We start from the raw sequence: 121896 nt of genomic DNA, 5'->3' as shown, positions 1-121896 counted from the left end.
ATCAGAGCTACAAATTAAAAAAAAAAGTCTTGCTTATTTTAACAAACTCTTCCTGTGTATCTTGATGAATTGAATTAATGCTTCTTTCATAACATTCCTTCAATGTCATTAAAAGCCTGAGTTATTGTCAACAGGGTTTACTGTTGTTGCTTTAAGTTTTGGGGGAGGGAAGGCAGGCTTGTGCCGCCCCTCCTGGCATACCGCCCTGCGTGGTGAGCCATTTCAAAAACTGACATTTCAGGAATAAATCTTTCATTTATTCTTTCTCTTTATATAATTATGGCACTTTTGGAGCTCCATAAAAGTACCTTCTTTTCATTGCTTCCTTTTTTTCGCGCTGAGAGACCGCCCATATGTGCGTTTAATCCATATTTGCAAGCAACTCCTATATCCTCCTGCTATTTTACCATCGCTGTCCTACTCCCAAACTGGCATTTTCACTCCTCACATGCTTTTTCGCTGCAGCCGGCTTCCTCCAACCAGCACTCCCTCTACTCTCCCTCACTCTCTCTCTCTCTCTTTTTTTTTTCCTCCTATTTATGAAAACGTCACTTCAAGTCCCTCCCTGTTTGAATCTCATTAGTTTCTTGTGTGTTTCTCCCTGTCAATAATCCCGAATCCAGACTCTCTCTATTTCCATCCCTCTCTATCTGTCAATCAGCGCCGCCTTTGAACTGAAAACCACTCCGACCAACTTCAACTCACTCAATCCGAGCGGCTCGGCTCCTTCTCCGGCTTCCCCATTTTTCTGCCAACATTTTTCCCCCTTCTTTTTCCCCCCTTGTGTTTTTGAGTTTTATATACCAGAGCTTTTGGAAAACGCCAATACGAAGACCATCTCTTTTAAAAAGAAAACCCCCCCCGAAAACTTAAAACTCGCGGACTTTCGAGCTCGCAGAGATCAAGGGTTTGAAACTTTTTGGTGGTTTTTTTTTCGACCCGAGAACGATTCTTCTGCTCGGGGGAAAAATGCCGCAGCTCAACGGCGGTGGAGGGGACGATCTGGGCGCAAACGATGAGATGATTTCGTTCAAAGACGAAGGGGAGCAGGAGGAGAAAATCTCGGAGAATTCCTCGGCAGAAAGGGATTTAGCAGACGTCAAATCTTCGCTCGTAAACGAGTCGGAAACGAATCAGAACAGCTCTTCGGACTCGGAGGTAAGTTCGGATCGATCGGCTCCGCTAAGTTCGCATTACATGTTTCAGGGGGTGGCCTACATTTCTTAGCACACTTTGATAGAGTTCACCATGAAAGCCCCCTATAACTTTAACGCAATCCTTGTGTTTCGTTGCATTTCAAGGCGGAAAGACGGCCTCCGCCTAGATCTGAAACTTTCAGAGACAAAACAAGGGAAAGTTTAGAAGAGGGTGAGTTTCTTGCTTTAATATCCTATCTTTGTTTTTTTTTCTCAACCATGACATTATGTGATTTTAACAGAGGAAGGAGTCTGCTGCAGCCTTCTTCCTCAAATACAATTTCCAACGATTAAAAAAAAACACATTCCAAGGCCAGTTTATTAAAAGTTTTCCTCTTCTCCCCCCACCCCCCGCCATGTTAGCTGCGAAAAGGCAAGATGGAGGGCTGTTCAAGAGCCCACCGTACCCGGGCTATCCGTTTATAATGATCCCCGATCTCACCAGCCCCTACCTCCCCAACGGATCACTTTCTCCAACAGCACGCACAGTAAGTTCACTTATTTTACCAGCTGGATATCTGTACACACACTCCTCACACACTCTTCCTCTCACTCTCTCTCTCTCTCTCTCTCACACACACACACACACACACACACACACACACACCGAGGCTCCAAAACAGCGTTGTCACCCAAATAAAGCTGAAAAAAATTGGGGGGGATAAATTGTGGAAGCCAAGTTTTCCAACTCCTCCTGAAGTGTACAGCACCGCGCTCCTGAACATGGATGCTAACATGCTAACTGTGCTAAAGAATTAAAGAAATAAATTGAAATCATAAATGTTAGGGGAAATTGAGTGAAATTTTTTGTTCAATTAAATGTATTGTATTTTTCTATTTATTTTTAATAACAATATTTGGCCGTGTTGTATTAAAATTAGGTTAAAAGTGCGTGATCCCCCTCACCCCCTTCCTCCTAAATAATGCAACTGATTTGTGTTTGCATGGCCTCATCAAAAATGCCCTTTTTTTTATTTCCCCACTAACACTACAGGGAGCTGCACTTTTACACAGGCTCTCTAACACACGGAACAGTGTTTTTAAAAAGCAACAAATATGCAAATAAGCCTTTGAGAGGGATTTGCATGGATAATTTTTTTAAGTTGCATGCTGACTTTTTGCAAAAAAACCCCAAAAAAATCAATGTGTAAGGTATTGGTATTAAATGCAAGCTTGCTGTTTAGGTTGTGATTTATTTAACACTAGTGATTGCTTCATTTTGCATGCTACGGCTTTTGTTTACCGAAAGGAATCTGCTGCCTTTTTTCTTTTCCTTTTTTTTTTTTAAAACCCAAAATCATTTAAAGCTCTGTTACCAAACAAATTCATGTTATTTATTTTGACACAATCAGTCCTGTTGTAATTATGCACCCTCACTCATTTAGCTCAGCTGGTCCCATGGGGCCAAAGACAAACCATGAGCAGCATAATTTCTTTTTTTTTTTTTTTTTTTGAATCGTTGCTGTGCTTTAGGAACCTGTCATCTTTTTAAGGCAAAGACCAGGCTCTAGGAAATTACTCAACTACTCAACTGATATTCATTACCTGGTTTTGGTTTTTGTTGTGCACGCCTTGAAAAATGAACTCGCACCTTGGCACATAATGCTTTCTTTTGTGCTTGACACAATTTCTGCCCGTGGTCTCACGTGAGGCTGCCCACCATGTCTTCATATCTCTTTATGTGATGGTGTGTGCATGTGTGTGTGTGTGTGTGTGTGTGTGAGGGTGTGTGTGTGAGTGTCTTCCGCACAGGAGAGCACATTTTGTCAGCCTCGATAATGCTGCCGGCTGGTATGTGGAATTAGTCACTCGTTACTCTCATCATCAGGCTCTGACACAAACTCGCATTCACAGCGTCGAGGCTGATTTTGAAGTGAAGGACTTCCTTGTTTCAATAGAGCAGCTTTTTTATTCTTTATGAATATTACAGCACTGTGTCCTGCAGCTTGGCGAGTGCAACAGTTAGATAACACAGCACATTTTGCAATGCATCTAAAGAGATGCTCCTTTGAGACGCGATCCACCTTTGCTCTGCTCATCCTGTCCATGAATCTCCCATTTTCACACAGAACTGACAAAAGGAAGGGTGTGTTTGTTTTTGTTTTTGTTTTAAATTGTGCGCTGTGATTTATTACCTATGTCATCATAGCAAAACTAAGACGAGGTGCTTATTTGCACGCAGCGACACGACATTAAAACCGATAATCACAACGAACGCACCTGAATAGTTTTTTTTTTTTCTTTTTTTCGGGCTCTTACTGTACCTCCTCGCCTCGGCTCCCCCTCCAACTGCGGCGCCCTGTGTGTCCGAGCTGCTGGAGCTTTTGAAGTCGGCGGTGGCTGTAATATAAATCTATTAAATTTAAAGCCGGGATAAATAATTCACCTGAACATTGATTAGCTGTCTTCCTCCCTAACATGTCACGTTAGGCTCCGAATATGACTGCTGCCGGTGTTATTAGAATGAGACTGTCTTGTCATAAGAAGCCTTTGATTCTCTGATTTTTCCTCCATATCTGTTCCCTTTCGCTTTCCTCGGCGATGTGTGTTTGCTGAATATAATTGAAATGATTTAAACAGATGTTTAAATTGGAAATTGAAAATATTTTCTCCTCCACTTCCACCAGACTGCATTTCACCTAATCTGTTCGGACATCTTAAATTGTTTGTGTTATTTCTGTGTTTGCGTGACCCAAGAGGCGGGAAAAAAGAATTCCTGCATGAGGCCGCCTGACCTCTGGGAGCCATAACCGGCGAGAATTTGTTTTTCCTACCACCTAAATCCGAGGAGGCTCACAATTTAGGATCATTTAAGCAATTTGACATGAAGCTGTGCCCGGGCTTTAAAAGCTCTCCTCCTCTCGTCTCCTCCTCCCAGCGGTCTGCCCCCTCCTCCCTAAAACCCCCCACACAAAGGCCTGCTGAATCACTGGGTGCAGGTTGAATTGGGGAAGTGGCCTGCCAAGTTCAACCCCCGGTTTTCCATCTCCTTTCGAGTTCACCTTTTGTTTCCTGCCGTTGCTAACGCAGGGGCTTCTAGGGGAGAACATAAAAAAAAAAAAACGAAAGAAGAAGAAGAAGCAGCTGGCGGGTTAACTCCGGTGATGTGGGCTAACATCACACCTCAACAGGTCTGGAGACGCTGAGGCCGAGGGAGGGAAGAATTGGGGGGGATCTGGGCGGCCAGCTCTCCTGCTTCGAGCCGTAAATCCGCCCTGCTTTCTTTTCTTTTTTTTTTTTTAAGTGCCTCTTGGACTTATGAATGTTAAGATATTTAACGCCACTCCTGGCCCTCCGTATTTCTCCGTGCCCGCTGAGACATTTGGCGGGGGTTTTGAGTTTCGACATGTAATTACGATTAGTTTATAAAAGAACGAGTAGAGGTTGGGCAGACTTGTGGAAGTGGGGGGGGATGAAAACGCTACCTGAAATGAAAAAATAAAGACTCTTGCTGAAAGTGGTAAAAAGGCTTCCTTTGCTTTGTTTTTTTTTCCTTTTTTTTTTTTTTTACTAAATCCACTCCAACTCACCCTCACTAATTTTCATCCAATAGGAAATAACATAATTCTAAGTGAATGTAACACCTCCTTTTGTGCCGTACCGTATTGGTGTGGCCTTATCTGTAATAAAGTGACAGCAGACCGTATCTTTCCAACAACACGTGAGCAACATAAGCATAACAATGGCATATCATATGGATTATGTGTGTTTGGCTGGTATGAATGGAATTTTTGGCTGCAACGAGGAGGAAAAGATGGGTTTTAATGCGGATTTGAGAAGATAGGGCCCACACCTTATCAAATTGGCTTTACATGTTAATCGGGCCTAATTGGTGTCCGCGGGGCTTTTTTTTTTTATGGCACAACGTTGCTGCTGGGTTTTTTTTTTCCCTCCCCTCCGAGCTGCAGAATTTACTCGGAAGGTTGCGCTCCTTTTGTCTTGCAAATCACTTTTGTTTACAAAGTATGGCGGAAGCGGCTCCCGCTCTCCGATCCACCCCCACCTCCTCTCCCTCTCTCCTCCTGTCTCTGTCTCTTTCTCTCTTCATTCTGTGCGGGCATAAGAGGGGAAGAAAAAAAGGGTCCTTATTTTTTATTTATTTTCTTCGACTTAATAAACACCCATAAAAAAGTACAATCTGCTTTGGATTTAAGGAGTTAAGTTGGAGAGCTGGAAGTGGGAGGGAGCTGGGAAGCAAAGTTTGGCACCATTAAATTGAAATTGGGGTCTGCTTGACATTAGCGGTGCGCAGCAACATTCTCGGAGCTTAATTAGTCCAAACTGTAATTGTTCATGGTCTGCCAATAGGAGTAAGGCTCTGGAATAATAAAAAAAAGAAGTGGTGTTGCTCTAAATCGGCCAGGGTTTTTATTTTATTTTTTTATTTTTTTGAAAAACAATAAATCATTCGCATATTTGCGCCGTGATTCAGTTCGAGGCTCGACCTCTCCCATCTCGACATGTGGTAAATTGTAAAGTCAATGAATCGCAGATGTAGGGACGGCGAGGAGGGGTGGAGCGGGGTGGGAGGGGGGTCAGTACAGTGAGGTTTTGTTAGCGAATGAATGGGAATAAAAATATTTATGCTGTAAATATTTACAGAGGACGTGTGTGTGCATGTGTGTGTGGAAAATATAAAATATAAGTGGGGCTTTAATTGTCTAATGCCGATGATGTCAGCACATCGTTGATCTGTCTGGCTGCTCAAAACAACACGGAGGCAGGAAAAAAAAAAACCTAGCGGGGTGTGTTTCTCATCAGATTTTAAACTAGTGCGAAGGGAGCAGTGGCTCCCTGGTGGCACTGCGAGCCGCGTTTGGGTGTAGCAGCTGCACTCAAGTCTGGTTTGGACCTCCTGGTTTTTTGTTGTTGTTTTGTTTCGTTTTCTTTCTTTTAAATTAAATCACTGACTTCAGGGTTTTTAATGCAATAGCTGCTAATCTGAGGCCTAATTTTGACTGCGGTGTGACAGATTACGCCTGTTACTCATTAACACAGAGCGCAGGCCGGTCAAACGAATTATTCTTTAAATGAACAAATCCATTTTCACCTTTTTGTATCTCTCCTTGTTTCTGTCAGTGAGCCTGCTCTGCTTTTCTGTATCTGAGTGAGGGAGAAAGGAGGGGGGGAGGAGGGTGGAAAGCATTAGTTAGTTAAGCAGCTGTGCATTGGGGTCTCTTTCCCTTTCTCCCCCCCGTTAAGAGTGAGCGTAACCCTCTTCCTCTTCTGCTTTCTCCTTTGCCTCTTTCTATAGAGCGAAACACAAAGATAGCACTGTACATCTGGAATGCAACTTGTGTCATCTGTTAAATATAGGGTAGCATTGCCGTGGCCCTCGGGGCTCGGGGTGGGGGTCGAGTGGGGGGGTGGGTGCTCCATCGAACATGGAAATAAAACGATTCTGTGTGCACACGTGAGCATGTAGCGACCAGCTAGATCTGTGTACAGGTGTTGTGTTTATTTACCGCTTCTCATTAGTCACTCACTTTATTTGTGTTACACCAAATTACAACAGATGTTGAATCAAATTATTTCACATCATGTCCAATTTATATCCAGCTGTATAGGGTCTAAAACAATCCCAACACGTTTACATCCAAGAGCAGAAGCTTTGACAGCACATCTATCTTTAATTACATTTTTTGCCTCAAGAAAATGTGTGTTTTGAATAAATGGTGAACGTGCTAAAAATCGTACATACTTGGAGGACTGTGGATTGTTATTAGGAGGCCCTGATACCTGTGCAGGTGTTGCCAGTCCTTTCAAACCATCTTCTTAAGCAATGCCTTAAAAAAACACATCAAACATGTTCTCTTTGCCTCATTCAGAGTAGGTCATTTTATGTCTTTTTATAGATTATCACTAAATAAAAAATAACCAGAAACTGGTGCTATATAGGAATAAATAGAGTGAAGAGAATATAGAAATGTTTAGGATCAAAGAGCAGAGAGAAGGAGGAAGTTCAAACGGGCAAGCGTCATATCCCCTACTCCAAGATCTCACTGATCGGCTTTCTAACCAAACGGCCAGACAGAGATTGAAAGAGGAGTGGCTAAAGCAGATGAGGTGGACTAGCAGAGCTAGCCAACAGCTGATGGTTTCATCCAGGACATGTTACTGTGGAATATGAACTGTGCTGCCCAGATATTGAGCTGTTAGCATGTCAGGACAGTCATGGGACTGTCATATAGCAGCTGTCTTCAATCAGAAGCCTATTTAAGTTTGTTGTAAGACTGACTGCTACATTTTATAAGGCATTACTGAACTGAACTGAATCCAAAGTAAGTTTTCACTGGAACAAGATTGTTCTCTAATGGTCACCTGTGTCATTTATGTTGAAAGGTGAATTAAGTTGTTTAAAAACCTGTTTTTACTAGAATAACATGTAAAAAACTACCAATATTCTTCAAATGTTGTGTTAGCTACATTTTTTAAAAGATTTTTTAAGAAATTAAGCTAAAAGCAATAATGCCAATGCCGCTGTTGGTCACAGTGGTTTTGAGACTTTTCACATTAAGCTCACGTCACTTCAGAAAAAAAATTTCCAGCGGCTCATCCCACCTCAAGATTCAGAAAAACTGTAGGTCATTTTGAATTTTAGTTACGAATCTCCAATATTTTAGAAAAAAGTTTTGTACCAAAACTATCACCTCTATATCCTTCCAATTTTATTTTTCACCATAAAAAAACGTTTAGTCGGAACTGCACTTTGCTAAAACGTAAAAAATGAAATAGACTGATCCATCAGTGTTTGCTTTTTCCCCAAAAGAAAACTCCAAAACAAATTGTGTTGCAAGTTTTACTGGTGCAAGACATTTAAATTGATTATGTTTTTCAGCTTAATCTGGTTTGTTTTTATTACTTCCTGAGCGCTGTAGCACCTGCAACCAGGTATCCACCCACATGTCTCTGCTTATCTTTTCATGTCTCCCTCTCCTCATCAAACATAGCGTTACATGGAGTCGTTCATACACCTTTATTACTCAGACAAGTCCTGCTCCTCCTCCTGTCAGAAACAACAGTTTTTAAACACCAATATTTAATTCCATAGCACTTCTATGTAATTTAAAAAAAAAAACTCTGGCATCTGTGTAACGAGAGTTTTCGCTGACTTATAAGAATAATTGTCGATGGCTGATATAACATTTTAAACATATTTGGCTTTATTAGGCACCAATCAGCCTAACCTTTTGCAAACTTGCAGAAAACAGCGATAAGATGAACTGAAGTGATTGTTGAAGATTTTCTATTTTTTATTGGCACTGCAGCAGCACTACATCTACAGAAAAGATAAAGATAATGACTATTGATTTACTTCTTTTAGATGGAAAGGTTATGGGTGGGGTTTTGGTTAGACCTGGTTTTGGGAGATTATCACCCTGACTTTTCTCTGTTTTTTTCTTTCTTTTTCTTTTTTTTCCCCATAGAAAAGAAAAATGTTGTTTTTCAGAAAGTGTGCATCTGACTTTGTGTTTACAGCTTTCAAATGAAGCATTCTTTCAGCTCAGACACGAGTCCAGAAATACTTTCTCAATGTGCGTTCTTTTGCCTGCCTGAATAGTTCTGTAAGTTCATTCATGATGGGTCCAGTAGCCAAATGAGTTCACCAGCAGAGGAGTGGGAGGGAGCGGAGAAAAGCGGGAAATGTGTGTTAGGCCTCTGCGTGTGTGAGTGAAGGGCCCACGGTTGGGTATGGGGGGGGGGTCGGGTTCGGGGGTCGGACGCACAAAAGCCGCCTGAATAGACCGCATAATTGCTGTTAATGCCAGGGCAATGAGAGCAGCGACAGTTCCTGGTTAGATGTCCAAACAATAGTGCCCCTGGGCTTCACATTTATCTTCCTGTGTGCGAAGGAGAAGAAAACGGGAAAGAGGAGGGATTGGAACAGGAGAGTTCAGTTTTCAATCATCGCTTGACGACCGAGCATGTGTTCATGTGTGTGGCTTCTGCCTTTGAATGCGCCCCCCCACCCCTCCTCCTTACCGACCCTCCTTCACTTCCCGCTTTGCTTCCACGTTTCTCTTTCCCACCGCCGTCATCGTCAGAATGAACGCTACCCTAAAAGCTCCGGGTGCGGGGGGCCGCCGTGATGCTGGAGGAATTCCGGTAGCGTAGGCCTTCTGTTTGGACTGCAGAGTGTGTTTGGAAGGGGTCAAAGAGCACCAGCACTGACATGAATTTCACTGAAAAAGGAAGCCCCCCACCTTCTCCCTTCCTCCTCCTCGTAACTATTTTTATTACAACAACTGATAAAGAATCCTCGAGTCTCCTTTGGAGATTTTTTTTTTCCCCCCCAGATTATGCATGTGTCTGCACACACGGGGAGGAGGTGCCACGCTGCCATCTCAGCTCTTAATGATCACATTGGGCCAGATAATGACTAGCTGTGCCAGTGTGCAGGGAACACCTGTGGTACACCAGCCTGTTACAGTTGCGGTAAAAATGCCCTGGAACATAATATCGAGGAGGAAGAATCTCATTCATGCTTATTTCATCTTTTAATACCCTTTTCACTTGTTTTTATCTGCCGTTTTTTTTTTTTTTTTGGCTCTGTGAAGCATAATTACCCTCTTACCTTACAAACTAATTAGAATTTGTACATAAAATTGGAAGCATTTTTAACTCATAACTTTGGAATTGTTTGTTGCAAACAAAATCTTACATTAATTGTATGTGGTGGACCAACACAAAGCAGTAAATCAAGCAGATAGAAAATTGTTCAAAATCTGGAAAGTGTGGCATGTATTTATATTCATTCTCCCTTCATCCTGCTACCGATAAAGGTGCAACACCTTTTCTTCAGATGTTACCTTGCAGTTTGCCAAAAGCCATGTCGAGGACATTGAGAAATAGTGATCAAGTCAAATTGGACAAAATATATATATTTTTTGTCATTTAGTGAAAGATGGTTGTGGAAGCATCATTCTGTGGGGGGAATAGGAAAACTGACCTGTGGCCTAAGGTTGTAGTTGATGATGGTTGTAGTTTAATAATAGGCAATACTGGAAGACAACTCGTTAGGCAACAAAATATTGAAGACAACTATTATACAATTATAATGTTATGGTTTTAAAGCGTTAGCGTCAAAATGTGAGATCCTACTAAGTAGTCGGACTGCACAGCACTTTTCTACAGTGACTGAATGCAAATCATGCCACACTTTTCAGATTTGTATGGTAAAAACGTGAAAGCCATGCTTTCTTTTTTTTCCTTTTTTTCACAATTGTGCACCACATTGTTCTGATCTATCACATAAAGTCTAGTAAAATGCCTGGAGGTTTGTGGTTGTAACATGACAAATGTGAAAAAAATTCAAGGGTTGTGAATAGTTTAGCAAGCCATTGTGTTTATTCACCGTCTCTTCGGTCGCACAGGGTCTGCAACATATTATGAAAACTGTTTTCTTTTGTATCCAGTTTATATCTCCGCTCTTAAAGCAGCCAGGGGATTTTCAGCATGCAGATAATCTGCTCACAAATGGCTCAGATGGGGAAAGAGGCAAAAGCGTGAGCTAAACACATAATGGCCAGAGTTTAAGGTGATAAAATTCCAGTCGATGTATTTTTAATCTCACTAATTAAACTTTTAATTGTGGCCAGATAAGCTCCGAGGAGCGAGAGCGCGGTTGCATATGTGGGGTTTTTGGAAGGAAAAGGGGAGTCCGCTAATGAGATGAACGTCCGCTTGTTTAGCTGTGGCATTATTTTTATTTAAAAAAAAAGAATTGTGGATCTGGTGCTGGCTGCAAAAGGTGAGGGTAAAGCTCTAAGGGTGCAAGCAGAAATAATTTCATCTACTAATCTGAGGATTATGTCAGGATTTGGAACAGAAAAAATGTTGGCAAGATTACTTGAAAATGCACAAGGCTAATAAAATGAACCCCCTTTACCCTTGCAATGTGGAACTGTGCTGGATATTTCTTCTCACCCCCCCTCTGGTTGATGAACCAATTCCAATGGAAAACAGATTAAGAGTAAATTCCCATGTGAGCTCTTTAACCAGCTGTTAGAAACCTATTTACACACAATAATAAAGCGCCTCTTATAAAAAGACAGCTGTCAACTTGTGTACAGCACTAAATAACATGTCATGTGAAGAGGCTGTCATGTCCGCACATGCTGAGTTTGGTTTGTTGTGTTTTAGAACCCAGCATTGAGCAAAACGACTGCTAATAAAAATTTTAAACCATTTCATTCAATTTATTTCCTCTCCTTTCATTCCACTTTTGAAGTCTTACTTTGGAATATAATTATATAATTTAGATTTTACCCTGGCTTTTGTCACCCGCACCCACTCATTGTGTATTCAGTCCTCCGCGGTTAGAGGCCAGCGTGACAGCAGCGCTCAGGGTCAACTCTGAAAGTGAACAAATTGACTCATGGAAGTGAATTGTCAATTGTCATTCTCCCCCGAGGGGTCAGGAGTGAAAGGAGCATCTTGTTTGGACAACTGTCCCGAGGTGAGATGAGTGGCCCTTGCTGTCCGGCCTGAAGGGATGCACAGAGATGGACTTGCAGGTGGAAAACCAACCAAGTGGAGTGGGAGACAAACACATAGACAACAGGAAATGTGGCATTGCTGAGGCGGAAAACAATGGAATCTGGCTACCCTGAAATTGCTGTTTGATTGGAATAATGACCCGCAGTTGGCAGCTGAGACTGTGTCCAGAATGAGGAAAACTGTGATTGGAGCCATCGCGTAATAAAAACCAAGCCTGAATGAATGACAGCTGATTCACTAGACCTCTGTGTTAAACATTAAACACAGATTGGTGCAGCACATGTTTCCAGAACTTAAATTTACATGCTTTGGCTCAGGCGAACATCAGAGTGAATATTTTACATTCTGGTTTCTGAAAGATGAGTCCTGAGCCTGAGTGGAATAAAAGTCTTATTCCAGCAGGTTCCCCACTAACTGTCCCTTTATTAAGACCTCAGATTTGACATGAAAACCACCAAAGTAACTAATGGGGATCTCTGAATATTGGGATCTACAAGAAATCTGACACCCTCCAGATTTATTAGAGTCCCTGACAATAATGTTTATAAAAATTTTAAAATACATTTTAACAGTGGTGGTAGGCACACTAACGCTAATAGTGGAGCTAATTTTTTGTTCAGCTCTTTACCATTTTTGCTAACTTTGAAAACTGAGTTTTGGTGTAATGCTTTAGCATTACCGGAACTGATAGTTGTGCTTAGTGTTTTGGGCAACACGCTTTTCATATTTTATTTATTTATTTATTTATTTATTATCAAGTTGTCCGGCCTTGTTTATCACAGTTCTGGTTATTATAAGCTTTTGCTGTAGATATAGCCACATCTAAGATCAGCACCTTCCTGATTTACGTGAATGACACGTTCTGTCATCTTTCACATTTCGAAGAATAGCTAAGCAAAACTTGCCTCTGGCTTCAAATATACACACGAGTGACACTGAGATCCATACATCACTTATTAAAGTAAAGACTTTATTATAAATTACAAAGCCATATTTATTTAATTGGAAATGGTATGGGTGCAAATAATTGTGGAGCCTTTGATTTACTGAAAAAATAATATCCTTAGTTCAGGTGAAATTTTCAGTGAAACTATCCTGATGCAGTTTTTACACATTTTTGCTTGGGCTGCCAAGAAGTGTGCAGGTGGTATAAATGAGAAACAAAAATAAAACATATTGATTGTTTGATCAGTTAAGGTTTTTAGATTTTAGGGTTTTTTTAAGATTGTTTTTCAGTTTGGTTAAAAATACTAAAGTAGTCCGTTGTATTGTTTTTGTTTTAGACCCTTTTTGAATCCGCTTTCTCACATAAAGGTGTTTACTGTCCCTTGGTAAGTAAGCCAAAGGTCAAATTCCGTGGAGCAGTTATAATGAAAGTTAAGGGTGGAGACGAGCATCGCTAAACAGACATGGCCTTTGTGTCATGTGATGCACGTCACCATGCACTTTAGAACCAGGAGGCTTTTTTATCTCCTCTTTACTGCTTCCTCTATCTTTATTGTCTGCCTTGCTTTGCATATTTCAAATAATAAAGCTAAATTTCCAGCTTTGTCATTATACATGGAATCAAGCAGTTTCAGGAAGGATCCTTCAGGGTTGGGATGATTTTCACTAATCTCTCTTCCTTGGGAGGTCCACCGGACCGTATCGGTCAGCAATTACCAGCAGTTAGCATCCCAGGCCCTCGGGAGCGTTTTCCAGGAGATGAATCTAGGCTTGGATGTGTATAAAAGGTCTTTGTTTGTTGTGGATGACCCTTGCCGGTGTAAGGCCTGTGTCTGTCTCTGCTCAGGCGGGCAGGCCAGCCTGCAGTTAGGATGCAGCAGCTGGCCGGGGCCCAGGCACAGGAATGCTGTGTGTGCTATTTGAACAGTGACTTGTCTCAGTGCAAGGCCTCAAGGACTGGAGGGAAGGAAGTTGCTGCATGTTTACATAGCTGAATTGTCCATTGCCCCCTTACTCCCTCCTCCAGTGTCTAATGCACTTCTGTTCAAACACTCACAAGTGTGGAGATGACCCCCACTGATGCTCATAGCTCTGCTTCTTTTGGTCTGAATCAGTCTGTGAATAACTGGACCTTGTAGCTGCTACTTTCTTCCCCGCTGTGGGTGTTTGCTGTTTTAACCTGGAGGCTTGAATTGTAGATAAAAGAAGTATTACAGGGCTCTGTTCGTCACTCCGAGACAGATGAGGAGGGTAACACATAGACAGATGAAGAGGTGGAAAGCATCTTATTGCTCTTAGCGAGGGCCTGTCCAGCAAGGGTCCAGACATTGACGTACGATGGCGGTGTCAGGCTAATTGTTGTTTGAATTACCTGTTATGATCCAATGACAAATCTCTCACACTCTTGCCACCAGAGCGGAAAATGTATCCGGGGGATTGGCATGATCTTTGTGCGGGTGTGTAAACCTGGCTTCAACAAGATGGATAAATGCAATTATTGGACAGACCTGGAAAGGAGAAAATCAATTTAAAGCCCGTAAAGCTAAGCAGGGGCCGTGGTTAATTCATTTGGCCAATTTACGGGTGATGTACGAGTGTCAGGGCACATTAGTCAGGCAGGGGAATGGATGAGTGTGTGTTGGACCAGTAAGATAGAGGGGAGGAGGGGGCTTCAAGTGAAGATGCTCTCAGGATGCAGAGCAGTCTCCTTGAGACCCGGTTGCACTCTCTTCCCAACTCCATGATGCTTGGCATCTCAGTGGACAAGGCCAATGGAGCCTGCTTGTAGAAATGACAAAAAGATTCACTGAGCGCACCGAGTGGGAGGGAAACGGAATTGCTTTGCAAATGAGGTGCGGAAACGTGGCTGTGGTCTGCTGGGCAGCAGAGTGAGTGCCAGAGTGTTTTGCCATACCAAGAGCTCAATCAGGTCCTGTCAGCAACCTCCCAGCTCACCACCATCACACCCACCCCAAGTTAAATGACTGCTTTTTTCTATGCAGCAGGTGTACCCATGCTAGACCCAAGCAATTTCAGCTTCCAGCTTTGATTCACTAAGTAGTAAATAACACTGACATTGAATGCCCTAAATTTTATTCTTAATGCTTTGAGTGGTTTTTACTAGGGTTCCTTGTATCTGTTAAAGATCACGGCACACTGACATTAGATCACTTTAGCCTGCCTGGTCTGTTAAACAGCCATTGTTTTGGTGGTTCAAAACCCACTGAATGGTTACACAAGCTGAGTGGTATGCAAAAACAGTGGTTAGAGTGTAGCCGGGCGGGTGCGAGGCGTTGAGGGAAGCTTTGGTTTACAGCTTCAAGCCACAGCCTGAATCATGGGCAGGGTTTCTCTATCAGACAGAAAGTGGGAGAGAGAGAGAGAAGTGAGAGAATATGACCTCCCTCGCTGCAAAGCCAAAGCTGTTTAAGTGGCTGCCATCGTGCTCGAGTGCCTCTCTGTTTAGTTGGTCGGATTGTGATCCGTGTCAGGGAAAGTGCACGTTAGCATGTGTCACCTGACTACGAGGCAGTCGTCCTCAAGAAACCGGAGTCGGAGTGAATGCCAAGGCTTTTTAAAGACAGGTGCCACCCATGCCTGCCGCACAGCAGCTGGGGGAGAAGACTGCACGGTCCACGGTTATGTGTGGGCCACTGGCAGACGGCATCAACAAGAATCCTTGGACAGAAGGAATTCAATAAAACACATTCATTCATCTGTCTCTGCAATGACAAACTGCAGTAGATGACCCTACTTTTTGTCATTGCAATAATATAAATCTCTCAGTATTTATGTGTAAACATCTAAAATCTGTGTTTCGTTGCATTAGATTGTTTTTTCCATACTGATCAAAAGCACAACTGATCAATGAAGCAGGAAACCAGTGTCCTTCTCTCTGTTTAAAGGTTATATAGTTTGGAAGTTCTTCTCAGACAAGATTCACAACTTTTCCCCCCACTGTTTGAGATAAACATGAATTCTTCAATATCCAAGATCTTGAGCTGCAAATTTGCAGATCTTGGCATCGCATTCTCCAGATTTGCCTAGGAGTTTCTTCCCAAGTGCTTACTGCCGCCCCTCTCCCACCCCATGGGAGAACAACTGCTGTCTACCATCTATTAGCCAGTGGAATTCCTCACCCTGACTCAGACAGGGGGAAAAAATCTTGGAAGTGCTCTCAGTGATCCTGGATATCATTTTACAATTGGGAAAACGGGCCTCTAAACTGTTCCCAGTCAGAAGAGGACTTTCAGATTTGTTATAATCAGTAGTTGTACAAGATAAACGCAACAGGTTTTTACACTTTTGCTTCAGTGAGCTTTGAAAAATTTCCCACCTGTATCTAAGTAGCAGAGATATTGTGATGCAATTTCAGGTATTGAGTAGGGACTTTCCGACTGGGATCAAGGCATATACATGATCTGCATCTGTGTTCCTGATAGGAATGAACTCCCAACCCTTTCTCCCATGCAGTTTTTCAAAGCTAATTTTAAGCAACCATGGACTATTTTTATATGCACGTCTTTGAAAACTGTGTTTTGGAACATTCATTTGTTGAGCTAGTATTTCTCTGACAATTGACGATTGGCAGAGAAATACTAGCTAGTCCTCCCCCATTCAGAGATCTTTCACGTTTGACATTTACGAGTCGAGTCAGCACACTCATTTTGCCATCATTTAGGTCTGTGGCTGTGGTAAATCATAAACAGGCCGGCAGACGCCCCGCTGAACGTCAGACCTGAACTTGAGGGGGGAATCTTGTCTCTCGCTGTGAGCCAGCTGAGCTTCCTGGCCAGAGATAGCGATGCTGCGGTCATAAACGCTGGGAAACTCAACCAATAATTGTTCACAGAAGCCGTTGGCAGGATGAGCGAAGAAACGATGAGCGAAGAGGAAGGCATCTACAGGGAACTGGGGTGAATGTAGAGATGAGACTGCTCGCACTTGCCGTTCATGGCTTTTCAGGAAAAGAGGCAAGCCTGCAGGGTTTCTTTCCCAATGTTGAACCAGTCGCCCTTAAGAGGAAAAGAAAACTCTGGAAAACCAGAGCCCTGCCTTTTTGTCTTTTTCTCTCCCTCTCTTCTTTTCCTGACCCTCTTTTAAGAAACAGACACTTTCCTAACATTTTAAATTGCCCTTGTCATGCGGTTTCCTCAGCGGAGCTGCCGGGAGCCGTCTGTTTCCACATGGGCCGATGTTCTGTACCAGTTCTGGTTTTCAGAAAAGAAAAGATCTGTTTTTTCTGGCACTCAGCACCGCTGCATTAAACTTCCAATTTTTCCCAAAAGCTAACAGAGTCATGCTTGTAGTCTTCACGCTTTTTGATCCGAGTCACAGTTGCTTGGGAAGTACATCTGCCTCTCTGTCCCAACCCTCCCACCTCCTGCCTGACGCATCTCAAATCCTGTTTTTGCGGTGTTTTTCACTGTGCCGCATTTTGGTAAATAACATAAGTAATGATTCAATTGGGCATAAAGTAATTGAGCTCCGGCCTGCTTGCCATCTGTCTGGTGAGATTACCACTTTCTGTGTAATTAATCGTGTGACCTTGTGGCCAGTGGGCAGCCGCTGCCAAAGAGCCAGGCTGTCTTGCTTGAAGTGAGGGGAACTCTGGCTCGGTAGGAGGTGGGGTGAGAGTTGTTGTGCCGTTTTAAAAGTTTAACCCAGCTGCTAAAGATAGCACAGGCTGATGTGAGCTGAGCTTAAGTGGCAGCATGGTTGTCTCCTGCATGCATACACACACCAACGAGCCCACGTCAAAGCCCAAGTCGCCAAGCCTCGCTCAATTTGGTAACTCCAGAGTCTCCCCGCTTAGGTCGGCATGATCCCTGTGTGCAGGCACTGTAACCGGGAGAGTATAGACTTGGGTCAAAGAGTGTGTGTTTGTATGTTTTTGTGTGTGCTGCTGGGGTCATGGTAGGCTGGATAGAGACTGCTGATTTTATGTGTGGTTTGCTGAGCTCCTGAGGTTTGGTTTCCCTTGGACAGAGTCCAGAGACTCCAGGGCCTGTTTCTCCTCAGCTCTCACGTGAGCCTGACATGATTGGATTTCGGTCCCGATCTGGTTGTTTTGCGCTGTGCACAGGACATTAAAGACAAGGGGAAGATAGAGAAGCTAATGAGTCTTTGAGTAAGCGTGTGTTGAACTTGTTGGATGTTGATGTGCGGTTTTTGTGCTTTATCCTCTATGCAACCTAATGCGGTTTCACACACACCATGCTGAGAAGAGGAAGTAAAACCTCTGTAGTACCGCGATGACACACACACGCACGCACACACCCACACACACACACCAACACACACCCCGACTATGCAACTGAACTGCAGTGATTCTTGCATGAATGGCACTCTCAGTGAGCCCTTTAAATGCACCACATCTTTTCCTAACGTAAGTCTGTTAATGATCCAGTGGAGTTGTGGTTGTTTTTTCTCCTGCAGAACATAAACCATTTCAACACTTGAAATATTACTTCAATTGATGGATTTACTCCCTCTTTTCAGACATCAGTGATTTATTCTCTATTACAGCTAAAAGTAACAGAAAAATTTAACCAGTTCACATTATTTAACACTTTCCTTTCATGCAACTTCATTCAAAAGTTCCTGATACGTGCTGCCTTCGTTACATGGTATTTACTGGAGGATACAGATTTAGCTTGGCAATTTATTTTCATTCCTGTAAATGCAGTAGAAATAAGTAAGAGCTCCAGAAGACTGCCCAGGTTCCTGGAAATGTTTCTTGTTGCTCAAACACACATAGAGTCTGTAATCAATAATTTGGCTCAGGTTTGACCACTCTATATAGTGCAGTTACCACAAGCTACGTCTAATTCAAAGTGCCCCCCCCCCTTTTTTTTTGTTGTTGATATTTTATCAAATAAAAACAGTTTTAAGCAATCTCTGTTCTTTGTATTTTAGAGTTTTGCTAGAGATTAAATGTTGTCCAAATTTCTTAAAGAAATTTAAATAGTGGCTTAATTCAGAGATGACTTTAAAGTTGTGAATTAGATACCACCATACTGTCATTGGCCACCAAAAGTGTTCAGCTACTGACACTCGTTCTTCCCTTTTGTGCATAGCTAAACATGTGAAAAGCAATAGAAATTTTGTTTGATGGCAGTTGACAGACATATGTTTTTTTATTTTGCTTTCTTTGGGTCAACTGCCCCTAAGCTGTGCTGCTCTGGGCAATGAACCATATCGACCATACAAAAAAATCCCAATGCACCTGAAAGAGAGACATCAACATGATTTACTCTGTGAAGCCTGGATGGTTTTTTGCAATACTCTCTAGCTTACAGCTCAGAAGGGGGAAAAAAAATCCTCCTTTTTTTTCTTTCCCCACCAGACAAAAATAAGCAATTTAATTACTATGGTTTATATTGGTGCCGCCACAGTACGACTGGTAGGACCCAGCTAGGGTGGCACTGGCCACTGGGGATGGGGACAAGGTCTGGGCTGGCCTCCAGGGAAATTATAGGGTGATGTTGAGGGCGGGATGGGGGACTGAATCCGTCTTCCACTCCCAGCTAGGAAAGCTTCTGTTTGCAAGTTTCTGTTTCACTTTCAAACCAGGTCGATGAACTGAGTTCAACTGGGTAAACACTTTGTTTGCAGTTATTTAAAAGCTCTGCTTATCTGCTCAGTATCCAGAAAAATAGATCATTTTCTGCCATATATCAATGCTCATCTGTTTTTTGAGCCTCTTCAGCCAGCTCTTGTCTTCCTTTCTTTTTCCACTTCCCTCTGGCCAGCCATCCCTCCCCTTTCCCTTTTTCTCCCGCTCAGTATGTGCTCTGATTACCTCTCCAAACTGGCAATAAGTTGATTGCTTTACAGAGATGATGTAAGCCTCTGCCCTAGGGTACATCAGGTTGGATTTCTCTCGCTTTATCTTGTAAAGCCTAAATTAACAGCTGGTTTGGTTGGAGTTCTCCTGGATCTGACTAAAGGATTAGGCTTGGTTCTCATGCGAGTCAATCTGGTTTGATTTATTGCGGGTCTATCAAAAAAGATCAATGGGAGTCCTTTTGAAAGTAAATCCTTAATCGCTCTTTGCACTTACGTGTCATCATTGTGAATTTTCTTCCCCCCGTCTTCTGTCTCTTGCGCTCCGCTTTCTACATTTCTCACTCCCTAATTCTTATTCTGTCCTTATGCTGCTGCCCTGTCTGTTTTTATTTCTTTTTCTTACCTGCTATACCATTCTTAACCCTATCTGTGGTAGCAATACGCCCTTGTCAGTGGTATTTCTTGCGTTTTTCTATACTTACTAGCCAAATATCCAATTTCTGGATCTTCTGGGTGTAATCAGTCTAAGTAAAATCCTGCTGGTTCCCAACTTACCTTTTATTTTCAACGAATAAAGCCTGCCGTTTACTCTGGCTCTTAAAGTGTTATGGAAGGTGAGGAGTTTTTCATTTGTAAATCTATTAATCTTGGATTTCCCTGTCAGTATAAGTGGACACAACCGTTGGGGCTGAGATGCCTCGACTGGTGAGAGTGAATATGAGATGTTCTGATATTTTTAGTTTGGAAATTCTATACACTAAATACGAGGGTCCCTGCGAGTCACTAAATCAACTGAGCAGCTTTGGCTTTCACCTGCCAGCAGCATTTGGTGTTTCAGATTTTCAGTCTCCCACCTCCCGCTGCAAACGTTGGCTTATAAAGCGAGTTTATGGAAATAAGTCACTCATGTAGTAAAGTTGTTTGGTGTTCGCTTCCCTATTGGTCTTCTGTTTGCGCCCTGTGTTAACTGATGCAAACACTGGTTTTGTCTTGCAAAAGTATACATATGCCTCGAGCTTTTATGCTATAACCTCAAACTTGAATGTTTTTTATTATAGTTATATGGATTGGTTTAAGATGATGCAGGACGTGATTGGAAAGTGGCAGTAAAATAATGTACAGTGAATCTCTGCCTATTATTGGTTCAGCATTTGCAATTTTTTCTGTGAGACCTTACTCCAGATATTTCACAGATTTTGTAGAGGATATCTAAGATATTTGACAGAAAATGCAACTTGCAAGTAACTTGCATACTTGATACAATCTTTGTGTATCAGGTAGCCATTCAATTTCCTTGGTGATTGGCTGTCCCCCCAAGAGCAGAAATAAGGAAGACTGTGGATGTTAGTCTGTGTGATAGTGTAAAGATGGCTCTCACTGTGCGTAATAATGCATAATAAGGCATATTTGCTGTTTAAACTATTAAAATAAGCAGTTATAAATGCTTCTAAATGGAGTCAAGTATTTGCGGATTTAGCTATTTGCGGCAGCTGTGGTTCCAAACCCCTGCAAATTCTGGATGTCCTTCATATTGCTTTTAATGATTCTCTTCTATGTAAACATCTGAAGCGCAGATGTATCCAGCCCCCTTTACTGTGATATCCTTTATTGAATTTTAGTGCAACCAATAGCTTTTAGTAAATCCTTAGTATTCTGTATAAGATAAGCTCAGTGCAAGTGTGTGAAGAGCTCAGGGATTCATTAGAGAATCATGAAGACAAAGGGTTATAGGTTGAAGCAGAGTTACCAAAGAGTTGGAGCAAAAAATTGTTTACTAGCTGGATGTCAGCACTTTCTATATGGTAAAGGTTACAGTAGAATGTGTTGATCTTGGCATTTTCATTTGTTAGAAGTAAGGGTGCACCGATAAATTGACCCCATTTCTTTAATTTTGTGAGATCAGTAATCACTTGATACTTATATGTGAAGCCAGTCTTGTCCACCGATCTTTTCTATCTTTGCAAGAGTCAAAAAATTTGCAACTGTCTCCCTTTGCTTTGCCATGAGAGAGGGCTGACTGACAGACCGACTATCGCGTCACGTCTATACATGTGTGGCTAACAATAGTTACTCCACTGTTGCCAACTCAGTGACTTTGTCACTATATTTAGCTACTTTTCAGAAAAAAAAGGTATTTGCCAAAATCAGAATTGGCAGGTCAGGGTTTTAAAAAGATTAGTGGGGGACCAGAAACCTTTACCTCTAGTTAGAAGGGCCTAATCAAGGTCTAGAGCTAAGTCCAATTGAGAAATAGTTGTTAGAAATTAAAACAATGCTTTTCATTCAATTTGTTTGCACTGTAGGTCTTTGATTACAATGGTTGAACATGTACTGAAACACCAACTAATAGACATTTTCACCTATGTGCTCGAGGAAAACTTCGGTTAAAAAGTGGCATGTTCTGGTGTGTCCTGCTGCCATGTTGTTAGGTGTGCAGGTTGACCGGGGTTACGGGGTATGGGAGGGAGGCAAAGGGTGTGTGTGTAAGAGAGAGAGAGGAGGGGTAGCGAGATCGACGTGATACGTGGGAAGGAAGGGCTTGCTGTCAGCCAGCTGGACCTCTTAATCCCACAGCCTTGGGGAAAGGGTGTGTTTGCGTGTGTGTGTGTTTGTCTCGTGGAGGTTTGTCAGTTTCAGCACACCTCTGCTCTGCTCTTTGGCCCAGCTGAGCCCACAGTGTGTGTCTCCGCTCCAGTGAGACACAACGGGGTTTCATGTGCTCTCTGTCTTTACTGTAGTCGTCGCTTTAACGGCGCACCTTACAGTACATTCATGTCAAGACGACATAGTCTCTCAACCTCTTGATGTTGGAGAGTAGCCGGGGGTTTGGTGAAAAGTGGAACATTGGGGTGGTGGAGGGATGTGGGGGCATTTGTGTGTGTTGTAAGGTGCAACAAACACTCTCGACACCCACTGCTCCACCCAGTTTCTCTAAAACGTGTGTGTGTGCACTTTATTCCTGTCTACGTCATGACTGTAACGAGCTGCCGGATTGCGTCACCGTCATGTCATTCATTAGACACAAAACGCAGCATTAGCCACATTCCATGCAAGCTTCCTGCACCTCGTGTTCTCCGTCTCTTCCTCTTTGCCAGACTCCCTCTCTTTTGGCGTAGACTTTTGCATATATAACAGGCTGGCAGGCTAAGAGCTTGGGACTTCCCCACGCCACACTCCAAGCCTTTGATCCTTTGCTTTGGAGGTAACATCAAAAGGAGAGGCATAGAAAGGCAGCTACTACTGTGAAGTTCAATGTTCAACTTGATGGCTTGGCTGAGGGCTTTTTTTTTTCCTCCTCTCTTCTCCTCCCCCCATACCTCACCTCCCTCCTCCCGTTGCTCCCTCGATCCCTTCGCTGCATCCCTCAGCTGACAAAAACACACAGTTTGTAGCCGAGGGTTGTTTTTTTTTGTTCCTCTGACCTCGCTTCCATAGCTGTCCGACATAAAACAAGATCCCAACCCCATAAAAATTCAGGTGGACCAATGGTTTACACAAAATACTCAGATGTGTCTTCTTTTAGGGAAAATGCTCTCCTTCTGTGTGGCTATCATACAGTATTAGCAGCTTGTTGCATTCATGCAAAGCCAGTTATCTTGCTGGAGCAAAGGTGTAAAGGTCAGCAAAGGGTAAGGGCTTTAGGGCACAGATTTCTATTTGGCTTCGTTGTTGGATGTTGTTTTTACCCTGGATTTTTGGGCTGTTTGATTTTCATATCTGACAGTTGGATATCTTAGAAAATCCCTAACCTTTATTCTGTTGGAAGTCTATTAGCATCCTGTAACTTATGTCCACTCCGTATTAAACAAAGACACGACTCAGAAAGCAAACCTGCTTCACAAGGTAGTTTAGAGTATGAGAGGTCTTAAGAGACCTGCACAACGTCACACATTAGGAGTCAATCCTCGGACAAATCGCTGTCAAATGTGGACTTGTCCAGAGCCCAGTTATCCTGAGAATAATGAGAGTCAGTCGTTCTTTTTCAGCTTTTCTCTCAGGTTAATTCGGTTGAATAAAGGGTCCTATTCAGCTATTCTTACTCAAGATTTCCATAAACGGTGAGCTTAGGCTTTTTAGAGAGGCCAGTATGTGTGTGTACGTCTATCACACGTACTGGCATCCCGATAAAGGTGCATACATTTTAGAAATGCACCGAGCAAAGATTTATGGTCGACCTCTGACCTTCCGATACTGAATTTTGCAGATTCCAACATTTCCTTAAGAACAATTATTAAAATTGGTCATTATTTGTTTGTTTTAGGAGCAGAGGGAACATCATGCATCGCCATAAAACAGGGTTTTACTAATTATTCACTGAGTCTCGGTGTGTGTTGTCGCTGTCAGCATGTCTCTCCAGAAAAAAATACCATGTGTACCTTGTGTACACTTTGTGAACACAAGTTGTACCTCAAAGAATGGTGTTGTTAGCGCAACCTGTTAGTACTTAAGCCTGTTGCTTTTTGTGAGTTTCTGAGCTTCTGATCAACGAAACTGGGCCATTCAAGCTGGAAATCATCTGATTTTGATTGTGTGCAAAAGCCCTAAAATATTTTGTCCTAATGGAGATTTGCTGACCCCAAAATGCTGCCCTTTGCTGCAGTTCACACACGCATCCCTTACCGTCCTCCTTACTCAGCGCTGTGACAGGAAAGGCTTCTGGTTCGGCCTACTGTGGTTAAATGTGAGAGAGTTTAGGGAAACAGCCCTTTTTTCTGCAGCCATATCCTGACTTATAAAGGTCAACATACCTTGAACTGTCCTGAATGGCATGTTCTCTTGTGTTCTCCATTTTGAAAAGTGACAAATAGAAATTGAACTACGTGTTTCCGTATTGATTCTCCCAGGAACAACAAGAAATGGATTGCTAATAGAAAGTTTCTAGTTTTTGATCATCCTAAAACAGGAGAGTATAAAAAAAATAGTTGTGCTACATTTGTCATAAGAATTGTTAAAAGGAGCAAAAATGGTTGCATCTTGAATTTATTTATTTTTTTGACAGTTATGTGTTAATGTGGGTCTTTTTCCTGCTGCTAAATGAATGTACTTAAATTAAAGGTGGCATTTTTTAGATATCAATGTTGTGTAGCTGGAATAAATAATATGTGCTAAAAGTACATGCACTAAACAGAAACTGACATTTGAAAGTGAATATCCCTTGTCAAAAATCAATGGATTTTTGACAAGGGATTTTTGACAATCCATTGAAATTGTCAAAAATCTCAATGGATTTTTGACAAAGAGCATAGATAATTGGATCTTTAAACTCTGTTTTATATATAAATCTTCCAAGGTGGAACATTCGTAGAAGAGCTGGGGTTAGTTCTGTGGCTTTTTCCAGCTGCTGTGATGCTGTTTTGACATATAACGCTTGCAATGAGGAAAAACAAACGATTTTCATAATGAACAACTCAGCCGAGTTCCTCTTAGCGACTCTCTAAATGAAGAAAGTGAGACGAAGCTGAGGAATTCAGGTCAAAGCCATGTTTTTCTGAGAATGTTATCAACTGTATTTAAATGACACTGACTTGATGAGGTGATCTAGAAAGCCGAGGTACGCCTCTAAATGCTTTTTTTTTCTTGTATCCTTCATGATCGTCGCCGTCTGACTGTGCCAATTAGCAAAGGCGTGTGGCCTGTCTTTCTTCTCGTCTTTTCTCCTCTTTCCCCCCCCCCCTTCTCTCTCTCTCTCTAGATAGGCAGACACCGCTGCACGCACCCCGAGCACACATTCGGCGTATCATTAGCTTAGTGTGTGGGGAGGCGTGCGAGCCCAGGCTCTCTCCTGCCTTATCTCCATGTCAATCACAGCGTGTGTGTGAACATCAGTTGTAATGATCTCCATCCAGCCTGTCGGTGCGTGTTAGCGCCCGGCTTCCCTCGCCCCCGGAGCAAGCCGTTCCCCAGCTAATAGATGCAAAATTAAGCTGATCAATAGATGGCCTCGGCTCATTATTGACACGTTATCGCGGCGTGGGATTTTTGTCTGGGGTTTTTTTTTTTTTTTATATAGACCTAGCCGGGCGATGCAAGAGAGCAAGGAGCGCTTTTTTGAAATAAAAAAAAGGGGGGGAAATGAAGTTATCTGTCTTCTACAAATGATGCAGGCCACTTTATTCCAGACTCGCAATGATGCTGTGGATAATCTGTTCTCACTCAATATTTTTAGCGTAATGTGCGAGACGCCAAAGCCTCTCCTCGATGTGTAATCGTCTGCTTAGTGGAAGGAAATGAGATGTAGACTTTGCAAAACGGCATATTAAAGATTCATCAATAATTGGCATGTGTGCTGCTGTTTGTGTTGAGGCAGGAGGGAGGAGGGGGGCTCTTATGGCCGGATCACCACGTGATTGAGCTAAGTGGTAATTAGCTATGAGAGGTGCGCGTGTGTTTCTGAGCCTGTGGTTGCAGCTGTGTGTGTGCAGATTCATGAAGATGTGCAAAACAGCCACTGAGTTGATTTGGAGGTGAGAGCGGGGAGCTTCGTGGTCAGGTCATCTATGGGTTGGGTGGGTTTTGGTGGTGGCGGGGGTGACCTAGCCGTAGTTGCACCACCACCCTCACCTGACCCTCTTCAGGTCTTTTTTTCGTCTTGGAAGCATCAGCCATTTTAATGAGCTCCAATAACCAAGTCCTTATTACTTATTTATTCATTAAGCTGCCGTGGCAAAGCAGCGCTACCCCACTGTGTGAGTGAGCATGTAATTGCTTCTGTGGGACCTTTTTGCAGCATCACTGTAAATACCCTAACAAGCTAATCCAACAGAAAACAGATAGCTTGAAGACAAATTAACCCAGTTGTTTGGTTTAGGTTGGTTTTGTAGGGTTGAAACCATTAAAATCTTGGGTTGTACGTATGCTGAGGGAGTGGGCCTCATGAATATGGAGGCTGAACTGCTTCAAGGCGTACATGCACACATGAACGAGGCTAAAAAAAACCCAGCTGTTTCATATGATTCTCCTCTTGATATTAATTGTCTGCTGGTATATGCGTGTGATTTCTTCGACGTGCTGCTTTCTGATTGATGAATTCGCGTAGGTGGAATTGTGTGATAGAGCGCAGTGCTCTCAGAATATCGGAAGTCTTTGTTAAGCCTACCACTGTGTGTGTACACATTCTCTCCCTCTGAGGCATGTTTCGTAGCTTCCTTATATCCAGTCTGCCGTTTAACTAATTCATTGTGAACTCTCACGGAACAAAACCAGACACCCAACATCAAGGGCAGCGTTCAGCTCTCCTCTAGCACAATAGCAAACGCAGCGCTCTCCAGCAGAATGTGGGCGCTGCAGTCGGCTTTACTCCTTCTCCTTCAGCACAGCTCAGCTGCTGTTCACAATTTTTTAGTTCTCCTCTGTACACCCCTGAGCCTTTTTCTTGCAAACAAAGGTAAGTGTGTAGTAAGTGTATGAGTTTCCCAACCTTTTTTCTTCCCAATCACAATTCCTCGGGGTGTCTCCGACACACCTTGGGCTGGAAACACTCCTGTTCACCTCAATATTGGTCTTCACTATGTAGAGGGCTCGATCTCAGAAGGGTTTCACTGGTATTATTGGCATGCAAGTATTAGTTGATTATGTTTGGGATGTAGTAGTCATAGTAGTACTGTAGAGTAGTTTTGGGCAATAATAGCAGAAATGCATTGAGAAGTTGACTGGTGACCCAAATCAGACCATGTTCAGCTTGATCACACCGGACCGATTTGAAATGCCAAAATTAAAAAAAAAAATTCTTTGTAGTAATCCAAACAAAACAGTATTTTGAGGTTTAGGTGGAATCACTCTTTGGTGGGGATGCTTTTACTGATTGAAGAATTCTCAATGTTAGCTAAGAACAAGATTTAAGAATAGAATAGAATTCAACTTTATTGTCATTGCACCGTCACAAGTACAAGCAACGAGATGTAGTAGAACCTATTTAAATGGATGCCATATTTAGTTTATGATGCATTTTGTGAGAGAATGAACATTTCTGTGTTCTATTTCTTTCTGACCTATCTGGAGTTAAACGTAAAAAGTGATAATTGCCCAGTAACTGTAATTGGTTAGGTTTCCTCTTGACTGGCTCTGACTTGTGCTCATCAGATCAATAGTGGCTGATGATCATAGAAAGACTGGTTGGAAATTTATTACGTCAATTATGGTCCCTGAAACAAATTTTTGCAATGCTCAAATAAGATTCTATCAGATTTGGCAAATCCAGAACAATACAGGAAATTGTCTTCAACAGTAAAAACCATCTCTATTCCATAATTTTTGTCAAGTGAAGTTAATCCCTTCCACAGAAGATGTGGCTCTTGTACTCATTAAATCATACCGTTTGTCTTTATGCTATTATTAAACAAAAATGTGGGCACTGTTTTAACTCCTTTTGTTTTTATTATCTATGTTTTAATCAGAGAATATTAAAGGTGGCCTTTAATAGTAAGGCCCTTAAATATATGAAAATAAGCTCTTCAGATAGATGGATGTTAATGTGGAGAAGTACTCTGAAACTTGATTGCTGGCTTAGCAAGGCAACTTCCAAAATAGAATAAAAACGTCACAGAAATATTTGATATGGACCCGTCAACTCTGTTACTTCACTTCGATTACCACCTTAAGCATTTAAAGACAACTCAGTTAAGGAGTATGTTTGGCCATTTGTTGTCCCAACCATCGTGGAAGCTATTGAAAGCACCACAGAGCTCAGCCATTATTAGTATCTGTGGCACTCAGAACAGATCTGTGACTGTAACTCTGGGTAACAAGAGAAACACCTGAAGGAAATGTCATTCTGCTGCAGCTCATGATGCTTCAGACTGACTGTTCATTAGCAAAACTGGTGGAAGACCAACCAACTCCTGCTGGCCTTTCCCAACCCCCCACAGACCTCCAACCCCCACCGCCCATGCCATTATTTATAGAGCAACCAAGAGGAACTCTTAATGACTCTGGACAGTGGTAAAGACAGAGCAGTGCAAAAGTCAGACATAGAATCTGTTTTCTTTCTGAACCTGTTGGGATGTTGGTGCATTCTGGGGTTTGGGCCTTTTATGTTCTTTATGCTTAAATCCATCTAATGTCAAAAAAGAGCAAGAGCCCATTTTTGGTAAACATTTGTCGTAAAGAAATGTGTCGCCATGTCTTGTGCAATCCTTTGAAACGTCTCGGTCAATCAGCTGGTGTTTGAACAGCACATTTGCCCACACCTGCTAAGTAAACAGTGTCAGAGTGGAGCCTTGCTTATCACATGGACCGGTGTTCAAGAGAGCAAAACTAACTACCAGAACAGGCTTGATAAAAGTCAAGTGTCCATGGAAACATGTCTAAAGGACAACACAGAAACACATCAGCTAAAAACTAAGTACTTCTTCTGTTTTTCCTCAAAGGCTGCACAACACTCTGAGATATTTTTAACATAGCAGTTGCACAAACCTGTGTCTACAGCTTCATTTTAGAGGGCATGCAAACTCTGGGCCTGGTGGAAGGGAAAAGAAAGGTCACACCACCCACCCACCCACCCTCGCGGAAAGACAGGCTTCTATGAAAGCATCAGGTTCGTTTTTTTCTGTTTGGAGAAAAAAAGAAGAGAAAGGGAGTTTGGGGTTGAGATGGAGATTGCCGGCAAAGGAGGTTGGAGGTGAAGTTTCGGTTCAGGTCGACGGCCCCAGCACTGCCAGAGCCGGTGGAACCCCCAAGCGGTTCTGGCTTTGGAGTAAATACGGACCCAGCGGACCCCCTTCCCGCCCCAGGGCAAGCAAACCCCAGGCCTTCCCACATTTCACTTTTATTTTCCTGGTTGCAAAATGCCTCTGGCTATCAGAGCAGGTGGGGCGTTTTTCCCCCCCCCTTAATATTTACTCATAAAATGTGCATTAGTAGAACCAAAGGATCCGTGATGGGCCCTCTAGTGTTGGCTAACTTTCTCTCAGTTTTATCAAGGAATTCTTTCACTGCTTTTATTTGCTTCACTCCGGTAAAGACAAAGCCTCTATGAGATCCAACTGTGTATTCATACCCCTTGAACTTTTGTGGTCATGTTACAACCACAAACTTTGATATATTTTATAGGTTCTTTTGTAACAGAGCAACATGATGTAGTTCAGAATTATGAAGTAGAAGGGAAATGTTCTGATGTTTTTCACATTGTTTACAAACAAAAATCTGAAAAGTGTGGGATGTATGCATATTTAGCCCATGTAAGTTAATACTTTGCAGAACCACATTTGGCTCCAATTATAGCTGCAAGTGTTTATTGTTCGTTTAACTTTTTAACAATTCCTTTTTGCCAAACAGCTTTAGGCCAGGTAGATTAGATGGAGAGTTTGTAAACATAGGTTTTCATGGCTTGGCACAGATTTTTTATTGAATTTATGTCTGGTCTTGGGCTGGGCCATTGTCATTTATTAATTTGGTACAATCTGAGATACTCCATTGTACCACTGGTTGCATATTTAGGATCACTGTTTTGCTGCTGTGTTTCTATTTAGGGGTATCAGAAGAAACGGTGCTGAGTACAAATGCATGTCTTACTTTTTAGGTTTTTTTATTTGTACAACATTGTGAAAGTAACGCATCATTTTCCTTCCACTTCACAATTATTCGTTAATTTGTGTTTTTCTGTTACATAAATTTCCATATCGAGTTTGTGATTGGCGTGTGACAAACTGCGTAAAAGTTGATGGGATGGTCATACTTTTGCAACACATTAAAACTTTTAACAAAAAGGATTCTCTACCTCATTTGAAAATAATTACTTTCACCTTCTTCTGTTTACTTTACTTGCTTAAGAATGTTTCTGCTTATTCAGTTGCACCTGTGCGTGACAACAAAGACCGTGAGCATTATCTGCTACAGATTGAGACAATATGCTCAGCTCTCATTTTTCAAGGGATAAAATTGTAGTCAAACTGGATAGACTAATCTTTTAAGCTTTTAGCTGTTTACTTACTGAGCTTTTGAATGGGCTCATCTTACAAGGCTTGATCATTTCCAGACTTAAATAAAGCTCTTTATAGTAGCAGTTTGATTGGTGTAATCTGCAAGCTGTCAATCCAATCTCTATGGGGCTCTCCAGCTGGGCCATTTGGCCAGGAGTTTGTCAAATATGGGTGTGTTCTGTTGTTCAGGTGTGAGTAAGTAAATGTGCATGTCGAGTGTGTTAGGGTGGAGATGAAGGGGGGTTATTCTGAATGTATAAAGCTATGTTGTGTAAATGACATGGAGGGGTTGCCACAGATGGCCAGAAGATCCCCTGGCCTCTCTGGAGGAACACCCAGCATCCATATGCTGACTCTAAACCAAAGCTGCTATCTGCTTTTTCTATAACTCTCTCCGCTCCATTCTCACATGACTGGGAGTCCCCACCGGTGCTCATCATTTGTCCACTGGTCGCCCGCTGGATAGGAGACCAGTGTTTGCGAGCCACATTGGCACATAAGGACCTCAGTTTGTTTGATTGGTCTGAAGCCCTCTTTACTCCTAATCCAAAACAAAAGCGAGCAAGCCATGCAGCGGCTGCCGCTCCTGCCAGTCAGGCAGCATGTGATAAGCACATCAGATGGGGGCTTGATTGGAAAGAAGCTGGTTGGGGACAACAAACAGGCTGAGATGATCTTGTGGCCACTGCATTAGCCAGAAATAAAAAAACAGGGTGTGAACGTTTTTACTCCCTCAGCTTTAATCTGTGATCGGCAGGTTCAATACTGGAAAAGTAGATGTGATTGTATTAGATTGCCTACTATTAAAACGCCTAGCAATTTAAGTCTGTCAATGCTTTCACCAACAGCAAGTACTTTAAATTGAATAGTTGACATCTGCAAATACCTGAGACCACCTTTAAAAAGGCTTAGAGGTTCCTGTTTAAATAGTTAGAACACTACAGTTCCTTTACAAATTCATTCACTACAACCATACTCTCTGAAACATGTGACATGAGCACTACAATATTTAAAATACAGTGCTTATGTTAATGGATGAGCATGATTACATTCACGTTATGAATGATTGAGTACTGAATTTTGCACAAAGGAGAGCACAAAGAGATCGGTTGTAATGAACTTTGTTTATTTTTCATACGAAAAATAGGTGTTAACTCTTATTTTGTATTTTTTCCAGAAATTGTAGCAGTGAGTTATTCAGACACAGACAGGCAAATACTTTAGGAGGTAATTGAAGTGCTTCAGTACCAGCTTAAGCTACAAAGTTTGGTGATACAAACTGATATGTGCATAGGTGAAGTGATGGCCTTGCTTTGCTCCCTATCCAGCCACCCCCTCTGCTAGTGACCAGGACAAGAGGCCTGGCTTGTTTTCACTGTGATGCCAGTCAGTGTGAGTCTGAGTTAACACACTGTGGTTCATAACACGCCAGTGGCAGTGAGCTGTAGATGGGTGACTGGTCCGGCATGAAAAAGGAAATCTGGAGAAACATAAATTCCAAGTTCAACAAAGCTCCACTGACTGTAGAGAGAATTGATTCTCCAGAAAAGTCTTTCAGCTTGACCTTTTGTTTGAGACCGTTTTAGGAAGCGCATTCATTTGGGTTTGGGTCAAAGATGAGACGAGTTTGAGTTTTATTAAATATGCCTTTAACTGAACATGATGGGAGAACTGGGACGGTGGGGGTGAGTTCATCCCTGTGTAAGGATTTAAAGGACTTCGTTGTCTTTCACTTCATAAGAGACAATTGAGTCATTCAGCTCCCATTGTGAGGCTGGCCAGGCAAGGAGGGGCTCCAGGGCACGGGTGAAAGAGAACAACCTCGGGAGGCAAGTCTGAAAAGGAGAGGGGAGAAGGAAGAAGCGGCGCTGTGAAAGCATAGCTACTGGTTGGCTCTTGTTGGGTGGGGAGGTCTGTTAGGGGGGCAAATTGGGATTTGGGCTGGTTAGCGTCTGTGTATGGGTGGAGTTGGGGGCGGGGAGAGAGAGAGTTATCCTGGAACTCCGGAGCAATTTGTCACTTTGGAATGGCTCTTGAGTTACATGGGGGGCCCCCCTCTCATAGCAGGAGAATTTTCAGGTCGCTGAGTGGGGAAGCAGAGAGAGGAGGTCAGAGGTCGCGGCCTTACTCAAGCCCAGCCAGTACGTCCGTTAGCAGGCCAGACGGGTGGGTGGAAGACAGGAGGGGGTTGATCTGGACGTACACCATGCTTGCCAAGGCTCCGTCTTCCTCGACATGCCTATAAAACCATAGCATGTGAGAACATTTGCGTTATTAAGGCTAAGGTGGAGCCACTGATCTGGGCTCCGGCATCCTTCATCTCGCTTATCAATTGGTCCAACACTGAGGAGGAGTGGGGGTCACCTTCACACTCCTTCCTCACCTCTTCTCCCGGGTGGAGCAGTGTTTCAGGGTCTGCGTTTGTCAGCACATGTTAACATGACATTGCAAAACGTTTGCTTCATGTGAATTATGGAGTTGCGCTGATCAGAGATGTGGTTTGTTTCCTGTCAGGGATTTCTTGGAGCTCTGACTTCCTAATATGATTTTAGTCAAAATATTCATGTAAAATAAGGAGGCGCCAGACACGAGAGAGAGCAGTTTGTATTACGTACTGTATTGTATTCTTAGGCCTGTCACCATAGCAAATTTTGCTAAACAATTAATTGTCTTAAAAATTATTGCAATAAACGATAATATTGTTTGAAGACTTTTGTACACTGATTTAATGGAAATGACGTAATAATCCATGCGATTTCTTGCCAAAGATGGATACACTTTATTTTCAAAAGAACACTTAACACTGGAGCTGATAAACATCCATCCATCCATCCATTTTCTGTTCACCCTTGTCCCTAATGGGGTCGGGAGGGTTGCTGGTGCCCATCTCCAGCTACGTTCCGGGCGAGAGGCGGGGTACACCCTGGACAGGTCGCCAGGCTGTCGCAGGGCAACACAGAGACATACAGGACAAACAACCATGCACACACACACTCACACCTAGGGAGAATTTAGAGAAACCAATTGACCTGACAGTCATGTTTTTGGACTGTGGGAGGAAGCCGGAGTACCCGGAGAGAACCCACGCATGCACAGGGAGAACATGCAAACTCCATGCAGAAAGACCCCGGCCGGGAATCGAACCCAGGACCTTCTTGCTGCAAGGCAACAGTGCTACCAACTGCGCCACTGTGCAGCCCGAGCTGATAAACAACATAAACAAAACAACCAAAAACAAAAATAAAATGGATTCTCAGTCTCCATTAACAAAAAAACGCACTTGGAAAAAAAACTAAACAACTTAAAGTAAAAGTGGAAATAAATACTGCATTCAACCAAAAGAGTGCAGATTATGAAGTCTGTATATCATGTAACCCTTCAGTAATCATTAGATTTAAATAGAGAAGATGGGGATATCCGACTACCTGATGCAATAGTTCATACTACAGGTTTTTTGCTCCTATTTTTCCCCTTACAACAATCTTAGAACATTGGTCTTTCTAAGATTGTGTTATGGTAGATCTTCGTTGCCGCTCTGATCTAAATCAGGGGCTTTCCCCTTTAACCAGCCTGTTGAATGTGTCAGGTAGCCAATCAGAAAGTGCGGATTCTCCTCTATGCTTTCTGAGGGGAAGTTACAGAGGGGAATCCCAAACAGCTGACACAGGGCAACCCGAAGTCCAGCGGACATTGGAGATGATACGTGGAAACAACATTAATGTTTATTCAACATGCAAAGTATATAGAAATGACAAGGGGAGGAGATGGAGCGAAATTGCTATTGCAGTTGATAAACCCCGTAACTTTTCAGCTGTTCTTCGTTAACGTGACGTAAATAGGTTATAATGATTTTCATTCAGTCAGGATTTTACGCTAACACTAGCCACATGCATTGCAGGTAGATTGTAGTAAAGCATTGATTAATGCCTGGTTTTAAAATTAGTTCACTGGACTTGTAGCCATTATTTTGTGCCCATTGTTGGACACCACATGGCAGGACCGAACCCGATCGAACCGTTATACCTAGGATTTCTGTCGGCTAATGTGTGGTCTGTCAGGTTTTGAAAATGGGCCGACAATCAGCCCACAGCTCTAAGATCGTGTCGTGTGCACTGGGCTTTACACTAAGGAAATGAGGAAGGGGAGAGGGGTCAGTGGAGAGCACCGGAGTTTAGCCTTTTTTTCATTCAGTGTCATCAACAGAAAGAGAAAAGTGCCGGAAGAGACGATAATGCCGATAATTAAAATGATGTTGATAGTTTTAATTTATCGTACGATTAATTGATTTATCGTTTATCGTGACAGTTTATCGTATTCTTCCGTTGAGCTGGACTTTAAAACAAGGACACAATTTTTACAGAGTAGAGGCTTTTACCTGTTTTTAGCATCTTGTATTGGTGTCTGGCATGGTTAGCGTGGCTAGCTGGGTTAGCTTAATAAATCTATGCTTTTAAGACGTCCAAAAGATTTCCAGCATTTCTTATTGAGGATGTTCCACAGCATGTAGTTAGACTCAAATCTACCTGAAAATAAACCAGAGAAACTTTGCTTTAGTGCTTCCCGGATGAGCCCCCAATTTGTTGAAACTGGCTTAGGGTCATAACAAAAACAGGGGACCATGCCATGGTTAAAGGTGCAGAAAGTGAATATTTAATAAGGATAATAATATTAAGAAAAACTACAATGGAAGATGGGTGACAGTATCAGTGGTGTAATGCAAATGCTTGGATGTGTTGTATGCATGCAAACGGAGTTGTGAGTTGCAAAAACAAAGGTAAATGTGCATAATGAGAGAAGATGAGGTCTGGGAGCACACCCGTTGGGAGTCCTTAAATGCTGTGTTCTGGATCAGCAGATCAGTAACACCTGCACAGAGGAAGAGCATAAGGACAGACACACACGGACACCAATAGCCCAGCTCATAAGGCCTAGGACCATAACAACTCTAGAAAATAACTTTCCTGTCTTGAAATGTATGTGTGCTACATATGTAATTACCTCAGTGAACATAAAATAGCTAACTCTCGGTCTCCTTCTCAGTAACACTAGCTTGATTACTGAATATAAAAATTTTAAAAAATGAAGACTTTGAAATTCCTAATCGACCAATCACTGATCAGTTCTGGATAAGTTCAAAAATCGTCTGATTCCAGTGAGTGGGTGATATGTCAGTGCATCTCTGCCGTCCTGAATTACCTCATATATAACAACCTTGTCGTTCTTCTCCTCCTGTTCTTTTTTTGCTGTAAAAAGTCACCCTCCTCTTTTACTCTTAGCAACTATTACCTAGTGTGGGTAAAGGGGGGAGGGGTTCATGAAAAACCCACAGGAGCTTTTACAAGTTTTCCTTTTTCCACTCATACAGACATACAAACAAGCATAAACAGTTCTGGTGCAGTAAAAGTTGTCTTTGGGTCATAAACGATGCCGGAGAGCGACTCGGTAGCAGGCAGTTTTCTCCGCGCCAGGGCTGTAACTGAGGACACGCAGTCAATAACTCCCTCCAGCGTCTTCCACTGGCAGGCCCCCCTCAGTGAACTCTTGGCTAATTACCACTGATTTAAACACAGTCTCAGAAAGGGTCGTGACACACTCGCTCTCCAGCCAGCTCTGACACACACACCCCCACACGCAAAGTGGAACACACTCGTATAAACTAGTGACCACCTTTGCAAAGATGGCAACACAAAGAAACCAAATGTCCCCGGATAATTAAGCCCTGCTTCCCCCTTGCACCGCATTGATCGCATGAGGAATGGATGACAATTTATTAAACTTTTTCGTCGCCGAATGCCAACACGTGATCCCGGGTTACAATAATTATGGCGAAATGTAACAGAAGCTACTCAAGTCATTACCGCAACACCTTGGCAAATCGCAAAATGGCTTTTGAAATGATAGGAAAAGAAGAAAGAACCCTTCAGATTTTTTTGATCATATCCAAAAGTTTGTGTCTGACCAGCGTTACAGACGCAACTCAGAGTTCAGGCCTGTCAAAGTTCTTTAGTTGCATTGTCTTGAAATTTTTTAATGAGTATCTGTGGCACAGAGGTTACAACACAGGCCTGCTGCCCTACTGCATTAATTACCTGACACCAGTGATTGGTCCTGTTTCTTCATTTGGTTGCTAAAGACCTTAATCTTATTTTTTCATACCAGCATACTCTGGATTTTAAAACTGAGTCAGCTTTTTACTTTAATTTAAAAAGCTACAGTTCTGGCTTGAATATTCATTTTGGGCTATCATTGATTTATTTAATTTTTGTGTTTTTGCAAGATGGGAATGATTAGACTACATGAATAATAACATTAGAGAATTGTGGATTTTCTCCAATCAAAATCATAATAATAAATATGTTTACTCAAATAAACATGCATTCAGTTAAATCTTTTAGTAAGAAGTGCTGGAGGTATTTCTTATAACCTGCAAAGGTTGATTAACTTCTTAGTAATCATGATTTACTGCAACTGGTAGTTTCTCTGTCCCAGCATGAAATTAATTTGTTTGCCAACACTCATTGGTTTAACTAGTACAGCGGGCCAACTCCTATTTGCTATTCAGTATTCACAGATTTATCTGTGGAACATAACTCAAAATTATTCTTGGATAATTTTGTAGGGCATATGTAATGTTTTCGAAATAAAATGCAGCTTGGGAAGCTGAAATACCTTGGCACAATGATACTTCACAGGCAATTAACTGGCGTTTGCAAGATAGCCAATCCACGTTTCCACGTTTCCATTCATTTTTCTTAGTGCTGATTTGCTGTACCCCCAAGAGTGAAGATAAGGAAAACTGTTAATGTTAGCTTCTGTAGTAGTGTGGTAGTTTAATGCATATTAATATGGGTTAGATGAGACAATTTTGATCAGTTTAGCCTCGGTGACAAGAACGATGTCAAAGGTGATTGGTTCAAACTTGTTCTGGTTGATACTTCCTGATTTGGGGCAGTTTTGCAGCTGGTGCATTGCTGTTGATAGAAAACGGATGGCAATTTTTTCCCATTCAGAATAACAGCAAAAACTTTCTTATTGTCTAAAAATGCACGTTGTTGAGGTGCATCTTCCCCACTAACTTCAAACTTCATGCGTGGAACTGAGAACGTCAACAGGGAAATCAACATTTTGTACCTTTTTTAAGTTCATTTAAGTTTTTTTCACATGTTCTTTGTGCTGGGTCAAATAAATAATTAAAAGATCTAAATATTTGTTATTTTTGCCCATGTAACTTGTTTCTCTGTAGCTTTTTTACACGGTCACTTTGACCTTTTTACCTCAGGCTAGGTGGCTGTAACATTGAAAAGCAAAGTTTGACTTGTCATGTTGTAGCAAAGTCAACACCAGGCCTTCAGTGGCTAAAAATCAATTCAGATTACTTCAGTGTGAGAAATAACATTTCATTTCAATAAACATTTATATTCAATTAAAAGGTACAATCAGCTGTAGATTGTTCTACCATTTATTACTACAGACAGATGTTTCTCATGACCCTTGTTCCTGCTTATCTGTGTTTCGTTTCATTTTATTTCCTCCCTTGGTGTAGGTGTCTTTAGAGAAACAGGGTGGGGAGGGGCGATGGCAGACATTCTGACTTCAGATAGAAGCCAGGTCAATCATTTATGGAGGCAGTCAGGTGGTTCAGCCTCACAGGAGCGTGGTGAGGGACCACGCTTTGCCTCGTCTTATGATTTTCAGTAAAACCCGTCACACTGATGACATGAGGTCACCATAAAGGTGTGGAAAAGAAACCATAAGACGTTGCTTTAATTTAGCTCAGAGTGACTCAGACATGCTTAAAATCACCAGTCTGCTACTTAGGAGTAAATGTATTTTTTGTTGTTTTTCTACACTTTTTCTCTGTAAAAGTATGTGCTTTGTATTTCTGAAAGAAAATGATATACATTATTTAGTTTACACAGCTTCTGTGTGCACTCCTGCTCGACTCTTAGATGCATGCTTCAGGCCATTCTCATTGCCTCCATCTGCCTTAAAGTTTTTATTTGCGTCTCCATATTTTTGAGTTTTCACACCCCTATGCACTTGTCGAGAAATGTCTCCCCCTTTTGTTTTGTCCTACTACTTTTTGGTTTTGCCTCCCACTTTCCCTTTCCCCCTTCCGCTCCCCTTCTTTTGCATTGTTAACATGTTTTGTTTTCTTTCTTTCCATTCTGTTTCCTTTCTGCCATTCAGTACCTACAGATGAAATGGCCCCTTCTAGATGTTCAACCAGGAGGTCTTCAGAGTAGACAAGCACTTAAAGATGCCAGGTCCCCGTCACCTGCACACATTGTCGTAAGTAAATCCTCCGCTCGGTCCTTTTTCACCATCTAAGAAAAAGCTTCCCCCCCTCCTTCTTCGTCTGTTTTTGACTGGACACTTGTGTTTGTTTCGCCTAAATCACAGCCACTAACACACCCAAGCCACACTAATTCTCCTAAAAATGCACATGTGGACACTGAAAGGCTTTGTGGTTGTGGACTGGTTGATCACGAGGTGAGTGGCAGCGGTGGAGACTCCGTGGCAGACGCACCTGTTGTTCTTTGAACCAACCATGTCGTCTGTAATCTCTTGGATTGATAACTCTCGGGTCAGGATTGCAATTAGCTGGATTTTTATGGACAATCGATTGCAGTTTAATAGGAATAAACAAATGCTGGGCTGCAAAACATGTTCGTGAGGAAACCGGGGGCGTTGCTTTTCTCCGTCATTGATCACGCTGTCCATGGCATTGGAGGGTTGCCCTGACGATACATACAAATAACAGCATGTACCTCAGGCATGTCGATATCTACCAGCTCTAAAATCAGCAGCTTAGTTCAAGGCTGAAAGTTTACAAGAGGTCGGTAGAAAAGTTTTAATGTAAGGAGGGCATACGTTTGTGGTCAAGTGATTGGCGAGAGCGAGGAAAATCAATATGTGTGGGGATAGAGAAGGTGATCTGATGTGACCATTAATGCCTCAGAGCAATTCCAGCTGCTGTTTTTTTTGTGTTATTTTGTTTTTGTTTAAGAAAATGAACATTTCCACGGCACAGAACTTGTAGTAACCCATGACCCATTCTTCGTCCAGCGTGCCATTAATTTGTCGTTACGGATCTGGATCCGCACACTGGAGGATGTTTTTATCGCACAGATTACACTATTGAGACACGCTGTCCCCTGTGAGTCACATTTGACATTCGATCATTACAGCCTCTTTTATGGTCTGTTATAAATTCCTTCTTGAAAAACCGGCAAAGCGAGGCCTCTGTTGGTATTTCGCCTGCTATTTAAGGAAGCACATCTTAAAATAGGGAAACGATGCTTACTTGAAACAGAAATGTTGTCAAAAGTTGTGTTTAAAGATGAGAAGGAGATAGCGATGACAGTGTTATTCAAGGAGAAGGAAAAAGAACTCAGAAAAAGTGTCTTATTATTCTTCTCTGTGTTGTTGCTGGTGGTTTTATACCTTTTACCCTTGTTATTTCTGGAGATGTTAGGGGGGAAAGAAACAAAAGTCCCAGCTCACATGATGATGTCATTATATCTGTCATATATTATTGCTCTGACGTTTAGGATATATGATGTGTTCATTTCATCCTCATTCTGCTTTCAAAAAATTAGTGCAGACCTGAGCCATATTTATAATGAGCTCATATGTGCAGAAAGTTTTAGGAAGGTAATTTCCAGTTATCTTTCTGCGGATTCAGATCTTTCCCTTTAATGCTAAGAAAACTTCCTCGGTGGTAATTTTGAAACCAACAAATAACACACAAATCACAAGGTCACTGCTAAAGACCTTGTGATTTGGATGTTTTTCTAGCTTTTCTGGATGTTACGAGTGTATTAATGAAAAGTTGAGTGGAAGGAAAAACTGCTCAATGTTAAATTGGCATCTTTTCTTCTTCTCTTCAGTAGAAACTCTCCTGTTTGGCCTTACTACAAAACAGACATAAACAAATCAAAAGCAGTGAAACAGATAACCCTGAATAAATAATGACACTGATCAATACCAGAAAAAAAACTATTGTAATGTCTGCGCTCCTATTACCCACTTCTGTTCGATGCGTTTGATACACAGGCTGGTTAAGATCAGAAGTGTTGCCGCGGCGCTGTACAGGCGATGCGCAACTGCCTGTTAGTAGAAGTGATGAAACTGAATGTGAAATGCTGCCCGTATTGTTGGCTGCTCCCCCCGATCTGCTCCAGCATCCACCTCTGGCTGAGACGGGAAGTGGGGTTCAATGTTTCCCTCGTTTGCATCATGCATGCTGTCATACATATAGAAAAGGAAAGATTAGCTGCAGGACAGCTGCCGTGAATCGTAATGACAACCTCATGTTGAATCCTGCAGGTGTCACTCAAAAAAAAAGGCCTCACTGTTCGGGTGCATGATGCTCTTATCTGTGAATTTGGCCGCCCGTAGTAACAGTAGCTCCGTTTTGTTTGCTAATGCAACGAATCATTCAGGTACCTTGACCTCCGTCTGCCGGAAGCATGAGCAGGCTGCACGGGTGGCAATAAGACAGTTGGAACAATAATAAACAGAACCAAAGATGGACGTGGATGTAGACGAGGAATAAATATGAAGTCAAATGTTTTCATTTCTGTGTAGAAAGCTCAGATTTGGGAACGATGGAGGATCAGCTGAGAGAGGAGGAAGTGACCTCATCATGGTTGTTCTCCCTGAGGGCACGCTGAATGCCCGGCTTGCCGTGCCCCTCGGAGGAGGCCAAGCTGGATCCTTTTTGAAGTGCGCGACCGCCCTGCAGGCAGCCTTAAGACCTGCCGCTGTTGAACTTTTGTGCCATTGGCTGAAAATCATTCAATATTTCATCCACCTACTGATGTGCAGGTTTGGAGGGTGAGCCTGCAAAACAATTTTTGTGCGTCATAAAGCTCCTACGGGGAAAGATCAACAATGCTAAGTATTTATTCATGTGTTGACACGACGCTGTACACCAATAAACCCTTTTTAGATACGTTTGAAACATAAATTAGGCTGATAAATGTTGATAACTGCATCAGCTTTAAATATTTAGTCCAAAGGAAAGCTTAATGATTCACAAAAGTATTCATACCACTTAATAGTTTTTAAATTTTTTCTCATTACCAAACACTTGATTTAATGTGATAGACCAACACAGAGTGGAGCATAGCTGTGAAAACAAGTGGAAACAATATTTTCACTTTACTCCGATACCCCTAAAGAGAGGGGGACTGATTGCACCAAGTACTAAACAAACCTCCCCTGTATCTAATTTAATTAGTATAAATGCAGCTGTTCTTTTAGGGCCTCTGAGGTTTAATTCTTTTTAGAAAATATTACACTGGACTCAATCCACATTGTGAAATCTGAAAAACGTGGCATACATTTGTAGTACGTACTTTGTAGAACCACCTTCTGGTGCAGTTATAGTCTTTTGGGGTGTGTCTGTTTTGGGTTGCAAAGTAGCTGGTTGCTTAAGGTTTTTCTATCTCTGCAAAAGATAATGCTGCCCCCACCATCTGCTACTGTTTCCAACAACGGTTCGTCTTGCCAGATTTGTGAAGTTCAAAAATGACAAATGTCCTTGTGGTGTTTTTTGGCGAAAATACTGATAATGATCCAGTGCGGGATTGTGGGTATGTTTAGCTGAAGTAAAGAATAATACCAGAGTTGTGGTCAGTTGAAAGAGTAGGGAAATATACTTTGTATGATACATATAATATCTGCAATATTTCTACAGGCGTTGGCCTAAATTTTAATATTGGAGCATCCATAGCTCAATGAGAGGATCCAAGATTAGGATATTCTTCTAGAATCTAATTCTGCTTCTCAACAACGTCATCCCTGAACCTGCCTGATGTGTTCATGGTCTTCATGATGCCATTTCTATACAGGGTGTCTGTGCATCCTTAAAAAGTCTTAATTTTGTCTGTCTAAAATTAAGAACTTAAAATGTCTTAAATTCATTTAAAAAATGTATGCTGACCTTAAATATGTTAATCACAGATATTAAATTTTGTCAGACATTTTCTGTGACTTGATGTGGTTGAAGCTACTGATAAATAGCTGCTACCCTTACTAGCTAGCTAGCTACCTCTTTTTTGCGCCTTTCATGGGTAAATGCAAATTTATTTCCATTTGGCTGGACGATGTTCACTTTCACCACTGTTGTTGTCCCATACGGGACTTGGTGCAAAAAAAAAAATGTTTTGGTAAGTTTAGCACTGTCAGGGTTAAGGCTGTAGAAAAGAGCCGCTGCCAAGAGTCACAAACACATCTCAGAAATTTTTGTTTTTGCTTTGCTTGATTGTGTTACAGCAGGATCTCCCAAACATCCCCTACATTTATAGGTTTTTTTGTCTTAAAATTCATTTAAGGTGGGCATTTTAAAAAGGTCTTTAAAAAGTCTTAAATTTGGTTTGCTGAAACATGCAGACACCCTGCTGTAATAAACATGTGAGGCCAGAAACAAAACAACTAGATTTATGCAGACATGAAATTCCTTATTGGCATTTGAGTAAAAAAGGCCTAAAGACAAAGGCATGTAATGCTGTTCTATCACATGAAATCATAATAAAGGACATTATTCTGCAGTTCAGAATGCGGAAAAGTCCAAGAGGGTGTGAATACTTTTGCAGGGAGGTGGGTTTGTGTAGCATGAAGTCAACGAGACAATGAGCCAAATCAGAGTGTTTAGTAAATCTACGAACTTGGGCTGCGTGTGTTGATATCATCAACAATAACACAGCGGCAGCCTCAGCAGGAGTCCAGGCTTGTGTTGGTGATGTCATGATGTCACATGACTGGGTGGGGGGGGTAAAGGGGGTGAAGGAGGATCTCATCTCAGTCATGTGATCAAAGTTGGTTTGAATTTTTAGATCCTGCTGTAGCTTAAAGAAAAGGTATGAAAGAAAGTTAATTCTTATCTTAAGCTTTGAGAGGGAAAAACATCCTCTGCTTTAAGAGGATACACACTGATTTCTCTCTCACACACATACACGCACGCGCGCACGCACACGCCCATGCACAGCCTTGGAGTCTAGAGTCTAGCCCTGGCCAAACAATGTCTCCATTGTTTTGTGGGCTTTCACTGGCAGCAGGGGACGGCTGGAGTGTTAACCATTTCCCAACTGCACCTTACTGTGTGTGTCAGCATGTGCGGGCGTGTGTGTGTGTGTGTGTCAGAGGTAGTGAAGCATTGGCTTTTGGAGGGGTGAAGAGAGAGAGAGAGAGAGGGCATTTGTTCGAAGTGTATCGTAATTAGTATGGAGGAAGTGATGGAATCCGTTCATTTTTACGGTGTGCCGGACCTCCCACCTGAGCCTCTACAACCTCCACTTTATTTCCATTCAGACAAACCTGTTTTCCTGAGGAATGTGTTCACACTGCAAAAGCACAAAATCTTAAAGTGTTTTTGGTCTAGTGTGTATCTCAATCCAAGTATACTAACTTACAGTTACTTTTCAGGAAGATATAGGAGCTTCTTTTATGTAAATAATTCCTTAATATAAAAAAAGTTCTCTAGTACTAGTTCCTCTAGTACGGCGTTTCCCAATTCCGGTCCTCAGGCCTCCCTGCCCTGCATGTTTTAGGTGTTTCCCTTTTGCTACACACCTGGATTGAATATATGGGTGATCAACAGGTTTCTGCAGCACTTGATGGTCATGCAATCATTTGAATCAGCTGCTCTGGAATAGAGGCACATCTAAAACATGCAGAGCAGGGAGGCCTGAGGACCGGAATTGGGAAACGCTGCTCTAGTAGATTATTTCACTTATAAGATGGGAAAAATGTCTTGTTAAATATAAAATAATTAGACAGTGGAAATACTACTTTTCTAAATTAATATTAAGGAGTTATTTACTTAAAAGCTCCTGTATTTTGCCAAAATGTTACTTATAAGCTAGTTCTGTCTTAAGTGAAATAAGATACTTGCATAGGAAACAAGACAAGAAATCCTTGGTGAGATTTTGTGTTCTTGCAGTGCAGGAGAGAAAGCTGAAAAACAGAGCAGCGTCCTGGTTAAACATTCAGAATAGACTCATCACAATGACTGTGGATTCCTGTAGCGGGTCAAAGAACTCCGACTCTAGGAGGGAAAAAAAAAAAAAGAGGCAGGATCACATTCACCTTCTGGGACCACTTCTCTATCTTCCTTGAGTAGCAGGGAATGAAAAGGGGGGCTTCCTGTGGTCTGAATACCCCATACACCTGGGCTGGCCAGACAATTGTCAGGGACTCTGGGAGGCCCAGCCTTCACTGTTGTTAATGAGCGACCCCCATGGTCAACAGGCACCACCCACGCACCGTCCCGACTCCGCCGTCTTTACCTTAGCGACTCTTTCTGTCCCTAACTTCTGCTGACCTTTAACTGTTCTTTCCTGCTGCATTTTAAGCCTTCATCCAAATAACCACCTCCCTCCTTTTTTGTCTTCTGTTTGTGCATGCATCCCTCCATCCATCCCCTGCTGCACAAGAAGGCTCACATCCCACGCATCTATTTACGGTTGTCTCCAATTTTGAAACCAGAAATACTCTTAGCATGCAGGGTTATGTGATGATAGGTTTTTTTTGTGTGTGCGTATTTTATATAACACTTTTATTCTTATCGACCAGTTTGTTTCGCCGTTGTTGCCTCCTCCGGCTTCAGGCGCTTGTTGGAGAGGGCCACGCTTGCGTCATTGGCCCGGACGAGACGTGGCGTCAGCCCCGGGAACTGTGACAATGAGAATGAGAGCACCTCGGTCTTTGTATCTGTCCAGTAGTCTGGATGGCGGCTCGTTCCCACAGACAATCCGCTCAGTGTTGGCTCACTTTGCAGCAATCCCACAACAACCGACTGCAGATTCTTTTTTTTCTACTCCTTTGCTTTTAAAGAGAATCTTAGAATATTCTAAAATGCTTGACAGATAGTATCTGTACTGTTTATAGTTTTTACATTTTGTCGCCAACCCATTTATGTGATAGAACAGTCCAAAGTATTGCATTATGGTAAATGGAAGGAAAATAATGTGTTTTGACTTTGTTTACAAATAAGAATTGGAAAAATGTGGCATGCATGTGTTTTAAGCTAGGTCTCGGTTCAGTTGAAGTAAACTCTGGTGCTGTTCAAATGTATATATGACTGTCAAGCAGACTGGTAACTACTCAAAAAGTAGAAGGTTAACAATAACGCAGGGCATACTGGGTAAATACAACCAAAACAAATGGCAAGTCTAGCATTAGCGGGAATAATGGCTCATCTGCCAAAGAGAAAAGAGAAATTGCTCAAATCTGATGGTGCTCCTTAGTTGTCTACCAGATTATCAGGTGTGAAAACACCCTTATTTAGGCTTCAGAGGTAAAGATTTACTCCGACTACCCAACCAAGAAAGACTTGGGGTCTGCTTTGGTCGAAAGTGCATGGCAAGTTGACCGCAGGTCATGAGTGACTCAGGAAGTGAGACAAACTAAAACCTATTGCTAGCCTAAAGAGCAGTGAACTTGCCCCTGATAGGAGCTCAGAAATACAAAAAAAAAAAGGAAAAAGTGATCTTGTTTGAGAAACTTTTAATTCTGGTGGGATTTCCGGAACATATGAATGCTCAATCTCACGAGTCCGGTGGTCCTTTGATGGACACTCGAGTCTGAGTCTGTATGTCTGGGAAAAATCGGATCGTAGCGCGAAGAGCCAGACGCAAGCGGTGTGTTTTAGCCTGTAGTTTCTTCATGCCATGTCCCAAAGTTAATTTGTGTGAGGAATTGTAGTTCTTTTTGTTGTTGTTTCTTCTTGTTGACTGCTAAATAACCCCCTATGAACTTAAGCTAACCCTTGCTGAGGGGTGGGCATGTGAGAGTCTGTGTTGGACACATTTTAACGGCATAATGGATATTTGCTCGTGTGTGCGCGCTGCGCCAGTGAACCGCAGTGTTTACTGACTAGCTTTTATGAGGAGCTATCTTGCTGGCCTGAGGGTCAACACGAGTAGAAGGAAAACCCAGTGATCTGAATGCACAGTAGCTCTTGGGTACCAGAGCCCTTCAGTAAACTAAAAAGCCCTGTTGCTTCCCTTTGCATGTTGTTTGACTTTCACTAGTTTATCCCTTCTTTTGTTTTCAATCTCAACCTTCTTTTCCTCCTCTTCTGTCCTCTGCCATTTGTTTGTAATTTCATCTTTAGCTTTTAGCTACAGGAGAGTTAAAGCTTGGATTTCCCTCTGCTAAATTTAAATATCTATTTTTTTATGCATGTTCTCAATTGGTATGTGAAAAGTCATCATGTAATTGGGATTAAAGAAGCTTTGACATTATAACTTGTGTCATTGAGGCAGAATCTGACCAGCTAGTCCAGCTGAGGCATCCTTGTTCACACCGAGGAGGTGAAATGTTTTAGCAAAGCGCAACGTTGTTTTAACAACCAGGCAACTGTAAAACCAGTTGAGAGCCAGCACACTCCCGTTTTCTCTGTGTAAAACCAGTTCTAACGGAGCCCAGTGAGAGCTGAGCCAGCATGGGCGAGGTGGTAGCTTAAATTAGTAAAACAGCCAGCTTTTTTTTTCAAATGCGAACATGTTTCTTTTTGCATAAAACCTTCTGCTGAGATTGTATGCAGAGCCGTGTGTGCGCCTGTGTGTATGTGTGTGTGAGAGAGAAAGAGATTGAGAGAGAGAAAAAAAAAAGGAGAGATGGGGAGCTGATATAATTGTGTGACTTGGGAACGTCCATCTTTGCCTTTCAGGGGCCCTTCTGCTGGGAATTCCCCGGACAGTCAGATCTGAGCCTTCACCAATTTCATTTGGTGAGAGACCTTTGAATTCCAAAAATAATATGCTTTTTTTTTTCATTTGACTGATTATGCACTCAAATTACCAATTGATTATTTATTGATTATTTAAAATGGCAAAAGTAGTGAATGAAAACCTTAAATCGTGATAATGACAATCATAATCATTAATTGCTGCTGATTTGCTGTTTATATGCTACTGAATGTCTGCAATGCCTTATTATGTGAAATCAAAGCTCAAATGTTTATGTATGATGAATGGTGCTGATAATGCATTTATTAATGTATATAATTGTATAATGATGTTTTATTGGATGTTTAGGCATTTTCTTGCTTGATTTGGCTTTGACTTCTGTATAGAGCCTTTCAAAGGTATTTTTACCATTTGAACTTTTCCACTTTTTGTCACATAACTTCATTGAATTCCATTTGGATTTTTTTAGACCAACACACAAAAAAGTGCATCGTGGTTTTATTTTCACTTTTATACCATAAAATAAGAACCGATGGAAACAATTGGACCAAATAAGACACTAAACGTGTTCAGCTGTGTGTAATTGAATCTGTTCTGAGAAGGTCTCAGTTGTTTTTCAGAGAACATTAGTGAACAAACATCATTACGAAGGAACACAGACTGCAGAAGTCTGGAGACTTGTGCAGACGATCAGTCAAAGCTGCTATGAGATGGTTTAGATCAAAGCATATTCTTATGTTAGTATGGCCCAGTCAAAGCCCGGCTCTAAATCAGGTTGAAAATCTATTTCCAGATGCTCTCTGTCCAATCTGATTGAACTTGACCTCATTGGACCCAAAGGCTGTTCTCACAGTGAACGGTGAATCTTTAAAGCCCATTGACTTTACTTCACAACTAGGCCTGTCATGATCACAAATTTTGCTGGGCAATAAATTGCCCCAGAAGTTATTGCAATAAACGATATTGTTGTGTTGAGAACATAATTGGTATAATGATGGGACAATAAACCCTGTCAGATATTATTAAAAGTTCATTTCTAATGAATGCTTAACACTATAAGTGGAAGACATTTTAAATATACAAAATAAATAAACAAAACAACTGAAGCAATAAATAAAATAGATACTGAAGTCTGTAAATAAAATTGTCCTTCAAAAAAGGGGCTAGCTAGACCTTTGTCATCCGGTCTGTGGTAGAAAGAGAGACATGAGAAAAACAATCATGGAAATAGTAATTATAAAGCTTATTTCTAATTATCAAGCTTATTTAATTTATCATGTGATTAATTGATTCATACACCAGCTTTTGTTGGTCTGTCTTGTAAAATCCCAGTGGAATGCGTTGAAGTATGTGGCTGTAATGTGACAGCAGGTGGAAAACAAACTGTTTTTGTCTTTGTTTGGTTTCTGTCATGTCTTAACCGTTTCTTGTTGACATCCTTTTATAGGACAAAGCTTTTTACAAAAATGTGTGATTTTTATGCAGCTGTTTTCAAAAACGATCCTGTATTCTCACACAAACTGGCTAACAGAGTTTTCCTCACACAAAGATGCAATACACTGGAGTGTTTACATCCACTGGTTGAAGATTTAGAGTCCAGATAACCATGTTGGACTCTGAATGTCCCTCTCTGATTCCTGTTTTTCCTGCATCTATTTAAAACCCCTCAAAGTAATCAAAAAGCGGAGCCCGAAGGTAAGGTTAGCTGTTGTTTTTAGTGCCGCCGCGCTGACATGCTGAGGGACTTCAGTAAGCCTTGTTTGGATTTGCCTCAGTCAGGCACTGTGAAGCCAGAAATAGGCCGGGCATTACCAAAACCCAGAAGAGAGGAGGCTTAATCTGCTCTGAGGCCACTGTGGCCTTCTGGAGGGCTCACTCCAATTGTTTGACTAATCAATTGCTTGTTGATTATGCACACTCTGCCTTTGTTGCCTGTAAATAACACTAAATAAATGAAAGAAAAACCAGTCAAGAAAGATGGTAAATCGCATTTGATAGACAGAAAAAAACAATCTTTTCCTCATGTCTACTTGATGCCTTGGTTCCCTCCCTCCGTCTCTGCTAAAACTTGTTTGACAAGGTCTGGCAGGATCAACTTTGGGTGTGCCGGTCTGTCTTTCGGCATGTGTGTGTATGTGTGTGTGTGTCTTACAAACACACCTTTGTCTGCGCCGATGTGGACGCAGCGTCCTTGAGCCTAAGGTGTGACTCGAGTCTTGGATGACGGCTTGTCAGGGTGAAGCGAGACGATGATGTTTCCCTTTTAACAAAGAGATCTGGCCTGTGGAGGCTTTGAAAACAAACAAACAAACAAAAAAAAAACCCATCAGTCTTAGTAAGATTTTTCTAATTGCTGTCTTGCACAAAGAACAAGGATCAAGAGTCAGATACACTGCTGATGATTAATCTTTATTCTTAACGAACCACTCCCACTGTCGACTGTCAGAGCGTGCTCATCTCTGACAAATTCCCCTGGACGGCTTGATCTGCATTCTGCAGGGCGACAGCAGACTGTGCAGCTCGGCACGCCGCTGCATTAACACTGGACGCCGTTTGCGCTGGGGAACTTGTTTTGACAGTGCTCCAGGTGCCTCATTGTTGGAGATGGCATGGTTCAACAGATTTACCAATTAGCACCGGGCCGAGGGCACGGGAAAGGGTGGGGCGGGGGCTAAAACGGGGGAGCTGCAGTGATGGAATGAAGTTTTGAGTGAGGGAGAGAGGCGGGAGGGGAAGAGAGGAGGGATGTTAGAGTATAAGGAGTAAGATGATCCTTGACCTCATTTTATCCCCCCCCCCTTCTTCCCAGCTGTAGCATGTAAAGGGATGAGGGGGTGGGGGGTTGAGGTTGAGCCACAAAGAGGAGGGGAATTACGTAGCAGAAGGAGGAGATTCCAGCTGGAAGTTGCGGAGCGAATTTAAAATCCTGCTGTTTGTCGAAGGAATTTTTTCTGTCCCGTTCGAGTGACTAACCCTCCCTGTTACTCATCAGAAAAAATCGGCCTTTTTTTTCCAGGAAGTTAGGGAGGGAACAGGTTGAACTGATTCTCCAGCTGTGCTCCAAGGGTTCTAGGGAGTTTCTGGCTGCAGATTCGTACATCGGTGTCTCGTGTGTTTCGGGCCGTAGCTGCATTGAATCCAGTCTGCTTTATTGAGTCAAACAAAGGATTTTAAATTAGTTCACAGGTCCGTGTTTGTTGTTGAACAGCTTTCACCACAAACAAGAAAAGTTTGCAGCCACTGTTTTAAATAAACAATAGGAAATATCACAAGAAATATGAGATTCTTTCTGTATGATAACCTTCAGTAACATCTGAGCAAAATTCAAAACAAAAATGTAGAACATGATAGAACTTCATTTTTATTCATAACAGAAAAACTGTTATTTATACTGTTACAAACACTATAGTTTACAAAATGTAATCCAAACATTTATTTATTTTGATTTTAATATAAACTTAATCAAAAATGTGTTGCATGCACCTGATATTTGCTGATTAATTAGTATGGCTATCTGCTCTGGCTGCCATTCAGTAATCAGCTGCTTAAAGACAACATCCGTAGCTCTCCATCTGTAGACTTAAGATGGCATTAATTAAATACTGACTGGAAATCAGTATTTTTTGTTCAGGTGAGTGAAAAGTTTAACAGCCTTCTTCAGCCAGCTGACCTGGTGGGTGCAGCACAATGTGGCAGACAGAATCGGACATCTCAGTAAAAGGATCGGTCAGAGGGAAAATCTTTGCGGTTTCAAACTGCAAAGATTTGAAAACGTCTTTACACCTTAAGTTTGTTCCTTCCTACTTTCCTTCTTCCCTCCCTGTCTTCCTTCCTTGCTTACTAAACGTTTTTATATGAATGCTTTTAACAAGCACATGGGACCCTGGAGATTTGACTTTGGAAAAGTATGGAATTTGGCAACTATAAATTTTCCAGACCCCTAAAATTATTCCCGACTAACCTTTCCCATGCACTACGTTATTAGTAAGTCAAACGACCCACATGAAGCCCAGGCCAAACAAGTAGCAGATATCTTCCTTTCAAGTTTCAGATCTGTCCGCTTCTTCGTGGCTACCTCGGACTGAAGCCTTCGGAAAAGTGTCTGTTTTTTGCATACGGACAAGCTGCTTGTGATTGAGAGTGACGGAGACAGCTTTTTGGAACTGGAAGAGCACGCTGGGACTACAGCGCGGTAAAAAGATGGGAGGGAAAACACGGAGCCCCGCCAAAATTCCCCAAAGGGCAATTTACTGTTATGGATGGATACGCCGTTGCAGTCAAATTTCTGCTCTGTGGACCGGACCGGGAAGGGAGGGGAATGCTGAGTGATTCCAGAGAGCACTTAAGCCGCCTCGAATTCAGGTTTTCTGTCCCCACTCGCCTGATGACAGGACAGGGTCTCTTCTTTGGAGTTTGTGGGGGTAAACACGGGGCATCTGCTTTCTGAGTCGTTAAGCACCGTCCTTGTGTATTCCAAAGAGTTTGTCGGTTTGGAGAAGTTGGAACGGCTGCAGCCTCCCGGTTTATTTGATTTCCCTCTTCAGTATCTTCAGCAAAGACTTTCCTGAACTTAACCTGGATTTGGTTGTCTGTTTTTTGACGTTTGTGTTGTCGTCTTACTAGTCTGTGCAGTCCAGAGTGCTTGGACCTGTTTCTTATTTCAAGTGTTGGTCCAGGAAAGGAATTGGACATGATCCTTATTTTCTAACCCAGACAGTTTCTTGGAGCGACTTCCCCTCCTCCTGTTTTGTTTTTTGGGACACTTCCTTGACTTTTCTTGCGTACCACTGCAGGTGCACACATGCCTTAGTGTTATTATTAAGCCGTCTTTTTTTTTATAAATACAAAGCATTGCAAAAGAATCTGTTAGCATCAATTTTCAAGTCTTGCTACAGGTTCTCAATTGGATTTAGGTCAAGACTTTGACTGGACCACCCGTGTGGTCAGCAACCGTGTTGAAGTTTTTCCTGTTTTCCTGACATCATACAGTTGTAATTTGTTTGAAAGTTCTAGCTGACCGCCATGTTCTTTGGTCTTAGTGATGATCTCTAGGAAAACCTTCACAGACCTACTGTTTTTAAATAATATACTTTTCAAGATGGATGGCTGGACTGGATTTTACTAAAGGGTGTAAGTGTAAAGGGGCTGAATAGATTCAGTTTTAGATTTGAGATGGGAGTATGTACATGTATTGAAAAGGAACAGAAAAGTGGAATCAGTCATGAAACAAAACAAGGAAAAGCACGACTGTTGAGATGAAGGTTCATGCTGCAGAATGGCTCAGCAGTGACAGCATATGAGCCTAGAAAAGTCTAAATTTGTCAGAGCACTGTGGTTTTTTTTTACTTCCCTCATCAGCAAAATGTGCTGTAGACGCCCGCATCTGCGGCCACGCATCGCCTTGGAAATCTGCCGCCAAGAAAGGGAATAAACAAGCCTGTCATCAAACTTCGGGGGATAAGGAATCCTGAATGTAGCACGACTGTCACAAAGCAGTTTCCATTTCATGCATTATTAACATTACCTAAACACATTATTTGTGTATTTTATTCATTCATTTGTCTTGTTAACATCCTCCTGGAGTGAGATAAACAGCACGGCCAAAACCGGCTGCGTGACAGCTGCATGTGAGATTTGAAGAAAAGAAGAGAGACAGCGGCGGGATTCTGTGGACGCCGCACTTCCTCCTTCTCTCCGGCTCATTAAACGACGGCCCGGCGATGATTCGGCGCGCACTTTATCGACCCAGCCGATAAAGTTTTTTTTGAAGGGGAATGGCGTCGCCCTTCCATCTGCAACATGCCCCGTTTCTCTATAACAAGGCGCTCCGTCTTACATCCACACACACTCCTCTTACTTATTTAGTTAGTGCAGACAGAAGCAGCTCCTAAGTATGAGGCTTGTCCGCAGGATTTTGGCAGCTTTTGTTGTGTTTTCTCCTACGCCATTCCTTTTTTTTTTTCCTGCGCTGACTTCACAAACGGATATTTTAATTGGAACTTTTTGGCGCTGTCTCCATCTTGCGATAGAGTGGCAGACGAGTGAGTGAGTGAGTGAGCGAGTGAGTGGCTGGCTGGCGAGGCCGGGGCTGGGGCTGATTGGTGTGTAGCGAGGCATGCCTAAATCAACTGGCAGCATGAATAGCTCGCTTGAGTCTCACTGACATTCACTGGAATCCATGGCATTTTTTTTATCCTTTCTCTGGAAAAAGTGTAGAATAATCAGCAAGATAGAAGAGAGAGAGAGGGAGAGACCACCACCCACTCTGTTGAAGCATGACTTCCCTCTTTTTTTTTCCTTTTTTTTTTGTTGGTGCAATTTACTTGCTTTGGTGCCATCTCGCGCCTCTGTCTCTTTGTGCTTTTGTCAGAAGAAAGAGGCTCACCCTTGTTGCCGTGCTCCAGCCTTACATTCACTCATTCAAAAACATCAATGCCCTTATGAAGTAGTCTTGGTTTTGTTCTCCTGCAGCTAACTGACTTAAAAGAAGTTGTAAATGAAGTTATAATGAGAGCCGATAAAATCAGCTCTGTAGATAATGTGAGATCTGTGCTTTTTAAAGTGATAGTCAGCCTTCAGTCTGGGCTGCAGAGTTGGTCACGATTCTTTTATGTACTTTTGTGTTTGGACGTCTTAAGCGCTTTACAAGATTACTGAAAGAGAAGCAAAGATCATTGCGTGCCTTCACGTTTACCTTGGACAAATTAAAGGAATTATGTTCAACGTTGGGGATACAAGTGCTTAAATGCTGCTGAGTCAGCGCGTGTTTAAACCTGCAATTGTCAATAAAAGAAAAAAACACTTGACTCACCGTTTCCTTTCACTGCAGATTATAGAAGCAGCAACAGCAGCCTGATACTGCTCTGATGGTTCTTTCTGTCTGTCCGTTCGTCCGTCCATCCATCCACCCTGCCAATGATTGGTTTATCTATCATTTCATCCATCCATCCGTCCGTCTATCCATTCACCCATCCAATGATTAGTTTATCCATCCAACGATTGTTTTTCTATCATTCCCTCCCTCCATCCATCCATCTATCCATCCATCCAATGATTTGTTTATTTATCATTTCATCCATCCATACAGCCATCCACCCCTCCAGTGATTGGTTTATCAGTGGATTGGTGATGGGTTTGTCACCCATCCATCACTAGGTTGATGCATCCATCCAACGACTTGTTTATCCATCCATGCATCCATCCATCCAGTCAGTTTATCTTAGAGAGATAAATATCTCTAAGCTAATCAGTATCTCATCAGAACTATCTGCATTAACTTTGTCCTGTAAAAGTGGGTCGGCATTAATTGCCAATTCTGCTGAAGTGAATCTGGAAGATCGTGAAATTCGGTCATGAAACACGTTAAAGTATTCTGATTCGAGGAAATGTCCTCTTCCCATCTGGAGGGTATTCAGCAGCGAGTCGATTGCTAATCCGGAATGACACTTTGGACTCGACTCCCGATCCGGAGGGAAAGCTTTGCTTTGGGCTGCAGCAGCGACAGCAACTAATGCAGACCACATGTTGGAGCTGCGCATCTGCATAAGTTACACACCTGTTCAATCTGGGGCTGGTGCTACTCTACTCAAACAATGACCTCTGGTGCCAGAGGGAGAGCCGCCATGCGAGCCCAGGTCGACTTGGAATCACTGTAATCCTGCCTGGCATAATGTAATCTTTGTTTAAAGTTAAGTGTGTGTGCAGGTGGAGCTGTATACTCAGTGAATGCACATAATTGATGGTGGGGGGTTTTGTGCAAATGTGAACGATAGCAGACCTTCCTCCTTGGATTCTTAAGACAGTGCTGTGTAATTATCTGGCCTGCTGCCATCAAGCCCCACCGGAGCAGAGCCAGAAAGAGGAGCTTTGTCTTTGCACAACAACACACAGCAGCCCAGGGCCCTGAGTTTGTTCAGCTTAGAGTCAGGAGACGACATGTTGGCTCCCGACATGCAGGCCAATTCGGGGGAAATTTCTGAACATTATCTGAGCACAAAATGTAACTTTCGTCTGTCCTTTCCTGTTCATCCCAACAGAAAACTTGCACTAATACGTCTCCATATCTGCATTCTAAATCACTCAAACCCCTAGCGGATAATGAGAATTGTTAACTAGTCAAGTCTGACTTATTTATACGAACCGCTGAAGTTAAATCCAGGGCCAGAGGCCAGGCGGAGTTGTGAAATACTGCACTGCTGCTCCAGATTTAAAAGCTCGTAACTGACAGACGCAGACAGAAACGTGTCCAGCCAATCAGAAGCCAGGCGTGTATGCCGAGACAGATTTACGGCTTTGGCATAAAAATACATCTAAACGTGCGTGGCACTGGCCCTGTCACCCCTTACCTCCAAGGGGCCAGAGTCGAGGCAGGCGCATGCATAAAGCGCGGAGTCAGCCCGCCTCTCCAGATACTTTAATTGTTCTATCGTCTCAGCCTCGATATGAGGGGGAAAAAAAGCGAGGCTTCTGCAAAAACTTGGCACTTCAAAGGCTTACCTCCCCCAGTCTTACAAGTTGCCTGTCTCTTCCGAGGAGCCCGGGCTTTTGGAGGGTGAGAAAAAGGGGATCGGAGAGGTGGTGTGGAATGAGTTTGATGGACTAATTGTAGCCCCCAGTGGACACAGGCACGCATCACAGTGGGGGTGAGTGGGTGGCTGGTAGAGCAAAGGCTGCACAGGCTGGAAAATATTCCCTGAAACTCCCTGGAATATCGAGTCCTGTCAAGAATAAACGGATGCCTTTAAATACTCCTATTGTATATCACTCCACAGTGTACAGTTTTTTTATGCTGAGAGGCTTTATGAATGAAACAGATCTGAAAAAGGTAGACACAATGGCCTGCTGAAGCATCCCTGCAAGTATTTGAACCTCTTTATGTTTCGTCACACATTTAAATTGGGATTTTATTATTACTGAAATGATTAATCAGATTAATCATGATTAATTGATTATTGAAATAGACAAAGTTAGCAATAGATTAATCAGTAACTGGAGTATGCAGACTCATAAAATGGCAATTTGCTGAAAAAACAACACACTCAGAACAGTAATTATGTCAAAAATAAACAAGAACTACATACTTTCATCATTTAAGATAAAAAAATATGTTTTCTTTGAATATGTCCTACGCTTAACTATAAATTTAATTTAATTTATTTCTTATTAGTATCTGTATACAAAATTGAAATAGATAAATTTTTATCTATTTATTACAAAGTTAATCTAAAAAATAATAAGCCGATTTGTCCTACACTATAATAATAAGTCAAACAGAAAGGGCTGTGATTTCCACATCTGGATGTTTGAAGATTTTTATTTTTTTTTTAATATGCAGAGGCGTTCTTTGCTACAAATGATCAATCATTCATTAAAGGAAAGCAGGTTTTGCATTGCAGGCAATTTTGATGTTTAGTTTCTTTTTAAATTTTTTTTATTGAAATGATGTGCATCTTGTAAAGTTTTTCTGATATTGTATAGAAAAGGATGAAAATTCTGCACATTGTCCTAGTTTTTTATTTGATTTTTAATCAGTTAATTGTCAGAATAATTGATTACTAAAATAATTGTTAGTTGCAGCCCTAGATTTTATGTTACAGACATTAAAGTTGATGCGTGGTTCTCAAAGGTCTCTACTAAATAAAATGCTGAAAAGTTTGGCAGTCCCTTTTAATCTGATACACATAATTTAAGCTCAGTTTAAACTCTACAACGGCCTTTAGCTATTTGTTAGAGAATATTATTATGTTATAATCAGGAAAGCAGCCATGTTAACTCTGGAGGAGCTGCAGAGATCCGCAGCTCAGGTGGGAGAAACTTTTCAGCCTAAATGCAAACCGCTAAGTGTGACACCAATCTCTAAAGTGGTTTTTCATCAACATTACGACCTGATTCAACAGGCTTCCAGCAGTCTTAGGTTTTATCCTCATTATCTGTATCAAAAAAGCCAAATCAGTATCAAAAACTTTTGAGTGTTTGTATCAGTTCTTCTGACTTCACTCACCACTGCCAGTCTGGCAGGTGTACAGCGAGCCACAGGAGTAAAACGCAGTTAAAAGCAGAGAGGCACAAGGAGATGACACCGCAGAGGAAGCAGCTCGTGTAGGGTAGGGCCTCGGCTGGGAGAAAATCAATGGGAGGGAGCACTTCCATACACGGAAACAGCACAATGGGAGGGAGAAGAGGGAGTAAAGATTTTTCTTTTCTTTTTTTTTTTTTTTTGAAACTGGAAAATGATGCATTTGTTTTACCCAGGGAGAGCAAAAAGCAAAGACGAGGGGAGAGAAAAAACACTCTTCAGAACATCTATTGAAAAAAAAAAAAAAATCTGGTTCTTTGGTGAGGTTGAGTTGTGTGGTTAAGGTTTGTTTTATCCAACTGTGCGGAAGCGTGTGTAGCTGTCTTTCAGGTCTCTTTTTAGTCGAGGCGCAGAAAGACTACTCATGGCATGTTCAAGGGCACTCGGTGGACACGGATGCCCTGCAGGAGGCGGAATTATGAATACAACATGAGTAAACAGACACCTACATATACAGCTAAAATAGTACGCATAGTACTTGGCAAGACAACCATCTTTTAGAAGCAATTTGAGCCGGTCCGCAGCAGCTCGGCCTTCCCCCCTTCTTCTCCTTGCGAGGGTCATTGATAAAGTCTTGCGGGAGAAAAAAAAAATCGGCTCTAATTTGCCTGATAGTGGAATAATTTGCACATTGGTGGTAATGTATTCCTCTGTGCATTCCTCCAGTACAACCGTTTTAGTATTCATTTTAGTGATAAAGGATTTTTTTTCCCTTTCCTTCCCCTACACAGCAGCTGTGAACAAAGGATACAATAGCGCACAAACTTGAAACACAATTCCGAGCCGCAGCTTTGAATGGCATTCAGGCTTCACTGCGACTGAGCGAGCCCCATTCAGCGAGAGCGCGCGGCAGTTTGAAGAGATGGTATCGAGTTGCCTGCAGATGGAGGTCAGTGTGACTGGCACAGTTGGCACCTTGGCACGGCGGCGGCGGTGCTCACATTCGGGAAGGATGCGACGGCTGGCGGCGGCTGGTGTTGAGGGTGGTTGGGGGGGGGGACAGAGAGCAAAGCATTCTCCTCACTTCTTCTCCTTTTTATTTTTTATATTGTCTGCGCTTCCTGTTTTGAAAGCCATTAAGGAGCAAATTTCCTCACAGCGAGCGGGGAGATGAAAAGGGCCCGGGCTTTTGAAACGTGTCCAAGCGCAAATGTGAAAACGAGGGGGCGAATGATAGCTATCTGTAAACATCCCTGTCGAGGGGTCGACGGAAAAGGAATTGTGAGGAGAGTGGGGTGTGGGGGGGGAAATGATACATTCATTTGCGTGTTTTTTCTTTTTCTTTTTCTGATTCGCTGATGAAAGCGATGCTGCCGTTTTTTGTTCCCAGCCAGCTGTATTGCTCTTTTCACTAACACACTGATGTGTCAGGGCAGAATCGCATAACTACCACTGAATCCCCCCACCCCTTCACGCCTCCCCCCAACCGGTCCCCTTCCGAAAATGCTTTGTGACATCTGCATCCACACATGTCTGCATTCACTGTAGCAGCAGAGTATTTATAGATGAGCTGCTGTTGTCATCCATTGATCCCCACACGATCTCTGATCACTAAAAATGCTTTTCTCATCGTGCCATCATCAGGGTTACCTGCTCATCCTGACTCCATTCAGGTTTAACATCTGATTGGTTGGCTTAAAGTTTATTTACTTGCCTAGTTCCTATACAGCAGCAGCAGCAGCAGCATTACTACATCGGTGCTGCAGACTCTCCTTCCCGCCCCTCCTCTCTTCCCTCGTCCTCCTTCGCTCCCTCCTCTACCCCACACTGCCCCCAAGCCTGGCCAGTCTGTGCCTCTTAATAAAACCGACAGCCTCTAATTGGGCTTAATTGCACCCTTCGGGCGTCGTCAAAAAGAGTGTTGCTAAACAAACTGCAGGGTCTGCAAGCGGGCCTGGCAGTTTTCTGCGGCACGTTGGCCGCCTAGCTCATGCCTGCAAGTTTCTGCAGAAAAACTGTAAAGACCTGCAGCGCGCGTAGCCTGCCCAACATATATGCAAACTTGGCAGCAGTTGTAGAAATGTAAAGAAAAGCCTTTGTAATTTGAAAGTTATCCTAACAGAGTAATATTTCAATTACTTTTACAGCTTTTTTTTTTTTTTTTTTTACAGTATTTCATGCACGCTGTGATTTTTTTTTTAGTCATGATTTCCTGTGAGCAACGCCTTAAACTTCACCACTTCTCACTGACTTCCCAAAGTCTGTAGGATTGATGGGAGGTCCAAAATGATATTCTTAGGGTCAAATCAAAGATGGAATCTCAGGTTTGTGACCTAGACTCAAGTTATATTTAGGTCATTAGATTTTGCTTAGAGTTGGACAGAATGACCTATGAACCCGTCTGGACCAAATACAAATAGATATCCACTGGCGATTTACATTTGACTGATTGTGAATGTTTGTTTTTCTAAGGACTGTAACAGATAAATCAGGAAAAATATGTTGTGGGTTGTTTGATAGGGGTAGTAGCTTTGAATCTATAGGAAAACAAAAAAGTATTATTACCCATATTTATACACCTACCAATACGCCCCTATTCTCTATCTGATTGTTGTTAAACTAAAAAGTATATCTCAGTAGATCTGAATATCATTGATTTATTTTAGCATTCAGTTTAAACAAAGGCTTATTTCTGTTAACTTTGATGATTAACTGATGAAAACCCACAATTCATTAATTCAGAAAATTGGAATATTTCATAAGGCGAAAAAAGTATGTCAAGTGGAATATATGCACTCAACACTTTTTTTCCTAACACATGCAACATGGTGAATATCTCCCAACCTTGAGAGTGTGTGTCACAATCCTTTCAAGGTAGTTGCTGCCTTTTTTTACATTTATTTTTCGTTCTACTAAACTTTCCATTGCTATATTTTCTTCTTTAGCGATGATGTTTTATTCAGAGTGATGAGTCTTTGTCATGATTGTGAAAGACAGAACAACACTTTAGTGTTTAAAAAAATCTTTTTTTTCTGTCTTTCAGTGTATTTTATGTCTAAAATGAACAGATATGAATGACTGTGGGTCTAGATCAGTTTCACTTTGATAAATTAAATTAGTAAAATCTTTCATGACATTCTTTTTTTTACATCTTGCCTATACATGCGGAAGAGTATTTTTGACCTACAGATGCAACAACCAGAGTTCTTAAAGTTAGGATAGGAAAAAGTTTGACATTATCTAAATCTTGGCAATTAGAGCTGATGAGAAGAAAATTGGACGATTCCCATCCTTGGCCCATTGATTGATTGATTGATTGATTCTATAAATAGAATGTCAAGCCATCCTTGGCAGCACGTGTCAGAGCATAACCACTCATTGAGAAGATCCTGCTTTTCCAGAGGCAGCATCTTCTAAATGAAATCTGCTAAATCTACTCAGACTGGAAAACGGAGCGTCTTTTCTAGGGAGCATCTACAACACTTGGTGTCAGAGGAGCCTTTTAAATCCCAGTTATTATTTCATCTCCACCAAACACATTTCTTTTCTGCTTTTCAGCTGCCTAAGCAAAAAAAACAAAAAAGAAAAAAAAAAAGATGGTGCTACTTCATCCCAGTAGCACCACCTCCTGGTTGACGGGTGGGGGGCAACAGTGACAGCGGCTCTCTTTGAAAGCGTGGTGGAGCAGGCTGCCGCCACATGGGCCTTTGCCGGGTCGCCGACCACAATTGATTCAAACAAGATTAGGCCGAACCTGTGAAACGGCGCCACTCTGAAATCCCCCCTTTGTTTTTTTCTTCTTCTTCTACTCCCATGTCTGTTCCCTATTTCCTCGTTTTACAGACCTGGTTTGTTCCGGAGACAATTTCGATGCAGAAAATGTCCCAAACTGTATAATTTTCAGGCAGGGAAATGCTCATAAGAATAAGTCATATTGTGTGTTTTCGTCTGGAGTTTAAAAGTCATGTAATGATCCAGCAGGGCCTCCAAAAGACTGGAAGGGCCCGTTCTTTTAGGAGCACATAATTAAGACACAGAGGCTGAATATATAGACTGAAAATATAGAGGAGCAAGCCAGTCAGCCTCAGTCCCAGCCTGTGGTTTTGTGTTTTGCTGCCCTAGACTTTGTGTTTGTGTCTGTCGGCGTGTGTGTATGTGTGTCAGCAGAGCGAGCAGCATGCTATAAAAGGCTGCTGAGTTGAGCCATAGCCTCTCTGTGTGTCGGGGTCGCGGCGAGCCAAACTGCTTGTGCGCATTCAGATAGTCAGTGTGTCTTTGTGTGAAGGATGCCGACCCGCTGCCTGACCCAAACTTTCTCCCCCCTCCTCATCCTCGTTTCGACCTCTCCATGCTCACTCCTGCCTCCGTGTAAACCACCGCTACTCTTCGTCCACCGAATGCACACGCCTCGCTCGTTTCAGCGCTTTGTCACTCTCTAATGATAACTATCCATCAATGGTGAGGGGGGCGTTGCTGTTGGAAATGAAGATGGATTGAATTAGCGTCGAGCGTGCCGACCACTGCGTTGTGGCGGCAACCCGTAATTACACTGTCAGGACCATTGAACTCCCCGCCGTACGAGACAGTGAACTTAACACATTTACACCATTGTTGATTACAAGGTCTTTTAGTTGGAGCAGCTCCACATCATGTAGCTCCTAATGGCAACTGGAAGGCCCAGTCATTTGCAGATGATTTGTGTATGGGGGAAGTGGAGCGGTCGCCTGCAGGGAGCTGATTGAGAGGCTACAGCAAAATTCATACCAGAGAATGGTTTGGCACATTGGTGTAAAATAAAATCAACAAGAAGAATCAGGTTTGTATTTGGGACTCAGTTTAAAGTAAAAGACAATATTCATCTGTGTTTTGACTAAAAAAAAAAAGTGTAAGCACTTTATGAAACATTTTTTGTTGCAGAAAAGAAAAAAATATACTGTTGCGTCAAAAGTAATGTTGCATATTGATTTATTGTAGTTGGATAATATTATCTTTAATGTTTATTTATAGATATTGTGATTTTGATATGTAGACTTAAATGAAAAAATAGAATAAAAACCTGGAAGTTCCCCATTTTGACAGAAAAACACATGTGAATCCAGGCTAATGTTAGCTGGTTAAGTATCAGGGCTGTCTGATCAGATGGCCATCTAGCGAAAAAGAATAATCTCTCCTAGATTACTAGTTTTACTTTTGAAACAGTCACCTTGACTATTTTTTGCAACAGAAATCATTTTAAAGTCATATTTAAAGTCATAAAGTCTTTCTTATAACCTACAGAAACATGTACTAAGAGGATGAGAGAGGATCACAATGAGATGATTTGAACTTCCTGCTTCTCTCTCTGCAGTTTGGTCCTTCACTGCAGCCATGAAACCTGCTTTTCAGCTCCTTTGATATTTGGGGTCAGAAGTTCAGATACTGTTTCAACTTTTGAGATGCTAACCGTATTGGCTAATTTCTCGTTGATCGCCTCTGATCGATCATAAGGTGGTCAAATAATTAAAAAAATTTATCTTTCTTTTTGCGATACACTAAATGCATCAAAACTGAAACCTCCCATCTTTTATCAGTGTGTAAATGCATTAACACAAAGAGTTCTGTGAAAACACTTTTTCTTTATACTTTTTCTTTTTACATTGCATCAGAATTAAAATCAGGAAAGTGATCATGATCAGAATCAGCAAAGTCAGAAATTTGTCCGGTAACCTGGTTGGTTTGTCTCGACTAACTTTTTCTTTTTTCCTTTTCCTTCCTCTGTAATTAAATTTAAAAGACTAATTTTAAAATTAGCATCAGAAATGCAGAATGACAGCAAAGAGCAAAACGTACAGTTCATGCAAAACCATCCTTTGCTGCTTCTCCCCTTTCGTCTCTGAACGGAAATTGGGCTGAAGTGTTTGTTAATAAACACGTCCAGCCAAACTCCGGGAAACAGACCTAATTTCTCTTCCAAGCAGAAAATCCAGAAGGGACAAATCGGGGCAACGCTAAATGCACAAAAAGATGAGGCGTTGCATCTGTAACGCTGCTGTCGGCTGAACGTGGAACACACAGCAGCGATCAGTTCCATTAAACGAGGATTTGATCATCTCCCCTCCCGTGCGCTTTCGCAGGCCCGCTTCAGATTAGATAGCTGTGAAAACGGTCAAATGGTGCATTTATCTCTGTAATTATTTTGATGCAGATGACAGAGATTGGTTGGCTGGACGAGCGCGCGCACAGTGTGAGCCGCACACGTCTGCAACAGAAAGAGCTGAATGAATTGCCCCCTCAACGCCATTAATCCATTAGATAGCTTCAACAAAGGCCTGGAAGTAATGTGCAGGGAAAAAAAACAAAACAAAAAGACGTTTGTGCACATGAAATTACTCTGCTGTAATCCTTATGTTATGACTAATATTAATGCTCATATATGGGGGTGACAGAAATGGACTTTCAATGAGACTGAAAGTGAAAACCCCAGGCAACAACTGGATGTGTTGAGCTGGGCTCTCACGTGCCAAATATACCAGCGCTGCACGTTTGGTGGCAGAAAAGAAACCATTTTCATCCTCCCTCCTGTTCCAATTCCAAAGCTTCCGAGAAGACACTGTAGCCACAAAAAATATTCCTCAAAGTTTCCGAACAACAACAAAAAAAGTTTCCTTTGACCAGAAAATCTGTAGAAAACTTCAGATTCCTCTCATTCACGTTGTGACCTTGCGTTCAACTGTCCCAATTTTGTAGTTAGACTTTAGGAGCCACTGCATACAAACCAGAGCTGATTATATATTCCAAATTACATGACAATGTCTGCGTGATCTTTCCGCTCATGCCGCTGTTCCCTATAATCACATCGGCTTTTAACTTCACACAAGTTGGGGCTGTGTTCCCGGATTACTGGCCCTTCATATCTACCTTTTCCAATTACTTTTAAGAGTTTCGGATGGACAAATTTGCGCTTTCATGTCCCGTGTAGGCAGATGAGTTACTGCTTCTGGCCATGAAAGGAGAGCTTTTAATGAGCTGAGGTGAGGTTAATTGGTTCGCTTAAGATCCAGTGAGTTGTGTGCTTCTATAGGAAAATTAGACCAAAACCTCTATATACTTTTTGCTTGTTAGACCTGTTTTGTTCTCTCTTTTTCTCTTTTTTTTTTTTGCACAAAGCAGCTCAGATATTGGACTACAAGTGTGGGGCCTTTTGTGTTGAGGTCAGGGTGGGGATGAACCAGAAGTGTATTGGTTACAGCCATACCGCTCTGTACGTTTCCATCTCCTTTTAGCTTGAAGGCAAAAGCCGAAATCTGATTAGCCCCCATTATAAAGAGTGATATTTTCATCCCGCCGATTCTCGGCACTGCGTCAGAGCATTCGGCCGCTTTTAATACCGGGAAAAGCCTGCTCCTTTGACAGATAGTAGATATCCCCGACATCGCTTGTTTGGACATTTCTGTCTTTTGTGACATGGACTACAAGACGCGCAAGAAAATAAAAAGCAACTAAATAATGTCAAAAGATCAGAAATCAATGGGTCGGAGGAATGTGATCCTCGCTGTTCTGTGTTCGACTGTCCCCCCCCACCTCCCTCTCTCTCCACTTGCCCCCAGTTGCATTACGAGTGTCTTTCCACCAGCCGCTAAAGTTTCCTTTTGTTCGCCGCCTTTCGGAGCTGTAACTCAAGCACGAGGAAGCCGCCTGACAATGTTTGGATATCGGCAGAAAATAGCCCTTTTACTTAAAGGTTACCGGTCGAGGTTTATTGAGTTACATGTTCATCAAAAAGAGGTGAACCATGAGAGGGCTTCATTAATGCGTAGGTTTGTGTTTCACGTTTTGATTCAACAGTGATGGAGAGCAGCAGGAAATGATCAATGACACTGTGGATATAGATATATTTTTTTAACAGGAAAGTAAATTCTCATATGTGATTAAAATATACATATATAACGGAATCAAAAAATATATATAACCTATTTAAATTGTTTTATTTCATTTTAAATTAATATAATAACGTTCATAATGAGCAAATTACCAAATCACTGAACTGATCATAATTAATCAGTGTAATCCACCAGTTGTTCAGAAAATAAACAAAATCTAATAATGCGTTTAAAATATTCCATAATTCTTCTATATCTTCAAACATACATGGGGGAAAAGCCTATAAAGCATTTTATTGCTTTAATCTGATAATATCTCCCCTCATGGGGTAAAAATAGACACTACATTTATCAGTGTCTGGTATTGCTGTTAAAACCAGAGGTCACAGGAGGGCTACTTTATCGCACCCTTTTCTTCTTTGCTAAAGAAAATGTTGGGACTCCCTTTTAAAATAATTTTTCTGGGTTACACCAGAGGTTACCATATAGGGTTTCAACTTCTGTGGGAGTTGTGATCTGTTCTAATGAGAAAAGGAAAATGCAGCACCATAATGCTTTGTGTCGCCCACTGTGGCTGAGAGATAGACACGGGATTAAAAAAAAAAAAAAAAAACATAAAGAAAGAAATGGGAAAAAACAATTTCTGGACATTTCTGGGAGATAAATTAAATTTCTTTGCTATTTGGAGGTCTTCTTTGAAAAAACGCAATTGTAATGAACACATTCAAAACTGGAGAATAGATTTACCCTCGGCTTCAAATGAGCCGGCGTTATCGGACTCCGTCATTCGCTCTTTCCCATTTTCGAGCTGCTAATTGATGTTTTTGATGTCGCCGAGAAAATTGAAGAAAATGTCATGTGTGAACTGGCGCGGAAGTTAATAAGATTGACTTCGTCGACTGAATTCACAATGAGCGAAAGGAGAGGCGTATAAACGGGGGGGAACCGCTGCGAATTCGCCCGTTCCATCTGCCGAGGGATGAAATCGACACCGGGGTGCGAACGGGGCCCCGTAGAGGGTGACACCCAGGGACGGCGTGTTCACAAATGCTAAAAAAACCCCAATGTTTTCTCGTCCTTCGAAGCAGTCGAGTTTTGTTTTTCTTTTCCTAGTGATTGGAGTGCATGAGCAGCTGTTTTTCCAAAGGGCTCCCGCCTCGGCTTGGGTCCGGCTTTTCTGTGGAGGCTTCTCCCGGGGCAGCCTCTTCCCCCCCGGATCCAAACAATACTTGTTTTTTATGCTGTTTTGAGTCTGAAAAGCTGCCCGAGCTTTATAGAGGTTAGATTAAGATGAGGCTAAAAGATGCACCGATATCAGTTAGGGTCATTGCATATGCTTGGCCAATGTGTTGCCGAGCCTGAACTTAAATCCCCTTAAATAAAAGGATAGAAGCGCCACCGGGGTCGCGCCATCTTGAGCCATTTATCGAATGTTGGCTGAGAGCCAGATATACATGTTTTTTGGGGGGGGTTTGAAGTGAATTTCCTTTAATAATCACCTTATTAGCCAAAATATATTAAGGTTTGATAAAACAATCCCTCATTTTCTAATATTTATATATCGGTTTATATTCATCTTTGGCGTCATTACTTTCGGCGATATTTAATTGGGAAATGGATTAGTTGACTTTGGTTCAGTGCTTCTGATTATTTCTCCCTGACATAAAGGGGACTGAGCTAAACCCTCCACCCTCCAACCCCCCCCCCACCCTCCAATACGTCCAGCACCCCTAAGCGCTCTTCTTTTTGAAGACGCCAAACAAAAAAAAACAACAGAAAAAAAGTGCCCTTTGCTAGCGTACGGCCCTCCGAGGATCACGGCTAAGGGACATTATTCTCGGAATAGGCAATTAATTCCACTGGCAACGATCGGTTCGAGCGTCTTTCCCCGCCGCCCCTCCAGATGCCCTCCTCTCCACCCTCCGCTCGCCATTTGAAATGCTAACACGATGAAAAAAACGTTCTATTGGTCCGTGTCCCTCGGCTAAGCCAGCCGCCGCGGGCGAAGAATTTCATCGACTGATGAGACCACAGGCGTGCCCGATAAAAAGGTTAACCGTACGTGACACGCTCTCCAAGTAGCCCGCAGTACCTTGAACTCTCAAGTTCTGTAACTTTTATTTGACTTTTTTTATTGTTGCCGAGTCTGAGCTTGTTTAGCCGCTAGAGCAGATCGGTGCTCGTGTGCTGAGGACGATCATGGATAGCGTGACTTCTTTTATTTGTCTGTTTTCTTTTTTTTTCCTTAATAAAGACTTTATTATTATCGTTGTTTTTCAGGCCTTGCTATTTAGCAATGAATTTTCATTTCAGTTTATTTTCCAGCTTTTAATTATTTAATAGATTACATTTTAATCATAAGCACTGCTTTTTGAAGAGTCAGGTGGCATGAGACTAAGATGTAAAGCCTAAGCTGACAATGAATGATGTCTACAATAATACTACTACTACTACTACTAATAATAATAATGATAATAATAATAATAATTTGTACTACTACTATTAGGCAATAGTATTAATAATAATACAATAATTATACTGCTAACAATAATGGTAATGATGATGATGACATTAATGACACAAGTACCACTACTACTACCAATATAAAAACTCTACTACTAATGGTAAATGATACTACTACTACTACTTCCATTTCTACTGCTACTACTAATAACAATAATAGTAGTGATACTATAAAAATCAGTATGATACTGTTATTGCTACTTCTAGTACTACTCATTCTACTAGTAGTAATAGTACTGATGATTATACTTCTACCTTTACTGACATCATCCCCATAATAACAATGATTACATGAGTAACACTAATTAAGACTGTTAAACTGCTGCAGACGTTCCAGTTAGCATACATGATGTTATCACTGTGTTGGATTTTACTGCAGCGCAGCTCTGCTGAGTGAGAATAAAGAACAATCCAAGATGGCACATTTCTCTTCCGCCTTCAGGAGAATCCGAGGTAGACTGCCAGAGAGTGGGAGGAGGATTCCAGGCTCTTCTCAAATTGTTAGTAAAAGATATATGGGCACAGAATAGGTATGGCTGCTGCAATAGCTCCAACCCCATCTTTCCATGCATGTAAACACACATGCGCTTACGAGCACACACACACACCTATGCACATGCACCAAGTGCTGCGCGAGGAGGACTGAGGCAGGTGGCTCCCCATGGCTGCAGCTTCATGACAACATGCCATTAGAAATAGCAGGCCTGTTGATCAATCCTGCCGACATGACAGCTTCGCCGCGAGGCCTGGCTCTTTGAGTGCCGACGCCGCGGCAGCTCCCTCTCCCGTTTCTCCCCACTAATTGGTGAAGGTTTCTCTTATATATGCTTTTGGCACAGGGCTTTTCTCTCTCTCTCACTCTCTCACACACTTTCTCTCTCCCTCGCTCTCCACCAGCTCTTCCTCCTCCTTTTCTTCTTTTTCTTCCCTCTGTCGGTTTTTGCTTTTTTAGTTTTAGCTGCACCTCCTCCCCACCCCCCAACCTCACCCTTTTCTAATCTGACCATATTTAGCTCTTTTTCTCCCCTCTCATTGTAAATATACCACAAACACATGCTGTTTTTACATAACTAAATGAAATGAAATGATCTTGTTTGCGTTTCAATCCAACACCGTCACGTTGGAAGCCATAACTTTGGGGGAGCTATTGCAAGCGGGTTGAGTAAAGGGAATGTGTGCGCCGCGGGCGCTGTTCATTCGCAATTTTTTTTTTTTTTTTTTTTTGGGACTTTTGGAGCCGAGATTTGACATTGACTCTAGGCAATGTGCATCAGCGCGATATACACAACGGGGATCAAGCAGAAAAAATATTAAGCGTTCGTCATGTGAAATGAAGAAGAAACAAGGCCCTTGATAGATTTTTTTTAATTTTTTATTCACACACAAAAATAAAACACAATCTGCTTAAAATTAGGTAAAACAGAAATATACAATGTCTTTTAAGCTATTTTTAATCTAATTCCTTTTTTTTATGCTGTTAAACTGAAAAACGTCAAATCATTTGTCAGGATGCGGCTGCTCCCTGACTTCTGCGGCGTCTTAATTCCACCCTTCAGCGCCACCCACTCTGAATCGCTCCCAACTAAATAAATGAAGAAGTTAAAGGGGGGGAGATAAGCACACATTAAATGTTTAACTGTCTCGCATTTATCATCTGTTTTACCCCCTCTTAATTAAACAGACGCAGCTTATCCTTGCCACTCTTACTGCGCAGACACACGCACTCTTCCCTGCCTTTGAGCGCTGGAGCCTGAGCGCAAACACCGTCCTGCCGATGATTAATTTAGCCGTCCCTATTTGTTTTTTGTTTTTTTTCCCCTGCGTCCTGCAAAGTTAGCAGCTCAGTGGAGGGTAAAACCTGACTTTCTGCCTCTCTCTTCTGTCTGTGCTGGATGTTTTGTTGCAAAAAAAAAAAAATTAAGGTAATTAATTGTCAAACCCATAATAATTTAAGTTGGAGGTGCTTTCTGTTGAAAAGATTAGCTACTACCTCCACCCAGTGGCACTAAAACATTATATATAAATAAATAAATATATAGCACAAAATATTAAATGCAGAATGAAGGTTTGCCTTAAGCAAAGGGGGGTGCATTTATCACACAGCAGTGCTGCTATCTCCCACTCTGCATTGTCTGTCTCATCGCCTTATTACAACCCGTATTTGGTATGAAGAAGCCTCATCTTATCGCCGGCTCATTGTTTTTTTTAATGTTTTGTTGGGGGTTTTTTTACGCTGGCAGGCGAAGCTTGTCGCCTCATGCTAGTATTTCCACATAGCGTTGCATTTTTTCCATGCAGGTGTGCTGGTTTCTTTTGTGTCCCTGTGAATCTGAAGCTGCACCCGACTTGCCGACGCTTTGCCCGGTTTCTCGGGGGGCATTGGGCAGGCGTGGTGGTGCTGCTGGTAGGGGGATAGAAGAAGAAGGTGGTGGTGGTGGGGGAGCAGGGAGTCGGAGCCCGAGCTCGGAGGAAGGAAAAAGAAACAGGAGTGGAATTGGGGGGTTCCTCTGATGCTCCCTCTCCAGATCCGAGGAGCGGAGTGGGGATCAAAGTGGCTTGTTTTATGTGGCGGGCGCAAGACTTTGAAGTCCTCCGAGTCACCTACAGCACTCACTTCATCAAGTTCACTAGTGTCTTAATAGCAGATCAATAAATTTCAAAGTCGGAGAGTTAATTTGATACCGGCGCTGATGTGATCACGCTGGGCCGCCGAGCTGCTCTGCTCGCTCTCGTCTCCTCCTTAACCCACGCTGCAACCGGCTCAGGCTCTCTACTCACAATAAAACACTCTGGGGTTTTTTCCCCCCCTATTTCTAAATACACAAAAACAGTGAACACACTTTTTATTTAAAAAATGTGTTTAAATGGAAAATGTTTTTGTAGGATTCCTATAGTGGAATTTTATTAGAAAGCTCTGCACTTAAATTTTTTTTTATTTATTTAAGGCAGTGTTTATCAATTTATTATAACTTTTTTTTAACAGTTGAAGCAAACTTTTTAATTAGAAGTTATTTAATTGGTAGAATTTTTTTGAGTTTTAAGTGTAACTGTAAATTTTCAAGTTTTCTTTAACAACTTAATTGGTTTAATTTGGCATCTTTCAAGAATTTTTTAAATATTAAGGGTAAAACTAAAAGATTGTGATTAACAACGAACTGATTTTATTTTTTTTCTTAAGTTTTAGCAAACAAACGATGGGGGGAAAAAATAGAGCCGGCGGCTTTTGACAATCGGAAGAGTTTGTGAGAACGGAACACTTTCTTTAAGAGCTTTTCAGTTCACTGAAGAAAAAAAAATACGTAAAGCAGCACCATCTGCATTCGATGCCGTGAAACCAGTGGCTGGCTGTGGCCGGATCCACATCGTCAGAACAAAAGGCCAATTTAATATGTTCATCTAAGGGTTGCTAATGGTATTAGGGAGCCGGCAGGGTGGTCAGCAGGAGCCCGGCGCTCCGAGGTGAAGCCCCCAGCTTGACCTCCTCGCATTCGGGCCGGTTTATCGAACTGCTGGCGTCGCTGTGCCCCACATCTGCTATTTCTTTGTATGTATGTGGGCGATTCTATTGGTGCTTTTTTCTTTTTTATTTGTTTTAAATTTAAGTTTGAGTTCTTTTCGAGAGTTGTAAACTGTAAACGAGTTTCTAAATTAACTGGAAATCAAGAAACAGTGAAAAATAATCAGGGATTTTCTTTTTTTTCGGAGGGGAAAAAAACAAAAAGATTGAGTCTCAGAAATTGAAGAGAATAAAAAATCAGGTGTTAGGTTGCTTAAAAGCCTTTATGTTTAAGGATTTGTGCACAGAGTGGGATTGTTGGATTTTTCTGTCTTAAAAGAAAAAATAGAAAATTGTCCTGGAAAATTGACAAATCTGATTTAGAAGCACTTTTAAATCCTGCATTGTGGCGTGTTGGATGAGGCTTTGTGGAGTAGTAAAACCGGCGCGTTTGATAGAGAGGATTCTCCGGGATGCAGCTGAAGCGCTGCTGTGCTGCTGCGGCGGATGCTGCTGATGCAGGCGCTGCCTCTGTGTGGGTGTGTGTGTGTGTGTGGTCCTCAGCGGTCGGCTCTCCGCTGGGCTCTGCCGAGACAGAGCGCCGGAGGTCCCGGGATTTTAATGAATGTTTCATGTTAAATTTAGCGCCGGCGATGTTTGCGGCGCAGCTCACACTCGTACGTCTTATTCTTTTATTCATCTTCGTGCTCCGACAAAGGTGGAAAAAAAAGCGATCCCAGATAAGGGATCTGCTCATTTTCCCCTAAAAGAGGAAGGGGGAAAAAAAGGGAATCTTCTTTTTATGTTTGAAATTTAATCCAAAATTTGCTGTTATTTCAAAACATGCCCTTCTTTTAAAATGAATAGAATAGAGACAAAAAAATTGAATAATCTCCTTTTTTTATTTTCTAGATCCTCCTGCTGTTCGTGCACCATGAAATCTCGCTTCATTAAAAGTGTATTAATCTTGTCTCGTCTCATGGGAGGTACCTTAAGATGATGTTGTGTCTTTTTCTTTAAATTGTTGGAGGAGAAAAAGAAAAGAAGAAGGGAGAAAAAAAACTTGCAGATTTGGTCCCTGTCAGTCAGAAATAATTGTGTGCTTAATCTTGTCCCTGATGGATGACTTGGAGTTCAGCAATGGGCCAGCTCCAATGACAAATACAATATTAATATTCATTAACTGCTTTGACAATGCTAATTTTGATGCAGTAGTAAAGGGCCTTTCCGAAGTTGGCGGCCAAAGCATCAGAGCTGAGCAAGGTGGCAAGATAATTTGCGCTGCTTTGCTGAGCCGAAGGCTTTTAAAGTCTTAAGCAGGGGGGAAAAAAGGCTAGGTACCACAAACAAAATAAAAGAGAAAGGGAAAAAGTTCAGACGCATTGGAAACCAGGACTGTGGAAGTAATACGATCAAGAGGCTGCTGCAAAAAATCTGACACCGCCAATACTGCATCTTTGAGCAAATATTTTTCTCTCTTTTTTTTTTCTTTTTTTCCCCTACATTTAAACGAAAAACTCGGCAACTAAAAAAAGGGGAGCACAACATGGTAAGTCAGCGCAATCTCAATTTTTTTTTCTTTTCTTTTTGTTTAATCTTTTTGATCTTTTCAATTATCGCCATTTGAAGATCAATAGTAATTTTTTTCTTGCTGTGGTTAAAAGGCTCACAGCGGTGGTATAGTGGATGGTCGGATCACGGCTTTAAGAGTGGGCTTCCTCTCTTCAAGCCATCATTTGGACCGGGTTGAATTTTCTTATGCCGGCTCTTCTTAAAATCCGTGCCTCGGCTTTATCTCCTTATTTGTGCCTTTTGCTGTTATTTTAGCTGCTGTTGGTTCCCTTTTCGTCTGACTTTAGAGTCCGGAGGTGCAGGATCTTCTCTTCCATCATCATCTTGTACGGACAAATGCTTTTTTTTTTGTGTTCTATTTTTTTTACTTTTGCTTGCTTCTTGAATAAAAAAATCTGTCGCATTTATCACATTCGACATTGCTTCAACTTCGCCCCGGATCGGGATGCTTTCTCTTCTCGGGGATGCCATTTTTTTTGCTGTTTGTGTTTTGTTTTGTTTTTCTTTTTTTCTTATTTAGCATTTAATCCGGTGTGACTGGCGGTGAATGGAGCTTGGCTAGTTTTTTGGGAGGATTAATGACATGACGAGAGACACCCCGCTGCTCGAGTTTAGCCAAGTTAGGGCAACTCCTATAGACCGGCACTCCAGCACCTTTATGTCTGCTGAGCCGCTGAGAGAAAAGCCCTTTTCTCTCGCTGCTTCTTTTTTTTTGTTGTTGTTGTTCTTTCAACTTATCAAAGAAAGAGAGATGGACACAAAAGAGCTTATTAGGGGGGATATGAAGATGGGCGAGGGGGTGAGAGGGAAGTCCTGGTCAGACGCGGAGGAGAGCGGGTGTTTGAATGCATGGGGAGGCTGAGAGTGAGCAGCCAGCTCGGGGCCCCGGTCCCTTCTTCCTCCGTTCTGGGATGGTCAGGAGCCGCTCCTGCATGCCTCGGCTCTCGCGCCGGTTCCTCCGACCGCCGTCTTATCGGCGTAATCCATCGGGGCTTTAGCGAAGGGGGCTGCCGTAGATGAGGTGCTGCCCCCCAGTGGATTAGTGGCTGACATGGTGGTGGGAGTCTGCTTGAAGTCTGTGCACTACCATGAGTGCCAGCATGCTTGTTTTAACCAGGAACCGAGCAGCATCCCAAATACAGCTCTTTTAAATGGTAAGGCTTTTTAACATTTTAATCGCTGTGGTTTTTCACTTTCCACCGCCTGTTTGACTTTAAATATTTTGTCCTGATTGGATTTTGCTTGCAAACTATTTTTTTTCTGCCGTTTGTTTGGCAATTTATAACACTTATGCTGCTAAGTGACAGATTGACAATTTGGATAATGAAAGGCACTGTTTGATTGCTTTGTGCTGACAGCCTGACAGCGTATTATTGCAAGACATCAAACTAAATCTCATTTATTTATTGTACTAATTTTTTTTTTATTAAATAGACACTAATTATTAATTTTATTGCTTACACTGGGGGAAATTTCAGTTTGTATTATTTTAACATTTAAATGTACCATTTACTGCTCCATTCCTTTGCTTCTTTCGATATTAACCAATCAGACTGGATGTATTTTTGAATGCTTTTCTTAAGGTATGTGTCTTTAAACGCATTAAGAATTAATATTTTTAAAACTTGTAATTTGTTACAATTTTTATAGTAATTTACAAAATACAAAACTTTGGACTTTGATGTTGAATTTGTGTTTTTTTCTTTTTTGTTAAAACATGGATTTATTTAAGAGTTTAATCCATTTCCCAGCTTTTGCAAAACTTTCTTTTTAATGTTGCTTAACTCGTTTAAATTCCTAAAACCGCTTTTAGGAACGGAATGCGTTTTTCTTTTTTTTCCTACCCACTTTCTTTTTCTCTCTCTGTCTTTTTTTTAAAAAAAATGTCCACGTTTCTCTCGCGCCGCGGCGCCGACGCCATTGTGGCCGAGTGATTGTGAGCTGTCCATCACTCGCCGGCGAGGTGGCAGTTTACTTTAGAGAGCGCACGTGGGACAAAAGGAGATGGCTGAGCATGGCGGGGCGGCTGAATGGAGGGAGGGCAGGCAATTAGCCGCCGCCTTGTCGGAGCTCTTTTACTTGTCAAGCCGAAGCCCCAGCGCTTTTGTCCGAGTTGTGTAAAGAACATTCTCGGGGGCTTTTGTTTTGGCTCCTGAGGGCCTCACGACTGCTTGCTGCAGGCCAAGAGAAGCGCAGGGTCCTAACAGGGATGGAGAGGCTGCAGAAAAAGAGGAAAAAAAGGAAGAAAGTGGGATTCAATTAGAGGAGAAAAGTTTTTAGTTGTTTTAAGGTGCCAACTTTTAGCTAAAAATACTATACAAATGTAAATGTAGCCACATTTAAACAGTGTATTATATAATTTTTTTTAGCATAATCTTTAATCAACGTCCTTTCAATTATTTTAAAAAACATATTAAAAGTTAGTAGTGCTCAGGGGGGAGAAATTACTTATTCAATAAATATTTAATCCGTTACGGTCATTATTTAGATTTAAGCTCTTAGAGGTTATTAAAGAGTGACAAGTGGAGTTAACTGAATAATGTAAAAATTGCTATGAATTTTGCATTTATTAATATTATTTTGTAATTTTTAGTTAGAATAATTCACTGTAATCAGGAAACTATTTTTTATTTTTGGATATTATGCATAAATGTTCTTTACTTAAAATAAATATTTAGAGGGACAGCAATTTAATTTTTCTTTTTGTTGGCCATCTTTTTAAACTAAAAATAAATAAGCAATTTTTATTTATTTATTTATTTGAAAACATTTTTATGTTAAAAAAAATTCACCCTCACTTCTCCAAAACTTTTCTTATTATTTCTTTTTACTGTTTAAGTTACTGAAGGTTTTGTAGCGGAGGAAGGAGAATGGGAAGAGGTGGACGGCGAGGAGGGGCTGGAGGCCTTGTTCACAGGAACCTTGAATGGAGTTTAGCGAGGGGGGCGTCTGTATGTTAACAGAACAATTGCTCTCCACTCTAAGGTATTGTTTGTAAAACGGGGAGAGCGCAAAAGGAGAAAAACCTAAAACGAGTGCAATGAAAAGTGCCAGGTTGGTGTCAGAGTGAAGACTTGCTTCCCTCCTGAAAAGTGGGCATGAAGTCTGGACTGTCAGCATCACACAGACGAAGTGACTGTTGGCCACACTTTGCTGAGCCTGCCCTCCCTTTGTGGATGTTGTTGTGTCTTGTTCCTTTTTTTTCCCTCTCTCTTTCCTCTCTCCTGCTCTTTCCTCTTTGTTTCGATCGCTTGCTTTTGCCTGCTTTTCCTCGTAGCCAAAGCTGTTTCAAGCTACCAGTTCGTCTCTGGGCATCCTGGAGGCGCCGCAGAGCCCACACACTAACTCACGCAGACACACACCCGTCACACAACAGGGATTAGTGTTAATTTTTTGCCGTTTCGTGAGTGAGTTTTTCCTGCTCGTGGAAAGCTGACATTATAGAGTGATTCCTTTTCCTCTCTGTTGTCGTTTTTATTTATTTTTTTGTCGCCGGCATCAAAACTTACCCCGACGAAGAAGAAGAGACTGTCGGTTTCCGTGGTGGCTTTGAAACTTTGCGGAACCGAGGCCTGCAAGGTTGAGATGCACACAAGTTGGTGTGCAAATCCGGGGCGTTCGCTGGTCAGCTGGCTGCGTCGCCAAACACAGCCGGGACTCTAAACACACGTGTGCAAACAGACAAAAGAAGAAGAAGAATAAAGCATCCAAAAGAGGAAAAAAGGAGGAGGAAGGGGGAGTCAAAGGAGGGGTGGGACAGAGGGGGTCATGTACCCGTGGGATGGAGTCGGGCCGGAGGAGGCGGGAGCCAAGGCAGGAGCGTTGGGCCCCGGGCTCTCGCTCCTGCAGCAGGTGGGCTGCTGGCACCTCAATCTGAGCAGCTGGGTGAGTAACGCGCCTCTGCTCCCCGGCTTCCTCACCGTCTCTGCTGTTTCTCAAGGCTCTGAGCGGCGTTTGGACAACTTTGTGCTGTTTGTGTGAGGGTCTGGGTCAAACAATCGTCTGTGCATAAATGACTGTGCGCCCCGTCCGGCCCCTTCCTGTTTTTACTGGAAGCAGAAACATCCTTTACTGCGGCAGTGTAACCTTATAGTGAAATATTTAGAGAAAAAACAAAACCAAACCTTTAACTAAAGTGTGTTTATAGTGGGTGGGGAGAGAAAGCATCTGTAAATATGACAGGAGCCAGAAGCCCGGTTCAATTAGCCGCTCTTCAAAATGGGAAAGGCAAGGAAATATACCATTCAAGTCAAACGGGAAACCAAACAACTCATTGCCTTTTCTTTTTCTATAATCAAATACACAATTTAAATGTTTAAAACACCTGGAACTGTGACGAGTAATTCAAAACAAAGACCAAGAAAGATTCAGTCCAGTTCAATTGAATCTAATTTATTGCTATCTTTTGTTAAAATCCCTGGTACTACATTTATTGATGCCATGATGGCTCATATAAATTAAATTGAACTAAAATGTTTTTTTTCCAAGTATGAATAACTTTTATTTAAAGTTGATCAGACTTTTGAGGACTTCCTGATTCCCTGGGATGTAAACATGACGTAGGATAGGCCCATTTCCCCTCCACCATTCTTCAGAATAGGAAACACAAGAAAACACAACATTGAAGTAAATCAGGAAATGACATGAAATGAACTCCTCATCTGATCCTGCGAACATCTATAATCAGATGGGCCAGCAATCATTTTAAAACTCTTTTAACTGTGATCAACAAGTCACCAAGGTTCATCTTACCACCATGTACAGTGATGAGGATGTAACGGAGGTAAAAATAAAATAAAATCTTCAAATTTCTCTGTGAGATTATTCAGCCGTTATACAAAATAGATTTATTTTAAGGCTTCTTGCTTATCCTCACATTTGCTGCCATTAAATGGTATTATTACCATAAAAACAAAAGTAGGAAAACAATAATTTCTTCTTAGGTCTGTTAATGTATCACAATATACAAAGGTTTTGAAAAGTTGCAGTTTCAAGACCACTAAGTTGTTCCTATGGCTTAAGGTCTTTTTATTTGGACTATAATCTTCTCCAGCTGCATGGAGCAATGCCCTTCCCCCTCTTGTTGCTGTGCACTGCTGGTCAACTGGCTAAAAGAAGGCTATCACACTTTTGCCTCACTTATAAGAATGTCAAATTTGGTATTTGGAAATATATCCATAACGTCTACTAAATGTACACATTTTTGCTGAAGTCAAAATCAAGATAACAAATAATTGTTATAATTGTAATATTACATGCATTTTATTTTGCTAATAAATACATTTAGTGTTTCTGTTTCAGATAAAAGCAAATAGATCATTTTATTATAAATTTTGTAAAGCTCTGTTTTCCTACAGCGAGAATCTCAGACTGGCTCTTGCTCATTTCTTATTTAATTTTATAGGAACACAAATTCTAAAACGGTTTTGTCAAGATCAAATAAATATCGTAAAGAAGACATTTGGAGTAAACAAAAAGGTGCATTGCTGAGATGTGATCATCTCAAAGGGAAACCATATTTACTCAAAAAAAAAAAAAAATATATATATATATATATATTTATTTGATCCAGCTCATGCCTTAACCATAAAATGTAAAGTAAGATTTCAATTTCCTCGCAGATTAACATATCTCTTTGTTAATGTCGCCTCCCAATTCAGATTCCTAATTGCTTGGCTTTCAGATGAAATTCTGAGAGGCTGATTGCATTTCAAAAGGCAGAATTCAGTCTGGCTCTTAACACCGTGATGCAACATCACCTCCTAGAGAAGCCCCCTTCAACTCAGGTATGGGGAGTTCAAGAGCCTGTTTACCCTGAAAGGGATGAGTGGGGGGGAGGAAGCTGCTTTAACACACATGCTTGTCTAAGAGGCGATTTGTCTTCACAGAATACAACAGTTCTGCCAAATAGCACTCCATATTTAAGCTATTTGATTTTATTTATCCCTGACATATCTGAGCATGTCCTTTCTGCGATTCCATTTGATGTGCCGACTATCAAAGATGGGAAGCGCAAATAAATGGTGACGAACGACTTGAAGTGCTGGCGGAGAGAGAGAGAGCAAGCAGGAGGAAGGGGAGCAAAGGCTCTGGCCCACATAATATTTTTGTTCGGCGCTCTGATCAAGCAGTCGGCGTGTCACTGCAGCAAAGTGAATAGATTAACTTTTAAATATAACTCTGGTCTCTAGAGCTCCTTGTCCTCTGAGATGCATCTTCCCTGCGAAAGAACTGATCAACTTCTTCACATTTTCGGTCTTTTTAAACGTCCCGACATAATAACAGTTACAGGTTCTGAATGTTGTGAAATAAAGACAGTCGGATTTCAGTTTGAACACGTGAGAAGTTGGCTGAAGGCTTTCATGTTCAGTTTTAATTTAAACCAGATTTCTGGGAGTTTGGAAAGGTTGGAAAAGGGTGGAATTTCTTATGTGTTTTCCAGGTCTCTATAAATAATAAATAGTAGTAGTAAGAAATAAAACTATAGAAATTATCCTATTATTCTAAACCTTCCTTCCTTGACCCTTTCCTGATGGATGGAGATTTCTGGTTTTCTTTGAGGGTCAAAAGATGGACAAACATACTTCAAGTTGTTTGATAAAGGTAGTAGATTTGATTCCAACAGCAAATGGATGCATTACATTATATCCAATTTTGTACAAAGCACATGTTTCTAATCTTCATTGGATTTTAACTAATTAAACAAAGTACACATTGGTCAATATAAGCCAAAAATGATGCTAGTTGTTACTTTTGATTCATTCAATAAATAGCGATTTGACCTGCAGTTAAGATACTGACCATGGATTTATTGGTGCATCTCAATTTTATAATAAAAAATGGCACTAAAAGTGAAGAGAACTCTGGGAATGTGCATTTGGAGAGTGTTCAGTTTTGACATAAGTAATTTGTAGGAACACTGTTTTGTATCTGAGTCAAATTCTGAAGTACTTGTCTGTTTGTGTTTGTTGTTGTTTGTTGATATTGGGGGTGGGGGGCGTATTTGGAGATGAAGATCTGTTTCCGTGGAGGGGGCTTTCTAAACCTCCCAGAGGATAACAGTGATAACAGAAACTGATGATGAGTGAAAGCAAATGATTGCTGAGACTTCCTTTTACTTTTGCTTGAATCAACTTCAAGCTTGAAGAGATGCACTAAATTAAGCACTTTCCTCAGTATTGCTTTTGTTTGTGTGTGTTTTTTTTTTTACCGTGTTGTGTCACTTGGATCTGGGGAAGAGCACTGCAGACGTTTTTTTTTTTGCTTGCTTTAGGAATTCAGAGGCTCTCTAATCCATCACATCGCTGTCATCCCCACATCTCTGTCCGCTCTTCCCTTCCCCTGCCCTGGCCTCACTACAGCTCATTAGCGCCCCGCAAGCTGTTGTGACAACTCATCATATCATGACATAAAGCAGAAGGACAGGGGGCTCCAGACCCCCACAGGGGCTCACAAGGTCGCCACCTTCACGTTTAGGGCTCAAATTGGCCCTGCGAGGTGCCACCAGGCGGAAATGCAAGGCCAACAGTTTTTCCTGTCCGGCCTCCACCTCTTGTGCTCCCCCTCTTTGTCTTTCTCCGTCCTGCTGTCACTTTTTCTCCTCTATCTGGCTTGTTCTGCTCCCCCACTTTCACCCCCACAGAGGGAGAACTTTAAGCAGCTCATTTTTTCGTCCACTTTCAAAAGGCTTTTCTCTGTTTCCTCTTTACTCGTACAGGAATGGGGGACATTGTTTGTTGATTCAGGCTGCTTTTCATGTGTGCAGATGCGTTTTGTGGTCATAAATTCAGTTAGTTCAAAACAGGATAAGCATCATACCTTTAAAATTTAGTTTTTGGACTTTTGAATCTAGTATCCTTTTTCGGAGACTTGAAAATCTGTGTTTGTTTGTCATAAGACGAGAGATGCTGGGAAGATGCAAGTCAGCAGGGGTGGCAGGAGCAGGAAGTGTTTTTATTTATATTTTTCTTTTCCTCCTGGCTGTTGTGGAGAAAAAAGAAGAGTCCAGTCTCCCACGTCGCCTGCTTTTGTGTCCCTCTGTGCGAGATGAGCTCGTATATTGTCCTGCTGTGGTCGTGGAGGACAGGTACTGGAGTTGCTGCTTCCCACAGCGACCACCGGTTGCCAGAGCAAAGTTTGTAGCAATGAATGCAGCTCACAATGTTAACAATATTTTTGAGGAAAACAAAGAATCCCAATTAAAAAAAAATACAAATAAAAGTTAAAATTCAGGTTATTTTTTGATCAGTACATATATTGTGATTTTTATGATTATAAAAGTCTGAGGTTGTGTCAATAGTGGAACTATTGAAAATGCTCCCTGTTCATGTTTTCACAAAGGGATAAAAATCTCCAACCGTGTTTGAAAAAGAACTGCACTTTCATATGTGCAAAGTCGTTTGGATGTAAAGTGTGGTAGGCTATAATTTTTTAAGTGGTATACTTTCAAAAACTGAATGAAAACAATGCACAGCCCCTTATGTAGGCATGCAGATTATCACAAAGATAAAAGTAATAAAATATATACGTAGAAACAAAAACAAGAATAATACACTGTACAGTATGTACAAGATCGTAACATAAATACTATGTTAGGGAAGAAAAGAGAGCAGAAAATGTGCCTTAGTCAAAGTGATATTATTAAATCAACATTGAACAATATTATTGCTGTTAGGATTAGGCCCATAGGAAGAAATAAGTCAGAATTAAGCAATTTAAGTCAGAATTATTACTCTTCTGAATTCTGAAAGAAAGTCAGAAATCTGATGAAAAGGTCTTTTAAGAAAGCCTAACATTAAAGTAATTATTTTTGTAATCCTCTTTCGTATAAGCCAGTTCAATTTTAATAATTCTAAAAACATTCAATTGTTAATGAAATAAAAAATGCAGTCTACATTAACCAAAAAAACATCAAATTGACCCTTTAGTTTAGCATTAGTAAAAAGCTATGAAACACACGCTAATTCCAATGACGTTAGTGGCAAATGGTTAACCACTAATTCTCACTAAATGTTCACACTTTTTCGTGGATGAAAATATTTCAGATTTTCATCTGAAGACAGTCTAAACTGTTAAAAACTGCAAAATGCTAACTTTCTTACAATAGTTAATCAATTTATGATTTTAAGATTTTAAAGAAAAGACGTAATGCAGTCCAAGGTTTCTAAAAACTGAAATAGCTGAGTTTACAATCAATAGAAAGCTAGGGCGCAGATGCTAGTTATAGCGTAGTTAGTGATTAATGACTAGCTAGTTGCAGTATTCCTACAATATTTAATCAGCCTATATATTTTAGACTTTAATCCAGATGTAATGCAGTCCAGAGGTGCTAAAAACAGAAATAGCTTTTTTGTAAAGGCAAAATAGGTGTTAGGGGGCAGATGCTAATTTTAGCATCATTAGGGGTTAACCACTTCCCATTTATTGTTCTTGCATTGTTTGATCAGTCCAACTGTTTTAGATTTTGAACTAAAGATGATAAAATGCAAAACTGAAGTAACTAACATTTTGCTTCTACTGGAAACAATGAAATGGGAGCTAACGTTGGCGTCATCAGGAACTGATGGTTAGCCAGTTATGTTCTCACAGTGCTTGCAAACCATTTGTACTTTGTCTTCTTCTACCTACCTAATACTCAAAATAATTCAGATATATTATTTAAAAGTAGTGGAGGATTTTTCACCACTTTTCTAGGAGTTTTGAAAGCCAGTCCGATAAGAAGCCTTCATCTGACTTCATCAGAGAGAACCTCAAGAATTACTTTCAGTCTTACTTCAAAATAAGTCTCAGTAATGACACAACAAGGTGTCCAGGTCTAAGCACTGTTGTTATACACATTGCAAGATAAAAGTTGTGCTTGTAGCAACTGGACAGCTCTTTGTGAAACAGATTTCACTTTGACAAGGAATACCTTAGCAGTTTTAATATTGCAAGACTCAGTCAAGTCAACACAGATGCAACAATTGATTTTTTTGACTGTTTTGTTGGAAACTTTTCCAAAAGCATTACATCCGCCTTACCAAATTATCTCTGTATTGAAACTCTGCTTCGATTTCCAGCTGCTGACTGGAATATATTGGTTTTTGCATCATTCCCGGGGGGGGCTTACCTCAACTCTGTAAGCAACTGTGATGTAAATAGTGCGGCCTCCAGCTTCCCTTTCAGCCCCATCGCACACCCTCTAGACTTGCTCTCACTGGATGGCCATTTTGAACCCTCGCCTCAATGGCTGTGGTCCCTGGACAAAAGAACTTGTATAAATGGCTACTAAAGCTTTTTAGCGCAGAGCGTTAAGGAACTCACAACATTCTTTCACATCATTACTCGAGGTGGGGATTGGGGGGAGGTGGAAGTTAGGAGGTGAGGGGTTGTGGGGAGGAGCGTCTTCTTCCGTTGACCTGCTAACTCTTGAGCTGCGTCCTGATCATTTCTTCACTTTTATTCCTTTTTTTGTTGTTGTTGTGAATGTACAGATCAGATTTGGGTTCCAAATGAGAGTCTTGGTTTCTTTTTAAGGAATCTCATTCCACCTATTCCTGCACCCCCCCCCCCCCCCTCCTCCTCCTCGACACACAAACACATCCCTCCCGTCCTTCCTCCCCCCTCCTCTCTCTTTCCCCCCTAGCCTTTTCAGCTCTGGGCTGTGAATGAGTCCCAGGAGTCTCTGTGCCTCCCTGGAGTTCTGCTGAGGTTCATTAATCTTTCATTGGGACCACGGCAATAGGGAACAGCAACCACTGCCCCCCCCTCTCTCTTTCCTGCTCTCTCACTCTCCCCCCCCCATCATTGCCACTGCGGAAAGAAAGCTGTATATGGGGATACTTGTTCAATTTTGACTGAACTACCAGGACAGAATTAGGAGTTTGGGTTTTGGGTGGACTGTTGCTGTATTAGCGATGGCTCCCTCCTCAAACTGTCTGGGCGCATGATTAGTTTTGTGGCATTAAGCTCCGCACACATTTTTTGTCCCGTCCTTGGCCCGCAAGCTCTTGCATTTGTATTGTCGACGAGCGCCGGGGCAACCGCGCATCTTAAGCGTGTAGCCCCCCCGCCGGCATCTAGACCCATTAATGTTTTTCAAAGTCTGGTGGAAATGTGCCACAGTGGAGCCTTCTTTCGCTCTTGCACGGTTTAAAGTCACTAATGAGGGTGTGTGGCCTGCGAGAGAAGAGACCGAACACACACACTCACGCACTCAGACAACTACAGCTGCTTGGTGTCTTACTCCTCTCGCCCCTCCTGAACATATCATCCATGTTATGAGAAGCCTGATTAGTGCTGCTTCTTTGGCTGCTGAGGGCAGGGTAAGGATGTGTGGGTAAAGAGGCAAGAGCTGCCTAATCTTGCGGCGCGGTTCTAATCTGGTTATCTCATGTTCACGGGGACTGTGCATGTCAGTCCCTGTCCCGTCCCGTCCCGGCCCGACAGAGAGGGCCCGAGCTGCTGTTAACACCAGACCCCTAAAGCTCCACTGTAATCTATGGGTAATTGACAATAAAACGGGGGTCTGCTCCACTTAGGAGCACAAAGAGAAGATTACATAGCTAAAACTAATTTGGAAAAAAAAAAAAATCAGAAATGGATTTTCATCCCCACCTCTCTTCTATTTACCCCCTTACCCTTATTACACTACTGACCGCACTCTCCCTGACTGAGGCCCTCAGGGAGTAAATAAAGTAGGGGGGAGGCATATTGGAGCTGGACTCTAGCTGCTAATGGCTGCAGATTTACTCCCGCTGCCTTGATTTTGTGGTTTACAGATGATCGATTACTTCGCTGCAGCGGTGGTTTAAAAGTGTTTAATCCAATATGACGCCCAAATAGGAACTGGCAAGCCCACAAACCTCTTAGATCGTGTTACCAAATTCCAGGGTTGATGCCGCAGAAGTGTTTTTAATTACAAACCATGCTATTTTTGCTGTGGTTTGGCGGCTTTGGCACCTTGAGAGTAACCAGAATTTGATCCGGTTTTTTTTTCCCCTCCTTCTTTCAGACCGAGCTACGACTCTTTAGCTGTTCTAAACCTAAATATTGACACCCCTGTCTCTTCTCTTTTCTCTCTCTCTTCTTTCTTTTTGTGTTCCTGCACATCCTTCTTTCTGTCAGTCTAATAAGGTTCCAGTGGTACAGCACCCACACCATGTGCACCCCCTCACGCCTCTGATCACCTACAGCAATGAGCACTTCACACCGGGGAACCCCCCACCTCACCTACAGACAGACGTGGATCCCAAAACTGGTAAGCCCCCAGCTGGTATTTCTTTCACTCTATAAATATTTATGGGGGGGGAGAGCAGAATCTGAACTACATTTTTTTGTGAAAATACTTGCAGCTCTTGATGTTTTTGTCACATTTGACCACAAATTATGTATTTAAATGTCAAGTTGTGCATAATTTTGAAGTTGGGGGTGGGGGACGTAATTTTCAAATTGTTCTACAAGTACGAATCTGAAAAGTGCAGCATGTGTTTTTTTCAGCTCCAAACCTGACTAAAATTTCATATAAATGCAGTTGTTCTGATAAGAGTTAACATACTTCAGAGAAACAGCTTTTGGTAGCTTTGGAGGAGCTGCAGGGATCCGCAGCTCTGGTGGGAGAATCTGTCATGGGACACTTAACATAATTTTTTTGGCCCGCCTGCCGAACGGTGTGTGTGGGAGAATGCTAATGTCACCCTGAACACACCATAAAATATGTTAGCAGGTGTTTTTCATCTGCTCATCATGTAGGAACGCTCTGCTTGTTCTGGGGGAACCTGTTGGAGCCTCCATTGACCGCAAACATGCAATCAGCACATTTTTTTAGTGTTCTTATGGCCTAGTCAAAGTACAGATCTAAATCCAAAGCACAGGTTGACTATTTTATGAATTTGTTGTCTTCTGATTTGATTTTATTCATGGTTATAAGAACAAACTGGATGGAATATACATTTCTGCCACTTTTCAGATATTTACCTCAGAAAACTATTGGAAACATATTTTCACTTCAACTTCACTGTTATGCACCACATGTGTGTTCCTCTGAAGTAACAAATATGAAAAACGTTCAAGGTAGATTCATACTTTTGTAAAACTGCCGTGCTATAATTTCTGCTCAAAGCTCTACTAAAATTCAGTGCAACGTGTTTGAAAAGTGTCTCCAGTAGAGAGTGAAATCCGAAGCATCTTCGAGAACGCCGCAGAAATCTGCATTTAAACATTTAGAATACAGTTCAGGTTCTTCTTTGTTCAGCTTCGTCTGTTTCTGACTGAGCTTCAGCGCTCGGTGGCTCGGTTTCTTCTCTTACTCGAGGACAACGACCTGAGCTGTGGCTCATAAAACGCCTCGTAAATCAGGGAATTTGGCAAACAGACTCGAACTCGCATGACCGCAAATCTGACTGCTCAACGCGAGGCAGCCTCGGTAGTTTGAGCTCAGATAAAAACGGAGACCTGCGATCTTCGAAGATTCCAGGAAGTCAAGCGCTCCTTATGCCTTTTCCTCAAGCTTTTAGCCTGTCGGACTTTCCTTTTTTTTTTAAATGCTTGGCAGCCTGTTGATTCTGCAGATCAGGTGCTGAATTCAACGTTTTTCTTTGCACCACTGTAGCATCTCCCACAAACATCCAGAGCACATTTTTTAGTTAATTTCATTCATTTCCGAGAGCATCTTGACCCAGCACTTAATTCTGTTAACTATCATTCAGCCCATTCTTCTTGGCTAATGTGCTTTTCAGTGCAGTGAATAATTTTGTGCTTTTTCTGTGGTCTCTGGCAGATTGGGCCCATGTTTTAGGTAATAATGTTCCCTTATTATGATTGCCCCCTTACAAAGGAGACATAATGTGCCAGCTGCTGTTTAATGTAGTGGTTAATGGGGCAGCTTAATTGGCCGCAGAGTTTAATTAATTAATGAGTTATATTGCTCGACGATGGGATAATGCTCTCTGGTTTTTCCACTCAATGGGACTCGCTTTTGCTAAAATGGTATTCCTGGACAGGTTGAGTCTCCCAGCCACATGCAAACTCATCACATTGTGCATCAGTAACAAAAGTACAAAGTTTAAACAGAAACCTGCGCCTAATCTGCAGCCACCATGAATACCTGAAGCACCACCAGCTGTGTAGAAATATCACACCATCACCCGCATAAATTTCCCAGTTTCTGATTTGCGCTTTTGCAGAACTCCAGTATTCTTTGATTGAAATTTCTGCAAAGAGAGAGGAAGTTATTTTTACGCTCGGCTGTGCTCGGGACCTTTTCTCTTTTTCTTATTATTATTTTGTTCGTTCAGGGCAGCTTGTCGATGCCGTTTCTTCCCCTGTCAGCTGCCACAGAAAAGTAAAAGGATGCTGAGATTGTTTTGGCGAACCGTCCCAGCAAAAATAAAAAAATTGGACATCTTTGTCGGTGTTTGTCACCGGGGAGGATAGCAAACGAAAATCAGCTGTTTTTTGGGGGCATATCTGGGAGATCTTCAGGAAGGTAGCTATACTAACATAGGTAGCATCTAGTCTAATGTTTGTTGATGTCTGCTGTTGCGTTTCTGATGTATGCATCAGGTAGCAATCCATAAAGTCAGCTGGCTTTACTGTTATTGGCAGCTCTCTGATCACAGAGACAGCTTTTTAATTCCCTCTCTTTGTTTTGTTAACTTCTAAACCTCCGTCATTTTATATCATTAATCTCCTGCTTTGCCAGACAAAATGTGACAAGAACCTCATCGGTGTTTTCTTCTCACTCCTCTACACCCTTGCCTCTTCCAACACATTGTGCCGCCTCCCTCAAAGCCCTTTGATCAGCAAGTGTGATTTTTAGCGCTGTGTACACACGAGCAACAAGGCCCCCCCTTCCTCCCTCTCTCGGCCTCCCTCCTCCTCGTCTTCCTCCCATCTTGTTCTGCTGTGATGTGAAACTCAACAAAGACTGAATTTGAGCACTGACAAAGATTTGGTTCTGTCTTCTTGTCCTCGTCTTGTCTGTCCACCTCCTCTCCCCTTCCTGTCATCTTCTCTTCCTTCCACAGGAATCCCGAGGCCTCCTCATCCTCCAGACATATCTCCTTATTACCCGTTGTCACCTGGCACCGTTGGCCAGATCCCCCATCCGCTAGGATGGTTAGTACCACAGTAAGCAACTCCTTTTATTATTATTCTTTCTTCTATCTTTCGTTTGAGTTTTGTGAAAGTCTAGAAGCATTCACATCTTTATGATGGTTGACAAATTTGATGGTGCCCCCAAATAAAATGTATTAATCTAGCATGATGTCACTCTACCTGTAATTTGAGTACTTTTAATCCCATGTTTGGAAATAATTGTTTTAGTTAAGGTAGGGCACTTTTGTGTCCTATGTGCTTTCTTCTACTGTCTTATCTCCAGTTTCCTCTAGGTTTTAGTTCTTTAGGGTTGATTTTGTGCTTGCAAACCATTTTTGTCCTAATTAGCCATTGCGTATTTGATAATTATTCAGGTGAAAGGCTTGGTGGTGATCCATTTACAGCGTTCTTGCAGAGCACAACAGATTTTTAGTTGAAATGGAAGGTTTCCAGAAAACTTGCTAAATCCAGTGGTTGGGCGCTACGGCAGTCATTCATCCAGCGGCCGTCGTGTTTTTGAGTTTAAACATTTTTAAAGTTGACAGGAAATTTGAAAATATCACTTTATTGAAAGATTAATACCTGAACACCAACTATAAAGTCTTAAAAATGCAAACATTTTTAAAAGACTTTGAAAAATAAGCAATGCTTAGGCTGGTGGGGGTGGAAAAAAAGCCTGGTTACCCGCCAGGCTTATAATGCACTGGGGAAAACCCTGAAATGAATAAGTGCAAATTTATTGCAAATTTAAGCTATCTTGTACATTTTTGGCACAATGCAGGTTTTAATTACATTCATAATGGTCTTTAGAAGTCTTACATTTGGAAAAACCTGGACCTTTACTGTAAAGTAGGGAAGTAATAGCACATTTGTAATCATAGCGAAAATGTTCGGCTCCTTCCCAGAGTTAATGTGCAGAACTAAATTACAGAACTCTATGTTCCACCGCATGGCTTTAAAAAGCTGCACCAAAATTAAACCATAGTTGGAGGACTTCCTCTACTGCAGTCTGCTTGAGAACGTTGTGGTTTGTCATTCAGTTATGGTGGCAATGAAAGACCAAAGCAAAGTTTGTTTTATTTGTAAGTTCAGACATCGTGTTTTCGTTACACATCTGCTTCACTTTCGTAGTATGTTTTTTTGCCTTTTATATTTTGAGAAGTAATATATTTTAACCCCAGGGAAAGAGAAAGTCTAGAATATGTGATCAATTTTTAAAAAATCTCAGCAACATTGGGTGACTCATTGGGGGTCCTAACAAAGTGGGTATTGTATTAAAAATTATTTTAAATATTGGATATTTAACCCACTCAAAACATTTACTGGAATTAAAGGTTAAACCTTTTTAGTTGTCTACTTTGATAAATAATCCAGTTATTTTAAGGCTTTTTACATATCATTATTTGGGGGGCAGCTTGTTTTTCCCATCTGGCTATTGAGTTAACAGTACAGTACGCTGAAGACAATTAAATCCCTTATGATCATTACTGAAAGTGGTTTTCCTCTTTGAAACCCAGAGTTGATTTTCTAACGCAATCTCTCCTGGACCTGCTTCCTTAAACTCTCACCGAGCTCAACTTTCCATTTTTCCGTCAAGTCCTATTTTGCATGTCTGCGTTTTCTCCAATTAGAGCAATGAGCTGTGATTGCCTGTGTTTTACCCACAATTCCTCACAGAGGCTCTCCCCTGGTAACTCTTGTCAACACTTGTTAATATGACAAAAGGCTACAAATTAAGCTCTGTTAATTTAATGTTTTCTCACCGCGATCTAAATACCGAGAGAAGCCCTGAGCGCAGTTGTGGCGCCCTTTGATTCGCTGCACTTTATTTTGGTATAAATTTACATTCATTATTGTTTGTCTTTGGATGTGTAGACCTCAATTAGCGTGATGGCTCCATTAAAGGGACCCGCGCTTCGTCTTTAATTATCACAACAAAACACCTAGTTCCAGCTCGGGGAGGAACGGGGCCCCACTCTGTCGACTCCGAGCAAAGGGTTATGAAATTTAATTAGCCACTGCTATCAAGATTTGTGGCATTCAAATTGTTCGGAGTTTTCCCTCACTTTGATCTGCGCTCTGCAATCCCCTCGATTTTTGTCCTGATCAAATGAGAATAAAGAGGCCCGCGGTGGGGCTTTGGCGTCCCCTCTTCCATCAACCTTATTCCTTTACCTTATCCGCTTTCTTCTTCTCTTTCCCTCTTCCCAGGCAAGGTCAACCTGTTTATCCAATCACGACAGGGGGGTTCAGACACCCCTACCCAACTGCGCTCACTGTCAACGCATCCATGTCAAGGTGAGTTAAACCTAAAGTGCACGAACACCTTCACACTCACTTCCTCCTCACTCATCTGTCTGCATCTTATCTGCGCACATCTTCCAGAAACGTCTCCCTTAAGGAGACGCTCACGCTCAACATCAGCGTGTTCAAAAGGCCAATTCTCCAGTGCAGGAAAGGGGCTCCAGCTTGCATGCTCAAATATTAATTATATTTATAATTTTCTAATGAGGCCCCTGAAGAACATTTACCCCCGCCGCATGTCAGGCAGAGCAGAAATGAAACGGAGGGGGCATGTCCTTGCTGCGAGTTGAAGCAGCCAAACAGATAAACAAACAGCGGCACCTTGTAGGTGACACCACGATGTGAAGCTCCGGTCGCCTCCGTCCGCCCCATTAGGGTCTAGTTCAAGTGCCGCTGTGGACATCAGGGCTCCCGCGAGAGGAGGCGAGTTGGTGTGTGTGTGTGTGTGTGTGTGTATTTATCATCTTGAACACATGTGCTGGTGTTTTTACTGGTGAGGAATGTGTTTCCTCTACATTGAGTTGGATTCTTCAGGCTCCTCTGGTCGTTGCTCGTCTGAAGCCGAGCTTGAGTTTAATTACAGCCTGATTGGAAAAGCAGCTCCTGAGGGCGGCTTGTTTAGTCCTCTGTGACAGTGATGGATCATGTATGCAAAGAGCCAGCAGCTGAGAAAGCACGGCCTCTTTTAGGCATATACAGAGTTTTTATGAGTAAAACCATTCCTACTTTTTACTGAGATGCTAGTGAAAGTGCCACAGTAACAGCGTCGCCCATCCCCTCCTCCGCCTGTTGCTGCACACTGCAGCTGGCGTTTTGCTCACTTGCAAGGTACACAAATAATGTCTTCATCTTTTTGGTATAATTCAAAGTAAAAACAGCTGCCCCTCCCCAACTTGTTGTCGAACACAGAGGAAACTTCTGTACTTTTGTCTCACTCACAGAACAGACAAATCAATGTAGAGCTGCCCCTCTCCCATCTCTTGCTGTGCACTGCGTGTCAGCTGACTGTAAGAATTCAACCAATTATTCAAATTTATTCAATTCGGTTCAATTAAAAATTATTGTATTTATTTCAAAGGTAAATTAAACGTGGTCGTAAATTAATCCATCAAAGAGTCGTTGTGGATGGTGATGCTGTGAGCAGGAAAAATCTCCAGTAGCAGTCAGTCTTGCAACATATCTGAAGAGGCCTCTGACTGACAGTCTCCTGACTATTATGGGATGCTAACAGCTCGATTGTCTGGGCAGCAGAGATATTTCAAAGTAGTATTGTTAGCATGCACTGCTAATCCACCTCATTTGCTTTTGCCACTCATCTTTAAATCTGTCTGGACATATGCTTAGGAAGCCAACCACTCCACTGATTTCCCTCTCAGTCATTTTTGCCCAACAAGTTTCAGTCAGTCCGTCGGATGGCAAGCCTGGTCGGACGTTGGCATCTGCCATCCCGGCCAACCGGAGCTTTAAGCGACTGCTAATTTGCTCCCTTAATGACAGCCCCTACAATGCGATCATCTTATTTCCAGTGCAACTAATTGAATATACTGACTGGGGGTGTAGGAGAGGGGGAGGGGGCCTGGCCATGGGGAAAGAGCTAATGCCCCTGTGATGAGGCCCCTAATTGAATTAGTATAACTGAATAGATGGAGAGCTCTGGGAGTTCTCTGGAGAAGGAGGGGAGGGGTTTAAAGCCCATTGCCCCACCCTTCCAAAAACGAAAAAAAACTCCTCACCAGAGGAGAGCAAAACATCCAAAACAATCGGCTTAATTGTATCAAACCTCCTTTCATATGTAGCCTTCAGCTAGTTGGTTTTGTTCAAAGCAAAGCAAAACGGTCAACGTGTTCAGGCAGCTCAGTCAGTCTGCAGCGAGCTCCGCTGACTGGAAGCAGAGTAAAGATGAGCCAAAGCCCAGCTCTTTACAGGGTTCACGCTGGTGCTGGAAGAACTTCAAAATGATTGAAGTTTTTAAGGTTTGGAATGTGTGTGATTTCTGTATAAATCCTTGAAAGTGCTTGATATTCAAACTACACAATTTGGTAATAAAACGCACTCCAGCATTTGATTAAAAGCCTAAATTTGGTTATTTACAGATGAAACCAGATATTAAAAGATAATAAAAAGCCTACAGTTTTCTTTCTTGTTGTCTGACATTAAATCAGACCAAACTTCTCTTATTTTAGGCAAGTTAGAATCATCAAAATTATTTCTATTTGCTAAGTGAAAGAAAACTTGTCGAGAATATTTTTTACAGATTTTTTAAATAACTTTCTCAGACTAGTCAGATGTACAAGGTGTGTGCAAGCGAGACATTTCAAAACAAAATTTTGTTATACTTTAGTGGACCTTCTCCCTGCGGTATAATGTAGAATACTAACACAAGACATTATTAATAACAGTAATAAGTAATATTGTATAATATGGAATTAAAACTCTCTGCTTTAGTTCATTAATACTGCTTTTTTCTCCAAAGTGCGGCGCTGGAAAAGTTTGAAAACTTACATTTAGGCCCGTCACAGTAAGCAATAAATCAATTAGATGCGTGATCAATTAAAAGGAGCAAGATGATTTGCACTTGCACAATTGTTTTTTCTTGTGTCTGGACTGGATGACAGAAGTCTTCAGTCTGGTGTTTTTGTCTCAACTCGCCTCTTTTTTGAAGGACGGTTTTGTTTACAGATACTTCAGTATCCATTTTATTTGTTGTTTCAATTGTCTTGCAGTTTAAGTGTTATATATGTGGCAGCTTATTGAACTTTGAGAGGTTGTACTTGCTTTATTTTATTAGTTGAAAAGGGTCTCAAAATGACAATTTTATGGTTTATCGCAATTCCTTCTGGGCCAATTTATCGCCTATCAAAAGTTGTTATTGTAACAGGCCTACTTATCTTAAAAATACTTTAAGAGTGCTTGAATTTTACTGTGGGAAAAGTATACGAACCCTGTTAGTTCAGTCAGGAGTTGGGTGGAATTAGGACTGAGGGAACGGCGCTGATAAGTCGTCCTGCAAAACGATCCATTCTGGTATGAAAGGAATCAGAGAAGTAGAGAGGAGCAAATCCAATGCATTATTTTGATAATGGGGTTGCAGCCAAAGCATGTTCCCCCTCATTGTGTGTGTGTGTGTGTGTTGGATGTATGTGGGACAGGTGGGTGGATGTGAAGACCATTTCGTCCCTTGTGATCAAGCCTGGCCCTTTGATATGTCCTCCTGTCATGCCGCTTCCTTCCTCTCTTTCCCGCGGAACGGCCACATCATTATACATTAAACAAGCGCAGGGGGCTACCGGCAATTAAGCTAACGCTCGGCCTCACTGCGCCGGTGACCCAATCCCCCATTTACCCTGCCTCCCCTCCCTTCTCCCGACAGCCATTCTTACCTTTTCAGATTGAGACGTAGAAGCCCCAGGGTTGCTGGGTAGGTGGGGGTCTCCACTGCCTCTATATGTTGCTTAAATTGGTCCAGGCTGCCGCTCGCTGCTGATGAGCCTCGATGATGATGATGATGATGACGATGATAATGCCCCGGACGCTTCAAAGGGATGGCCGTCATGTTTAAACCATAACCTGGGCCACGCGGTGGCTGCAGGGTGGAGGGGAGGAGGGAGGAGGCAGCAAGGGGACAAGGAGGAGTAGAGAAGAAGAACAGAGGAAATTTTAACAAGTGCACAGAGAGCGAAGGAGGGAGAGAAAGGAAAACGGAGGGAGCGGAGCAAACGCGGGCCCTAATGATGGGCTCTATGCAGCCACTACCGCCGCCGCCACTCTCCCCATCAGCCGATGACACGGCACAAACACCGGCGTGTCAGGGATGAAGGGAGGAGAGGGGGAAAGGAGAAATGGAGGAAAAGAGTTTGATGGGAGGAGGAGGTGGGGTAGTAGCTGTGGTACTCCCCTGAGATGGCCTCCAACAGAAACTAGTTGTTCCTGGCGAGTTTATCCTCATCATTATATTCTGGCTCGGAGCCATGCAGCCAGACACAGTCGGATAATGAGCTGCTTTAACAAAAAAATAAGAGTTACTCCTTCGTTTCTCCTTCATCCTTCTCTTAAATTTGTTTGGTCACGTGGAGGCCTTTAAACGTACACATGCGGATATATATATATATATATATATATATATATATATATATATATATACATACACACATTCTCAGATAATTAGCTCCACACACTCTCTGTGTGGCTGGTTCTGGGCTGTTAAATCGTTTCTTAAATAAGAGTTTCTGTGTGGCGGACCAGTTGGAGATTACGAAACCATGATGGGAGAGTGAGGTAGATAAAGATGGCAGCGGTGCTGACGGTGCTGAATTTGCAGATGGAGACCCAAAATCTGGAGCGATAACTAGAGCGTTTCTCCTACTCTGCAGGATTGGCTTGACAGGAGATAATGGCTAGAGATTTGCCATCCAAAATTTAGGCTTTTATTTTTCATTACAGAGATTTTTGTGCTTCTCTGACATTTCTACATTTTGTCACAAACTTCATGTCATCTCAGCAATCACAAACTTCAGTGTGGTTATTGGGATTTTATTGGATGGACCAACACAAAGCAGTGCGTAATCTGAAAAGTGTGGCATGCATTTGTAAACTCCCCATGTTGATGTTTTGGAGAATCAGCTCTCTTTGAAATTACAGCTCCAAGTTTTTTGGGGGGGGATGTCTTGCACGTCCACAGACTTTTTGGCTGTTCTTTGTCAGATTGGATTAGGAGCAATCAATTTCCATATCTTAGCATGGATTGTCAATTAGATTTAGGTCTGGACTTTGACTAGGCTATTCTAAAACCTGAAAAATACTTGTTTTATTGTCCTGCTCAAGTCTTTCTGAGCACACACAAGGTGCTTTTGCAGGATTGCACTAAAAAAAAAAAAAGCACTCCCACAGCATGATGTAGCCATTGCTGTGCTTTATGGTGGCAATGGAGTCTTTTTTACTTCTTTAACATTTAAATGAGTCTTCATTTGACCTCTGGTTATTTGTAATAAAGTTTGGGTTTAGGACAAACTACTATTTGTCCTGTTGATGAATTGGCCCCCCTGAGCTCTGGAGCTCCATCACTTTCATTTGCAAAAACACGTGTCATTTTACTTCCCCTTCATAAATATGCACTATTTTGTGTTGGTCAGTCATATAAAAACCTAACAATATACATACATAAATGTTTTTTATCATTGAATTTTATTTAACTAACTTTTAAAATGTCATTGTGTCTTTGATGTCCTCTGTTCCATTTTAATGACAATAACTAAACGCTTTAATCTTAAGATAAAAACAAGTTCAGTTTTAGCTGCATCTGCATTGTGTTGTTTGTGCTCCATCTCCTCATTTCATCCGTGTCCATTCTGACGATTTACACAGTCTTCTGTCCTCCAGATTCCCCCCACACATGGTGCCCCCCCACCACAGTTTGCACACCACGGGCATCCCCCACCCGGCCATCGTCACGCCCAACGTCAAGCAGGAATCCTCCCACAGCGACATTAGCTCACTCAACAGCTCGTGAGTAGCCCGCCCTGCGTCCCCGACTTTCCCTGCGTGGCGACACGCTCGGCCTCGTCCCGTCTCACTCCGCCCGTCCTCTTCTGTCCTCGCTTTTTAGGAAACAGTCAGACGCGAAGAAGGAGGAGGAGAAGAAGAAGCAGGTCCACATAAAGAAGCCTCTGAACGCCTTCATGCTCTACATGAAGGAGATGAGGGCCAAGGTGGTGGCGGAGTGCACACTGAAAGAAAGCGCTGCTATCAACCAGATCCTGGGGCGAAGGGTAAGTCTCGAAAACGTTCCAATATGGTACTGGGGAATATGGTAAAAAAATATGACTCAGTCGTACCTGAATCTTGAAGTGGGGACAATTATAAAAGTCCTGACGTGTTTGTCAATGTGCAGTGGCACGCCCTATCGCGGGAGGAGCAGGCCAAGTACTACGAGCTGGCCAGGAAAGAGCGACAGCTCCACATGCAGCTGTACCCCGGCTGGTCAGCACGAGACAACTATGTAAGTTTTTAGGTTTACAAGTCGTAACGGCCTCTTCTTTCTCCCCTTTGATTTGTTTTGGTTTCACAGGAAGAGTGTTTCTTTGCTTTTCCTCTTACACACGTAGGACCTCAGATTCTTCTTCTGTGTTTCTAAAATTTGACAGACTTATTAAAGTGCAGCCTCTTATTGCATGGTGGAGTTTAATTGTCAGTTTTGTGATAAATGTGTAAAATATTTAGTGGGTTTTTCATGTTGCTGAATTTTTGGGCCTGTTCTTAAGAGCACCAGAGTTCTGACACAACCTGGAAAAAATTAGATTGAAGGATTTCCAAAATATGGATAAGTAAGGACTAGCACAAAAAATCTATTTCCATCCATTTATATGGTATCTGTTTATCCATCTGTCCATTTGTCCATCCATCCTTGCATTAGTTTGTTCATTCATTCATGGATTCTATATTAGAGTCCTAGACCTTGTCCACATGTATCCGTGTTTTTATACAAATATCTTTGCCATATCGTTTAAAAAAATAATATTGTACACACAGAATCAGTTTCAGAAAAGTGTTCATACACATGAACCCGACAAATTTGCTCCACAGCATTGTTTTAAGCATACCAAACCCATAGGGGGCAGCGTAGCACTAAGCTAAGACTTGTCAGCCAGTCAGATTGCTTCAAAACAGCCACAACTTCCTGTTCATTTGTGTGCAGATATGTAGATTGAACTACTTTTAAATGGATTATTATTACAGAGTTAACATAACAATGTCGACTTTGAGTATCTGTTGGGAATCATGTCAAATCAAGTATGTAAATAAATTGGCGCATTATGTGCCGCAGATCTTAATGCGCTGGACCATACATCTCCGTTTTCACATGCAAACACAAATATGAAGTTTTCTCAAATCCCCACTTTGGTCAGAATTTTTATAAGTAGCCATTTGTAGTGAAATAAACACAGGTTTTCATGTGGATGAAAAGGCAAAATGCATAAAAATATATTTGTTTTCCCAGATATCCAGGCACGTGTGACCTAGGCCTTAGATTTATGACATTATCTGCAGCAACTCATCAAAAAGCTCCTGTTTTATACTTTGAAAAGTGGAAATAAATGGTGGAAGTTACTATAAGCTGCAATACATTTTATTTTTTTAGCCTCTACACCTTTTATTGTGTTGTTTTTTCCCCATAGTGTCTGTAAAGTGAATTCTTATAAAAACAACTAATGCATGTTTTGAGATTCAGTAACGTAAATGTCTTGTTTGTTGCTTTCTGTGCTAAAATCACAACACTGGAGCTTTGTGTAACTCCCTCAACTTGTCCGAACACCTCAGTTCATGAGAAACGAGACATTATGGTTTCCAGTAGGCTCTGACACCATCTCTAGGATGTACTTCCTGTCTATTTTTATGTTGTTAAGGTGGATCTTATCGCCACCTACTGGTGTGGCATGTCCACTGATCAGAGTTGACATGTACCGTACTATAACTGAAGCATCTGAGGAAAGTTGGACTAAAATGTATCACAAGCATAATTTTGAGTTTAGAATCATGACCTGTTGTTATTTGCAGTTGGATTATTTTATTTATCAACAAAACAAAGATATATTTTCTGGTCACAGTATGCAATTAATAAAACAGTTTGTGTTTGGATGAGCTTGACTATTTGACTATGGTGGATGTTTTGCAGCTTGGACATTTTGTTCTGACACGTCAGTGCCAGATTATTCAGTTTCTGCATGCTGCTGACCAGAGCAATCTCCTTTCAGCAGCTGTAGAGAAATCTGTCTGGCTAAGCAGAAGCGTGTCAAAATGTCTAGCTTTTAACAGAAGAAAATATGGGGGGTAGGGGGTACAAGATTACAAGAAGAAAAGAGGAGAAACAGACTGCAAACAGAGAGAGGGGGAGATTTTTGTCTGGCCTGCAGTGGCTGTTACAAACCGGAGGGCAAAAACACAGCAGAGAGAGAGCAAGAAAGGGGAATAAACAGCAGAGAAAGAGTGAATGAATAAATAAGTAAACACAAAGATGACTCCTATTCTCTGTTTCATGTTTTGGGCATTCTGCTATATAATAACTAAGGTTCCTGTCGGTGTCTATCTCTTTTTTTCTTTCTATTTTTTTGGCGGCTAACCAACAGGGGAAAAGGAAGAAGAGAAAAAGGGAAAAGCAGCAAGCAGAGAGCAATGGTAAGTGAGCTGCAATTATCTCTTATATTAGAAGAACCCCATCATGTGTCAGGCAGATGTGACATTTTGCAAGATAAAAGTCAAGCTTGTTTTTTTTTCCTGTTATGTTTTTTTTTTTATATTGTGCTTGCCTTTTTTTCTTTTTTCTCGGTATAGTTATGCTACCCAGTGCAATGTTTAAATGGTAGAGTTGCTTGTAAACCCCTCCCTCCTCTTTTTTCCCCCATTTTCCCCAGCTCTCCCTAGCTAATAACAACTGAATATGCATGACCCCCTGCAGTCCCCCACTACACCCCCCTCGCTCACCCTGCTTGGGCTCTTAGCCCCCTGGTATTTTGATATGTGTTTTTTAAGAACTTGAAGCATTTTGAAAGCCATTAACTTTGGCAGAGTTGTGTGCTTGGCCCTGTTTTTATAATTTTATATTGCCTTTGCCCTGCAGATCGACTGCACTACTGTGCCTTGTTGTCGGGGTGTGTGCATGTGTGTGTGTGTGTCCCAGAACCGTGCATGTGTGTGTGCTTTATGCTTGCTTCCATGCATGCTCTTCTTTTAAATAAAAACAAATCACTTACATCTTATAATTAAGGAGGTTTGCTAATTCTGTGATTTATTTATTTATTTTTTTTTAAATCCATCTCTACTCTTCTGATTCATATTGTGAGGACGCTGTGTCGACTTGTTATCAATGTATTTTGCGCTCGTTTTGGTGACGGATTTCTTCTTGAAGGCCTCTCTATCTGTTCTTTTTTTTTCAGAACACAGAGAATATTTTCCAAACCCTTGCCTTTCACTCCCTCCGATTACAGGTGCTAATGTCATTTTAAGTATCAAATTACTAACTGTTTCTTTGATTATTTTTCTTTTTAAATCAATGTATGTGTATGGGACGGGTTTTACCTTAAATTCTTTATTCTGAAATATGCTTTTTTTTTTTTTTTTTTTTTTGCTTTGTTTGCTGCTTTCTTTTCCTAAAATGTTGATGTTCTTTAAGCTAGGCTGTATTCATATGTTTCTATGTTTTGGCTAAATCACAATGCAGTGTGCTTGAGGAAGTGATAGATTATTATTGTGAAGTAAGGGCTTGGGACATCAGGGTAAACCTCCTTAATCTATATGCTTTTGGTAGCTGCTTTTTTGCCTTTCCAACAGGCCAGCATGAGTTTGGCCTCCTCCCTGTTTTTATAAGACGTATTGACTCAGACATGGCCTGGAATCAAACAGTGTTGTACTTCTACAACTCAGAAAGTTGTAAATGGGCACAGACTTGTTATAGGCATCAAGTTATATACCAAGTTTTTAAAAAATGCAGTTTTAAATGTGTGTTAGTTATCTCAAATACTACTTCATGTGTCAAACTCAAGGCCCGTGGGCCAAATCCAGTGCGCCAGAGCTTTTTATGTGGCCCTCTAGTTTCCAGAGTAAACACTAAGTGTGCTTAAATATTATGTTATCAGTCAAATCAATGCAGTTTTTATCTGGTTATATCAATCAGTCCCTCCAGTTTCTTGAGAATTATTGTGGAAATTCACGCAAATTCAACAAATCCCCGCACTTTTTTGCGCTAATAATTGGGAGGTTATTGCAAATTTTTCTCACAAATTTTCAAAAACTTTCTTATTTGTACTAAACAGCTGCTTCAGTCTTAATTGATGTTTAATCATAGTCCATAATCTATACATCAAGTAATAAAAAGTCAATTCTACCGTCATAAATAAGCGCAAGTATCGCAAATATTTCCAAATTATTACCACAAACACAAAATCCTGGTCGGACTGAAAAGATGTCCATCCAGGAAAACAGAATCATCCAAAAACTCAAGCAGATTCTCCCATTTGCACAAGAAACTTCCTCTTTAAAAATAAATACTTAAAATTAAACCTCTGTCCCCTATGGAAATCCATAAAATACAGTTTCTATAATTTAAAATTCCTTTAAGGCTTGTCAAAGATTCTACCAGATTAGGGGCTTAACAAACAATTTGTGTAACTCTGTCAACTTGTCCGAACACCTCAGTTCATGAGAAACAAGACATTATGGTTTTCAGTAGGCTCTCACACCATCTCTAGGATGTACTTCCTGTCTATTTTTATGTTGTTAAGGTGGATCTTATCGCCACCTACCGGTGTGGCATGTCCACTCTGATCAGTGGACATGCCACACCAGTAGGTGGCACAAAAATTCTCACCAAGGTGATGTTTGCCTTGTGAAGCGTGCTCTAACAAGTCCAAGCTATTCCTGCAAACTTTATATGGTTTAAAAGTCTTAGTTTGAAATAAGGATGAAGTAGTTATTGAGTTACGGAGACATAAACAAGCTAACCTCAAACTGTTAGTAACTACTGTGAGATTACACCGGATAGCTAACTGTTAGCCGCTAAAGGTTAGCTTAAATTTTCATCTACTGTGGAGCTTACCTGTTTATTTTTGTTTGTTTTTTTAAGGAATCTAATCAGGACATCGAGATTTAAGGAGCTTTTATTTGTGAAAACATAAGAAGTGTATTTTTATTTTTCGTTATTGTATTAAAACCGTCATAGAAGGACAAAAAGGATACACACCTGGTTTAGTTAATGCGGTGCTTCCCTCTCTCACTTTTAGCCGGTTGAAAATAAGACATTTATGTTATTCCAGCTATTATAAGAAACACAAATTCAGCTGTTTGGAAATATTTCTGGTTGCAGATAACACACCAGTTTTTAAAACTATTTCTGCTCAGGCTGGCTACCTGTGTAAACAGCTAAGCAAATTCATCAGCTAATGTCAAATAGATGTACTCATATTAATATAAAAGTAAAGAGCAGAATGACAAAAAGATTTAATATTCCAAAGGTATCTTATTCAATATTTCTGCTTCAGTCTATTCAAGATTATTATAATTGCAGTAACAAATGTATTATTTGGCAGTAGTAAGAATGACTTGGGTTTTAGATCATTCCATGCCTGCTTTATGAATGGATGGAGGCTTTGTGACTTTGTGCTGCTCTGCTTCAGACGGTCTTTGCTTATTTGAAACCGGTCAAACTGTTTGATTCCAGGTCTAAATATTAGCTTCCCTCTTGAAGATCCAGCCTTTTGTTAATCCTTTCCCTGGCTGGAACCAAGTCTCACTGCTCCCACTGTCTAGTTTTGCCACCTGCAGATTAAAACTGGTAGCATCTAACAGCAAATTAATCCAACCTGCATTTACTTTTGTTTTTATCCTTTTAATCTCTTAAGACCTATCCTAAAATCTGCTTTAACTTCCCTCAGAGTTTACATTTTATGACTTTTGAAAGGATTGTTTTTGTAATATGACTTGATAGCTTGCATGCTTTTGGACTCTACTAATTTCTGGTACAATGTAATTGACTTTATGCATATTTGATAATGGCCTTGTGGGGTTTTGGAGCCACTGCTTAGCTTCACAGATTCACTGGTTTTCTGTCTTTTTTTCTCCTTTCTCCTGACTCTTATTTTACTGGTTTCGGTTCTCTTCTTCCTCCTCCTCCTCCTCCTCTGCTGGCTTCCCCTTCCCTGTTGTGGCACCAGACCTGAGCGCTCCTAAGAAGTGTCGAGCGCGCTTTGGGCTCGACCAACAGAATAACTGGTGTGGCCCGTGCAGGTGTGTATGGTGTGTGCTTGCACTGGCCAGGGCCAAGGTGAAGGCTGGGGACGTGTGAACGCTGGGAATGCCTCCTCACGCTCTCTCGCTGCTCGTTTTATTTCCCTCTGCGCCTTCCTCCCTGTCTGTCCCGCCGGGCTATTGTGACCCACCCAGCTTCCTCCAGCCACGCTCTGCCGGTCTCTCTCTGGGTTCTTGCTTCCTGTTTGGGGGAATAAGTGAGTGTTTGTTTGGACGAATGACGTGTTTGCATGAACGTATGAATAAATACGCAAGGGGGCGGGGAGGTTATTGCAGAATACATTGTAAGCTAAAAACTGGCAGGTCGAGGCTCGGAGGATCTGAAGTCCAATAGTTTGGTCCAAATGGAGGTTATCCTAGTGTTGCCAGCCTAAATCTAAGCCCTGGCTATGTTTTTTTTGTCTGTGTAATGACATGTACATTTTCTTTTTTTTTTTTTTCCTTTATTTTCTTTTTTGTCTGTTTGTGTCTACCTCTTTGGCTAACAGATGCAAATACCCCAAAGAAGTGTCGTGCCTTGTTCGGGCTTGACCAGCTGAGTTTATGGTGCAAACCATGCAGGTATAACTGCTGTAGTCCAACCGAGAGGAAGACATCCACACTGAGCATCTTCCTCCTTCGTTAATTGGCTCCAATGTCTTCCTAAAACACGTGCTGACAGATGGAAATCTCTTTTTTTTTTCCTGCTCCTATAAAATTCCTGCTCAGCTACTTTTTTTGTTTTTTTCTTGTTGAACTCAGTTCAAGCCCAGCGGCAGAAAATGGATTTCACAACCCACTTTATCTGAACGCAGCATCAAGGATTTTTTTGTGTAATTTGCGGTAATTCCATAAATTATGGTTGAAATTCATTTTCTGCCCAAGCATTTGATGACACCCTCCCTTCTTAACTGTCGTGTTTGTTCTAATTGGCAATGTAATGCTTACAAATTTAGCCCTGCTTTCCTCTGAGGGCCTGTTCAGTGACACTCTTTTCTGTGCCCTCTTCCTCCTCCTCCTCCTCCTCCTTCTCCACCTCTTCTTCCTCCAAACTCCTCTTCAATAACCCTTACTTAGTCCCTACCTGTTGTCTTTCTGTTCTGACACAAGCAGTCTTTGAATTGGGGATATTTTCATGGTAGGTATTTGTTTCTGCTAAGTAACGACCCTTCTCTGTGTCTCCCCGCTTGCACCACGGTCATCGCAGTGTTTCATCCTCCTTGTTTTCCACATTCGAACGGATGGGCTCGGGATTACAATTGAGTCCGTGAAACTTATTTTTTGCTCAAATCTATCCGTGAGCTTGTCACCTTCATGCCAGGTTTTTAAAAAAGAAAATCAATAGTTGTTTCTGTATGATTGACAAAGGCCAGAGTTTAGAGCCCCTCCCTCACCTATTGCTGCACTCTGCTGGTCAGCCGGCGAAAATAATGTGGGAAAATCCCTGGATCCTTTAGGCACAGGGACGATTAATGGCATCAAGATTTTATTTGAAAAGTTACTTTTAAAATCACTAAAATTAGCAGTAATGTTGAAACATAACCCAGAGCTCTCCATTTCTCACCTGCTGCTGCACACTACTCATCAGCTGGCTGAACGAAAGACCTCTCTAACTTACAAGAAAGGAAAGAAATGCCGGGTTACAGAGTATAAATGAAAAAAAAACTGTGATTTTGTTTATGAATATTTGATAATTGCAAAAATGTCAAACATATGTTTTATATTTCTACGGTTCATACATTTTGAAGTCCTTCAAATGAGATGATATGAAAAGACACTTACAGATTTCTTCTGCTGTAAGCCAGATAGATTAGCACGGTACCCCCACCCCCACCTGTTGCTGACAACTGCAGGTTAGCTAGCAGAAAAAAACACTCCTCCATTTTTTTATTTTTTTTAAATTTTATTTCATTTGCTTGAAAAAAGGACAAATTTAGCTTTAGGGATATATTTTCACAGAGAAACATCTAGACTAGCTAATGAACCAGCTAATATAAGCTTATATATTCTTATATTACCTTACGAAATGAACAAAAATTACTATGAGTAATAAAATATATTACTAAATTTAGCATGTTTTTTTAATATATATTTTTATATGTTAAAATATATATTATTTTTACATATATTTATTAAAAAACATAATTATATACATTTTTATAATTATAAATCACAAAAAATATTTTTGTGATTTATTTTTAGCAAAGCCATAAAAATAAATATTCTTAAAAAAACACACACACATAACTGTAAAATTAAAATGTAATTGTTGCTTTTCTGTTTTTAAATAAATGAGTCAAATCACCCATACCCAAGTTAATCTTAGAAATGTATTTATTTACCTGTCTTTTCATGCATCCCACCTCCATCATCTCCCCTGGGCCGTTATAATTCCCTTCAATCCAACTTGCAGGTTATCATCTGCTATTATTGTTGAAAGAGCAGCAGCAATCGTGAGGTCGAGAGATTGAAGAAGTGCTAGGATCCAGTCAGAGAGGTTAAAAGTTCTCTCTGGGCTCCATTTCCTAAAAGATGCATCTCATGTAATTTCCCGAGAGACAAGAGAATCAATAGCATACACAGGCACATACTATAAATCAATATGTCTGTTAAAAAATGGATATTAGCTCATTTGTTGCAGTTTGACAGACAGTTACAGAGAGTGTTGTGTGGACGTAGGAGCAAAATGATACGTTTTTTTGATTCGCGGTCGATGCTCTGCCCCATCTAGAGCTGCGGTTTCAGTGCGGACTTCTCCTAAAAGCCCATCCTCACCGTTTACTTGCATGCCTGTCTTTCACTCAGCATGTGGTCAAGGTTTCTGTGTATAATCTTTTCTTTTTTTTTCATTCCCAGGGTTTGCTCTCTGCATTCATAAAAAAAATATTTCCTCCTCAGAATTACAAGATGTGATTTAAACAAACAAACGGCTGGATTTTAAAACACCTCGGCCTGTTTTTACCTTGTGTGTTGTTGCCGGTAAGACTTAAAACGCCCCGTAGCTTCTGGGATAGATATAAGAGCTGAGGGAGAGGGGTCACTGTCAGGGTCAGCGTAAAGATGAGGTGGGCTGAGATTTCCCCCCCCCGAACCAAATCTGAGCACAGCCTTCACAAGAGAGCCACCACAGATAAATACAGCAATCCAAACTCTCTCGACTCCCCCTCACTTCGGTGTTTTAGACATCGCTTTCCACGTAGCGGTACTGGCGTGGCCTCGGGACTCGGCAAGCGAGGGGGGAAGGTTCCCGACCTCAGGCAGGAATGTAAACACGATGCCTTGACCCTTAAACTCGTATTTGTGTCTGAAGGCCAGACTTAGGGCAGCGAGGATAATGTCGACTTTTTCGGTTGTTTCTGTTTCCTCCACTTTGGTGAGTGAATCCTTTAAGACTAGATAAGAGACTAATCCAGTTTAAAGCTAAATCCAGGTTCCTGGTCTTACCCTCAACTGGTAATAAGGAGTTTTTTGCTCACCAGAATGACCATAGTTATCAAAATATTATAAAAAAATTTTTAAAGGAACAATAGATTTAAAAGATAACTCATGCTTTTTATATCCCTACACAACCGCTAATGTACTAACAGCAGAGCTAATTTTCTGTTTAACGTTGCAGCGCTTTTGCTAACTTAGAAAACTGTTAGCGCTTAGCTTTCCTTGAGTTAATTTCAAACAAGAAACAAACAGGAACAAAATAAAACATGGACCGGAGAGAACAAGTTGTAAACACAAATACAATGTCTATTATAGAATATGCAAATTATAATGTCAAAATTAGATTGGTGCTAAATGGTTGTAATCTTTCAAGGGCAGAAATATTTTGAATTGAAGTTATAGCCTTAGCATTAGCTTCCACTAAATACTGTGTTGGTGTAGTGCCTTAGCATTTGTGGAACTGAAAATGTCCTGAAAATGTTTTTCTCCCACCTTGTCCCTCTGGGGAGAACACAAGGAAAACGCAGCCATTCCTCTATGGACAGAAACGTTAGCGTAACTAACTTTTTCGTTAGCGGTGTCACCACTGGATTACAGCAAACAATCACTATATTTAATTGCCAACCAGCTTCATCCATTGTTTTTTTGACGGCTTATTTTTAGTCTTAAATCATAAAACATTTTCCCCAAATTAAAAGATCACGTTCAGCCTTGTTCTTGATTGTAAGGACACTGCTATGTAGTTAGGGGATTAGGTGAAATAGGGTTTATGCTAAATTCAGGGAGCAAACCTCGTCACCTTTAATCTTTGTTCATCCTTCCTGTTTGTGTTTTTCACTTCCCTCCTGCTTCCTGCTATGTAATCTTTCCTAAATGTTTGTTTTTGATGGTGTAGTATTTCTACCACCTTTCCTTAGCTTAAAGTGTATGAAGCCACTCAAGTACACCAGAGCGTTAATTCAGTGATGCTGAGGTGTATTTAAGTGAGCTTCAGTCCTGGAGGAACACAGAGTTCCACGATTCTGAAAGTGTCTTTCTCTCACCTTGTCCCTCAGGAGAAAAAAAAAGTGCATTCGCTACATCCAAGGTGAAGGCAGCTGTGCCAGTCCTCCCTCTACGGACGGAAGCTTACTAGACTCCCCCCCATCCTCTCCCTCCTCCGTGGTTCCCTCCCCCTCACCGAAAGAGTCCAAACCTCACACTGAACAAATGCAACCTCTCTCACTGACTATGAAACCGGCCCACCAGCCACTCCACCACCCGCACCTCCTGGCTGGGCCCCCACCGCCATCTTTGGTTCAGCTGGAAAATTCGGCGGCCGCCGCCAGCAAGACGCCCGGCGGCGCCTCCTCCCACAACGGCGCTCTGGACCACAGTGACGTCTCGTCCTCGCGGCAGCCGGGCTCCTCCGTGGCGTCCGCCATGATCCGGCCGTCAGCTTCGCTGTGTCATTCCCACTCGCTCCTCCCCTCCACGGCCCCCCAGCCTCTGTCGCTAGTGACCAAGTCTATAGAATAATCTACCTTCCTTCTTCTCACACACACTTTCTAGGTTTTCTCTTTGCTCTATTTCACTTTCAGTCAATTTTCTCTTTGTTTCTTTGCCACGAAGGCTTTGAAATTTTTTGGTTTTTTGTTTTATTGAAGTTCATTGGTCAATATTTGACCCCTCATTATCAAAAAAATCTAATTATTATAAAGTACAATGAGCTGTAGTATAGCTTTGTGAATCTGCCAAAATTTTTATGAATTTTGTTTCTTTTGTCTGGGTTTTTTTTTTTTGTAGCGATAAAACAGTGCAAACAGGAAGAAAACTAATCTACTTCACTTTCGAAACGTTTTAAAGACAAATATAAAATAGGTAGGCTAGGTTATTCGACAAGCCCTTTTTCCTGAAAGAGTTGGTTCTTCTTCTTTATTTGTATTAAATACGAGCCTGCGAACCAATCATTCAACATCTGTTCGAACTCTCAGAGGGGTGCGGGGGCTAGCGGCTACACCTCTCTGGGGAACAATTTTAATTGTGATGTTACTTGTTGTTTAAATGTACAGAATATTGGGGAGGGGAGGGGTGATTTCTGTGTTAAATATGCATTCTTCCACTGCGTTGTCTTTTTTTTTTTTTTTTTTCTTGTTTACCTTTTGGGGCGGAGTCAGGCAAGTTTGGGCGGGTTCGACAGGGGGAGGGTGGGGACCGGGTGGGGAGGGTCAAGGGTTATAAAATTCAAAAATGTCACAACGCTAGGACCAGTAGTATTTATTGCTTTAGAGATTGCTTGTTGTATCTTGTTGTGTCTCTTTTTGACCCTATTTTTTTGTTTCTTGATACATTGTACAAATGATTTTTTCTTAAGCTAAACAACTATATGAATGATCCATTTTTACAAGGAGGATTTAAAATAAGAAAAAAAAAATACAAAGCTTTTGTTATGTTTTTTGTTTTTTTTTTTCTCTCGCTGAAAGCACCCAGATTTCACTTGTTCTGTGTAGATCTCATAAACAAGAAGTATGCACAACTTCATTTCCAGAACCGCGTCTATATAAGCCATTTTACACGCAAAAGGAAGAAAAGAAAACTTGAAATCAGGCAGTGGGTACCGCGTCTTCAGTGGAAAAAGTGTTTTAAAGCCCTTCTTTTTTATTGCACAGTCACATCTCTCAGACTGTAGATTCGTGTACAGATTTTTCCGTGCCAAATTTTTTGTGATAATTTGCCCTCAGCCCCCACCTCCCCCAGTTTTAAGAGAAAAAGGAAAAAAAAAAAACACGCTGTAGGAATTTTTTTGTTTCGTTTCGTTTCGTTGTTTGTTTTTATTTTAATTTTGATACCATTCTTTGCTGTGACGTTACATAGATTGCTATGTATGTAGTATAAATGTTGCTATAACAAATGTGTTTGGTAGCAAATTGTCAAATATTAAAATTTAAACTTAATAAAAAGACGGACATCATACTGTATAAACCCACGAGGGCCAAAATTATGTATATTAGGAGGTTCATAAAAAACTATTAAATGCAAAAAAATACACAAACTGCCACTTTTAAGTATACTACTACATATAGGTAGATAGAAAAAATAGGCATGTTGATGTTGCAAGAGGCTGTAAAAAAGCTACAAGAGAATCATCCACTCGGTGCCATTGTAGTTGACATGACGCGACTGTAATCTGTCGATTTCTTCTCTGGTTTATTAAGATGCTAATGATAAATAGTTTGAATGTTTCCTTAACGGCTGTGATGTTCCTGTTCTATTTTATGCTCTTATCTTTTTGTTTGTTTGTTTTTTTCCTGTTATTTTAAATGGTTCTAAAACCATGTTTTTTGTAATGAATAAATGTTTATGCTGTACAGTCTCTGTAGCATGCAGTTCTGTATTAATAAAAGCAACTTAGTATGTGCACGCCTGCGTTTTCTTCTTATTCCATCCCTCCGTCGTCTTTGACCAGCTGGTCGTTCGGTGTCTGGTCCCGATCTCTAGCAGTTACTGGGGGAGTGGCCATATTGGAGGATTTTCAAACAGTTTAAAGTAATGCAGCTGCATCTCACATGTAGGGTTTAAGTCTTTGCAATTCAGAAATGGATTTGCTGGTGTGCTTAGGATCATCGTCCTGCTGCATATCCCAAGATAACTTCAGTTTGAGGTCACAAACTGATGGCTGGACATTCATGATTTTCTGCTAGAGATCAGAGGTCATAGTTCCAGCAATTACATCAGGACATCTAGGTGCTGAAGCAGCAATGCAGCCCGTCAGACGATCTCCGATGACTTTGTTTTCTGGAATACTTTTAGTTTTAAATTTGATGTAACTGGAAGAACACATTCCAAAATGTTGAGGGGATCATCAAGGTCTCTTTGGCAAATTTGAGAAGGTTTGTGTTGTTTATACCACGAAACTCTCCCATAAATGTTGTTTTTACCAGTCACACTCTTATTGCTGATGCTTGAATATGGACCACTGCAGTGCTTGAGATGTTCTAGGTTCATTTGTGACTTCTTGGATAAGTGATCAGTTTGCTCTTGGGAGTAATTTTGGTAGATCAGGGACTCCTGAGGTTCACCACTGCTCCATGTTTCTATGTTTCCTCTATTAGTGGCTAATGTCTCCCACTTTGGTTTCCCTTTATGACCATTTCCAGATTGATAGATGTCAGTGTCTCCTTCTTGAATTTCTTGAGATAAGGGGATGATGTTTAGCCTTTTGAGATTGTTTAGCCTACTTAATTGTTTTCACACAGGTTCTGTTTAAATGATTCCTTGTTTCTACATGTCTGGCAATAACTAGGGCATGGCTTCATTGTTTTGAAATGCTATTTTCCCTTAATGTATGTATTCAGGTAATTTTTGTCTAATCATAAATTTTGTTTGATGATTGGTAACATTTAAGCATGAGCAAAACAAAAGTCAAAAACAGAAGAAATCTTAAGCAGATAAAAAATCTGAATTTTGAGTTTCTGACCAGTTGGTCACTCATTAACAGCAATCTGTCTCTGAAGTCTCTGTTTTATTAAGCTACTAACAATGAGAATTTTACAAATTTAGCCCACCGGCACAGGTGGTTGATGCAGATCGAGACTTACCCACAAATTAAAAACTCCATCAATCCGTTGTCTCATCTGAGACCGGGCCAACGGGTCTTGGATGAAATCCCATCAACTTCTTGCAGATTATTCTTAGGAATCCCAAAGTCAGACAGGTTTATAGTCCATCCATAGCCTAATCTATTAAGTTGCACAACTGTGTACAAACTCTTCTGGACAGCAAGAAGTCCTAGTTTTGGGTGAATCATCAGTTTTTCCTGCTATTAAAGTTTTCAAGAAATTAAACTTTTTTTAAGCCATCCAAGTAAGTTTATCCAGCAAGACTTTAGTTGAGTGGTAAAACTTTGGAGGTGGATGCTGCAGAAGGAACATGAAGGCAGCATGTGTAATGAAAAACTGAACAAGCCCAAGAACGGACTGTTGCAGAACCAAGCAGCTCAGGGGGCCAGGGAGAAACCTTTACTCATAAAGTATGACTTCAACAAAAAGAATGTGTGGGATAAGTGCACACTGTGCCAGGTGACAGTTCAGCACTGTAGTACAATAAGTTTCTCAACATTGTCACTGCAGAAGTTCTGGATTCAAATATTCTTAAAGCTTGATTAAAAAAAGATTACCGGTCTGTGCACAGTTGTATATATATATTTTTTTTAATTAAAATGTGTGTTCCGATGATGCTTCTGTGACCCAAAATCCCTTTTGGAGACAAACTTTAAACAGGTAATAAAAAATATGTCATATTGAACAGAAAATGTAATAAAATGATTCAGTGTGTATATTGAACATGATCCTAAAATAACAATAAATCCCAATAAAATAAACTACAACAGAAGTAATAAAGTTGAAAGTACGCAGTAGAGCCTTGGTATTTACGGTTAGGGACTACAAATACCAAACACTTTGAAATGTTGCTGAAAGGTGCTATGCAAATAAAATCTGATTTGATTTTGATTTGAACTATCTGTGAATTGCTAAAATATACAAATATTTGAGACCCCGTCCAAGAAGTGGATTCTTTAATACGTTACACACCAAATATATCTTGATGTACATTAATACACACAGTGGAAACCATCTTAGCGCTCCCACAGAAGCTAACATCTATGCTCTTCTTTATTTCGCTCCATGCGGAAACAGCCAATCAGTGCCAAGAAAAATTAATGGCTCTCCTGGATTGGCTGTTTTGAAAACACCAGCCAATAGCATGTCACATAGCGTTATGCCTAGATATTCCAACTTCTAGGTGACATTTGTTTCTGAATGCGTTAGAAAAAGAATCCACGATTAGGCAAATTTTCTGTGAATATTTTGCAATATGCGCCACAGAAAAATGTGTGAAGACTTAAACGCAAATACACAGAGGTTCACTGTAACATCATGTTGCTAAACAACAATATGCATATTATGTTTGACCATAGTCATGAGTTACGGAGAGAAGATCAAAAGTGTAAAAGAAATCAAACGAGAAGTTCATTTGAAAGAATAAACGCGATCATTTTTATGAAGTTTTAATGTATACAGCACACACATTTAAAGTGCTGCATTTATCTCTAAACAATAAGTCACCTTATGAGGTTGTAGGGTGCAAGGCGGCTGTATTATGTGGGGAGACTTTGCATACCTCAGAGAAGAAACGACATGTTTTGATGTCAGCATGGCATGGAGGAACAACATTGAAGGCCATGGCTTCAGGCAAAAATACAAATCAGAAAAACATTGCAAAACATTAAACACGTCTCTCGGTTTACACAAAACAAGAAGCAAAATATCTTGTTTTGGATGTTATTTAAAAACTGAGATGTGAGCCCCTGACCCAGATCACAGCGGAAGAAGAAAAGCTGAAGAACAGGCTAAAGAACATGGCAAAAACTCCCGCCGTCTCAGCTAGTAAGGAACAAAATGAAACATTGGCTCCATTGATACAGATGTACCTTTTCCATAATGATGCCTCTCTTTTCTTCTCAATTGGGGTTTCACATAAAGTTGGAAGGGGAAAAAAGTGATGGTGCTGTTCACTGTCTGCTCAGGCGTGTCTTAAAGGTGCTTTTTAGTGTCGACTATCTTTATGTGGGGGGAAAAAAAGAGTTCTTATAAAGCTCCTGGCGGATAAAATTTTAAAAAAGGCCCGAATTGGATGGTTAGTTCAAAAGAATATGCTGAAACCAATTCCAGTGCACTGCAGCCCTGCTGTGACCCTCATCAGGGAAGAGCAAATCTTCTTTCATTCCCCATGCACTTTAATACGTCGCTCTCTCAGGAAGCCTGAATTGAACACAGCAATCGAAATTAATGGCTCTAAAAGCACTTGAGTAATTGTTTGGGAATGACTACAGAGTCAGTGGCCTCTGTGCTGAGGATGTAAGTGTAATGTAAAGATTTTTTTCTACATTGCATGAATCCCATAAATAAGTCCGTATGCCTCGGTTCATGTCTGTACTCTCTACTTGGTCAAAGTTTGCTCCTCGGATTCACACTGAATCAACCTAGAAATGATATCGTTTTACTTGTTCTAAAAAAAAAAAAGTAAAGGCACATTCTCTATTTGCTGAATATGGCAGTACACCTTCTTGTACTTACACAAGTAAGTAAGTACTTACAAATACAGTGAACGCCCCAGTATTTGCAGGGGTTAGGGATCACTGCCAGCCGCAAGTAGCAGCAAGTAGCTATTTGCAGTACCGTAATCCCGCCAGACGTTGCGCTATCTGAAAAATTCCAACGGTTTCCGAAAGGAGAGACGTGCTTTCCAGCCAATATCGAGTTATTACGGTAATTTCAACCTCGGCGTAGCAGGGAGTGAAAAAGTTCTAATTGTTATGGATAACTGGGCCAGTATATTTACTCACAGGACATTTGATGAACTTGCGTATCATTAAAATACGCAAAAATATCCAGGCGGACATTTTAAATTTAGGACATAAAGGGTTAAAAACGATTATAACTGACCATTTTAAAAGTTCAAACACCAAACATGTCGTCACATTCAATAATATGAACAGTGGAAACTGCCATGGCACATCTACGCATGCTGATTTATCTGGCCTGTCCTATTTTCACTCTTGGGAGAACATCCAATCAGCGTCTTGGAAAATAAATGGTGCTTTGCAAACACCAAGCCAATAAATAGCAAATGAAGTAGCATTGCCTATATGTATTCCAGGTTTCCAAGCTGCATTTTCATGGAATAATTTAGATGCACTCTGCTAAAAATATCCAGTAATACATGGAGTTTCTGCAAATAAGTTGGAATTAAATTCCACAGAAAAACTGGTGAATATTGAACCGTGTAAAAACCAACCTGCCTTGAGCCCTCAAGGCACTTAACTTTATATTTTGCAACTATAATGGTAACGCTCACAAAACTGCCTGAAAATGTTACATTTCAATATTTTTTTTATACTTGAATCTGTTCAGCTACTTAAACCCACATAATTCACCACAACAAGCAAGAATGACCAGCAAGTAAACAGACTTAAAAACAAACATGGCACCTAATATAGTCTTGGAAAACTCGCTAAAATAAATCCACTCCATTTAGGCATTTTGTAGTTTAATGTACTCAACAGTGGATTTTATTTTTCAACTTCACTTTCAGAAAATTCAGACTATCTGTAATCATTAAAAAGGAAATGTAAGCTGTAAGACTTTGTATAAAAATAAAATACTTTGCCAAAACAGGAAAAACTTGATGGCTTCCAGAAAGCAAGAAAGAATAGTTTTAGAAATGTGTATTTTTGCACTTTATGTTACTGTTTGAAACATCTGTTACTTTAAAAAAACATTAAAGAAAATGTCCTTCTGCTCTGACAGAAGTGTCTGTCCTATAAAGTAAAGAAGAAAACAATATGAATAAAAGGGTATTTTGAGAGATTTTCTCTTCTCTCCAAAAAAGTATATTTTTGTCCAAATATAAACCAGAGCATCTATACAAAATATTCAGTATTCTTTCGTTCTTAAGGACTAATTCACAGTGTTTGGGCCAACAAGGTCACCTTTCATAGTAAAAATTTTAACTCCATTAAAACAGAAGAGCCAAACTATGACTGCTGCACTACAAAAAATCTGGTAAAAAAACCTTGAAATGACCTCTAAGAAGAATAATTATATAAAAAAATATTATTGTGCATAGACATTCATCCACAATAGGATTTATACAGCCACAACTTTACATATTAAGACTCTTTACTTAGCCTTCAAAAACTGAATGGAAATCAAAACAAAATTAAAGGAGGTTGAAAAAGCTTTAAAAAAAAACATATTATTAAAACTATTTAAACTAAACTGACCGTAAGAGGAGAGAATTTATTGCTCTGCTTGTTAAATCTTTAACTGTGATTTATAGCATTGTTCATTTTCAATAGCTATACTATGATTACTGCCTGTAAAATGGAGAAATCACTAAAATAGAACTTCCCTGACTAAAAGCTCAATATAAAGACATTATGATTGACCCAGTTGAAATTGGTTACACAGTAACTTCTAACGTTTTGGGGCTCCAGTGAACCATAGTGTGAACTTTAATCCACTGACAGTAAAACATGGAGCAGTGGTGAACCACCGTAGGAGTGGCCGATCGACCAAAATTACTCCAAGAGAGCATAAAGAACCCAGAAGTACATCTCAAGAAATGCAGACCTCACTTGCTTCAGAGAAGGTAGGGTCAAATTAATCTGAATTGATCTTTTCCCCTAATAAATGATTATTTGAAAACTTCTTTTTGTAATTACTCACGTTATGTTTGTTTGAGATAAAGTTAATTTCATGACCTGAAAGATGCAACAAACCAAAAGAAGAAGTGATCTGTAACAGGGTAAATGCTGCACTCAGTGCACATACATTTTGAAGTTGTTGTTTTGCACATTATTAACTTAATCTTTATTGTCATCCGCCGTGGTTGTTGTTTTTCTTTCCACTTGGGCGTATCAGGACGCGGAATAGTGAGGTTTGTCGAGTATCAGTGACGTTCAGATCGGATGAATTCTACCTGGACATTGGGTCACGTTTGAATCGGATGCATATCGGATATCCAACTGACCTGGGGCGCATTAAAAAAAAATCCGACCTGTGTTATTCAAACTGTCATAAAAAGATCAGATACAAGTCGTATTACACCAAAGAAATCAGAATTGGGTCACTTCAGGCTGCAGTGTGAATGCAGCCAAAAAAAGAAATATGGAGACATTTGAACTGAACTCCTCAGGAAAAGTACAGGGAGGAGTAAAACAATAATCAAACAGGACTTGATTAAATATGACAGTCTACTAACCTGCAAAAGAAGTCAAAAGCAATACAGAACTGAGAATTAAATTCATAAATCAAGCTGAAGTAGAGCTCTAACTGCAGCATGCAGCTCATAAAGTCCTTATTAAATACAACGGAGTCTGTGGTGACATGACAAAACCTAAAAAAAGGTCAAAGAGTAAGATTTTTTTTCCAAGCCACTGTGTAAGCAAATCATTGTTTTCTCCCTTCCCTGTTAAGATCTGAATTTCAGCTTCATATGCAGGGACTAAAAAGCAGAAATACTTTGAGTCCAGGACAAACAGAAGTGCAGAGAGGACGAGCCGCGTATTTACAGGTGTTGCGTTTGTGTGCTACTGCCTGAATGCAGGCTTGCGTTGCACCTTCCCAGCACAAGCTCCCTAGTCCCTAATGATGGCGGTGTGCAGTAAGCTAACTACCCTCACAGTGGAGCGAGCCCCCAGGCTAGTGCCACATCTCTCCATCAAGGCCTGCCTTCATCCCACTTTACACCGGGCCCTTTCCAAAAGACACACACATGCACACACAGGGCCAATGACAAATAATTCATATTATGGCCTGCCTGAAAGTTTGCCACACTACCTCATTAAGCAACCTATTGTAACTGGCTGACAGTCTCTCAACATAATAACATTCCTTGGTCGGGCTGTTTTTGAAGTGACATCTCACTAGAGGGAAACAGAAATAAATAAAGAAATGAAATAGAAGGAAAAAACACCCAGTTGTGCTACTATGCTGTTATTCACCTTCGGAAGTCTCAAGGTGATGCAACTTTAGCTGCCAGCTATTAATAATGGATCCCCATTGTTGCTTGATGTGGTTTAAGGTCCAGCAATGGCAAATCAAATGAAGACAGAAATGTGGTTCTTTGTGTCATTTGCATGAAAAAAGTCAAGGATACTTCACAAAAAAAAAAACACAACAACATATGGCAATTCTTTTTAAATGTCTTTGCATTAGTTCAGATCAGTTAATTTCAAAAGGATCCTCCCAACAAAGAAACAGATAATTACACTGGCTGATAATGTTTGTGATCATAAATTTGTAACACTAGAAAATGATAAACATACAATTCACATAGAGCAGAGATAGACTTATATTCATGTGGACGTCACAGAAAAACGAAAAAAAAAAGTAACACCAATATTTTTCTTGTATCTGATGGTCCAACAACCTAAATAAAACAAAAACACAAAGTAATCAAAACAAATTAGTTAATAAATTAAGCTATTTTTAATACAGTAGAATGGCAAAGGGAATAGTTTTTGTACAATTTAAAAGCACAAAAGCCTTTTTTGAGAATCTTCACTTCAAGAGATTGTCTGAATTGAATTGCTCAGGTTCAGTGTTGACCCATTTGCAATTCAAGCAGCTTTATTTTTCATTTTTCTTGAAAGCAATGAAAGATTCCCCAGCTGAGTGTTTGGGGTCATTGTCTAACTAATCTTATTAAGTTACAAATCAGTTACAAATATGGTCTTATGTGCAATAGCTTCCATTGATTTTTCCAAATCTTCTGCATACAAGTTTAAACAAGCTTCAACATGCTATTTTTCTTCAGCAGTGGAGTCTTATGCAGTGAGCATGGACAGAAATATTGCATTTTCTTTTATGTGCCTGTACCTGCTACTTTCAGGTGTTTCTTCAGTTCTTTACCATCAATTTTGGGACTTGCATGAGGGACGTTGCTCACTGGAACATTCACAAGTTTGAAATGTATCTGTAACCAGTGACATCACTATGTTTTGCAACAACAAACGTACAAAGATCTGAAGAGAGCACTTTAGTTTTACCCATCATAAGGTCTTTGTAATGAGCTTTTTTTTTTATAGTTCAATCTAAACCAGCTCATATTGATTTGCACCATAGGGAGAAGTATTGCATTTTATTTCTTTTGCTTCCAGTGACTTATTGCGTCTTACTTTCTTTACTTGTTCGATATTAACTCCCTGTGACATCCAAGTGTATCGCAGATAATGTATGAACTTATTTGTTTCAATTTATTCATGTGTCGAGTACTTGAGTTGCTCCTGACATCTACTTTTATTTCCATGTCAATAAGTCCATGAGGATAAAAACGATCTACCGATAAAAATGTTGATGTGTTCAATATTTACTTTCCCCGCTGTATTTTCAGTAATGAAGAGATTATCTTTAATAGAAACCAACACATTGAGCCTGAGCTCCCACTTTGGACGGCATTGATTTTTCCTCTTAGCCACACAGTCCAGTGCACTGACTCTAATACACAATCAAAATGTATCTATTTGATGCCTTCTGCAAAATGTACAGCAGGAAAAGAGCGCAGTGCATGAAAGATGGAGTGCAGGGCTTGATGAAGGTGTGGAAAACCTTTGATTTTCTACTTCTTTGCACGTGTGGCAGCAAATGTCACAATGGCAACCGCAGTGTGGGAGGTTTTTCTATGTCTTTTTTTTTTTTTTTCCAGAGTGGCAATCAGTCAGTTCAGAGGCGCTGAGCTCCTGGCGAGCCTACAAGGCATGTGGCTAGGTGCTCTCTGTCCTGAGGGCGAGACAGGGAGAGTTCTGACTTTTCCGGGGCAACAGCGAGGCATGGGAGAGGAAGAAGAAACTTTCTGAGCAAAGTGGGAAAAAAAGGGGAAACATGGGGGAATAATCCAAGCAAGGCAGACTTGAAGTAAAACAACTGACGAATGTTTCAGTCTTCGCTTCCGTCCTGACAAGCATACCAATACTCAGATTTTTGCATAAATACACAGCTCTTCAGTGGCAGATAAAAGGGATGAAGATGAAGTTGTTCAACTAACAAAAGAGGAAAGAAAGAGGAGGAAAGGCAAAAGCCCCCAAAACATGACGAAAGATGTAACACCTCCCCTGCAAAGCCGGATCCCGTTTCCCTCAGCAGAAAGCAGGAATGATGGGGAAGCGCTTTCCAGCCGCCTGTAATGAAGTCCAGATGTATCATCTGTTTCTCGCCATAAAAGTTGTGACCTTGGGAAAGCTACCTCAGTTTTGGCTCTTTTTTTTCATATTTGAGGGAATCCAGCAGAAAACACAGCAGCTAAGCTGAGTACTGCGGGATTAAGGGCAGAAAATTCCAGACAAAATAAAGCCATGTGGTTGCATCGCTTCGTAACCTCCTCATCAAACACCCCTTCACCGTCTCTCCTTCTTCCAACGCACCCGAACTAACCCTGACCTTTACTGTCGTATAGCAGTTGCTATCAATGCAGCGGGTCTGTTATAGGTAAAAAGGCTGAAGAGACATGAATCCAACAAAGTTAATCTAAGCATATTATAAAACTGCTAAATAACTGATTACATTCATTTAGCCAGAGTGTGTTTGCAGGAGATGCAGTAACTTGGTTCTCCAATGTGCACTAAACAAACTTTAATTAAAATCAGATTATTTTGGTTGCAGAAAAAAATGTAATCACTAAGCAGTTTTCCTTCCAGCACATAAATAACGTGTAAGCAGACCCAGATTGCCTTCACAGGAGGGCGACTGCCACTGTGAGAAAAGACTACAGCAACGATTGTTTCTGAAAGATGACCGAATCTTAAGAGTTTTGTATTTAGGAAAAAATACCACTTAAATAAATCGGTTGACTCAATTTCTTAGAAGTAGGTAAATAAATAAAAGAAGGGCTGCTATTTATACCACCAGCGAGAGAGAGAGAAATTGAAGGTAATTTGGATTGTTAAAAGGAAGAGCTTTTCTTGGTTTTGCCTAAAATAAAATGAATGCATAATATTTTCGTCTTGCTATGATGGTAGAATCGTGGCATTAGCAAGAGGATTTTTTACGCTCTACCACCAATCTACAAAGATAACATCCTCACTGAAAGCAGGGGTTGCCTAGATCTGCAGCCCTCTCTTGTGGCGACTGCAGAACATAGCAACTTATATCAACAGAAGTATTACACAGGCCGAGGCAGAAACATTACACTGAGTTGTTAACAAGGTGGCTAACAACATTTTGTCTGTTGTTATAGAGTAGGACAGAAAGGAAAAATACCAGCTGAAACCAATTCTCTACTTGCTCCTCCTGTTTATGCACAACTTAGCATTAGCACTGCAGCACAGCTAGCTGTCACAGGAGGTTAGCAAAGGAGAATTTTGAAAGTTTAACGAGCTACAACTTCAAAGTTGGCAGTTTTTATAAACTGACGGTGAAATTTTTGTAGATAAATATTGTAATGAATTTGTACAGTGCTTTAATTACCAGTGTCAGTGAGGACGTTGCCTTACGTTTGACATTGGGTACTAGAGTTTGTATAGATAGGCTTTAACTGACCATTTTTCCACCAACGTGATTCCAGTTCTTGACCAGAGCTGGACCGAGAGCCAGCTTTTAACTGTTTTTTATAAAATAACCAGTTTAGAACTTAAGTTAGCCATTAGCAAAAAATGCTAACATTAATATGTACGTATTATACCAGCATGTTAGCTAACAAAATAGTAACTAATTTAGTAGCTAAATATAGTTACTATATGTCAGCTTTTATGCTCACAACATGTAAATAATGGTAGCATAAACATTAGTGTTTTGGCTAATGCTAGCAGTGCACTGTTTTTTATTGGTTGCTATGGTAGCTTAACCTAATGCACATATAATATGAGTAAAAAAAGGAAAATTTAAAATGGTGCAGACATTTTTCTCTTTTTAGATACCCAAAGAAAGAACTGAACACTACCATAAAATAAAATCTTGAATTCTTCTTCAATTTTTTTCCTGCAGGATACCAAATATAAAACCAGGAAATGACTTAGTTGTCAATTAGTATTCAGAAACTCTGAGAAATTTAAATCTCAGCCACTTTTCTTAAGCACGTTTCCTAACTATGTGGTTTTATTCTTGGGCTGACAATGGGATCAGATTTTGTTGTTGTACTTCCTACTCTATCTTTTAGTAACGGGAGATTAGAAAGCGCACCGATACGGCTGAGATGAGCAGGTAAAAACATTTCACTGAATTTCAGCTCCTCAGTCAAGTGCAATGCAACGTAACTTCAGTGGAGCACGCTCAAACATTTGAAACAAACGTGGCGTGAAAGTGGGACAGCAAGTCTCATCGAGTAGACACAATTACAGAGCTGAGGCGATGCTGTGAGCATGGGATGTAAGACAAGAGAGCCATTTTAAAGGAGATTAGCGCTGACACCTCCCTGTGTCTCAGCATGCAGCGATCACACTGCGCCAGCTACTGTGTGTGGGAGGCCTTTTGTCACTTGTACCATTCAAAGTGGGAGAGAGAAAACAAGCGATGGGATGACACCCAACCGCCTCCGACAGCTCAAAACCAAACTAATAAGCCAGGATGCTCAAATTAACAATGAGGCCTCTTGTTTAACTCGGCTGTTTGACTTCTTCAGCTGAGGCACGTCAACTACACAGGCACATTTAAATCCATGTGAGGATAAGACTTTGGAAATAATGACTGTGCTGAGTGCCACCGGTAAAAGTATTTGGGTGCAAAAAAGATTTTCTGTCAACATACTTTTATGTCAGATGCTAAAGTGGATGTGCATGCGCATAACAACTACAAAAACTGTAACGGCAACAGCATTACGCTGTAGTCTGAGTTGGAGGCTTATTAAGAGGCCATTCATCCTTCCACAGAACCTAAAGCACATAAGGCGCTCTGTTTGCTAGAGTAATCTATCTTTATTGTTACCCTGAAGAGGCTTGTTGAAAATTAATTTGGGCTGGTCAACACTAGAGAGCATGCTCCCCTGAGATACGCAGTTTAACCCTCATCTCGTCTAAGGTGACCCAGCGCAAACACTTGAATCCACATTCCACTCAGTGCCTCTGAATAGTGAGAGAAATGATTATTTACCCATTTCAGAGCTCAATGTACCTACATTTCATCCGCTTTCACTTCGTCCACCCTTTGTATTAGAGTGTTGGGCTATCAAGTATCCAATGCAGCATTACATTTTCTCATCCAATAGACCAAACTGATTAATCTGACATATTTATATGAACATGTAAAGCTTTATACATAATATGTAATAAAAGCATTGATTATAACATTTTTATAATCTCAAACATCAATATTTTTTTCCTACATTTTTTAAAGGTAGACCAACACAAGTGGAAGGAACATTTTTCACAATGGCAAATTTGTTGCATGATGTGCATTTTTATTCAAACCCCATGAGTCAATACATTTTAGAGCCACCTTTTTTCTGCAATTACAGATGAATGTTGTTTGTGAAATGTCTCACTTTGGCACATCAAGAGACTAAAATGTTTGCACCTTTGCACAAATTCTTAATTTTTCAATAAGGTATAAAGTTTTACGGGGCAATACTAACAAAATTGCATTTGAGTTTTTGTCTTGTTGGAACAAAACTATTGCAGAGCACTGTTCATAACCAGGATAACTCAAAGTACTTTACAGGAAGACAGTAACATAACATGGTCATCATTTAAAATAATAATGAAAAAACATTAAAATTACAAAGTTTACCAATGATACTCTTTGTGGATAAACTCCATTAATGTTTTCAGTCCTGATTTAAGCCAATATTTTCTGCATATCTCAGGTTTTTAGCGAGGAACGTAGAAACTAAATGCAGCGTCCCTTCATTTACCTTTTGTCTTGGGAACACTGGATATGTAATTTCTGATGTCCTGAGGGCTCTACCTCAATTTGTATCTGACCAGTAATTCTGAAATGTACTAAGGTCTAAGATCATTTAGCACTTAATCCTATGTTTTTTATGAGACCTGCTTCCAGATTCGGTGGAGAATCTGGAAGCAGCATTTTAGATAAACTAGAGCTGCATGAGAGACCAGAACAAGCATCAATAATCAAACTTACAGGAAATAAAAACATGCATTTAAAAAAAAAAGTGTCCTTCTTTGATAGAAAAACCTTTACATCTCTTGAAAAAAGATGTACTGAAGCCCATTGAAGTCCTCCTGGTTATTCCACCAAATATTAATTTCTGAACTCTTCCTGAGTTAAAACATTAGTAATGTTGTTTCTAAGTGAATATGA

General features: G+C 41.1%; 1 protein-coding gene across 31 annotated transcripts; it reads left to right on the top strand.

Annotated features, from left to right (window-relative positions):
- Positions 1 to 502: 502 nt before the first annotated feature.
- Positions 503 to 108502, top strand: tcf7l2 (transcription factor 7 like 2). 31 transcript variants are annotated; one of them, XM_028029384.1, is made up of 16 exons: positions 504 to 1158; positions 1302 to 1368; positions 1560 to 1684; positions 38540 to 38641; positions 47034 to 47093; positions 84623 to 84755; positions 87523 to 87625; positions 89804 to 89890; positions 95258 to 95398; positions 95499 to 95661; positions 95784 to 95891; positions 98002 to 98065; positions 98824 to 98874; positions 101596 to 101668; positions 102746 to 102806; positions 106159 to 106319. In XM_028029384.1, the coding sequence occupies exons 1-15, from the start codon at positions 970 to 972 to the stop codon at positions 102786 to 102788; spliced, it is 1509 nt and encodes a 502-aa protein (XP_027885185.1). In that variant the 5' UTR covers positions 504 to 969; the 3' UTR covers positions 102789 to 102806; positions 106159 to 106319. The 31 variants fall into 31 exon arrangements, with proteins under 31 accessions (XP_027885188.1, XP_027885185.1, XP_027885186.1 ...); XM_028029385.1 differs by lacking the exon at positions 102746 to 102806 and adding an exon at positions 102178 to 102250 and having other exon boundaries at positions 106159 to 106293; XM_028029387.1 differs by lacking the exons at positions 102746 to 102806; positions 106159 to 106319 and adding an exon at positions 102178 to 102251 and having other exon boundaries at positions 503 to 1158.
- The last annotated feature ends 13394 nt before the right edge of the window (positions 108503 to 121896 follow it).

The sequence above is a fragment of the Xiphophorus couchianus genome, chromosome 10 (genome assembly GCF_001444195.1).
Source record: "Xiphophorus couchianus chromosome 10, X_couchianus-1.0, whole genome shotgun sequence".
NCBI lineage: Eukaryota > Metazoa > Chordata > Actinopteri > Cyprinodontiformes > Poeciliidae > Xiphophorus > Xiphophorus couchianus.
Note: the sequence above shows the minus strand (reverse complement) of the source record. Positions and strands in the feature narration are given on the sequence as shown.

Coding starts and splice junctions, on each gene's coding strand:
- tcf7l2 (XM_028029366.1), top strand. CDS start 970: ATGCCGCAGCTCAACGGCGGTGGAGGGGACGATCTGGGCGCAAACGAT. Junction 1,369..1,559: donor AAGGGAAAGTTTAGAAGAGG/GTGAGTTTCTTG, acceptor CCGCCATGTTAG/CTGCGAAAAGGCAAGATGGA. Junction 95,399..95,498: donor ATTAGCTCACTCAACAGCTC/GTGAGTAGCCCG, acceptor CTCGCTTTTTAG/GAAACAGTCAGACGCGAAGA.